The 144,179-nt window shown below is 43.4% G+C and overlaps 7 protein-coding genes across 11 annotated transcripts in view; 4 read left to right on the top strand and 3 right to left on the bottom strand.

Annotated features, from left to right (window-relative positions):
• The first annotated feature begins 10,070 nt into the window (after positions 1-10,070).
• Positions 10,071-55,403, top strand: pdgfrb (platelet-derived growth factor receptor, beta polypeptide). 3 transcript variants are annotated; one of them, XR_014570516.1, is made up of 24 exons: positions 10,072-10,442; positions 27,718-27,796; positions 29,480-29,800; positions 30,396-30,653; positions 31,300-31,430; positions 33,940-34,105; positions 35,406-35,592; positions 36,621-36,736; positions 38,385-38,508; positions 39,319-39,530; positions 40,639-40,733; positions 41,281-41,413; positions 41,858-41,962; positions 42,789-42,899; positions 44,531-44,705; positions 46,058-46,227; positions 46,771-46,886; positions 47,466-47,588; positions 47,949-48,060; positions 48,512-48,611; positions 49,633-49,738; positions 50,493-50,800; positions 52,432-53,979; positions 54,128-55,403. XR_014570516.1 is itself a non-coding variant. In XM_083786442.1 (23 exons), the coding sequence occupies exons 2-23, from the start codon at positions 27,745-27,747 to the stop codon at positions 52,583-52,585; spliced, it is 3,372 nt and encodes a 1,123-aa protein (XP_083642568.1). In that variant the 5' UTR covers positions 10,071-10,442; positions 27,718-27,744; the 3' UTR covers positions 52,586-55,403. The 3 variants fall into 3 exon arrangements, 2 of the variants coding, with proteins under 2 accessions (XP_083642568.1, XP_083642567.1); XM_083786442.1 differs by having other exon boundaries at positions 10,071-10,442; positions 41,284-41,413; positions 52,432-55,403; XM_083786441.1 differs by having other exon boundaries at positions 52,432-55,403.
• A 2,762-nt stretch (positions 55,404-58,165) lies between these two features.
• On the top strand, positions 58,166-81,711 carry csf1ra (colony stimulating factor 1 receptor, a). The gene is made up of 22 exons (XM_083785168.1): positions 58,166-58,267; positions 58,503-58,612; positions 62,057-62,350; positions 63,155-63,448; positions 64,271-64,410; positions 64,513-64,678; positions 65,975-66,176; positions 67,519-67,634; positions 67,777-67,888; positions 72,054-72,259; positions 72,771-72,862; positions 73,123-73,249; positions 73,458-73,562; positions 73,971-74,081; positions 74,540-74,708; positions 75,437-75,519; positions 75,665-75,768; positions 76,194-76,316; positions 77,220-77,331; positions 79,494-79,593; positions 80,459-80,570; positions 81,465-81,711. The coding sequence occupies exons 2-22, from the start codon at positions 58,555-58,557 to the stop codon at positions 81,627-81,629; spliced, it is 2,991 nt and encodes a 996-aa protein (XP_083641294.1). The 5' UTR covers positions 58,166-58,267; positions 58,503-58,554; the 3' UTR covers positions 81,630-81,711.
• A 3,787-nt stretch (positions 81,712-85,498) lies between these two features.
• hmgxb3 (HMG box domain containing 3) lies at positions 85,499-109,909 on the bottom strand. Of its 3 annotated transcripts, none has more exons than XM_083785859.1 (23): positions 109,712-109,909; positions 108,953-109,117; positions 107,601-107,775; positions 105,443-105,859; positions 104,515-104,613; positions 104,284-104,418; positions 103,896-104,095; positions 103,343-103,431; positions 102,650-102,697; positions 102,360-102,412; positions 101,677-101,742; positions 100,851-100,982; positions 98,150-98,448; positions 97,391-97,518; positions 95,982-96,113; positions 93,595-93,779; positions 93,180-93,408; positions 92,879-93,012; positions 92,187-92,306; positions 89,716-89,925; positions 88,325-88,467; positions 86,984-87,251; positions 85,499-86,243 (listed from the first exon to the last, which is right to left on the bottom strand). In XM_083785859.1, exons 2-23 carry the CDS (start codon positions 109,105-109,107, stop codon positions 86,061-86,063), a joined length of 3,600 nt encoding a protein of 1,199 aa, XP_083641985.1. In that variant the 5' UTR covers positions 109,108-109,117; positions 109,712-109,909; the 3' UTR covers positions 85,499-86,060. The 3 variants fall into 3 exon arrangements, with proteins under 3 accessions (XP_083641985.1, XP_083641986.1, XP_083641984.1); XM_083785860.1 differs by having other exon boundaries at positions 92,187-92,261; positions 103,896-104,098; XM_083785858.1 differs by having other exon boundaries at positions 103,896-104,098.
• A 479-nt stretch (positions 109,910-110,388) lies between these two features.
• Positions 110,389-112,219, top strand: LOC310873467 (SLC35A4 upstream microprotein-like). The gene is made up of 3 exons (XM_083785862.1): positions 110,389-110,454; positions 110,799-110,897; positions 112,013-112,219. Exons 1-3 carry the CDS (start codon positions 110,440-110,442, stop codon positions 112,208-112,210), a joined length of 312 nt encoding a protein of 103 aa, XP_083641988.1. The 5' UTR covers positions 110,389-110,439; the 3' UTR covers positions 112,211-112,219.
• A 512-nt stretch (positions 112,220-112,731) lies between these two features.
• LOC310873466 (putative UDP-sugar transporter protein SLC35A4) lies at positions 112,732-114,836 on the top strand. The gene is made up of 2 exons (XM_083785861.1): positions 112,732-114,605; positions 114,676-114,836. Exon 1 carries the CDS (start codon positions 112,750-112,752, stop codon positions 113,719-113,721), a length of 972 nt encoding a protein of 323 aa, XP_083641987.1. The 5' UTR covers positions 112,732-112,749; the 3' UTR covers positions 113,722-114,605; positions 114,676-114,836.
• Positions 114,837-132,499: 17,663 nt separating this feature from the next.
• Positions 132,500-135,529, bottom strand: cd74a (CD74 molecule, major histocompatibility complex, class II invariant chain a). Its single transcript, XM_083785197.1, has 6 exons — positions 135,401-135,529; positions 134,620-134,792; positions 133,261-133,349; positions 132,981-133,040; positions 132,799-132,882; positions 132,500-132,611 (listed from the first exon to the last, which is right to left on the bottom strand). The coding sequence occupies exons 1-6, from the start codon at positions 135,484-135,486 to the stop codon at positions 132,510-132,512; spliced, it is 594 nt and encodes a 197-aa protein (XP_083641323.1). The 5' UTR covers positions 135,487-135,529; the 3' UTR covers positions 132,500-132,509.
• Positions 135,530-137,378: 1,849 nt separating this feature from the next.
• The window catches only part of LOC310873789 (E3 ubiquitin-protein ligase UBR4-like), a gene marked incomplete at both ends in the record, with an annotated part of 15,033 nt that continues 8,232 nt past the window's right edge, over positions 137,379-144,179 (bottom strand). The window contains one exon of the mRNA XM_083786341.1: positions 137,379-144,179. This exon is cut by the window's right edge and continues 8,232 nt beyond it. Coding sequence (XP_083642467.1) covers positions 137,379-144,179 — 6,801 coding nt within the window.

A 144,179-nucleotide genomic window follows, 5' to 3' on the forward strand; every position in this document is an offset into this window, starting at 1 on the left:
GATCGGATATCTACAGAGGCATGCTCTGTAATAAAACCTTATATAGTCTGACCAGAGCTCTAGTCTGACATCACACTTTTACCACGCATCATGCCCTATCTTATAATCGCATGTCGCCAACGACCCAAGCCAATCCGACCAGTATGCCCATATATAGGAATATAGCATGGAGGTATTGCATAATCAGGTGGGGCATTCATTCACATCTTGTATTGTTCCTGACTTGCATCATTGAACATACACCAGTCTGCACTCCTTTTCCCCCTCTATATAAAATGTCTTAGCTTAGTTGAAAAATAGATCTATGAAGTGAGATAGGATACGTCAGATAGGACTTTTATATTTGGATGTATGGGCTGTCAATGCCAGAAAGTAGTCTTTTGCCACTCGATAGGCGTCCCGCATAACTTCCGGGTATGATGATGATGATGTCACGCGCACACCCTCTATGCATGTGATCAAGACGCATCGTGTCCGATCTTTCATAATTATTCCATCCTGATTGGCGAATTGCCGAATTCCGAACATTGCAGGGCCACAACCTACCTGACCTGGAGGAGGCCTGTGCTCCTCAAAGCACTTTTTAGTTTAATTGTGTAGTCTATTCATTATTTATTTTGGACTGAAAAAAACGTCCATATAACTGACCTGAATAGCATGTATATAGAAAAGGTAATTCTGCAATGTGGCCTGAATATTTCATGTACTTTATTGTCTATTTCAGTGACTGACTAGAGAGGGAAATGTTTTGGCACCTGGCTGGGTGGCCTACCCAATGCAGGGCTGTGTCAGTCGTGGGTTGTGGGCGTGGCCCAAAGAATGTGAGGATGTAACTAAGTAAAATGTTTTAAAACATTATATGTAACATTATATGTAACATTACATATAATGTTACATATAATGTTACATATAGGTATACATATTTTGTCCCCACATCTCAATATTTGCCATTGACGATGAAAGGAGAAATTAGGTCAAATTTCCGCCAAATATGACATACATTTGTGGCAACACAAATATAAAATGCCATTGACAATGAACGGGAAATTTACGTATGTAAATGTATGTACATAAAATGTATGTAAATATGATGTAAATTTTGTCCCCACACGTCTTAATATTTGCCATTTACAATGAAAGGAGAAATTAGGTCAAATGTCTGCCAAATATGACGTGAATTTGTCGCAACACAAACATTAAATGCCATTGACAATGAAGGGAAAATGTATGTAAACGAGCAAATTGGCTAACCAACACATTGAGGTTAGACAACACACTCCGTATTTGGGTTTAGCTGCATTGTAAACTCCTTACATCATTAAGGCTGACTGGATGAGTCATAGTGACATCAATATGATTTCATAGTAGTGCTATACTGTCCGAGGACAACTCCTCCTGTCCAAGGCTACATTCACCAAAAGTGAATGAAGGGGAAGCATCTTTTGATGTAATTGTAATGATCAATGAACACAAGTAAACACAACGGGGATCAGAACAGATCTTGACAGATTGTGATGTGTTGTGAGCTTGTAGATCTGCTATTTTCATGTATATGGTTGAAGGCGGTACTGATGATATATTAAGTAAACTTGCCGCCCCCTGGAACCCCCTTAATGACCCTTGGGGGGGTCTCACTCTCCGGACCTCACTTTGAGAACCACTGGTCTATGACAATGTATTACACATTTTATAATTATAGTATATCTACATTAATTGTCACATTATGAGCATACATTTTTATAGTGTTCCAGTTCCAATTTTGTCTGCTCGTTTCTTTTGCATAAAAATACCCCCCACAGAGGAAGAAATTCACACAACTTCAAAATCTCTGGACTTTTCTTTTTTTTTTTACCTTTGACCTTTAACCTTTAACCCTGAAAAAAGTAAGTAAATGCCTGTGTAAAATGTTTTTTTGAGGCTCAAAAAGCCTCAAAAAGCTGGAGAGGTAGGCCTACTCCTGTTACCGAATAAACACTATCAATGAATAGACCTATCACAATATTGAGATTTTTAATTAACACTTATATTAACCAAAGAAAATCACTTACCTTTAAGTCCAAAAACCTGAACTAACTAACCCTTAACCATTTTCATGTTGAAAATCAGAGGGTTCTAAAGGCTTGGCTTCTACTCCTAAATTATGGCATTCTGCAGCCCTGGTCCAGGGCTTACAGCGAGTAAGCTAGGCATTCTGCAGCGACCAATGAGGTTGACTAACAGTTTGCAGAAAAAAGCACAGGAAAGTAGTCTGCATGCAGTTCAAAACGGGTAAGGATTTGAAACCCAAGAAACTCTATCTGGCTTGTTTACATTCCAGGGTCGACTCCTTGAATTCATATTCAATTATCGTATTAGCATAGGAGTCAGGTGTGCAGACAGTAGCCTAGCCTACGCTACTAAGAAGAAAGTAGGCCTACACTAGACTACTTATAATAATAAAAAACAAGATGGACAGTTGGTGAGATTGTCAGGAAATAAATTTACTTTGATTATGAATGTTAATTCCATTTACCTGTACAAACAATTAAACAAATATAGCTGTCTTGACTGATCCTGCATCCACGTATATAGCCTAATTATCTATCGCCTGTTGTGCACTTTGTGCACATCCTGAAGTAATCATCTTTCTCATAACTTCTAAGTTCTAACTCTCTCTCTCTCTCTCTCTCTCTCTCTCTCTCGCTCTCTCTCTCTCTCTTATTTGAGTTGGCAGGCTACAATATTGAAAAAGAATGCTATGTTAACAGGAGGCATAAATAAATAATCAGAAAAAACAATCAATCACAAAATGTTGTTGTTTAAATGCGATAAATGTTACATTATCGCCATCTACTGGATTCAACAATCAAGAATCAAGGCCGGGACCCCAAAGATATTTGGCATAATATTTTGTTTTACTCGGTTCGACACATTATGAAAATAGCCGATATACAAGCTCACAACCCCTCGCAATGCGAGGCGTTTGATGCATTTTTTTTTTTTTTTTTTCCTTTTTTTTAAAAAAATCTCTAGGATCCCAATCTATACATTGAAACCCCCCCCAGTGTTTAGTTATCTCTGCGTTTGTGAATTAACCAGGAGTGGCTAATCAGCAACATGTTATTCCACAGAGACTGTGTTGTGATAACAACAATTCAACATAACATAAAATAAGAAATAATCCTGGAATGCAATAATAATATAGGCTACATAATAAATCATGTAGTTATTGCACTTTTCATTCACAAATAATATTAGCGTGCACATGAAAAGTTCACAACCTCTTAACACACGGGGGCAGCAAATAACCAAAAATTATATATGACTACAGAGCAGTTGTCTAGATGTGATGCAGATAACTGATCTGTACTGCTGTTTCCAATTAACTGTCAAATGCAGCATGTACAACTTAATTGAGTTTGACCCTGCCACTTACATTCTAACCATCGTTGTAGGATATTGTCCAGTGTTTTAATATTCAAATCGTCTTTCCATATTATAGCCTATTATACTTATTCTTGCTTGGCTAATGATTGAATACCAAGGAAGTAGAGGCTATATATTTGTCATGAAAGATTCAGTAGGCTACTCTACCTCAGTCTAGACATCCATTAGTACTAGCACCAGTTAGCATACCACATTGCGTTGAAAGTTGAAGTTGAAATTCACCATAAGTGCATATGTACATCTTAGACGTCTGGTTCAAGGAATAAAGGTTGATTGATTGATTGATTGAAAATTGTATTCACAGTTTGTAGAATGGGCAGGCTACAGTTCAAAAGAAAGTAGGCTACAGGTCAATACAAAAGCTGCTAATTCGAGGATATATCCAGGAAAAGCACTAAGACTTGTTTACATCAGGGTCCTCCATTTTCAATTCATCAGAACATTTAAAGATGTAGACACACATAGATCGTTAAAGAATGTAAAGAAGGGAAAAACATGTCATTATTGTTACATAGGCATTATAGGCCTGTATGCAGATATATAGGCTATACAGTAAGAGTACAACATTTGTTCTGGTCTAATAATAATAATAATAGGATATACTGTAACAGTACAATAAGGCAATAACAAAAGGGGCTAACACCAGTGGTGGAAACTGGAAAGTATCTTACTCAAGTTCTGTACTCAACTGCATCTCATGGTAGTCTAAATATTGCACTTTTTACTCACGTTTTGCACTAGAACACATTTTGACAGCAAAATAATCTCATGGTTTCAGCATTTACTGTACGTCTCCAAGTATCATAGGGTTATCCTGTCAGACAATCTCGGACAGACAGGATATGTGGCAGAAGACATTGAACACACCCACATTGTCATTGATTCCAGTCTAAAGTCTTGGAATACATTTGACTGAGAGTTACGTAAGCCTTAAAACAAAACAAAAGATCCTTCAAACATTAGAAGAAGAAAACATTCAAACCACAGGGAGGGAAGCATGAAATGGTTGTCAAGAGGAAATGCAAGGCAATAATACCCTCCTGCCAAGAAACGGTGTGCTTTTTATTCTGCCATAAATATTTTTCATATTATTTATCCAAATGATGGGATATTATTTGTAAGTATCCATGGTGAATCGGCAAGTAGTTCTACACTGAGTGTAACATGACAGTGAAGTGAAGCTAGCTATAGGCCAGGGGAAGGTAGTTGGCTGTTGGAGACAGTGAAGTGAAGCTAGCTATAGGCCAGGGGAAGGTAGTTGGCTGTTGGAGACAGTGAAGTGAAGCTAGCTATAGGCCAGGGGAAGGTAGTTGGCTGTTGGAGACAGTGAAGTGAAGCTAGCTATAGGCCAGGGGAAGGTAGTTGACTGTTGGAGACAGTGAAGTGAAGCTAGCTATAGGCCAGGGGAAGGTAGTTGGCTGTTGGAGACAGTGAAGTGAAGCTAGCTATAGGCCAGGGGAAGGTAGTTGGCTGTTGGAGACAGTGAAGTGAAGCTAGCTATTGGCCAGGGGAAGGTAGTTGGCTGTTGGAGACAGTGAAGTGAAGCTAGCTATAGGCCAGGGGAAGGTAGTTGGCTGTTGGAGACAGTGAAGTGAAGCTAGCTATAGGCCAGGGGAAGGTAGTTGGCTGTTGGAGACAGTGAAGTGAAGCTAGCTATAGGCCAGGGGAAAGGGAACAAATGAGAGGCTTGAAAGCCTCCACTGGCCACTTCTGAGAGATGGCAGTGTAATAAACTCTCTGGTACACAGACGGCCCCAAAAGGCTTTCATCATCAACAGTCAAGCTGCCTGTAAAGAGAATGAGTACTGTACTGTACAAAATGCACTTGGCTGTAATGCTGTATACAGTAAGTCAATGATAAAACAATACCAGATACTTTTATGGACAATAAGATGGCCCTGGGGAGCTGTACAGTCTGAAATATAACATGGAAAGTTATTTAACTGTATCTTTGCAGCATGGCAGCAGACTTGGGTGGTTTGTGATTATATTCATTTAAGGGACATCGCGGGAGATTTCGTGGGAATTAATTAAAATGTAGGCTTGTGCTTTCTTATGCTTTCTTACTCACATTGTGTGAGATTCCAATTCCAAACATGACCGATGAAACATTGATCAAAATAACAATTATTTTAAGGGTCCATTTTGTCCAAGAGTTGAAGATCTATAAGGGTCCATTTGGTTACCAACATCATTTAGCTAGGGACCACCTGGAACCTCCTCAAGGACCACAGGTGGTCCCCGGACCACCATGGATATGAAAACCACTGGGCTAGATAAACAGAATCTCACAGCCGTTATGAGAAATGTAAAGATTAGCGGAGACCGAGTGCAAAAACATGTTATTCACAGTGGTGAACAGATAATGGCCCGTGAAGGTCGATAAATGAAAATACAGGACTTATCTCTCTGGGCAAAGCACACACGGGACAAGTTCAAAACAAATCATTTGAAAATAGCCAGATCTACAAGCTCACAATGCGTTGTATTGTGATGCAACGCATTGTGAGCTTGTGTTGCAGGTTGCATTGTGATGCATTATGAACTTGTAGATCTGCTATTTTCAAATGGCCCAAATATATAGGGCTGAAGTGGCTACAAAGTGACTAGTAACTAAAGTTTTCAGATAACGGTAGTGTAGTAATAGTACAATATTTGCCCTCTGAGATGTAGTGGAGTAGAACTAAAAGTATTGGAAATTGGAAATACTCAAGTAAAGTACAAATACCTCCAAATTGAACTCAAGTACAGTACTTAAGTAAATACAATTAGTTACTTTCCTCCACTGGGTTATTCATCTTCATGTGTCATTGGTGGTGCTGGGGGTCAGTGGCAGTATTTCCTGCCTTCAGCTCTCCCCGAGGCCTCCGGGGCCCCGACGAGCCTTTCAGTTGGAGATAAACCTCTTAGAAACACAAACACAACTAGTGTGCAGGGTAGCTGCGCTGCATGAGGGCCTTACTCCAAAGTTATTAGTGCAGATGCGCCCGGTAGCCAGTGAGTTCTCGGAAATGAAAGGCCTACATGGGCCCTCATCAAACCCTGTACACTCAAGACACTGTCCCTGCTGCCTCCCTTAGATCTCCATATATGGAGCTGACCTGTTCTCACCGTGTGAACCGGTCTGGAGCGGATGATGTCGTTACGTCATGTTGTTGTATTGTTTTGTAGTCAGCAGGCAGGAACAATCAAACGGAACTTCCTTTTCCCTCAAACCAGAAGAATAACAATAAAAGCTCTCGTAGCCTGCAGCTTTTATTGAGAAAATCGGTTTGAGGGAAAAGGAAGTTCCGGAAGATTGATGACTAAAAAAACAATACTACAACATGACGTAGCGATATCATCCGCTCCCGACCGGATCATATACCCGAAATGGAATGGTGCCCAGGCTAGACAATTACAAAACATCAGGCATACTGTACATATTTTCATTATTAAAAAAGATGACCTGAAAATATAATGCATGCAGTTCATCTCTCACCCTTGTGAGCAGATCAGTGATATGACACATTGAACTGTATTTCCTGTATTAACAGGTCACAGCTGAACTGTGGTTTGGAAAGCCTGCGTGTCTGCAGACTCTGCACTCTTCATTTACAGTGTCAGTAACTGATAAAGGAGCGTGCAATTGCAGACATGAGTTGAGTGTGTGCATGCACATGCACTTCTCATGTATGTGCACGGATGCATCACTGTCACTATTGTTGTTGCCGTATAGTGTTCTGTAAACGGTTCATCATCAGATATAAGTGGTTCCCAAACGTTTTTGCTCAAGACCCAAAAGAGAAATGACATTTGCGGACACAAACTTGTGAAAGTAGTTGGGAATGGTATAGTTTATTTGGTATATCGATCTTTTATTCCAACTCGTGGCGACTGCATGGCGAGACTAAAAACAAACAGGGATGTTGTGGCTCTTTTGTTGGTTCCAAACATTTCTATCTTAGCCACTGATGCACCCAGATACTTTGGATGTATGCAGTACATTACAAACAGCTCCTTCTGGCATTGTCTGTCCTGTGTTGTCTGTCTGGTAAAAACTGGTTTGTCCACCAGGTGCATGCCGCTCCCCAATCACCCAGGCCTACATATGCTCTCCATCAATCAATTAGGCCTGGGGAGGCGTGCCCCTGGCCTGGTGTCCAAACAGTGATTCAATTACATAATAACCCACCAAACCAATACCCAATAATGCCAAATAATAACTATAACAATTGTGAGAATAATAATAAATAGACATACAAAACAGTGAGGATGGCTTCTACAAGGGGGAACCAAAACAAAGTAATGCCGAAAAAGCCCAAACCCTTAAACCTAGACTTCTTTTTTTTTTTTTTTTTTTAACTTTGTTTTTATTAAGGGTTTTTCAGACACATAATCAAACAAACAGAAACAACAATAACATGGTACAAAGACAAACTTCACAACGAACACAGACATAAAAACAAAAACAAATAAAATAAAAACATAAAGTTAAGATAAAACAAACGGATCATATGAATGCAGTTACATAATAAAGAAAATATAATATTAGAACCTTGCTTTGGGAATGCTTTTTAACTTCTCCTTTCCATCATTCTATTATGTTTCACCTCTTGTCCATTTATACAACGACCACTTTTCCCATCTTTTTTCATAGAGGTCTACTCTTATTCTTATCTTGAATGTCAACTTTTCCATGTCCTCAATATTGTCCATGATGGCTCGCCATTGTTTATAGCCTGGGATGTCAGTTTTGAGCCAATTTTTTGTAATTGCTTTCTTTCCAGCAGCTAGAAGGATTTTGACCAGGTATTGGTCTCTCGACTGCACAGATTCTTCAATAAGACCCAAGTACATTACAAGGCAAGAGCAGGGAATGTCGACTTTTTTAGTTTTTACCATCTAGTCTAAACCACGTACACCTAGACCGGATCACAAGAGGATTCGGTAACACAGACCAGGCTTTCCTCCGAGGTGGAAAGCCTGCATGGTGACGTGAGGTTAAGTGCATATAGGACAGATAAGCGGCTGTAGAAGTGTTACCGTGCTACTTCTCTGTCCCGCGCTGCTGTCTCCTTCCCCTCCTCTCTAATAACCGGGGCTTCCACAGCTCTCTAATTACCACTAACGAGGCCCTTAGATTTGCCCTCGCAATTAGAGGAGAGCATGCCTACTGTCCAATTTAGCGCCTGGCTGCCCACTCCCTCCCTGTCTCTGTCTGTCCACCGGCACTCCACTCCATGTAACCCCCTCTGTCCACCCCCAATCTGAGGGAAAAGGCCACAGTCAGCTGCTGGCCCCGAGTTGTATGAACCTTCCACTCCACTCTTATCCTAGCTGGCAAAGGCAGCTAGGAGGAGGGCTAAGATTGAAAACAGACATGGGTGCCCTTGCGCCTTGGTTTGAATGGATGGATGTGTGTGTGTGTGTGTGTGTGTGTGTGTGTGTGTGTGTGTGTGTGTGTGTGTGCATGTGTGCGAGAGGGGGAGGGCAGGAAGGGGTAGGCCTATAGAAAAGCAATTGTTTGTATTTGTTATTTAAGTGCGAGTGAGGAACAACTGAGATGGGGAGAAATAAAATGTGACAAGAGAGTACATATATTGCCTTATAAAGCTATTCTCTTTTAAACCTGAGCTGGATGAGTGGCTGTGAGTGAAGTTGAGTTATCGTCCTGACTGAGAAAGAGACTTTGTTTCAAAGCAGGCCACTGTGAGTGTGAGCTTTGCCAAAATGCTTTTAACTGGACCCTCTCTCTCTCTCTCTCGCTCCCTCTCTCGCTCGCTCCCTCCCTCCCTCCACCCCCCCCCTCTCTCTCTCTCTCTCTCTCTCTCTCTCTCTCTCTCTCTCTCTATTGAGCTTGTATTTTGGTGGGTTAGATGCTGTTGCCGGTAGAGACCAGTAGAGTCTTACACCACCTATCCTCTGTCAGCTGTAGAGAGTGATTATAAAAAGAAAAACAAGAAAAGAAAAGAAAAGAAAAGAAAAGAAAAGAAAAGAAAAGAAAAGAAAAGAAAAGAAAAGAAAAGAAAAGAAAAGAAAAGAAAAGAAAAGAAAAGAAAAGAAAAGAAAAGAAAAGAAAAATAAGCAAGTCACATCAGCGAGGGACCTCAACTGCTACCTAAGATAAACAAACAGAACTTGATTCTTTCTCTCTCTCTCTCTCTCTCTCTCTCTCTCTCTCTCTCTCTCTCTCTCTCTCTCTCTCTCTCTCTCTCTCTCTCTCTCACTCACTCCCCTCACTCTCTCCCTCAGATAATTCCCTTTCTATAGCCTCCCTCCTTTGCTTTTGTCCTCCCTCCCTGGCTCCCTCCTCTCCCTCATTCGTTCTCTGCATGTGTTTTAATCGTGGCAGAGCCAGCTGATCACAGAGACTCTGTGTAAAAACATCAGAATAGGAGAGTGAGGGGTGTGTGTGTGTGTGTGTGTGTGTGTGTGTGTGTGTGTGTGTGTGTGTGTGTGTGTGTGTGTGTGTGTGTGTGTGTGTGTGTGTGTGTGTGCACGTGTGTGCACGTGTGTGTGTGTGTGTGTGTGTGTGTGTGTGTGTGTGTGTGTGTGTGTGTGTGTGTGTGTGTGCGCACATGTGTGTGCCTGCCTGCCTGCATCTAGTTGGGAGAACTTCTTTTCCTTTACAGACATCCTTTCTGAACAGGGGGCGGGCTTCATCAGTGTGTAGAGAGGGGAGACCCCTGGTGCTGTGATTTGATTCAACAAACAGCCGGGCTCAGAGAAGTTGCTCCTCCTGCGCACTCCCAGGACACAGCCAGGGACATTAACCTCCTGTCTGTCCACAAGAGCAGCAGGACACAGGGACATTAACCTCCTGTCTGTCCAGAGGACACAGGGACATTAACCTTCTGTCTGTCCACAGCAGGACACAGGGACATTAACCTCCTGTCTCTCCAGAGACCCTGCAGTGTGTCCCAGCTATAGAACCAGTGCATTGAAAAAGCTGGTGGTCAGATGGTGCAGAGGGAAAGCAAACAAGGGGAAGAAGACGTTCTCGTCCTGTGCTGTTGAACGTGATAACGCTGAAGGTAAGAAGCCTCACTTTTGATTTCCACTGTAGCACCTTTCAGGACCCTTGGTTACCTTTTCTGTATTTGGGACATCGGTACAGACGTCCCAAATACAGAAAAGGTAACCAAAGGGTCCCGAAAGGGGCTACTACGGTCACTGGACATTGGACAGTAAAGATGTTCCAACCCTCACGTCGTGGCTTTGAACATTCACTTAGCCTGCAGGCTGCATGGAGATCACACTGTGACTGATTCCATTTCCATAGTCTGTCTGTCACAGGATGGGAGAAAGCGCCTCATTCCTGGAGGAATGATGATCCACTGCCTGCATGGGGTCGTTGGATATGAATTCATGCATGTTTAATTAGATGACAGTCAGTCGGGCTCATGTTGTTGTTGATCGTTTCTTACGATGACAGATTATGTTGTCCAGATTTAAGACTTATTTGGCTGAAAGAGTTAAGTCAAGAGTCAGTCAGTTGCCCAGTTTTTGTTGCTGTTGACACTGCTGTCAGACAACAGTGTTTAGTGAGAAGGTGTCTTTGTGTGTGTGTGTGTGTGTGTGTGTGTCTGTGTGTGTGTGTGTGTGTGTGTGTGTGTGTGTGTGTGTGTGTGTGTGTGTGTGTCTGTGTGTGTGTGTGTGTGTGTGTGTGTGTGTGTGTGTGTGTGTGTGTGTGCGCGTGTGTGTGTGTGTGTGTGTGTGTGTGTGTGTGTGTGTGTGTGTGTGTGCATGCGTGCGTGCGTGCGTGCGTGTGTGTGTGTGCGTGCATGTGTGTGTATTTGTTATGCACATTCTTGTACACACGGCCCGTTACATGTGAATGGGTGTGAACAACCTGTTCAAACAAACACCAACATTGTGGTGACTGGAGTGAGTTGTCCCTCACAGCCGGCGGGTGACATTACATCTCTGTACACATGTCCCTTTGACGCTCACCACAGTGCAACTCTAACACTGTTTACCTTCTCACTAAGAAATACGCTTAACAAGGTGTCCTATAGGGGTATCTGACTCTGACTCTCTCTCTCTCTCTCTCTCTCTCTCTCTCTCTCTCTCTCTCACATGCACGCTCAAACAGCTTTATGACACAAGCTGTGTGTTAACCCTCCACTTTGTGCTTCACTGCTAAATATGTTGTTTGTACAGCTCTCGTCGGTCACCCATAGTGAACTATCGGTCCTCGCCGGAGGACCATCGCTGTCCTGTCCTGCCTCCCATACTGTATGTGAAATCAGTCTTCCCTATACAGAAATGCAGGGAAGCTCGTCCCTTACACCAAGCCCTGGTTGTAGTGGTATCATCGAACTCTGCATCAGCCATCAGCCGCTTTAGTTGTGGTGGGCCTCTGTTTCTAGATAGATCGCCCCCGAATCGTATATAGCTTCGGCCTCAGTCACCATTTGTAAGAATGCGTCTCTCATAAACATGTGAATGTTGTTGTCGTCTGTGCCAGACAGACATAAACAATTGGTTGATTCATCTCATTAATCACAGGGGAAGGTTTTAGTACCTGCAATGAGTTACATTTTGACTATGTGAGCCTATTTCATGACAGACACATGTGGCAAGCATGTAATCTTACAGCAAAGCCAAGCAAGCCAGCAGATGGTTTGCACATGAAGGCATCAGTTGCTAATAATGAATGGGAGTCTACAGTACTTTGCTATATAAGCTAAACTGATCTACTGTCTACAATTTACTTTTTTTCTAAAGAAAATCTGATTAATCTGATTTCCTCAACAGATGACTCTCTTGTGGATGTCCTATATCCACTTAGCCGATGTTGTGTTGTGTATTATCTTATTAAATAAGTTCTCGGTGTTCTGTAAACAAATTATTTAGGGATGTTTTTAGGGGCTATTTTGAGACAGGTCAGGCATATTGTCTAGTATTGCCATCTTGAGACCGGTCAGGCATATTGTCTAGTATTGCCATCTTGAGACAGGTCAGGCATATTGTCTACTATTGCCATCTTGAGACAGGTCAGGCATATTGTCTAGTATTGCCATCTTGAGACAGGTCAGGCATATTGTCTAGTATTGCCATCTTGAGACAGGTCAGGCATATTGTCTAGTATTGCCATCTCAAACAAGTTTTGGGAATTGGTGTTGGTATCGTAGTTTTGATATCGTAGTGAATGAAACAGGTCTTTCTTACTAACTTAAAACAGAGGGATGTTTTTTTCCCCGTTTTTACACAGGGGGGATTTTCCTCCCCAGTGCATCATGCGGTTGGTATGTGCTGTAGTACTGGTGCTCTGGTATATTGCAGTCCAGCCCTGATGAATCCTCTCCCCGTGGCCCAAACCTAATCCTTCGTCATCAGCTGTTTCCTGCCTGCCTGCATGCCAGCCACTCGGTATAGGAAATGTGCTTCGCATTATGACCGTGCAGAAAACATGCCGTGATGGTCTGATTCTGCAGCCGGCTGGCTGACAGAAACCCCAGGGCACCAATATGCTGACACTCCCTGCTTAACAGCGCCTTTCTGAAGCACATTGATCTCATTGTGTCCTCCTCGCTGTGATTTATCCTCTGTGAGCTCCAAACGCAGCTGTTGACCATCGACTGTGTAAATGCAGACCAGTGAGGGAGTGAATGTAGAGTTTAATATAGTGAATACCTGTCATCGGACTGTCTTTTGCTTAATCAATAAAGGACATCATGTAGGGCTGGGAAATTTATCAAAATATATCAATTCAAAACCGATATTTAGTTTATCGGATTTAATCTTGCTAGTGTTGGTTAATTGGTTAATTGGATAACTGATAAGTAGTTAAATGATTTAACATATTTCTTCCATGTATCATACTTTGTTGGTGGCGTAGCAGAAACAGCAGATCTACAAGTTCGCAACGGGTCACGTCATGACAGGTTGTGAGCTTGTAGATCTGCTCTTTTCACTTCTTTAAAAAAAAAACGTTGATAAATTGTATCGAGTCAAAGGTCCGACTCCGGTCGTGATATTGATTTGAAGTCCTATCGCCGCCCCCCCCCCCGGCCCTATCCTGATGTCTGGAGTATATGTCTTTAAGAATACAGCAACATAGCAACCCATCTGAGTCACTTAGTGGTGGTCAATTATCCTGTGATTCATAATGCATCGCTCATACTTTGGGACGAGGCAATATAGTCTCCCTTGTCAGACCGAGACCAGCATGCTGTTAACCCATTCTGAACGGGCACCCATTTTGGTGTCAGCATCATGTTATGCTTTAGCTATTGAAAAATAGCAGATCTACAAGCTCATATCGCGCCACCGAGTGGCGCGATACGAGCTTGTAGGTCTGCTATTTTTGAAAAATCGAAGAGCGACTGACATTTCTAGAATCTGATCTCAGGTCAGAATGGGTTAATCAGACCAGTGTGTGTCCAGTGGAAACCTCGTGTGAATCTGATCTCGGGTCAGATTGGGTTAAAGACGTTGAAGGCTTTATCGCTGACACACCACATACTGGATATGGACACTTAGAAGAGTTACGGATAACCTTTAATGAAGATTGCTCCGAGTGCTGCTGAGACAGAGCTGCTGTACAGTATGTACTGTATACTCCTCCTGCCCAGTATGGAGAAAGTCTTTACTTTAAGTAAAAGTATCAAATATTGCAATGTAGAAAATAGAAATACTCTGTTAAGAGTAAAAGTCCGGAAATCGACAAGTACAAAAGTATTGGCTACAAAATGTACTTAAAAGTACAAATTGTGCAGAATGCCCCCATTTTAAGTATTCAAATGTACAATAATCTTTTGAAAATAGCAGATCTACAAGCTCACGATGTGACGCATTGTGAGCTTGTAGATCGGCTATTTTCAAATGGCCGAAATGTATATATAGGGCTGAAGTGGTTAAAGGGGAATACCACTCAGTTTCAACATTTTACTATGTCATCAATATACCTCAGACTAGAGTTGTTGTGTGGAAATAATCCACAGGTCTGACAAGTGATCAGTAACATTGTGAAGTATAGTAGTATCTTTGTGATGTCACTGAGATGTACTTCATAATGTTACTTTTACTTTTTAATTATGACATAGTAAAATGTTGAAAATGAGTGGTATTCCCCCTTAATGTATGTTTTGCAATAATAATCAAATTATACAAATTAAGTATAGTTAGTAACTAAAGTTTTCAAAAGATTGTAGTGGAGTAAAAGTACAATAATATTTGCCTCTGAGATGTAGTGTAAGTACACAAGTAAAAGTATTAGAAATTGGAAATACTCAAATACCTCAAAATTGTACTTAACAGTACTTAAGAAAATGCACTTAGTTGCTTTCCACCACTGCCTCTCTCTTTCTCTCCCCCCCCCCTCTCTCTCTCTCTCTCCCCCTCTCTCTCCCCCCTCTCTCCCTCTCCCTCTCCCTCTCCCTCTCCCTCTCCCTCTCCCTCTCCCTCTCCCTCTCCCTCTCCCTCTCCCTCTCCCTCTCCCTCTCCCTTTCTCTCTCTCTCTCCCCCTCTCTCTTTATCTATGTCTATCTCTCTCTCTCTCCCTCTCTCTCTCTCTCTCTTCATCCACTCTCACTCCCACTCACACAGAACTGACAGGCAGCTGTGTCCCATCTTTGGAGAGTAGAGAAATACAGCCACGCCTAGAGAAAGAAATATTCCTTTCTATTAATAATAGCAATGTTTAAGAAGGAAAATAATATTTCAGCCAGCCACATTAAAGGCACAACAACATTGTTGAATTTGCGAGGCACTTCAAGTGACAGTATGTAAATAAGTATTAGCCTACATAAATAACTATTTTCTTAAGACTGTGTATTAATAAAATGTTGAAGTGAGTTTTTTTTTTTATTATTTATAGTGGTCATTTTCATAGCTGCAAGGTCAAAAGAAGAGTTTTTGTCACACAATGCAAAATACACAATAGTTTTGTCTTTGTTTCTTCTATTGTGCAGTGTCACATATATTCCTTTTTACAGCTTACAATAGGAATTCCTTTTAACCACTCAAAACCCTTAATTCTTAGTAAAGTTGAGCATTGGCTCTGTATTTAGTCTGCTCTTTCCTTTTTTCCCCTCTACAGTACACCAAACCTCTTTGCAGAAAATAGCAGATCTACAAGCTCGTAGATGTGAATGTTTGATGAATAGGGATGCTGCTGGGTTCAGTTGGTTAATTGCACAGTTACCATACTCCGGCTCACACTGTACCACCTTCATGTCCTGACAACATGGAAGGTGGCTATTCAGGCATATAGGCCTGTTCCTCTTAACACTTTGACAAAGACTCAAATGAGTTTTTAGCTCTGGCCAAAACATAACAAACCGTGTAAAAGATCACCCACGTTAGCTTTTTTTCCTCCGTCTTTTTGCTGCTTTTCTCTCCAGTTCACACACTGTTGTGGTTTGGGAAGCCGCCATGGAAAACGAGCGGAATTTTAAAGCCAGTCAGAGTTGTAATTGTATTCAGCTGTTTCTTTTTTGTCTTTTGTACAGGGGGAAGGGAGGGGGGTGTGGAGGGGGCTGAAGTGTGTGTGGGTGTGTTCTGTTTCTCACGGGACGGGTGGGAGGGTGATGTTTGTGGGACGGACGGTGTGCAGGAAGAAGGAGGGGTCATGGTCTCTCGCTGTCCAGATGGATGGTTTCCATCTATATGGTATCTTTCAGTGTTTCTCAAATGGGCACTCTAGTTCAGGGGTAGGCAACCTTAGGCACAGGTGCCAACATTGGCACAGGGGAGGTGCTCCCCTATAGGAGAGTGATAACTGGGGGTGATCACTGGGACACGTGTGAGAGAGTTGTTTTCTTTACAAATTATATATAACATCTCACATCTGTATGCAAATTACACATAACAACAATAATGTAGAATAATAGATATAGGTGGGTTATTGAGTCTAATGATATAAAATATCTTTAAAGAAAAATAATAAAAGACAGAAGGGTCCCAGACGTAGGAAGAGGTATTCTGTGTGCATAACACTCGCTGCATCATCAATTTTCTGACCTATACTGCAAAACCTCAGTATCAGGAAGAAAAAAAGTGCCCTTCTGGGCACAGGTCTCCACCAGGAGGATAGGAATGTTTAGGAGTAATATAAACATGTTTTTTGTTTGTTTGTTCCAATCTTTGCCAATCAGGATGGAATATGGGAAATGGTGCAGATCCGTGTTGATCGCACACATGCACAATCCACCTGTTGGTGGCGCTATAACAGGCCAATGTGAAATGGGTGGGCTATATTCCTCAGCCTAATAGGAAAGTGCGTGAAAGATTTCACGTCAAATTGCACGCTGCGTTCATGATTTGAGGCTTTTTGTTCAAAACAGGCCAATCCTGCAAAATTTGAAAGCCAATGTTAGCCAATTAGGATGGAATATGAAATATCAGACACATCCGTCTTGAGCACATGACTATGGAGATACTGCTGTGTAACGATTTGCGGGATTTTTGGACAAAATCCGGAGGAGTAATATCCAAAAATGTGTTTTACAAAAGTCGGCCTCCTGGTGGCGCTCTAAAAGCCAGATGTGAACTAAAGAGACTGTGTACCAATTTGCGCGATGTTTGGACAAAATCTGTAGGTGTACTGTGCAAAAACTTGTTTTGCACAAAGCGGCCTCCTGGTGGCGCTATAACAGGCCGTTCTGGAAATTTTGGGGCAGAGGTTCATCGTTGGCATCCAGGGAGTGTGTGTGCAAAATTTGGCGTCGACCGGGTTAACGGTGCCGGAGATTAGCTGCTCACGGACACACGGACGGACGGACGGACACACGGACGGACGGACGGACGGACGGACGGACGGACGGAGTGCAAAACATACTCTCCCCCCATGCCTTCGGCCTGGTGGAGACAATGATGGAGAAAGGGTTTGTTGTGGCTGACATATTGTTGTTGTGGGGGTAGCCTAGCCCTAGCCTACACAAGAAAGTTTCAGGCCCATGCACTATTTTGACCTGAGATCAGATTCTAAAAATGTCTTCTACATCCTGACAGTTTTCTGAAAAAGCTATGTTTCTATGTCAGTGGTTCTTCGATTTTTCAAAAATAGCAGACCTACAAGCTCGTAGCGCGCCACTCAGCGCGCTATGAGCTTGAAGATCTGCTATTTTTCAATAGCTAAAGCATGACATAATGCTAACACCAAAAGGGGTTCCTGCCCAAAATGGGTTAAAAAAAATTCTGCTGTAGTCTGTATTCCTCACAGTGACGGTTTTCATGGAAAAGACTGCTTATTTCAGAAATGTTCAGAATGGAAAATACACATTAACCACATTTTGTTTGACAACAAATACTGTGCTTTGAACTGCAAATTACACTTTTAAGTTATAGGTACCTTTTTATTTTTTTTGTAAGTTCCTAGTCTTTGATATCTCAATGCATTTAAAATACGGTAATTAAAGCGATCTATAACGTTCTCCACATCTAAGCATTATTCTGCTGGTCTACCACCACCACCACCACTGACTGCTGTTTCCCACAAGCCTGCGCGGTGTGTTGTGTGTGCAGATCCTTTGGCGCCCACCCTGTCCCACCACCAGACACCAGCAACATTTACAGCTCCGTTTTAAAAGGAAGCAAAGCAACATTCACTGGATCTTTGTTATAAGCTGGAAATTAGAGATTTTATTGAATGGATAAATATATAAATATAGTAAAAGTTTGTGATTTTACTTTTTTCTATCTGTCTCTACATTACCTGTATCATCTTCATGCAGACATGCACACATAATGACTATTATCCCTATAAAATGCAATGCTTGCAATCATATCACACCTTTTGGTGAAATGTGTCATTTCGAATCAGTTCAGAATGTGTGTGTGTGTGTGTGTGTGTGTGTGTGTGTGTGTGTGTGTGTGTGTGTGTGTGTGTGTGTGTGTGTGTGTGTGTGTGTGTGTGTGTGTGTGTGTGTGTGTGTGTGTGTGTGTGTGCGCGCGCGCTGTGGCAACCCAGGGGAGAATAGGCAAGATGCACATTGCACAATAAAACAAGAGGTTCAGAGTCAGATTCAACATGTAACTTAAATTGTCTTTTATTAACTTGTTAGGGAAAAGGGAAAGGGGAAAATGTGGCAAAACGTCAACTTAGGGTTCCTCCTGTCAGGGGCTTGGGCTTCTATGCACAGTCCTGTGGGCAGAGCAGAGAGAGAGCTAGTGGTGACTACTAATGTATTCAGGTGGGGGAGAGTGCTGTATATATGCTCAGTTCAGTCGGCCTAGAGGAGGGAGGGAGAGAGAACGAGACCAGGTGAGCCACAATACACGCACAGCACATCCAAGTGGGTCCAAAGGTTTGAGTTAAATCTTGTACTCACTTACGAGATATCCCTCATACCAGCCTCCTCATGAACAGAGTGATTCCTGCTTCCTCACTCCTCCATTAGTCCAAACTGACTCCCCAGGCAGCTTGGGCGTCGGCTATTTAAAAGCTTCTGTATTGCCTTACTATGGCTGCAGGTGCGTCCATGTCCAGGCTCCCATTGGCTGCAATACCTACCTGTACAGGGTGATATACTTACTCCCTCTATCACCTCCCCCAGCCTCCTTCTGTGGGGAATAGGCCTGGCTGTTTCCCCTGGTTTGCCACAGTGCGTGCGTGCGGGACCCTACAACCCACCTCGCTTGCTCAGATCAGCCAATGCAGGGAGGCTGGCAGAATATTCATTAAAAAGGCCGGGACAATGCTCCACACGTCCCAGAGTCTTCTCCCTTCTGGCTCCAAAACTATGGAATGAACTTCCCATTGTAATCAGAACGGCAGACTCAGTCCCAGTCGTAGCACTTGCCATAGCACTTGCACTTGCACTAGTGCTATAGTGTGTGTGCGTGGGTGCGTGTGTGCCTTTACATTCAGGGCTTGTTTGGAGACACATGATGTTTTGAGTGTGTGGCATATCATAAGCAACTGAAACATATTTGTGCCCTTGATAATGTATTTTATAAATGTGGACTCAAATAAAGTGTCAAAGTGAAAGAGTGATAATATGTCTCCTTTAAAACCAAAAGACAGTCTGACAGTGACAATACAAAACAGTAATTTAAGTAAAAGTAGCAATACCACCATTTAGAAATACTCTTTATAAGTAAAAGGCCTGTATTTGAATATTTACTTGAGTAAATGTACAAAAGCATTGGCATGAAACTTCCACTGGACACATGCCTAGCCTAGAGGGATCTGGTGCATGTCCAGGTAGCAGACTGCTGTGCTACTCAAAGCCAATGAGGGCTTCTTGTTTGGATGTGCGTGAATCGACTGCCAACAAAACGTTGGCTTTCAGAATGAGTGACTTAGAATATTTTGTTGTCGTTGGATAAGATTTTGTCCACAATTCCATGCTATTGATGTGGTACCATTGGGAGAGACAACAGGCAAACGTTGACCAAAATAACAAATATTCTACATTCTATAATTGTGTAGACTTCTTGTAATTTAAGTAATGCAGATATTAACAATAATTTAACTCTTGAGAGTGTAAAATTAAACCAAATGGACCTACACAGGTCATTTTATGCTCTCAAGAGTTAAAGATCTAATAAGGGTCAATATGGTTACCAACTCTCCTTCATATAGCTGGGGACCACCTAGAACCCCCTCAAGGACCACTATTTGAAAACCACTCCTCTAAGTAGGTGGAATAGTTGGTCAATTCATAATGCTGTGTCCCAGCTGTTAGATATTAATCTTATTGTCTAGTTACCGCAATATGTATACTAGTAATTAAAGATGAAGTGGCATGATTTTTAAAATCACGGCATTCCATCTTTAAATAACGTTTCCATGTTCATGCTCAGGAAGAGAAGTTTTATGATACTTTTGAGCATCTATAGGCCTACATGTCATTCATATAGGAGTGCCATGATTGTTTTTTTATGTACTTGGCTCGGTATACTTGAATTTGTAATTCAAATCATTCCGAAGTCTTGATTTTCTATGCAGAAGAAAGGGTGGAAGAAATGACTAAATGAGCGATGCATATCGTGGGGCTGCATGCCGCTAAGGGGACCATAAGGTTTGTCTCGGGGGGATTTAGTCTGTCAGAGAGGAGTGATAAAAATGGAGGTTTGTTTTAACAAAGACACACTGGGTCATTTTTTTCCCACAGAGCATGCCAAAGTCCCGCTTTAAGGGGCACATATTTCAAGACCCAGACTTCCTTCTAAAGAAGAAAGCTCCAGAGAAAAAATAACAATAGAAAAACTTGATGATGATCCGCTGTATATGTTTGTGTTATTCGGAGTATGCCGGCTTAAAGTGTTCAGTGTCAAAGGTGGTTAATATTCGGTCTAGTTCTATATTTATAATGGCTTGCATTGGAAAAAGCTGATCTTTCAATTGGGGAACGTTTGTTTTATAGATAGATCATGACTTCCTGTTTACACTTACAGTAGAGTCTCTGTCCTTTGTTGTCTGTAGGCTAATTTCTTTTTTTCATCAATTAATTTTCATTGACCTCTGATTTCCTGTTTACATCCTTGGACCTCTCTGGTTGTCCACTGGCGCCTATACTTGGTACTGATCCATCTCTGTGTTGTCTTGGGCTAGAGGAGGTTGCGGTGAGGGTCTGCTGTATCACTGATGCATCGCTGACTCACACCCACGTCTGTTTCCCAATGCAGGAAGTCAGGCTTTCCAGCTGCACTTCAGGAGGCTTTCAGGACAACATTCACCCTTTTGTTATTTAATGCATTGGTCTTTCTTCTCCGTTCTTTTTCAAAGTGCAACCTTTCCTCCCGTCCCCAGGGACACACACTCAGAAAAAGGCAAACGCTCGGCTGCAAATTGAGTTTAGAAAAGTGGTTCCCACCTCATCACTGCGTTGCTTTATCATTGCCAGATGTTTCGATGAAAACGCACTGCAGGCTCATAATGCTGTATATATAGATAAGCCCCAAGAGGCATATCCACCATACATACTGCCAACGGAAGTGAGTTTACACACACTTCCAGCTGTGTCCCGGGGGGGGGGGGGGGGGGGGGGCTGTGTGGGTTTGTATGTGTGTGCTGCACCATGCTAGGAGCCGCTCTTCCTGCTTTAAAGTGACACTTTGAGTGTAGTCGGGCTGGTCATGAACGCTGGGAAGGGTCAATCAGCCACCAGATTCCCAGCAGCTCTGGGAAAAAAGTCATGCCCTGCGGGAGGAGGGATCAGTGATTATCCCTCACGCTGGTTATTGTGACAATGATAATGTAAACTCTAGTGCTTCCACACGCCTCTGTGGCCAATCAAAATGCCCAACCGAGAGCGCAGTGAAGCTTTTGGAACAATAACATTGAAAGCCCATCTATACAGTATGTCGTGCTTATATGACAAAGTATAAAATAGGGCTTAAGTGGTTCAAAGTCAGAAGGGGAAGAAAATCAACAACCGTTGATTTTGACATCCCATCATGCCCTCTTCCTGGCCCATAGCAATGGATGAATGAATGTCTGTTGTTGTGGTTTGAAGAATGACAATCATGTCACATTATTGCTTCATGCCATATCACTGTGGTTTAAGTAGAACATTCCGCAGGGAATGTCCCAATGTTGTTCTTAAGAGGGGCAGAGACGCTGCCTATAACGTTCTTGGCAGATTCTTCAGGGATTAATTGTTGGTAGACTGTCTGTGTCCTTTTAATGCTTCATGAAATGCTCTCTTCCACAAAGACCCAGCAGTAGTAGGATTAGCAACGAAGGGGGAACGCACAGTGGCGCAGTCGTTAGCTAGAAGGTTCGATTCCCGCTGGGGGCGTGTTTTCTTCTCCGCTTCATCAGCATCCATACTATAGGTGGGGTTAGCAATGGCAAAAGGGCCTTTTTTTTGCACTTTCTGTGTGGATTAGCAAAGAAGCTATATCCAGGCCTGCACATAACTGGCACGCCAGTGCACATGCGTCGTCAAAAGGTTTTGTGCACTACAGATCAAAGGCATGCCTTGCGTACCGTACCGACAGCTGAGAAAGGAATCTAGGGATTCCTCCTCCTGACATAACAGACATTAGCGACCATATTTAGATATAAAAACCATGCATCTGTCACTTAAACAATATTCACACTTTGAGTTTGGATTGGAATTACTTAAACATGGAACAGCTGCAGCATTATGTAGCTTTGCATCTGTGTGAACACAGCATAGTAACGTTGTGGCAGAGTACAAACGTCCGTAGCTATACATATACAGGTGCTCCTTTGAGGACTACCCCAAATAATTATGTGCACCCCTGGCTATATCCTTTGCAGTTATTATTAGAGCATAAATTCTGTTTTTATCAGTCATGCCATTGTTAATGAGTTCACACTCCTGTACAGTGGTCTATGTAACAGGTTGGCTGTTCAAACGGCCTTGCCCCATTTTTCTTCTCAAAGGCCCGTCGAGGTTCCCCGTCGTCCAGTGGTCGGCATCCACCCTCATCATATTGCATTATGCAAACATTATTCTTCCCTCCATTTCACATCCTCTCTGAGGTTTCAAAGGCCTTAAATAAGACGTGAACACACCTACTGTAGGTTTTTGTTAAACATCGGAGGCTTCCTGTGGTTTGATCCGAGTCGTAAGGAAAGCACGCGTGGTTTAGGTTCACATGCAACACAGTAAGATAATCCCAAACTCTATAATACTCATTTATGTATTATCACTATCATCAATCATTATTAACCATGCAAACCCTATACTTAGTTGGCCAGGGTCACCCGCGAGGGCTTCCTTCTCGTGTTTCTTTCTACACCAATAAACGCCTTCGGCGAAATTAGACAATCTGCAAGCACACAAACAACATGCGCTGTAACAACACGTTACAGCGCGTAGTAAGCTTGTAGATTGGCTACGTTCGGCCAGTTTGGTCAGTCGTTATACAGAATTGTCACTGAGGAGGAGGCCGGCGCTCGTTGTTGACGTACGGCTTCCTAGTTCCTCTGGGATGAAGTGACCCCCAGGACCCCCGTGCTCCCGCCATCACCAGCAGCGCGGTCCCCAGTGTATCTACGGTCCTGGGAAAGTTTCAGACAAATACTGTGGGAACGTGAACTGTATATACACACGCAACCGACGACAAGACGGGGGAGAGGGGCGGGGGCATCTTACGTACTGTTCATGATGGGGAGCAGGGGGTTTATGTGCCAGTGCTAATGGCCGTGTGTTTGTGTAAGTGTGCACGTTCGTCCGTGTGTTTGTGTGTGTGTGTGTGTGTGTGTGTGTGTGCGTGTGTGTGTGTGTGTGTGTGGGTCTAAGTGTTAGTGGGTTTGTATAAGCGTGTGTTAAGGGTTAGTGTCTGTCTGTGTGTGTGTGTTTGTACAAGTGTGTACGTCTGTGTGTCTCTGTGTTTGTGCGTGCAGAAGATTGATTATGATAATGTCAAGAAAAGAAGCAAAGAAAAACCATCCATATCTCAAGGCTTTTGGTTAGGTGTCTCTCTCTCTCACACGCACACACACACATGCACGCACGCGCACACGCCCACACACGCGCACACACACACACACACACACACACACACACACACACACACACACACACACACACACACACACACACACACACACACACACACACACACACACACACACACACACTCACACACACAATCTCTCTCTCTCTCTCCTTTATTAGAAGCAGGAGGTGGGGGAGGAAGTGGAGGAGTCATGTTTTTGGAGCAGCTCCAGGGTTGTTCGTGTGGGGAACAGACATAATTTAGGGAGACAGCGTGTGGATCTGAATCTGTGAGCCTGTCCTTGAACTTCTTGTAGCTCACCAGCATTTGCCTTTTTTTGATCAGATCACTTGTCATATTCTTTACAACTGGAAATGGAACACACAACCATTACAAATTCACCGTGTGTGGTGTAGAGATGACTGATGACTCAGTCTCGACATCAGTCATGGAAACTTTAGGCTCAAAGGCGTTGTCCTAAAATGTTCTTTTTATATAAAGATGGTGATTTTATATTAGCAGCTGCAGTGTGCATGCTCCACCACGAAGCTGTTAAACAAGTCCTCATGATATAAGAAAACTGTTGATTTAAAATGACACATAAACCGAATTCCTTGATGAAAATCCCTCAACGTGTTTTCGATCATAGAACCAAATAAAAACCATTGTCTGTGTTCTTAAAATAGAAGTCACCCAAATGGAATTCACTATCAGATAACGCTGTTATCCTCCCGAAGATGGATGTCACCCTTTTTTTTCCTTCCACTGGCGGATCCCTGGAACATCGATCCCTCCTTCTCCACCCGCTCTCCTCCCAAGACTCCCTCCCTCCTTCCGGCCCTCTCTCCTTTTCCCACCTTGTTGCTGTACGCCGGCCTGTGATCTGTCTTTAACCGTTTCCAGACGCTTGCATGCATGCTGCCTGCAACCCTAAACTACCCCTCACCCCCCCCCCCACCACCACCAGCCCCTCCCCCCCCCCCCCCCCCCCTCCCCCCCACTTCCTCCGCACGTCCACCCACCACTGCTGCACTTCATTATGATGCTCCCCATGCACGTCACGGCCCTCTCCCTTTATCATGCACTGTAATGGGATACGGGAAGAGTGGGTACACCTCCGTGTTAAAATTGACTTTTTTTTCCCCCTCCACAAAGTGTAAAGAAATAATTTGGAAAATGGTCTTCCTGACAGGAAATGGTCAGCTAATGTAAACTAAAGTACACATGATTTGAACATGCACAGCACATCATTATCAGGCCTTAGAATTTACAACTTAATTTTCAACTTTTTGTTTATGCCCAAAATGACTATATAGCTATAAAGGTTTTGTAGCAATTGTAGAACTATTAGGCCATAATTGTCGATTGTTTAGCATGTATATGAATTTTAGTCACCTTTAGAACCTAATAGGTGTTGACTTGAATACTGTGTGAATGTGTAGCCAATGTAATTTGTTGTCATTGGTCTAAATCTAAAACACTGAAACTTTCTTTTAATTGTAAGGGGAATTCCCCCATAACTCTGAGCTACAGACCTGGGTGCATTTGGAACCCTAGTGTCAATGAACCCTGTGTGTCCACGCATCTCACTTTGAGAACCACTGGTCTAAAACATGAACTCACTTTGGTTAACCAACTAAGAAGCCCATTTTATATTTTGCTGTGTCATGCGAAAAAGTGAAAAGACGTGTTGTGTCTGTCCTCCAATCACCTCAAGCTGAACCCAGACAAGACTGAGCTTCACTTCTTCCCAGCTAAGTCCTGCCCTATGCGGGAGCTAACTATCTCCGTAGACAACGCCCTGGTAACGTCTGTCCAAACAGCCAGGAACCTCTGTGTTGTCCTGGACAGTCAGCTCTCGTTCAAAGCTCACATCACGGCCCAGGCCGTAGCGTAACGGTATGGGCACCGGACTGGTGATCCAGTCGCGGTGTGCCGCGGGTTCGACTCCCGGACCCGACACGGCCTTTACCGCATGTCATCCCCCCATCTCTCTCCCGTTTCCTGTCAGCCTACTTTCTATCCCTTAAAAAATCAATAAAGGCGTAAGCCGCAAAAAATATCTTAAAAAAAAAAAAAAAAAGCTCACATCACAGCTGTCACTCGATCCTGTAGGTTCACACTCTATAATATACGACGAATTAGACCGTTCCTCACCCAAAAAAGACTATTGTAACTCCCTCCTTACTGGCCAACCAGCATGTGCACTTAAGCCTCTCCAGCTGATCCAAAATGCCGCAGCTCGCTTGGTCTTCAACCAGCCAAAATTCTCACATGTCTCCCCCCTGCTCCGCTCCCTCCACTGGCTCCCGGTCGCTGCCCGCACAGAATACAAAACTCTGATGCTGGCATTCAAGGCAACCAAAGGTATGGCTCCCCCATATCTTGCAAGTATGATTGAACCCTACAAACCCTCCCGCGCACTCAGATCAGCCAACGCAGGGAAGCTGGAAGTACCCTCACTAAAAACGCCGGGACAACGCTCCACACGTCCCAAACTCTTCTCCCTTCTGGCTCCAAAACTGTGGAATGCACTTCCCATTGCAGTCAGAACTGCAGCATCACTCCCAATCTTCCGCCGTAGTCTGAAAACCCACCTTTTTAGACTCCATCATGGCCCATAGCACTTACCCTACCCCCTTAGATAGCATTTCTGTAGACTTAGATAGCATCTGATACAGACTTATAGCATGTTATGTAGACGGCACTATAATTGCATTGTATATAGTCATAGCACGCCATAGTACATATGTATAGCATATTAGTATATATATATAGTTTATATGTATAGTCTCATAATATAGATATTCCACTGTTACTTTCTTAGCTTACGCATGTTTTATGATAAATGCTTTTGTGATGTATTTCCCATGCTTTTGTTCTTGATTATTGTAAGTCGCTCTGGATTAAGAGCGTCTGCTAAATGCCTAAATTGTAAATTGTAAATTGTGTCTCACGACATGCATTGCTGGTTAAAACTCACCCTGTGAGGTTAGGGTTAGGTTAGACGTTAGTATGGCGTAGAGTGTTGCAGGACTATAATGCCTGTTAACTTAGGGTTAGGGACGGGTTAGTAACTTACTCTGGACCAAACACATGCACCCTCTCTCACTACTGACTCTCAGAATTAGCTAAAAAAAAGGGGGGGGGGGGGAAGAAATCTGCATTTTTGTTTTGGTGAAGTTTAGGGTGAAAATTAAAATGTTATAAAAACATGCCCAAAACAGGGACGCAAGGTTGAAATTGACATTCAAAACCTGTTTAGTTTTATTACTGGCATGTCATGCATGTCTCCATTCTCACCACACCAAACTAATGGCTCAGTGTGATGCTGGATAACTCAGTGTACAGCGTTGTCGCCGCACAGCGTGCTGCAAAGTACCACACAGTGACCCATTTGTTAGTGGGACTCAACAGGGATGGACCACGGACAAAAAAGCCACACACATTGTTGTTCTGTCTGTGTGCAGCCATGCATTGCATTCCTGTGTCAATTGGACCACAAATAGTGTGCACGCCAGAAAATCATTAAATCATTACGGGAAGTCTTCTTGAAGTATTAAAAACAAACATGAATTTATTAGCATTCATTTTATTTCTTTGAACTTTTGGCAATTAATTTGGCCGGCGGGAACAGATTGCACTATCTGGGCATGAAATGTGGCTTTAGTCGACTCCCAAGCAACTTAATTGACCCCATGGAAGTCTATCCATCAGGGCTTATCTTTCTGAAATGGAAAGATATTGAGATTTTCTGCCCGGAATGTTCAATCCATAACCTTAGTGTCATTCATCTCTTCCCAGAGTGTTGAGCGTAGATTTTGATTCAGAAATGGGATAGTCCTATATTGAATTATTGGAGTCTTACATTACTTGTTATTGTCCTACAGTGTATGTATACTAGTATTAAGTGATGTTTTTGCTTCTCTTGGTTTGCAGACCAAAAGACATTTGGAGCCATCCACCATGGGGCCCGTGGAAGTTTCCATATTATGTCGTCTGACATTCATAGTCACAGGTGGGTTTTATACTTAATCTTTGTATTGTAATTGTATTGGAGTTTTTTTTTCTTTTTCTTGTGTGTGTGTTGTTGGTTTTTTGTTATTCTGTTTGTCTTTCTCAGCTTGTTTCTGTATTTGTTTAAAAGAAAACTAAAATCTAATAAACAGAACGTTAGAAAAGTCTTATGCCATGTATTTATACGCCCATTTAGACCTGAGGCCGATTCAAAGAAATATCTTACGTTACATATGTTACTGCTACAGTATATCAGTGGTGCTCAAAGCGTTTTCATCTCAAGTATACCCCAGAATGATATACGATCACCACCTCAAAATATTTAGTTCCATGGACCCCCAGAAGCAAAGATTTGAGTTAAAAAATATATATATATATTTCAAAGATTTGCACAAATGGCTGATCTACAAGCTCACAGCGCAGCCCGAAGTGATGTGCTATTAGCTTTGTATATCGTGCTATTGTTGAATAGTCAAAGTATAAAAGAATGGTTATAAAGTGGTTATAAATGACACAGATCCTTTCCCGGTCTTTAACGGGTTGAACAAACTCAACAGTCACACTGTGAGAAACCATTAGGCCCTTATATGGTGATTAAAGACGATTGTGTTGAAATCCTGACGGCACACACCGGCCAATTAGCCCCGCGAGATAAGCCCAGTACCTCTGGACGGCTGGCCTGTGTCATTTTGAGTACATCTGTCAATGATAAGACGCCATTATCCTCCCACGCATCGGCTTCGGGCGGCTCTCGTCCTTCATCGCACTGGACGGGCACATTGAAACAGGATCTGTGGATTATAGTGTTGTTTTAACCTTTGGCCCCCATACCCCTGTCATGGTGACCTCTCCAACCCTAAGCTAACCTCGAGTTTAATACCAGACTTTCCATCTCGGAGGAAAGCCTGGTCTGTGTTTCTAAATCGCCTTGTGATCCGGTCTAGACCGGATGGTAAAATGAAAAAAAATGAAGAAAAAACAAACACCTCTTATTCCCGTTTGTGGGTTTCTGCCGCGCTTTGTTTTTGTCCCCATCTGTTTGTTTTTAGTCTTGCCAGTCGCTACAAGTTGGAATAAAATATGGATATACCAAACCAAAGATTCCAAGACGTACTTGAAGAAACTTGTCCGCATCGAGGCTTTTATTGGGTAGGCCCTAAAATTACGATGCCCCTTGATCACAGGGAATTTGTGGTGGGAGTTTGTGGTTTCCTGCCCGATGACCACAAACCAGTGACTACAACATGACGTTGAAGTTACCATCCGATCGAATGCAACTGGATCAGACCGGAGCATAAACCCGAAAAGGAATGCTTCCCAGGCTAACCCCAACGTATAGTCTCGCGTTGCCAGACAGTTGCCTCTCACATTTTTCAAACGCTTCCGTCATACAGTCTGGAGCAACGGAAGCTCTGATCATGAGTAAGCAATAAAGCGGAAGTGGACACTCCTCCCCACACCTAAGCAGTAAGCATATCTTGTTGCTTAGCAGAAATGGAAATAAAAGAAAATGTAAAGATATTTTTAAATATATTTTCATGTACGGAAATGGCAGCTTCCTTACTCGGATTTCGGGAGGTGTAGTTTCAGACTTCCAGCATTCGGAGATTGTGGAATAGTTGTCTGGCTACGCAAGACTAACCCTAACTAACCTAACCCAACCTCCTCCTTGTCTCCACTGCAGCTCTGCTGCTGCGTCTCAGTCCCTACTGCTCCTGCCTGGAGGTCACCCCCTCCTCCGCCGACGGAGAGCTGGTCCTGTCAGCGGGCTCGTCGCTCAGCCTCACGTGCTCGGGCAGCGAGGCCGTGGACTGGAGCTTCAAGAGGGAGGGCGTGCTGTTCGTCCCGGTCAGCGACAACGAGTACAACGTTGAGCGGCGGGGCGGTGATGGCGCCGGCACGGTCGTTTTGACCCTGATCAACGTGAGCTGGAGACACACGGCAGTGTACGAGTGCACCGACCTGCACACCGGAGAAACCAAGGAGGTGGCGGTCTTCGTGCCAGGTTGGTTAGGCCAATTAACGTTTTTACCTTTTACCTCAGTGGTTTTCAACCCGTTTCGTATCAAGGTCCATTATTTATTCGGCATTTGAGCCACGGACCACCAAGAGATTTGTAGCCTCTCAGACCCAGGACTTTTAACGATCAAAATAACAATTCTTCTACATTCTCTAATTGTGTAGACTTCTTGTAAATTAAGTAAGTCAGATGTTTAACAATAATGTAACTCTTGAGAGCAAAAAATGTAACCAGCTGGACCCTTAAGGGTCCATTTGGTTTCATGTTTTGCTTGTTTCATTGTACACTCTCAAGAGTTAAAGATCTATAAGGGTTACCAACTATCTATCATTTATCTGGGGACCACCTGAGACCCATACGCGATTCATACTCCTATTTTAGAGCCGAATAAAAGTCGGTTCGGCTCTGTAGAGCCTACAATGTGACGTCATTTGAGGTTCGGGGGGGTGGGTACCGTCTTAAAGTTGGCTCTTCGGTGCTACAGAAAATTTCTGACGAGCCGAAATCATTTCGGCACTACAGCGGTAAAATAGGAGTATGAATCGGCCCTAAGTCTTCCCCCTACCCCCCCTGTCCTCAGACCCTAAGGTGTGGTTCGTGGAGAGGTCCCACGGCATGGTGACCAAGACCAGCGAGGAGGGAACCATCCCGTGCGTGGTGACCGACCCGCGCATCAACGTCACCCTGTACGAGAGGGACCGGGACATGCCTCTCAAGGGCCTCTACGTGCCCAGCGAGGGCTACAAGGCCCCGCTGGAGGACCGCACCTACGTGTGCCGCGGAGAGCTGAACGGCGAGGTGAAAGAGTCCCAGGCCTTCTACGTCTTCAGCATCGTCGGTGAGTTGGGTTGGGTTGGGTTGAGGGGTTTTGTTTAGCTAAAGGGCTAACATTTGGCAACACTACGTTCTGTTATGAATGGAAAAATTGTGCTTTTTACTATAGTTTAAACACTCAAATGTACGTTATAAATATGTTATAGTACTCTTTATCTCGCCAACCAACCGCCTCTCTCCTTCCTTACATCTAAATGTTTTAGATCCTAAAGTACAACGTTTCGGCCTTCATCAGGTGACCTGATGAAGGCCGTTCACGGCCGAAACGTTGTGCCTTATTTATGGTGTATTGAATAAAAAGCAAACACCTTGGAGCAAACCTGTGTGCGGACTCTCCTCTCTTCACTGTACTTACCTTAGTCCAGCATCAGACAGGAACTGGATGTGCGCTAGCCACCTACCTTTTTATATTAGATCCTAAAGCTCACAGCAGATCTACAAGCTCACAACTCTGCGATATGTTGTGTCGCATCAGGCACGTTAACCAATGTTGTCGATTATATAACGTATTGATTATTCGATTAATCAGTAATCAATAGCAATATAACAATCGCTAAGAAGATAATCGATAGCCGCAGGCGCAGCCCTATATACTCTACCCCGATCCTGCTCCTCTCATCTGCGCGTGCGCTTTCCCTTCCATATCCCAGTCCCAGACGCCATCGATTGCTACATCAACGCCTCGAAGACGGTGCTGAAGCAAGGAGAGCCCCTGGCGGTCAACTGCACGGTCCATGGAGTGGACCTGGTGTCCTTCTCCTGGGACTACCCCAACGGAGAGGTGAGTGGGAGTTGTAGTCCTTCTATAAAAAAAAAGTCAAAGTCGTACGATTTGTCACACACGTTACCGCAGTGAAATTTGTTCTCTGCATTTGACCCATCTCTTGGAGCGGTGAGCCGCAGCCAAGGAGCGGTGAGCTGCAGCCATGCCGCGCTCGGGAATCATTTGATTAGTAGATTTGACTCCCCAATCCAACCCTTCGATGCTGAGTGTCAAGCAGGGAGGCATTGTGCCCCATTTTTACAGTCTTTGGTATGACCTGGCTGGGGATCGAACCCCAACCTCCCAGTTTCAGGGCGGACACTCTAACCACAAGGCCACTGAGCTGGTGGCTCCTGGGACTACCCCAACGGAGAGGTGAGTGGGAGTTGTAGTCCTTCTCCTGGGACCACCCCAACAGAGAGGTGAGTGGGAGTGGGAACAGCAGCAAAGAAACAAGGCCTTTTGTTTGACTTTCCCCTCCCCGATGGCTCGCGGGCCTCATAACAATCCCAAATTACATCAAGATGTGGAGACACGCCTCCATTTTTTAATCCCCCATAGATAGCCCACTCGTAGCACATGGAGCCTAATCATAATGAAGTAATAATCATGTCAGGAAATTGGTAAGCTTGGAAGCCATCTGCAAAACAAATAAAAACAGTGCCCTCTTTTCCTGTCTGTCGAGAGAGACTAGGAAATTGGTAACTGATAAACCTTTATTTATTTATTGTTGTATCATTTGTTATAGCCATTCAAATCGCAGCTGTCGGATGCTGTGAAAAGACTTTCGAGGCGGGAAAAAAGTATCTTCTTGTTGGGGTTAGGTTGGGGAGTTATTGAGTTTACAGTATTCTTTTGCCTAAACATACGTAATGTCCTAGAATGAGCAAATAGGGGCAGGGAATCAACGTCACGTGATTCCTCGTTTGACCCGGCAAAAACTCGGACGTGTGTCTCAAAGAAAAATGATTGATTGGCAGAATCGCGGAAAGTTTAGAATATTAGGCGGTCCCGTTTTAGATTTTCACAAGACCGGGTGGTTACGAATGTATACGTCATTCCATCTCTCTCCCATCTTGCCCAAAAACAATATTTTTGTTGTTAACTTGTATAGCACATTTAATCAGCAAGGGAATTTAAAGTGCTTAAATTTACACAAAAGACATTTACATTAAGACATTAAAAGACACACAGACAGAAACACAAGAAAAGACACCTGAAAACTATTTGAACATAACCGGAAAACATTATTTACATGCAATGTCTTACAGCTTTAAAAATCTGAAAATAATAAACCAAAGTGAAAGTAAAAATAGTTGAACAGTGGAGAATATATTCTTTAAAAGGCAGAGGCAAGTTGTTCAGCTTTGATTTTAAAAAGCTGTCTACTCTCCATATTTAGTTGCGACTCTGGGTTCAGAAAGCAGACCAGCCACAGACGACCGGAGAAGTCTGGATGGTCCGTGACATACTACAGAAATGACCCTAAACAATTCAGTGTTTTTTATAAACAGTAGTCTTGTGAAATGAATTATTTGACAGACAGGGAGCCAGTGTAAACATCATAGAACTGGAATGATATCATCCACACAAACAGTGTTCTGAATCAACTGCAGCAGCAGTCCCACAGGGACACCTGTGAACGTGTTCTACTCCACAATAGATCCAACTATTGTACTTTTACTCCACTACAATTATTTGAGAGCTTTAATAATCAAAATGTAGATTTAGATTGTTATTGCAAAACATACATTAACCAGCAGCCCTAAATACATTTCGGCCATTTAAAAAAATAGCCGATCTACAAGCTGTGGATCTGCTATTTTCAAAGCATTATTATACATTTGAAAACTTTAAATGGGACGTAATGCACAAATAGTACTTTTACTTTTGTTACTTTAGGGTACATTAGGGTACCTTGTATTTTACTCAAGTAAATGTTGAATTCCGGACTTTTTACTTTTACTTTCAGTACTTTTTCCAATTCAGCAAAGGAGCTCCTCATCCCGGTGGGGCAGCGGTGGCCGAACGGTTTGCGGAGTGGTCTTGATATCGGAAGGTCGCTAGTTCATATCCCCGGACCGGCACGTTAAAATGACCACCGCTGAAGTGCCCTTGGACAAGGCATTGAACCCCTACCATGAAATGTTCTATGAGCAGGGCCTGGCTGTAAACAAGTTCTTGAGCTTAGTCCAGTTACCCTGGGTAAACATAGTAACTTTCTTTCTTTCTTTTTTTCATCCATGTCTTCTCTCTCTCTCTAAGGAGGCCGACGTGGAGCCTTTGACAGACGTGCTGTCCTCCATGTCCATGCTCCTCATCCATGTCTTCTCTCTCTCTCTCAGGAGGCCGACGTGGAGCCTTTGACAGACGTGCTGTCCTCCATGTCCATGCTCCTCATCCATGTCTTCTCTCTCTCTCTCAGGAGGCCGACGTGGAGCCTCTGACAGACGTGCTGTCCTCCATGTCCATGCTCCTCATCCATGTCTTCTCTCTCTCTCTCTCTCTCTCTCTCTCTCTCTCTCAGGAGGCCGACGTGGAGCCTCTGACAGACTTGCTCTCCTCCACGTCCATGCGCTCCTGCCTGATGTTCCCTCGCGCCACGCTGGCACACAGCGGGCGATACTACTGTCACGTTCACGAGGGAGTCCAAGACCTCAGCGCCTCCGCCAACATCAACATCACTGTGCTCGGTGAGACCGTTTTACCCACAAGCACGCACGCACACGCACATGCACACACATCAACATCACTGTGCTCGGTGAGACAGTTTTACCCTCACGCACGCACGCACATCGCACGCACACTCTCAAAATAAACTGATGCTGGATAGATTATTATTGCGGGACTTTTGTGTGGCTCTCTACTTACCTGTATATGTTTCATTCTTAAGCCATGGGTGAGAGAAACTATTAAGACACCTTTTGTTTATAGAGAAATCATCTGGAATTTATTTCTGTTCAAGGTGATTTCTCAGAGAATATAAATGTGCGATTTAATCTCCTATAATTCAATGTGGTGAGTGATCCTGAGGTCTAGATTTAGACTTTAGAGGTTTATAGGAATGCCTTATTGTGCGTTTTACTGTAAGAGCCTTCATAGTTTCTGACCATTCCATTTCCAGTGGTGGAAAGTAGCTAAGTATATTTTTTAAGTACTGTACTTGCATAATGAGTATGTTGTACTTTTGGTACTTTAAGTGCATTTTGATACCAATACCTTTGTACTTTTACTCAAGTAAATCATGAATTCCGGACTTTTAACTAAGGCCTCACTCACACCTTTCGATCTACAACATTAATGCATGCTAGATGTACTGTAAGCAAGATGTAAGTGTCATGGCCGCCCCAATGCATTTCCAATGGAAGTCACATGGTTTGATACAACATTTTGGACTACAAGCTGTTGTATGGCTTTCGGCTGTGTTTCGACTGCCCCCCTCCCCCTCATACAACACAAATGTTGTGTCAAACCATGTGACTCCCATTGGAAATGCATTGGGGCAAGATGTATCACACCCTTTGTATACAACAAGCATACATCAGTCTGTTGCGAAGGTGTGAGTGAGGCCTTGCCGAGAATTTCCATACTTGTAGTATTGATTATTTTACTTAAGTACGTAATGTGCATTCATTTTCCACCACTGTCCATTTCTACCTGGTTCTGTCATTCAGCGTGCACACAGCGTGTCTGTGAATGCTTATTCTGGTTCCAGTGAAGTGTGCTAAGTTTATGAAAGCTTTATAAAAGCTTACGCCGTCATGCTGTACAGCAGGAGTTCACCGTAGAGTTGAGACCCAAAAGAGAGACATTTTGAAGAAGAAAAATAAAATAAAACAGAATAAATAAATGAATGAGATTTCAGATTTCTGTATAATAGTAGTGTTGCACGGTATACGATGATGGCCTGAATTTCACCTCAAATTGCATGAAATATGCATATTTAAATGAGTTAATCCCTCTATTAACCTTCTTCTCTTCGTCACCATGCAGAGAAAGGCTTTGTGGTCCTGAGGCCTGCTCAGGAACGGAACATTTCAGCGAAGCTGCATGAAAACATGGAGCTGAGGGTGGAGATCGAAGCCTACCCTCTGCCTCAGGTCCACTGGAGCAGAGAGAAGGGCACCATCAACGGGGACAAAACCATCACCACGCGCCAAGACCCAACCCACGAGACCAGGTGAAACAATAAGAGAACAAGACCTACTTTAAAGATAAACTTTTCAACCTTGACAATGCTCTGCATACTAGTACGGTATATCACGGTTGAAGGCCCTGCATGCACGCAAATTAAATTGCATGACAAATATTTGGAGCCATATGGACAGTCCAAATAAGGAAACATAAGTCTTTGGCCTACGTTATAGGGTGTTCACTGAGTGACAACCTCTGGAGACATTCAGCCCATGTCACTCAGCACCAGATAAGGATTTGGCAGAGAGATTCACGGCAGTGTTGACTTGAGAGGCCTCGCGGCCTCTCTGTCAACACCACACATGGGATCTGTAAACACTAAACAGACAATTATGTTGAAGAATATACGCGAATGGGTCGCAACAAGGAAACATGCGGAAAGCAAGCGATCTCTTACATACAGATGCCATTTGAGAACTTCACACATCATGCCATTGTCAAAACAGTGGATTGTCAGAACATTGTCAGTGAGAAAGGAGGGCATTTGCAATGGTGTTGTTATGCAAATGAAATTCAGATTATTTTGTCGAGTGTCGAAAATGGTCGACAAGGGACAATTGTTTTTGCCACCCGCAAGGCTAAACAGTGAAAAGAACCTTGGGAAAACAAGTATTTCCAGATAAAATGCAGGATAAGTAGAAAGTGTTGGAATGACACATCTGGTAGTTGGTTGGCTTTACATTACAATTGTTTTACTACAGTAAATCCTTCAATTACATGCAGTAATGATTTTACATTGTTATATTGTGCCTTAATTAGTTTGTGCAAAAAAAGCATTTTCCCAAAAGGGCGCATAATCACGCAAACTTCCTGCATATTTCACAACTTCTCGCATATTTCACTGCATAAAATCACATAAAACCCTGCACATGTTGCAACTTTTCACATATTTCACTTCATGAACAATTTCACTGCATAAAATCACCCCAACCCTGCATATTTCATTGCAAAATCAAGGATTGTAGTCCGTGTTTTTTCTGGAGGGTCTAATATATTCTATGTCTATGACCTCAGGTATGTCAGCACGCTGACCTTGGTGCGGGTCAGGACAGACCAGAAAGGCCTCTACACTGTCCTCGTCACCAACGGAGATGACACCAAGGAGCTGACCTTTGACCTGGAAGTGCAAGGTGAGATACATTCATGAGAAATGAATCCTTTAAAATCGAGGAAGCTGCATCTGTGTCCATAACAGCTGGTCTGTAACTCTGAGAGTGTACAAATGGAACTCAAATGGATTCTACGGGTCCATCTGGTTCCATTTGTACACTCTCAGAGTTAAGGGGTCCTTGACTCCTTGCAAATAAAACATTTGAGAACCAATAGTACTAGTTGGATTCCTAATGTGTCTGTTACCAAGTGGAAAAGTGGAAAGTGTCAGTGAAAAAAAAGGAAAATGAAAGAATGGACCAGGAGGCATGCAGGCTTGCAGGTGAAAAAGAAAAGTTCTTAAAGTATAAAAAAAAAGTGGACAACTAAAGAAAAGGCAACTTAAACAACACAACTTAAATGAGAGGTACAGGTGTCAACCTCTCCCCATGGCAGCCTACTCTCAACTGAACCATTCCCCATTTATATAGACTACTGACTCCACCCCTGGCTAAGTAGTCAGCCAATCCCAATGTACTAGCAATCCACCCGAGATGCTCCCCAGAATGTAATGAGCTCTTCAGGCACCACCCCACTACACAGGCTTCAAGGCAGCTCCCCAATAATGGCATCTAAACACAAGCAGTTTAGAGTCATATACCACAGCAGAATGTGCAGATTGTGCATCTTCTGTGGGACTGAGAATCTACAGGTCACACAAGCATACAATACAGCATGAATACGATAAATGTGTATTGTTGAACATTATAAATACAATGAATGTATATTGTTGAACATCAGACATTTAGACCAGGGGTTTTCAACTGATGGTGAACCAGGGACCACCACCCTGACTTAGAATCAACCTGGGGACCACTCACTGTTGTGTTGGGTGGGGATATGGGGTAAGGGCTAAGATTAATGCTTTTGTAACACTTGCTATACATCCCTTGTGTATACATTCCACTGTTTCTCAACCAATTGTCCACTGACTAAGTATAATTTCCTAATAATAATGACTCAACCAAACAATCCGCTGCATTTCCCACTCTTGAGATGATAACTCCCTTTTTCTGTTGAATTTCTTGACCTCCAACTTGTCAGTAAATGACTACATGGACGGTCATCATAGGTCACCATGTCATTCAGTTCACTGTTTCTCAACTAGTGGAAAGACATTTTAAAAACATCAACAAATCCTACATTACTAAATGAATGGTCAGGTACCACATGCAATACTTCCAGGGACCACCAGTGGTCCACGGACCACCTGTTAAAAACCCCTGATTTAGACTGTCAGAGGATGCTCTGTCACAGGCTCACAGTGCCATAGTGTCATAGTAAAAAAAAAGTGTCATGAAGAAAACCTGGAGACTTACACTCAGTAATTGATCTTATGATCAAAACAAGAACATTATAATGGTGTGTGAAAAAGAAAGTGGACAAGTTGCCGTGGACAAGACCAAGTCTTTGCCGCGGACACATTTGTCTGCATGTGTACATGGCCATATTGATATTGACTAGTTTAAAAAGCAGGTGTCTTGAGCACATCCAGTTCTTGGCTGGTGCTGGATAAAGCGGACCACTCCTTCTCTGTACATATTGATATTGCCCTCTGTTTACAGTTGATAATATACAGTTCACATACATTAAACTCTTTTGTGATTAGATCATTTTGCCTGTGTATAGTTCCTCCTCAGATTAAAGACCTTTCCGACAGTCCCATCCCTGGGAAGAGGCACTTGGTGACCTGCGCGGCGGAGGGGGTCCCATCCCCGACCGTCCACTGGTACAGCTGTGACAGCATGCTCAAGTGAGTCTATCCATCATTATGGTGATCTGTCAAACACTGACCACTAGGGGGCTGGCCGTCCACTGCTACAGCTGTGACAGCATGCTAAAGTGAGTCCATCCATCATCACCACGGCGATCTGTCAAACAATGGACTGGGGGGTAGTGGGAAAAACCATAGTCATAGAAAGGTAGACGCCTCCTTCGCCACTGCAATTCATTGGAGCGACCTGTCTCGCACTGAGGGCGGAAGTGCGCCCATAGAGTTATATGGACATGAGCGTCATGGCGGCCTCCAGTCCAGTCACGTGACTCACGTCCCTTCCTTTCATTACGTTCCTTGGCACCAACGCAGAAGGCCCCCAGAGCCGGAAGAGGCGTCTACCTTTCTATGTCTATGGGAAAAACTACTACTGTACATTTCTTTACCCAAGTAAAAGTATCAAAACTGCAATATAGTCGTACTCTGTAGTAGTATCACAATGTACTTGAGTAATACATTGCGTTGCGATGCATTGTGAGCTTGTTTGCTATTTTCAAAATATATTTTCATACATTTGAAAACTTGAAATGGGACATATTGCATAACGAGTAGTTTTCTACATTTTGATGCCAATACTTTTGGTACTTTTACCAAATCAAGCACATTTTTAATTCCAGACTTTTACTCGTAGTTGTAGTTCTACATTGATTGCAGTATTGGGACTTTTACTTAAGTAAAGAATGCGAGTACTTTATCCCACCACTGTTAACTACTAGAAAAAGCTCGTAAGGAGACCGGAGAATCATTGACTTTAACACCGTTGTGTTTTATTTTTGACCTGAACTATAGATGTAGCAACAACACGTCTGCAGTCTGGCGGCCCGTGGTAGCTGACCTAGAGACCGTCAGCATCCAGACCAACGTCAGCTACAACGAGAGCCGAAAGGTGGGCCAGGTGCGCAGCCAGGTGACCTTCCACAAACCCCAGCAGGTCATGGTGCGATGTGAGGCCACGAACCGGGGAGGGATGGACCGGCGCGACATCAAGCTAGTGTCCAACAGTAGGTGTTTTATCATCAAGCTAGTGTCCAACAGTAGGTGTTTTATCATCAAGCTAGTGTCCAACAGTAGGTGTTTTATCATCAAGCTAGTGTCCAACAGTAGGTGTTTTATCATCAAGCTAGTGTCCAACAGTAGCTGTTTTATCATCAAGCTAGTGTCCAACAGTAGGTGTTTTATCATCAAGCTAGTGTCCAACAGTAGCTGTTTTATCATCAAGCTAGTGTCCAACAATAGGTGTTTTATCATCAAGCTACAGTAGTGTCCAACAGTAGCTGTTTTATCATCAAGCTAGTGTCCAACAGTAGCTGTTTTATCATCAAGCTAGTGTCCAACAGTAGCTGTTTTATCATCAAGCTAGTGTACAACAGTAGGTGTTTTATCATCAAGCTAGTGTCCAACAGTAGCTGTTTTATCATCAAGCTAGTGTCCAACAGTAGGTGTTTTATCATCAAGCTAGTGTCCAACAGTAGGTGTTTTATCATCAAGCAAACAAACCAGAACTTCCTTTTCCCTCAAACCGATGTTTCTCAAAAAAAGCTGCAGGCTACGAGAGTTTTTATTGTTATTCTTCCGGTTTGAGGGAAAAGGAAGTTCGGGTTTGTTGTTCCTGCCTGTCAACTACAAAACAATACTACAACATGACTTAACGATATCATCTGCTCCCGAGCGGATCATATACCGAAATGAAACAGAGACCAGGCTTTCCTCCGAGGTGGTGGAAAGCCTGGTGAGGCGAGGTTACTTGAGACCATATTGTCTACAAATGTCTTCTAAATCAAGTGGTGCTCAAAGTTTTTCATGTCAAGGTATTTGGCTGACGATCCCCATCTCAAAATGTTTTGCTTCAGGGACCCCCCAGAAACAAAGACTTGAGTTAAAAATGAAAGAATATATATGATAGCAGATCTACAAGCTTATTTTTGTTAGTTTTCGTCATTGAAAAAGGGTAGTCGACCTTTTTTTGGTCATAGTTTCAACATTGCATTTGACCAAAATACACTAGCACTATTCACAACCTACAGTTTGATGATGTGACTGCGTACAAGAGTCATAACTACATTTCAAAAGTCTTTGTTATTAAATGCTGTCTTCTTTCTTCTGTTAAAGCACTTTTCTCCCAGGTGGCCATATTGGCTGCCGTTCTGGCTTTGGTAGTCATCATCATCATCTCCATCATCATCCTCATCGCCGTTTGGAGGAAGGTTAGACTTGTTCACTATCGCCATTAGAAAAACATATTGGTTACCATAATTCACCACAAATGAGCCAAAAGAGTTATTAAGAGTATATTAAGAGTATATTAATATTAAGAGTCAGCAATGAGGAAGATTTACATTTGTGTACGAGTGTAGTATGTGATCTGAGGTGGTGGAAAGTAACTTATACATTTACTCAAATACTGTACTTAAGTACAATTTAGAGGTATTTGTATTGAGTATTTCCAATTTGCACTACATTTATTTGAAAACCTTTATTACTACTATTTACTAGTATACTTTTAATTATTATTACAAACCATGCATTAACCACACATGAACTTTAAGTACATTTTGATACCAATACTTTTGTCATTTTTACTCAAGTGCATTTTGAATTCTGCACTTTTACTTAATTGTAACATAGTATTTCTACTACATTGCAGTATTGTTACTTAAAAAAAAAAAAAAAATGTACTTTTTCCACCACCGCTTACGTTTGTGTACGAGTGTGTTTTTTAACAAAGTATGTGATCTGTTGCTTTGTTCCCAGAAGCCTCGGTATGAGATCAGATGGAAGGTGATTGAGTCTGTGAGTCTGGATGGCCATGAATACATCTACGTGGACCCCATTCATCTCCCCTATGACCTGGCCTGGGAAATGCCCAGAGACAACCTGGTGCTGGGTAGGGCAGTGCTTCTATGCTTCTAATCTATGTAAAGCACTTTGGATAAAAGCGCTATACAAATGCACCATTTACTTAATGACATCAATGCTGATTTAATCTATTCACATTATAGTGCTACCTGAAATCAACTCACAGATCACGTGTTTTATAATTTAACCGCATTAACCCTGGCATCCAAAAAATAGCTAAAGTAAGTCGATAACGAGTTGCAATGCGACACATTCTGAGCTTGTAAATCAGCTATTTTCACTGTGCATCAAACAGCAATATAGGGCTTAAATTAAAAATGGATCCATTTTAGCCTTCTGATGTAACGCAGACAGTAGGTAATAAGTTAGAATTACAATGACGTTTCCTTGCCCTCAGTTTATGGCGTAATGATTTAACTTCCAACTGTTTATTTTCCATTTCTTTCATTGATTCCACTGTTTCGTCTCGCAGGTCGCACTCTTGGGTCGGGTGCGTTCGGCCGGGTGGTCGAAGCCACTGCCTATGGTCTCGGCCATTCCCAGTCCAGCACAAAGGTGGCTGTGAAAATGCTCAAATGTAAGATTTATAACATTTTCCACCCTAGCTGCGCTTTAGCATCCAGTCTATACAGTCTGTATATTAAGTCTATACAGCAAATATAATTCGTATGGTATACATACTAATAATGCATCCCAACACCCCGATGTGCTTTAGTTTGCTTGCCAACCTGGGCCTGGTATGTCAGCCAACGTGTTATTTTGTTGTTCTGTGAGGCAGCATGATTCCCTCTGGGCTGGCCCACCATAGTTGAATTTATGTTTTCTTCCCCCCCTACTCACCCTGTTCTCATAGCTACCTTTCTTTGGCCTCCATTCATAGTCTCTTTATTTATTCAGTGGTGGAAAAAGTACTCAAATGTTTTACTTAAGTAAGAGTATCAATACTGCAATATAGTCGATACTCGATGTACTTGAGTAAAAGTGCAAAAGTATTGGCATCAACATGTACTTAAAGTACCAAAAGTAAAAGTACTACTTATAAAGAAGGTCCCATTTCAAGTTTTCAAATCCATACAAATCTTTTGAAAATAGCAGATCTACAAGCTCACAATGCGTCACATCATTGTGAGCTCGTACATCGGCTATTTTCGAATGGCCCAAATGTATAAATAGGACTGAAGTGATTCATGTTTTGTAATAATAATCAAAACCTATACAAAGTATCTAGTAACTCAAGTTTTCAAATAATTGTAGCAGAGTAAAAGTATAATGTTTGGCCTCCAAGATGTATAGTGGAGCAAGTAACTCAAGTAAAGTACACGTACCTCAATATTGTACTTACAGTACTTCCACTACGTACCACTGTATTTATTTATTTTCTCTTGCTCCCTCCTGCCATGCAGCCACGGCCAGGAGAAGTGAGACTCAGGCCCTGATGTCCGAGCTGAAGATTATGAGTCACCTGGGTCCTCACCTCAACATAGTCAACCTGCTGGGAGCCTGCACCAAACAAGGTGAGTCATCTGCAGTCCTCACCTCAACAACCTGCTGGGAGCATGCACTAAACAAGGTGAGTCATCTGCAGTCCTCACCAGAGTGTATAGTAGGAGAGTAGCGACGCGCTTTGATCTCGCCGCAACGCGGGTGCCTATAGTTCCAAACATTGCTCCTATGGCTGGAACTATCCCATTGAGATTGAGAATGAGCACTTCCACATTCCATTGTTACAATGGTAGTCAATGCCAGTATCGCCACTCTCTTACTATATTACTCTGGTCCTCACCTCAACAACCTGCTGGGAGACAGCACCAAACACGGTGAGTCACCTGTAGTCCTCACCTCAACAACCTGCTGGGAGCCTGCACCAAACACGGTGAGTCACCTGTAGTCCTCACCTCAACAACCTGCTGGGAGACAGCACCAAACACGGTGAGTCACCTGTAGTCCTCACCTCAACAACCTGCTGGGAGACAGCACCAAACACGGTGAGTCACCTGTAGTCCTCACCTCAACAACCTGCTGGGAGCCTGCACCAAACAAGGTGAGTCACCTGTAGTCCTCACCTCAACAACCTGCTGGGAGACAGCACCAAACAAGGTGAGTCACCTCACCTCAACATCGTCAACCTGCTGCATGGGAGCATGCAACAAACAAGGTGACATCACATCCCCCACTAACTTCCAGTGGTGGAGAAATTACTCATATGTTTTACTCAAGTAAAAGCATCAATACTGCAATGTAGAAATAGAAAATAAATAGAAATTCTAAATTCCTTGCACTTCAGTATAACCCATTCTGAACGGGCACCCATTTTGGTGTCAGCATCATGTTATGCTTTAGCTATTTAAAAATAGCAGATCTACAAGCTCATATCGCGCCACCGAGTGGCGCGATACGAGCTTGTAGGTCTGCTATTTTTGAAAAATCGAAGAGCGACTGACATTTTTAGAATCTGATCTCAGGTCAGAATGGGTTCATCAGACCAGCGTGTGTCCGGCGGAAACCTCGTATGAATCTGATCTCAGGTCAGAATGGGATAAGGGACAAAAGTATTGGCCTCAAAATGTACTACATGTATGTATGTGCCACGTCTCTGTGTGTGTGTACAGTACGTACATCTGTAATCCATGTGACTCGAGAACCGTTCGCCCCGCCGACTTCAAATTTGACACATGCCTTCCATAGCCCCATGGGGAGTGCAGCTGCAATGTTTCGAGTCGATCGAACCCACGGTTGTCCAGAACCGCCACAAAAGGCCTCTCTCTGCCCAGGCTCTGGACAAGGCTCCATATGGAGCTGGCCTGTTCTGACATCACAAATATGTTATGACATCAGCATAAGACTCCATATTTGGGCATGCCTGACAAAGAACTTCATATATGGGCATAAAAGGTCCATGCCAGTGCCCGATGGGCACCGCTCTAGTACAGTAAATGCCAGGTTTCTACCTGCTATTCCTGTTACTTTAATTAGCATGATACAAATTCCAAGGTCACGTGTGGCCTAGAGCGTCGCTTATAATTGAGTTAATGACAGTAATCCTCCTGTTGTACCAACCACAACCAGGTCCTCTGCACCTGGTGACTGAGTACTGCTGCTTTGGAGACTACCTGTTAATGACAGTACCTCCTGTTGTACCAACCAGGTCCTCTGTACCTGGTGACTGAGTACTGCCGCTATGGGGACCTGGTGGACTACCTGCACAGGAACAAGCAGAGCTTCCTGCAGTACCACGTTGCTGAGAAGAACCAGGGAGGAGACTCCGGCTGCCACGATATCTCTGATGGCAGCAGCAGTACCCCACTGAGCCACAGGAAAGGGTGAGCAGCAGCGAGCACACCTTTATAACTGTACAAACACTTTTTCCCTGTTTTCCACTGGTTCCGTTCTTTATTTTTTTCGAATGGTTTCACATCACATCTGCATCATCTTCCAACCTGAATAGTGACACGCTCACTTTGGTTCCCACTTCAGGGTATTTTGTGGTCCAAATCTGAACCAACTTTTAGGGATCTGAACCAAAATAACCCCGGTGGAAAAGGGGCCCTACTGCACACACATTGCACAAACCTACACTCAAGGGTCATACTGTATAGACCGATTGATTGATTGATTGATTGATTGATTGATTGACAAAAAGACAGGCTTGTTTACATTGTGGTCCACTAAACCACTTTTAGTGGGTGCAGACTGCAGACCAATTTCAATCAATCTATGTAAAGCGCTTTGGATAAAAGCACTATATAAATGCACCATTTACCATTTAACCACAACAAAACACTACACAACAATATAGAAAATGTAAATATATAGAGATTAAATTCATGATAAAACCTTGAGTCCAGACCTTGAGGGTCTCTAAATAGACCTTACAGGTCTGTAATTCTATACAAATGGAACCAAATGGACCCTTAATTATCCATACTAGAATTCTCCAGTAGGGGGAGCTCTGATCCAAGTCGTGCCTCATCCAATATTCAAAAAGTGAAGTTCATGTGTTAGTTTTATAACAATGCCTTTTAATTGTATAATTAAAGTTAATCAATAACTTTTTTTACTTTTCATTTAAAAATGTATCTATGAAAAACTTATTTCTGTTTATTTACTATAGGACTATGTATTTCATTTGCTTCAAAATGTAATGTTACATGTGAAATATAAGTTTGGCAGTGAAAAAAGTAGTTTTAGTCGATGAAAACAACACTGACATAGACATGAGTAACAGTATTTCTCTCCCTCCAGCTACGTGTCGTTTGGCTCAGAGTGTGACGGAGGCTACATAGACATGAGTATAACAGTATTTCTCTCCCTCAGCTACGTGTCGTTTGGCTCAGAGTGTGACGGAGGCTACATAGACATGAGTATAACAGTATTTCTCTCCCTCAGCTACGTGTCGTTTGGCTCAGAGTGTGACGGAGGCTACATAGACATGAGTATAACAGTATTTCTCTCCCTCAGCTACGTGTCGTTTGGCTCAGAGTGTGACGGAGGCTACATAGACATGAGTAACAGTATTTCTCTCCCTCCAGCTACGTGTCGTTTGGCTCAGAGTGTGACGGAGGCTACAAAGACATGAGTATAACAGTATTTCTCTCCCTCAGCTACGTGTCGTTTGGCTCAGAGTGTGACGGAGGCTACATAGACATGAGTAACAGTATTTCTCTCCCTCCAGCTACGTGTCGTTTGGCTCAGAGTGTGACGGAGGCTACATAGACATGAGTAAGGACGAGCCCTCCATCTACGTACCCATGCAGGAGCAGATCGACACCATCAAATACGCAGACATCCAACCGTCTCCGTACGAGTCTCCCTACCAGCAGGAGGCGCTCTACCAGGAACAAGGTTAGAGCTCACTCCATTTATCCGTGCGTGTGTAAATGCATGCCAGTACTGCACTTCGCGTTCGGAAATAGAGCACTGACTGAGCGCACTGTACAATGCAAACTAATAGGCGAGTGCGCTCCGGTGCGGAATTTCCGAATGCGCCCCTTAGGTACAACTTTGAGGTATTCGTACTTTACTTGAGTATTTCCAATTTCCAATACTTTTATACTTATACTCCACTACATTTATTGGAAAACTTTAGTTACTAGTTCCTTTGTAGATTTGGATTGTTATTACAAAACGTACATAAACCACTTCAGTCCTATATGCATTTCTGCCATTATTGTAGTAAAAAAAACATTAGGTAGCCTACTTTTCCCACCACTACTGGTTACTATGCGGTGTGGTCAGGTATGTGTATGTCTGCACGTTTAAATGTCTATATGTGTGTATGACTGTGTATGTTTATGCATGGAAGGTTGGACGGCACGATAGGGATCAAGTTGACCGCAGGGTGAACAGAGGACACACAGAAGTATAATTATCTCTGTCTGTCTGTAGGTTCCGTGGTGGAGTCGTCGATGGTCATCAGTGACTCTACCTCACTCAGCTACAATGACCTGCTGGGCTTCAGCTACCAAGTTGCAAAGGGAATGGAGTTCCTTGCCTCCAAGAACGTAGGATATCATATTATTATCACGTCTGTTATTCTGTAAACACTGGCTTGGTGATGTAGCCTATTTACCTGATTTTATATATTGTCCTTGGTTGGTCATGATGAACCTTGAAACCTTCTCCATTATTTAACAGATGTTAAACGGTATGTTATGTTTTTCAGAAACGAACACCCTATTTCATACGTACTAAAATGTGCTTTAGTACGACACTTTTTTTTTGTTTATAGTATTTTATTCGTTTTTATTTTTATTTTTAATTTTGACAGCGTACAGTACAGTACATCTTAATCTGGGCATGGACTGTCCCAACGTTGGGTCAGCTTGTAATGCGCCGAAAAAAGAAAAATAATGGAACAAGAATAACTAAAAACATTAAAATAAGAGAAAATGAAAGAAAAGAGAGACCAACAGACAAACAAAAAGAGGGGCAAATAACAAAGCCAATGGTTGTCATTACTATACTTAAATGATTAACTGAGATAGTAACAAAGACAAAAATACGCAAACATTAGCCAACAATGACATGCCCAACACAGGGACACCATGTTGAAAGTGCGTGTATCGTTTGTCCCATTCCAGTGTGTCCATCGGGACCTCGCAGCCAGGAACGTATTGATCTGCGAGGGCAAGCTGGTGAAGATCTGTGACTTTGGGCTGGCCAGAGACATCATGCACGACACCAACTACATATCTAAAGGCAGCGTGAGTGACTGACGACACACACTGGATTTTAACTATCAATTATATAGATCTGTGACTTTGGCCTGGCCAGAGACTGAGTGACTGACACACACTGGTTAATAGAACTATAGTTGGTGTGGCCGTGTTCAACCTTTTGTGAGTTTTTATGTTGCCTGTCCTACAGCCTGATACCGTGGCGTCTACTCTACAATGTTGTCAGTACTGATAATTATGCTAAGCTGTCTCAATGCTGTATGTCTGTCTGTCTGTACTGTATGTGCAGGCCAGGGCATAATGCGATGTAGCTCCATCTTGGCAATGAAGGGCCGCTGCTAATCTTTTTGTGGTGCGTGTAATCAATCTTTGTCTCTATCCTTGTAGACCTTCCTGCCCCTGAAGTGGATGGCACCAGAAAGTATCTTCCATAACCTGTACACGACCCTTAGTGATGTCTGGTCCTTTGGCATCCTGCTCTGGGAAATCTTTACCCTTGGTCAGTACACACACATGCACAGTGACACACGCACACGCATAAGCACGCACGCACACACCAGTTTGAGGAGCTCACGTCTTTGTGTGTCTATGATGTCTATGATACATCTGTAACTGTAAGAGATCAATTTCCATGCTCAGGGTTGTCTTGTGCACAAAGATTCTACTTAAAACAGTTCATTGTTCTATTTCAGATATCCATGCTGTGTGTGTGTGTGTGTGTGTGTGTGTGTGTGTGTGTGTGTGTGTGTGTGTGCGTGTGCGTGCGTGCATGGAATTGTGTACAGAATCTTATCCAACGATAACAAAATGTTGTTTTGCATCTGGGATACATCTTATCAAATGGTGGTCCGTGCCGTTGCTCAAATGCCGAATAAATAATGAGCCTTGATATGAAAAGGGTTTAAAACCACTGATGTAGAGCTGTTAAATGACGTCACATTGCGTTGCAGGAGGAACGCCGTATCCTGACCTCCCTATGAACGAGCTGTTCTACAGCGCTCTGAAGAGAGGCTACCGCATGGCCAAGCCTGCTCACGCCTCTGACCAAATGTAAGTGTTCTATAGCCCTCTGAAGAGAGGCTACCGCATGGCCAAGCCTGCTCACGCCTCTGACCAAATGTAAGTGTTCTACAGCGCTCTGAAGAGAGGCTACCGCATGGCCAAGCCTGCTCACGCCTCTGACCAAATGTAAGTGTTCTACAGCGCTCTGAAGAGAGGATACCGCATGGCCAAACCTGCTCACGCCTCTGACCAAATGTAAGTGTTCTATAGCGCTCTGAAGAGAGGCTACCGCATGGCCAAGCCTGCTCACGTCTCTGACCAAATGTAAGTGTTCTACAGCCCTCTGAAGAGAGGCTACCGCATGGCCAAGCCTGCTCACGTCTCTGACCAAATGTAAGTGTTCTATAGCCCTCTGAAGAGAGACTACCGCATGGCCCTCTGAAGAGAGGCTACCGCATGGCCAAGCCTGCTCACGCCTCTGACCAAATGTAAGTGTTCTACAGCGCTCTGAAGAGAGGCTACCGCATGGCCAAGCCTGCTCACGCCTCTGACCAAATGTAAGTTAACACTGCTCTGAAGAGAGGCTACTGCATGGCCAAGCCTGCTCATTGCTCATGCCTCCGAACAAATGTAAGTGCCATCGTATCGGGAATACCCTAAAGTAAACCTTTTAGAAAGTGGCAAAGAATAGATTTTTGCTATTTTTGCATGACACTATGATATCTCTGCTGTCGAGGAGAAACCAGTACAATATTTGCCTCTGAGATGTAGTGGAGTAGACGTAAAAGTATTGAAATACTCAAGTAAAGTAAATGTACTTAGTTACTTTACACCACGGCAAATCACTTAACACACATTTAGGGATAATTTGGACAAAACAGGGGCACACTGTACACGGACAGAGGCCGTGGTCATGACGCAGACATATCCATGACTCGCAAAAGAAGAATAAACGAATCCAAATTGTAATTGTCTTTGTTATGCTCACACTGTCTCTCTCACTTGTGTATAGTAATATCAGAATTAAAGACATGGAATAACCGTTTGGTCTCCATGTTGTGTTTTGCAGCTATGAGGTCATGAGGAAGTGCTGGGACGAGAATTTTGAGAAGAGACCCGAGTTCTCCTTTCTGGTCCACTCTATGGGGAACATGCTGGCCGAGGGATATAAAAAGGTACATTATTTATCCCATTTTAGACGGGAACCCATTTTGGTGTTAGCATTACGTTGTGCTTTAGCTATTGAAAAATAGCAGATCAACAAGCTCATATCGCGCCACCGAGTGGCGCGATACGAGCTTGTAGGTCTGCTATTTTTTTTTAATCGAAGAACGACTGACATTTTTAGAATCTGATCTCAGGTCAGAATGGGTTAATCAGACTAGTGTGTGTCCGGCGGAAACCTCGTATGAATCTGATCTCAGGTCAGAATGGGTTATATAGTGGGACACAGTCCGCTGGCCTGCCGCCTGGCAACACAACCACTGGTATAATTCCTGTTATTCTTTTGCTCCTCTCTCCACCACATGAACCCTAGCAAACATTCATGCATTTTCTTTTTAAAGTCTTTTTTTATCCCATGATTTTGCAACTCATTTTCTCACCCAGTGTCAATTATCTAATGTAATCCTGGCTGCGACACTCCCTCTGCCAACCTGGGGAGAGCAAAGGACTGACCTCATGCTTTCCTCAATGCATGAGGAGTCCAAGCTGCTTCTTTTCACCTGACAGGGGGAGTTTACCCCGTTCGATGTACTGTAGCGCGTGGAAGGAACGCGTTATTATCCAACCAGTTTATATCCCCTCCATCAGGCACCCCGGGGGCGAGGTGGCCAGTATCTTTCTGGGTGTCTCTGACGACAGGGTAACATTACATGCGTTAACCCCCCCCCTCCCCCGATCCCATATTCTCTATTCTTCCGACGACAGAAATACAACCAGGTCAACGAGACGTTCATGAAGAGTGACCACCCAGCCGTGGCCCGCACCAAGCCCAGACTGGCCTCTCATCCCTTCCCCATCATGGCCTCCTCCTCTCCCCCCTCCTCCGCGGGCAGCGTCGTCCCTTCAGATCCACACAGCCCCGCCACCAGCCCCAGAGACTCCAGACAGGAGGCCGACGGGGAGGAGGAAGCTGTGGCCTCGTACAACGAATACATCATTCCCATCCCAGACCCCAAGCCGGAGGAAGGCTTCACAGACACCGACGACATCGCCTCATCGGAAAGTCCTGCGAGGTACAGTAGAGCTGCCCACGACATTGAGACATGCACAGCGTCCCTCAAGCAGTGGTGGGGAAAGAGTAGGCTACTCAAACGTTTTACTTAAGTAAAAGTGTCAATACTGCAAATATAGGCTAGTAAATGTACTTGAGCAAAAGTACAAAAGTATTGTCATCAAAATATATTCAAAGTACCAAAAGTAAAAGTACTCATTATGCAGAATGTTCCGTTTCAAGTTTTCAAATGTATAAAAAAATCTTTGGAAAATAGATGATCTACAAGCTCACATGATCGCGACACATTGTAAGCTTGTAAGCCGGCTATCTTCAAATGGCAGAAATGTAGATATAGCTAGTGATGAAGTGATTCATTTGTATCTACAACTACAAAGTAACTAAAGTTTTCAATAATTGTAGTGGAGTAAAAGTAAAAGTATTGGAAATTGGAAATAGTCGAGTAAAGTAGATCTACAATTACCTCAAAATGTACTCAAGTACAATATAAGTAAATGTACTTAGTTACTATACACCACTGCCCTTCAAGACACTGCATATGGCTGCCAAATGCTGGACATGCAAGAAAGAGGAAGCATATTTTGCTTAACAAGATGGGTTTCCTTTTTTCCCCACACCTACCCAGACCCAGCCAGATGTTGAATTGAGACAATCTGTCTTATGTTGCCAGGAAGGAATTAAGGCCACCTCAGCAGACATGAGGACTGTGACTGTACTGTGTGTGTAGTACAGTTTGACTGCAGGGCAGCCCCTAATAAGACTCATCTGGGTTTTCTACAAATGCCTTCTAAATCATGTTTCTGTATCTGTGGTTCTCAAACATTTTCATGTCAAGGACCACCAGAACTATATGTAATTGGCCACCGACCCCCATCTGAAAATATGTCGTTTCAGTCAAATTTGAGTAAAAACTTTCGCTATATATTCAAAGATCTGCGCCACATTTTCACGATTTATCAAAAATAGCTAAAGTATAACAGAATGCTTAAAACACCAACAGGGGTTCCCTTCCAGAAACCTATAGTTGGTCTTCAACTAGGACTCACAGTGCCCCCTAGTGACAGATGAAGAGAAAATGGGGATCCAGATCCATTCACACTGACCTTGCTGTGATCATCGTCATACGTTATGCATAAACATCTGTACAATTTTGTTTGGTTGTAACTAAAAAATCAATAGCATCTTGTTGAAGATCCAGTAGTTCACCAATAGAAGGAGTACAGACTGTACATGGCTGACCGACTGACTGACTGACTGAGTTAATTATTTACCAGGCACTAGCACGACTCGGCAAATTTTTTTGTTTTCCTACATTATTTGTACTATATTTTATTACGTTTTCTTTTAAATAAAATAACATTTAAAACAAACAAACAAACCAACAAAAACTAAGAAATTCCATAAATAAAAAATAATAATAATTTGGAACTAGTGAAAATAGCCGATGTACAAGTTCACAAGGCGATGTGCTGGGAGCTTTTGTGCGCTTCTGTGCGCTTTTGTGTACTTTTAGATCTGCTATTTTCACTAGTTTGAGTCCTGGGCAAAAGTCTAATCTCTCTTTCGGGTCACGGGCTAAAATGTTATGGGAACCACCACTGTTTTAAAGTTGTGTTCCGTTCTCTCATGCAGCTCTCTGGCTCTGGAGGAGGAGACAGACTCCAACATGTCCCAGGAGGACACAGACGAGACCCTCCCAGAGGAGGACCTGCGGGAGGCGGCCGGGGAGAGAGAGGCGTTGCTGGGCTGCTGCGGGACCCCCGATGTAGAGGACAGCTTCCTGTGAACCTCACAAGGAACTTATTAAGGAAGACTGACGTCACGACGGATACGCCACGACACTTTCATGGACGCTTTCATGGGAGGCAAAGCTCACACCGGAAGTCCCATGAAATACATGGCAGTGAATAGAGCCGGCTGGACCAGCTCGACGTGAACATTATTTCTGAACAATTGCGACCTTTGTCATATAAATCGGTTCAGGAATATAAAAGAAGACATATCACAGGTTGTTTTCTAATCACTTGCTTTTCGATTTTTTTGAGGCATCTAAACTGTGGCAGGTATCATTTCTGCCTCGGAGGTATCGCGAGATTTGGCTGCCAAACAGGAAACGGTGGACAATCTCACGATACTACGTTCAGAAAGGTACTTTGTGCTCTTTAGACACAGTAGGCTACATCTATAAAATGAGTGACACAGTGTATACATCAAAAAGCAACACAGCAGACAATAAGACATCTTTTCCAGAAGCGATTACTTTACAAAGGTCTCAGTCATTCAGAAATAGTGTTTGTTCATGAGCTGGTCACCGGGCTCTCATCGACTCCAATGGATTCCACCGAACTTCCGGGTGTAGTTTGGCTCCCGCGGTGCGACGAATCTGCCGTCTGGAATTGTGCGATAGCGAAAATGACGTTGGTGTCTTTACCTTCTTTTTCATACACCTTGTAACCTTATAGAGGAACTTCATGTTGTTCCTGGAGATGGAATGTAGCTCAAATAGACAATGTAGCAGACGTCAGTGAGTACAGTAGGCCATCTTGAAATCTAGCACTTCCTTGAGTGCTCCTTATCACTCAACTCCTGTGTCACAATCACAAAATGGTGAAGTGGACGCAGTGGTTCTCAAAGTGGGGTATGGGGACCCCTAGGGGTCCTTGAGGGAGGTCCAGGCCCCCAGGTAAATGACAGATAGTTAGGAACCAAATGGATCCTTATGGGACTGTAACTAGATAGTTAAATTAACATTGATGTTACAATCTAAATTGGTCCGTACCATAATGCATGTCAAACTGCGGGTCCTTGAAATTAAAATTGTTGAAAATCACTGCTAGAACCGTAGGCTACAAAATCTTCTCTTATGGGGGTCTTTGGCATATCATTTCAAATGGGAGTCCGCAGGTTAATACTGTAAGTCTCAATTTGTGGGTCCTTGACATGAAAAACGTTTAATAACAACAGAATTAGAGCATTGTGGGTAAAAGATCTGTCTGAAGAAGGGCCCAACGCACTTGAAACAACACCGTGGTAATAAATCTCTGCAAGTCTGCAGACATTGTGTTTTCATAAAAATCACAGCTATGGTGAAATTGGCTCAATATGCTCTGATATCCGAGATAAGAATCAGTGATGTGAGGAGAACCGAATAACCACATAAACTCTTGGCATAGAAATACAGTATACAGAAGCATGAGTTAAGTCCGTTGCTCTCCCCAGGTTGGCGGAGGGTGTGTAGAGCCCAGGATCACATTAGATGATTGACACAGGGGTGAAAAATGGGTTACAAAATCGTGGGATAAAAAATATATAAAAAAAAGAAATACAGTATTTAGTTGACCGGGGGGAGTTCTCTTCTTGGTTCACTCTACACCAAATCTCTTGCGCCGAAAATAGTGGTTAGCCATAACTCAAACTTTTACAATACTCCCTCACATTCATCTAGACTTGTTGAAACAGGCCAAATGGTTTAGATGACCAGTGTTTTAGTCAGGGATTTATTATGATTACACTGATGTAGGTCTTGCTGTCTTTTATGTCTTTATTGTCAGTGTTTTATGTACAATAGATTTTGACATTATTGTTCTTCCTCTTGATCCTGCCAGTTTATTCACTTTTATATAATTTTTTATTTTTTTTAGACCAATGTAGTTGTCCACAGCCGTAGACATTTGCAGTCTCATACGGGTGAACACGTACTTTTAATTGTACTCTTTTTTTTTTTTATCAATGCTACGTAAGCAATTATATTCATAAATGTTTATCCCTTTTCAATGTTATTTTCATGACATGACAATGTGGGGAGAATCTAGATGCACTGTTTCAAGTATGAGATGAGTTACACAATGTGGTACTGTGTAGGTAATAGTCCAAGAGGGACTTTTGAATTGTTTTTTAATGCAGTGAAAGCAGACATTGGAAATATAGCTATAGCCATACGATGAAAACATGTTTATGTTATACAGTATATGTGAATTTTGTATATTTCAGATCATCTGTACTAGTGTTGCACTTTATCGTGTTTTAGGAAAACATGGATATTCACAAAAGAGGTAAAGGGTACATTTTATAGGCGATAGAATGGTAGAATCGAGAGTCTTGATCGAAGGATTTTAGATTCGGTTACACGGTGCAGAGATTTTTAACATCGACATACCCATAACGTCAGTCTTTTAGCTACAAGTTCAGCACATCACTGCCTTAGCACAAAATGGTACAAAACAGATTATTTGTATTGACTGTGATAACTGATATTTTGTCTTTTTGTTTTAGCATTCAGGTGACTTGTTGACGAGGGGGTTTGAAGGGCTATTGTAGTTAAGAAACCTAGCAAGACATTTTGAGGACATTTACAATGTAAATGTAGGTACTCTTTTATTTCTTTGCATAATATTCACACTCACAGAAGCTCTATAGTTGCATTACATACACACTACCATTTAAAAACAAATGTTACGCTACTCTGTTTCTATGTAATGTTACACAATTTAGGATGCAGAACACTAAACAAATACCAAAGCTTCTCTTAACGTTTACAAATGTATTTTTTATATGCAGTATTTTACATGTTTTGCAGATGTGAAAATAAAGGTTTATTATCAAAAGGTTTGTGTCTGTCCGTGTGTCCGGAGCTACAGTATACGCACATTGCCGGACCGATCACAGTCAATTGTATTATTATGCACACTGCGAGTGCATCGTTGGACCTCCACACGTGTTTTAATAGTTTGGGAAATATTTAGCTATAATTACGAAATCTTGCCCAGATTCAAATTCATATATATCTCATAGATGGCTGGCATCACGTCTCATGAAGTCCGACATCCTTATTCAGTGTAACTAAATACACGTACTGTACTTAAAGGACAACTTTAGTTTTTTTCAACCAAAAGGTTCATGTTTTAGGTTGGTATTAGAGAAACTAAAAGGTGAGTGTTAATTTTCTTTCATTTGCTGCTTTCTTTCGTTTTGGGGAATTTAGCAGTTTTTGACAAGGGGGCGGGGGCATTCGAGCATGGGGCTAAATATGTATTTTTTTTACAAAATATTATGGCGATTTATTTTTTTATTATTTACTATAGTCCTAATAAACCCCAAGAAATTACATCTGGCCACAAAAGATCACAGGATCTACTGAATGTGACAAACTGACATATTGAGCCTATACACACAGTATAAGCCTTCCCCCAGTAGGCTACCTTCACATTCAGTAGATCATGTGATCTTCTGTGGCCAGATGTAATTTCCTGGGGTTTATTAGGACTATAGTAAATAATAAATAAATAAATCACCATCAAATTTGGTAAAAAGATACATATTTAGCCCCATGCTCGAATGCCCCCGCCCCCCTGTCAAAAACTGCTAAAATCCCCAAAACGAAAGAAAGCAGCAAATGAAAGAAAATTAACACTCACCTTTTAGTTTCTCTAATAACAACCTAAAACATGAACCTTGGTTGAAAAAAACTAAAGTTGTCCTTTAAGTAACATTTTGACGTACTTATTTACTTTACTGGAGTATTTCCCATCTCCAAAACTTTTACTTCTACTCCAGTACATCTCGGATCCAAATATTGTATATTTAAGGTCCCTGCAAGTGCAAACAGAGAGGGTTTTTCGGATTTTTTGCGGTTTTCAGAACAAAACGCGTCCAATGTGCAACCACCTTTACTCCACTAAATGTAATTGAAAACTTTAGTTACTTTGATCAAGTCAGATTCGTTTCCAGTGGGGGTTGGCCTCCGCCAGGGCTGCGCATTGTCACCTATCCTTAATCCTGGACAGGATCTCGAGGAGGCGAAGTCGTGCCGGAGAGGGTATTCGGCTCTGTGAGCTAAGGGTTGCTTCACTGCAATTTGCAGATTATGTGGTCCTGATGACACCATCGGTCCAACACCTTCAGTTCTCACTGGACCGGTTCGCAGTCGAGTATACCGCGGCTCGGATGAAGATCAGCATCTCCGAATCTGAGGCCATGGTTCTCAGCAGGAAACCGATGGATTGTGCAGTCCAGGTAGGAATGAGTTTAAGTATCGCAGGGTCTCGTTCAAGAGTGAGGGGAGGACGGAGAAGGAGATCAGCCGGAGAATCGGAGTGGCAGCGGCAGAATTGCAGTTGCTGTGTTGTGACGAAAAGAGAGGTCCTCGAGGCACGTCCCACTGGGAGGAGACCCCGGGGCAGACCAAGGAGGAAACACATCGACTCACTGGCCTTGGAACGTCTCGAGATCCCCCAGGAGGAAGTTACTAATGTTGCTCTGGAGAGGGAAGTCTGGAGCTCTCTGGTGGAGCTGTTGCCCCGCGACCCAACTACGGATAAGCGGTTGAAGATGGATCTATGGATGGATTATTATTACAAAACACATTAACCACTTCATTTCGGGCATTTGAAAATAGCAGATCTACAAGCTCCCAATGTATCGCGATGTGATGCATTGTGAGCTTGTATATCTGCCATTTTCTTAGGATTTTTTTATAAATAAAAGACTTGTGAAGGGACGATCTGCACAATGAATACTTTCTACTTTTGGTACTTTAATTACTACATTTTGATACCAATACTTTTGTACTACCCAAGTACATTTTTTATTCTGGACTCTTACTGTACTTGTAACAGAGTATTTCTACATTGCAGTATTGATACTTTTACTTAAACATTAGAGTATTTTTTCCATATTGGGGCCACATCGTTCCCTTGTGGATCCTCAGATGCACATGATTTGATTATCATTTAATGAAAGACCCATTGTGTTATTTCATAACTGAAGGTCTCTTTATGTGGAACTATATACACCATTTCATTAATGAAATATCAATATTTACAGTTTAGATTGCTATTAAATTGCATGTTATGGATGCCATAACATCTCAGTAAATTGACTCACTGTCCTAAAAGCCCTGGAAAAGCCCATCAGGGATTTTTTTTTTCCTGGACAATTGCATCTGTGAAAGCCATCCATCAAGCTTGCGTCCCATCACTTTGAAGCTGCTGCTTTGCTGCGATTTTGCGGACAGGACAGAGGTTTTCATTTATGTCGTCCATGACGAGGCTTTCACCCCGACATGGTTCCATATCCCTCAGTCAGTCCCCACTACCCTGAATCTAAACTAAGGGCCCTTTTCATTATCCCCCCCCTTTTCTTCCAGACGTCTGTGTGCTCTACTACTACAACTCCACCACCATGGAGGCTTTAGTTATAGCTTTATCGCTGATGATTAGTCTCACCTCGAATGGCCTGATTCCTACTGGAGCAAATTGACACTCGATAATCCTGCGATTCCTGCTTCCCCCTTACCAACCAACCCCACCCTCTGTTTGCTGCACTAGACTCTGTTTACTGTGAGAAGTCAACAGTAGGAGACAGTGTGGAGAGAGAGAGAGAGAGACAGACACAGACAGAAGATAATAAGAAGATGGATGCTGGGAACATAAACCTATAGGCTGGCCTGTTTACCAGAACATATCTGCAGGTATGTACATTTTATATCATGAAATGCTACTTTGTATTAACAGAGTATTAATAGAATAGGCTTCTAATGGAACTATACCTTTTTGGCACAGAAGCGATTAAAAGAAGAAAAAAAAGTTATTGGCTTATTTCTTAGACCTCCTCCGGCGAAAAGGAGAAGTAATTGAATGAAGGGTGTTTGTTTAAAGCATTAGTCTCATTTCTCTCTCTCTCTCTCTCTCCCTCCCTCCGTATAGCCACAGATCTGAAGCGTTCGTTCATACTTGTGGCTTTGGTTGTTGATCCAGGATGCTGTCCTACCTGCCCCTTCTCCTGATGGGGACCCTGATGGCCTCAGCGACTCAAGGTAAGGCTTCTTAACACTGCAGGTGTGAAACAAATGCCGGCTGGGTTTGAAATGCAACTATATGGGATAATAACAGCCATTTCACTGTAGCTGCTGGTGTATTTTGTAGGAAAAAACTTTTGCACACCTAGAAGTCAAGCGTCTGCACAGGTGCGTAGGCCAGTGGACATCAATGAAAGGAATAGAATGCACCTGCACACTGTATATTTGCTCAGTACAAGAGTATTAGCATTACAAATTAAACTTCTCTTGTACTTGTACTTGTACTGTGTGGGTGCATTCTATTCCTTTCGCTGGTGTAATTTACATGAATGAATGCACACTTAAGCTTGATATTCTGACCTTGAGGCAATGAAGCTTCAGTATAGTCTGAAATTAAGCTTGATATTCTGACCTTGAGGCAATGAAGCTTCAGTATAGTCTGAAATTAAATACAGTATAAAGGCCAGCCATGTGACAGAGTCGGGGGGAAATTTCTTTCGGTCCTCGCAGAGACCTCATGATACGAGGAATGACGCAGTGTGTGGTTTTGGTAAATGTGTTCTTAAAAAACCTGTAAAGTATTAACCTCTGAGGTCTTGGTAAATACTGGATTGAAACTATTATAAAAAAAATTATTATGCATTATCTATTATTATTACATATTACCTATTTACTGTAGGCCTATACTATAATATAGTATACATGTGTGCATGCAAGTGTATATTTATTAATTGTATATTATTGTGTGCATGTGTGTGGCGTGTGCGTGCGTGCGTGTGCGTTTGTGTGTGTGTGTGCACGCACCTGCGTGTGTGCAGTATATAATATCACTAGCCTACCAAATGATACATTACATGCACATGTAGATGAGCCACACTTTTTAAAATGTGACAAACATAACAGTCCGTTGTGTCTAATGCGTTCGACAGTTGCATTTGGCATCATGAGTTGTTTGTTGGCTTATTCGTGTAAAGTAACGTGCGTGTTAAACCTCACCACAAGTTGCATGGGTATCAGTCAGATGGCATCAAATTGCGATTTCATGTCAATGGCAGTAGTTACATAGAGAATAAAGGCCTGTGTTGTGTGTGCAGCGTAATTATGACCAAAGCATTTGCTTTGCTGCAGATGTTTCAAGCTCAAGTTAACTACATGAACCCTAGGAGCGTCCCTATTCTGGGCACGTCATATTTGGCGCCAATGGGCAAACATTCTGTGAAAATAGCAGATCTACAAGCTCACAACCCGGTCACACCACAGTTATTCAAGTTATTTAACCAGAAAGTTCACAACCATAATATTGTTGGACTTCGCATGAAATGAAGTTCTCAGTTGGTTAACTTGTATGCTGTGGTGGATAAATAATTATGCTGAACAGCCGCTGCGTAATGATTCATTTGCCAAGCTTCTTAAACACTAGTATAGTATCTGCTAAAACTAAAGCACAACACGGCTCAATGAAGAAGACCCATTTTCAGCATTCAACAAACGGTTTCAGTATTCAAAGAGTGGAGAGGAATAAGATGATATGAAAAAAGCCTGCAGTGATAGTGTTCCAACCTGACCCAATGCAGACCGCAAATATACTGAGGGAGTTTGTTCGCCCTGCAGTTTGTTGTGAAGAGGTCAAAGCCAGCTTTGTCTGTGTGCCCCCCCAACGGCCCACCCCACTCCACCCCCTTTCACCAAAAGCTGAGCTGTATCACTCCTCCGGGAGTGAATTTATAGTGACTGTTTTGCCAGAGAAATGTTTACAATTTTACAGACAGTTTCTTCCCAATTCCTATTTTCTACTAATTCCACCAATAGGTATCTCCTCTCAGTTTGAGAGCTGAAGATTTGTCCATAAGCTGTGTATGGAAATAATACAAACTGTAGATACAGTCTTTTTTCCCATTCCTGTAATGCAGTGACTGTAAGATCTGTGAGAAAGCAGAAGTGAGACAAGGATTGATTGAGGACTCAGTCCAAGACTTCAAGCTGTTTCCTGGAACCATATGAGATCATATCCACTGTATACTGTATGCAGTGGAGGAAAGTAACTAAGTGCATTCACTAAAGTACTGTACTACAATCTTGAGGTATTTGTACTTTACTTGAGGTCCAATTTCCAGTACGGTTACTTCTAATCCGCTACATCTCAGAGGCAACTATTGTCTCGACGCATTGTTAGCTTGTAGATCTGCTATTTTCAAATGATTTATACATTTGATAACTTGAAATGAGACAGTCTGCATAATGAGTACTTTTACTATTGTTACTTTAAGTACATTGATGCCAATACTTTTGTACTTTTACTCAATTACATTTTGAATTCCGGACTTTAATTTGTAATTGCAGTATTGATACAACTTTTTCTTAAGAAAAACATTTGAGTACTTTTTTTACACTGATTGCATGTCTGAAAGATAGCTCTGGATCTCGAAGAGACCAACAAGACAATCAGCTCTCATCTTGGAAGTACAGTCACCTAAACACAACGTTCGCCCCCATTTCTTGAATATAGAAAAGTGTAACAAGACACAACATCATTGTTGATCAGGGGAGGATTACCCAGCGGGCCTGTTGGGCCCAGGCCAACAGGGCCAACAGGGCCCAGGCGCTCACGGTCACACGGAGGCTCAAGCTCAAAACAAGTGCAAAGTTAACAACAGTGACGCGGTCTGCATCACTGTTATTTACTTTGAATGTTATCAGACAATGGGCTTATTCATTCATGTCAAGAAAACGACCCCAAAAGTCCTAAATCATCATGATACATTAAGTGTTTAAACCCTCAGTTTATCCATAATGCTTCCTTTCTTTCAATCATATTATTATTTTTCGTTTTCTACACAAACTGATAGGCTGCCGCTACAGGCTACAGCTACTGAACCAGAAGGCAAAGCTCTCTGTCTAACGGTAGCAATCTTCGTTCCTACTCTCACCTGGGGTGGGTCATGACCGAAAGAATAAGGTGGCCGAAATGTTTTCTTCGTCGGGTGGCTGCTGGCTAGCATCTCCCTTAGAGATAGGGTGAGAAGTTGAGTCACGCGAGAGAGACTCGGCGTATAGTCGCTGCTTCTTCGCCCGGAAAAGGAGCCAGCTTAGGTGGTTCGGGCATCTGGTTAGGATGCCTCTCAGGCATCTCCCTATAGGGAGGTCCTCGAGGCACGTCCCACTGGGGGAGCAGACCCCGGGGTTAGACCAAGGCGCAGTTGAAGGAATCACATGGACTCACTGGCCTTAGGATCTCCCAGGAGGAAGTTACTACTATTGCTCTGGAGAGGGAAGTCTGGAGCTCTCTGCGACCCGACTACGGATAAGATGGATGCATGATAGGCTACATGACTCACATAAATATAATACACCAACTATCAAACTAACATATACGTACAAAGATCAAGTGCAAAACACACTTTGCATGTCGGTCCGGCCTCTGGCCTATGTCGTTAATATTAATCATGCAACTCTTTTTTTTAGGGCAATGGAAGCGCCCGGTGATCAAGTTCAACTCGGCGGTGTTGGTGGGTTCCGAGGTGGTGGTACCGCCCGGCAAACCGATGTTACTGCGGTGTGAAGGAGGCGACGGACCGGTGAACTGGATGCCCCGGCTCGTCAAACACAATAAGTACGTGCGGTCGAACGGGAACGCCAGTGTCTTCAAGGTGGAACGGCCAAAGGCAGAGTTCACGGGGACGTACAGGTGTGTGTACACCCGCGCCAGGCCGCAGGACGCCGGGGAACCCACGTCCTCGGTGCACGTGTACGTTAGAGGTAAGTGTGTACAGTAGGTCGGTGTTTGGAACGCCATATTTGCACCAAATTTTCACGAATGTTCACAAAATAGCAGATCTACAAGCTCGTAGCAGGCACCAAGTGCCGCGCTACAAGCTTGTGATTGGGACGTATATCCCTCAATATTATATCCATATCATGATATTAGACTGGGTACTTGACATACCAGACATAAGTGAAAATATAAATATCGGATGGGGAAAAATCTGTATCGGCAGATACTTGGATTGGGAGCAAAAAACGTGATCGGGACATTCCTATAAGTGCAACTCATTAGTTGTAATAAGGGGCTACAGACAATTGTATGGAAAGAATGCAGACTGCGCGCGCGCGCGCGCGCGCACGCGCGCACGCGCGCACGCACGCACGCACGCACGCACGCACGCACGCGCACACACACACACACACACACACACACACACACACACACACACACACACACACACACACACACACACACACACACACACACACACACACACACACACACACACACACACACACACACACACACACACACACACACACACACACACACACACACACACACACATCCAGTCTAATATCATTATATGGATATAATATTGATATTGATCATGTTTTGTTTCATCATTTGAAAATGAAGTGATCGGCCCCGATTACCTGCACGTGATCGGATCGGGACAACAACCCTACCTGTAACTGTAATAATAATAATCTGTTGCTAGTCTTTCAGTGAGTATTGAATGGAACAACATCCAAACTAAACAACCCTTTCATCCACTCTCTGTCCGTCATCATCAGATCCATCATCAAAGAGCGTGTTCTACACCAGCAGCACCAACCTGCGCGTGGTGAGGAAGGAGGGCGAGGACTACCTGCTGCCGTGCCTGCTGACCGACCCCACGGCCACGGACCTGGGCCTCCGCATGGACAACGGCAGCGCCCTGCCGCCGGGGATGAACGTCACGGCGTACCCGCGCCGCGGCGTGCTCGTCCACGGCCTCCATCCCGGCTTCAACGCCGACTACGTCTGCACGGCCCGGGTCGGCGGCGTGGAGAGGACCTCCAGGACCTTCTCCATCAACGTCATCCAGAGTGAGAGAGAGAGCCCGTTTTAAAAACCCATTCTGACCTGAGATCAGACTCTATAAAATGTCTTCTACATCCTGACAAAGCTATGTTTATATGTCAGTCATTCTTCGATTTTTCAAAAATAGCAGACTTACAAGCTCGTAGCGCGCCACTCGGTGGCGTGCTACGAGCTTGTAGATCTGCTATTTTTCAATAGCTAAAGCATAACATAATGCTAACACCAAAAGGGGTTCACGCCCCAAAATGGGTTAAATCAGCTTGCAGAGCTGATCATTTATCACACTTCTACACCCAGCTCCTCCTACTTCAACACTGACCATTCAACTCTTCACTTCTACACATTTTGACCATATTGGCTATACGTCAAACGAATGGGGAGAATTTCCCCCACACACACAAAATAATTAAGTCGGATGCACGCACACACACACACACACACACACACACACACACACACACACACACACACACACACACACACACACACACACACACACACACACACACACACACACACACACACACACACACACACACACACACACACACTTGTAGTGGTAGTACAATATTTGCCTCTGTATAGTGGAGTAGAACGAAGTGAAAGTATTGGAAGTACAAATAATACGTACAAAATTGTACTGCACTTAAGTAAATGTACTTAGTTACTTACACCACTGCAATGAACTACAAAACTGATAACATACAGTAGTATGGTGTTGTTTCATATAGTTATGCCATATGGTCAACAACAGCAGCCAGTCACTTCAAACCAAATCATGATATGATATATTTATCGGGGGTTACGCCTCAATGTGTGTCTTATAGAGCTGCGCTACCCGCCCTACGTGTTCTTGGAGAAAAGTGAGATCATCCGTATCGCCGGAGAGAAGCTCACGGTCCGCTGTAACACTCACAACCCCAACTTCAACTACAACGTCACCTGGACATACTCGGACATCAAGATGGTAAAAGCAAGAAACAACACTTATCTATCCCTATGATGACACAGGGTGCAAATGTGTGTCCATTGTTATTTAGAGACATCTTGTGTCTCGATCTCCTCTCAGAAACCGACCATCGAGGAGGATGTCCGATCCAGTGGGGACAACCGCTTGGACATAGAGAGCATATTGACCATCCCTGCTGTGGACTTGGCAGATACAGGGAACATTACCTGCATTGGCACAAATGAAGCTGGGGTCAACAGCTCAACTACGCATCTGCTGGTTGTAGGTAACTATGATGACCACCCATGCTGGTCAACACCAAGCCAGAACAGACCTATAGAAAGTCAGACATTGACTGCATGACAAACAAGAGTCTGTTGGTGCAGGGATACAGTCCACTGTGGCTTATTGGGCTTGCCCAGGTGTTCCAACGAACACAGTTGGCACCGTTTAGGGCAGTGGTTTTTCAGTCAGGGCACCTGTTCAGGGGTCATCACCATGTTGGGCTTGTGGTGGGCATTTTTGTCAAAATTACATTTTTGACACGGACATCATGCAGAATGACAGAGTACTGAGTTGTGCTTGAAATGTACTGTAATTCTGCAAACTGTTAACAAATACTCAAAACCAAAAACACAAAGAGATAGCCCTGAATGACCATAACAGGTCTGTAACTCTGAGAGCATACAAATGGAACCAAATGGACCTGCAGTTCCATTTGTACACTCAACTTATTGGGGTGCTTGCAAAAAATAAACTAGTACTAATGGACTCATAATGTGCCATAGTGTCTTAGTAAATCACTGTCATAAAAGAAAACCTGAAAACGCTGAAAACCTTAAAGGTATATTCAGTGATTTCACTTAATTCAAATATCACTTATTTTTTTGTTTTGTTGTGATAATCCTCCCTACTATAGAGTGTGCTGGCCATATAAGGAGTTCCTCCCTGTCCCCAGTTAACCCCTGGGGGTCAAAAAACCTTAGGTTTCGTTTTTGATTCTCTATCCTGATTGGACGAAAGGCTGGGTCCCACAGCCAAAAACGAAACCTAAGGTTTTTGGAGTGAAATCACTGAATATACCTTTAAGACTTAACATTCAGTAAATTGGGTCTTATGATCAAAATAAGAACATAAATATAAAACAGAACATCAAAACATGTGCCTCAGACAAGGCCAGGTCTTTGCCACAGACTGTCCATTTATGGACATGATGATGACTCCTTGCACCTGTTCAGTGTGGGGGTGGGGGGGGTCTGAATATACCATATCGCTCCACATGCATTACAGTATGTCCTCCCGGTGAGTGGGTGAACTGGTCACTGTCAGGTGAAAAGATGCACTCGGTGACCCAACGTGTATCGGAGGGGACACGTATACTCGCTCATCTCCGCCCGCCGTAATGACTGAAGGAAGGTGGTGGAGACACCCTCCAGCTACACTTAAGGGGAAGTGAGAATTGGCAAAATGACAAAATTGAGAAAAAAGGGGAAAACCATTCAAATAGTGTCAGGCTTGTAAAAAAAAAAGATAATCGTTTAGTAGTTTGAACATTGACCTCTTTCCTAATCCTTCTGAACAGACACAGCCTTCATCAGGATGCTCCCCCAGTTCTCTCCTAAACTGGCCCACAGCGGTCTGTCTGTGGAGGTGAACGAGGGAGAGGATCTGGAGCTCACGGTCTCCATCGAGGCGTACCCCCACATCACGGAGCATGTCTGGGACACCCCCACGTCGCCCAACACCTCCACGCAGGAGCAAAAGCTCATCCGATACAACAATAGGTAGGAGGATTCTCTTTTTATTCCTGCCTTTTTATCCCACGATTTTGTAATCCATTTTTTTCACCCAATGTCAATTGCCTTTGTGTAATCTTGGGCGCTACACTCCCTCTGCCAACCTGGGGAGAGCAACGGACTGACCTCATGTTTCCTTCAATACATGAGTCCAAGCCACTTCTTTTCACCTGATGGGGAGAGTTTCCCCAGTTGGACGTAGCGCGTGGAAGGAACACGCTATTCCAACCAGTTCCTTTCCCTTCCATCAGGCAGTGGCCAGGGGAAGGCACTAAGGCAGTATAGCGACCAGGATTACTGCACATTTGTGTGAGGGTGTCTACCCTAGGGGGCATGGGGAGAACATGCAAACTCTACACAGAAAGGCCCTTTTGCCAACCCCCACCTATGGTATGGGCACTGATGAGGACGCAGAGGAGAGAACACACCCCCAGTGCCCACAGCGTCCCCAGCAGGAATTGAACCCAGAACATTCTAGCTGTGAGGCGACAGCACTAGTTGGTAGAAAAATATGATGAACTATGACGCGTGCACAGCAAGATGAGAAGAAAAAAAGAAAAAAAGATTCCGGATTTGAAATAATTATGCTGTTATTGCATATTATTGAATCGTGCTGACATGGAAGTGTAAGGTCATTTAGAACTTGTCAGGTCATGAAACTGCAAGAGGGAAGATGCATGTTCTCCTTTTCATTTGGCATTGTTGGTGTGATCTGTGATGATGCATATACTGTAGGAACAGAGTCTGAGTTTGTGCTGCTGAATGAGTCACTCACTACAGACAGACAGTCTGGTCCAGGGAGCATCCACATGCTAGCTTGGTGGATATTTTTGTCCAAATTAGATATTTTTGCCACAGACATACTGGACAATACTATTACCAGAATCACATACAGAGCCAGCCCTGAATGACCATAACAGGTCTATAACTCTGAGTGTTCAAATCCCTTACGGGTCCATTTGGTTCCATTTGTACACTCTCGGAGTTAAGGGGGGGGGGGGTAAAACATTTGGGAACCACTAGTACTTGTAGTTGGACTACTAATTATGCCATAGTGTTGTAGCAAATGCCTGTAAGTGTCATACTTATTCTGAATAATTAGTAAATGCCTGTAGGTGTCATACTTATTCTGAAGAATAAGCCTGGAGTCTTGGCATTCAGTAGTTGGGTCTTATGATCAAAACAAGAACATTATGCTACATACAAAATAAAAAATAAAACATTTGCCACAGACAAGACCAAGTCTTTGCCACGGATATATTTGTCCATGTACGTACGGACATATATATTGATGGTCTCTTGGTCTGGTGTTTCCCTCAACTCCCTGTAGGTACCACGCTACTCTACTGCTGAAAAGAATGAAGGCCCAGGAGCAGGGCCAGTACACCTTTCATGCCAGGAGTCACTTGGCCAATGCATCCATCACGTTCCAAGTCCAAATGTACCGTAAGTGAAACGGCTAGTAAAGCACAAATCACAGTGACACTGATGCCATTCATGCTATATTTGGGACGTTTCCCCAGTCAAATGAACATTACTTTAGGTCTTGCACTGCTCCGTTTCACTCAAACTTTAATTTACTCGACAGAGAGACCCGTTGCCGTGGTGAGATGGGAGAATGTCACCACGCTTACTTGCACTTCGTTTGGCTACCCTGCCCCAAGGATCAAATGGTACCAGTGCTTTGGAATAAGACCCACGTGAGTCTCTCTCTCTCTCTCTCTCTCTCTCTCTCTCTCCCCCTCTCTCTCTGTTTTGGTATTGGGTTTCTAAAAGCACTTTGTAAAATGCATGCTTACTTGCACTTCGTTTGGCTACCCTGCCCCAAGGATCAAATGGTACCAGTGTTTTGGAATAAGACCCACGTGAGTCACTCTCTCTCTCAGTTTTGGTCTTGGGTTTCTAACAAGCACTTCGTAAAATGCACATTACGTGCATACAGTTTTTTTTGTCTCCACCAGGCCGAAAGCATTGGGGAGAGAGTAGGCCTACGGTATGTTATTTTTTCCGTGTGTCCGTCTGTGGACAGCCAATATCTGCCATCGTTGGCTTGATTGCAGCCAAACTATGTGGACACACTCCCTCTGGATGGCAGATTTGTCACGTTATAGCGGCACCAGGACACGGATGTTTGCTAAACATTTTTTTTAGATTTTCCATCCTGGTTGGCCAAGATTGGCTTCCAAAGTTGCAGGAGTTCCGTTTTAAATAAAATGCCTCAAATCATGAACACAGCATGCACGCACACACAGTCCCACTAGGAACTAGGCAGATGAAGACACCCTGTAAAAACTGTAAAACTTTATATGCACACGTAATCTAGAGGCCAAAAAAAAAAGAAACCTTTGCCCTTCATTTTTCCACATCTGCACTTTATAGCACCTCCAGGAGGCCGATTTAGGTCAACATTTTTGGATATTACTTCCGCACACATAATTCCCACTAGGCTGAGGAAGAAATGGCACTTTTCAAATCTATAGGCTATCAGGCCGAGTCGCGTCAACTGCACAGATATGCGTAAATCTTTGTATGCGCACTCCCTAGGGCCTATAGGAAAAACCACTGTGCTGCGGGTTACAAATCAGCCGTGGCTTCCTGTGAGGTTAGAGATAGTGTTAGTGGTCTGACTAACTAACGGGAGGTCAGACAAATGCCACGCTACCTTTTAGAGCACCACCAGGAGGCCCACTATGTGAAACACTTTGTGATCATGTCATAAAAATCCTAGTCTACAACACACTACAAATTCCATCTACTGTAAGCCCTTGTCTATATTAACTTACTTCTATGATCACTCAATACCAAACAATGCATGCCCACAACCACCAGGAGGCCAATTTATGTGAAACACTTTGTGATCCCGTCATAAAACTCCTAGTCTACACACTACCAATTCCATCTACTGGCTATTAACTTGCTACTTCTATGATCACTCAATACCAAACAATGCATGTAGATTAACTACGTTAAAAAAAGGACGGGACATCTGTATGTGAATAAACTTGACTTAAAAAAAGAAAAGGGGGAGAGCACAAGAATAGTGCAGAAAATTAATTTTGGTATCACTTGGTATACAAGTTCTCTCAGCTACTGGCATCTATTATTGCTCAATCTCCACTGAAAACCCGACTCTTTTCCCCAGACATCAGACATCGGGCGCTAGGCACAAAGCATCATGGGACATGCAGTTTTAGTAAACGCTTTGTTATTAATGCAATCACAATTCAAATGAAATCAATAGACTGTAGATGAAATTATTTTTAAACCAACTTCTCTTTAACCTGTAAATATGAATATGCAATTAACAGCTTTTAACCATTATGCAAATGAAACACAATTTAAGTTACAACAATGCATGCCCACAACAAATGTTCCTGACCTGGTGGAGACCTGTGCTCCACGGAGCACTTTTTCTAGTTAATTTTTTGCATGGCCAAAATACAATTTGTCAAACTGTTCGTATTGAATTTGATTCATTTCCCCACCCCCCACTGCATTCATTTTCTTATCAGCTTGCTTGGCATTGCTACTATAGGATTATTTTTGCACTGACGTGACGATCACTCACAGCATGTTCAGGTTTCAGTTGTTGGCCAGGTTAATGCGTGGGACGGTGGGTGGCTGGGTGCCTGTCCATCGCTCATGTTGCCGGGGTTATTGCATGGAAGAGAAGCCATGAATCGCTCCCTATTCACCAAGGAATACACAGGGAGCAAAAATACTAAACACTACAGGGCACTTTAAATAACAGGACACAGGTGAATAAACCGACAAACAACAAGGATGGGCTAACAAACAGATACTAGACAACGTGTAACCAGCACAGGATTAGCTTTGGCGGCGCCCCTAACAGGACACAGACAGGTGAACAACATTACTAAATTAACGACTGCATGGCGACAGTGGCGAGACAGGTTAACTAGAGATTAACCAAGGAAAACAGAACTCTTCACAATAGTGCAAAGTGAAAACCCCAATGCTGCATAGAAACAAGACAAATCACTTAAACTTTAAAATTGCACAAAACTAAAACTAACTAATTCTAACATGTACGCCATTACACAAGGATAATTATAAAGAATGTTGGTATATAGGGCAGGCTAAATGAATGATTAATGACTGCTGGTAAACCAAAAATAAACATAGGCTACAGACGAGTGAAAACCATTGAAATTGATTGAAACCTTTAATTATTCGATCTCGTAAAAGAGTATCGAGGTTCACCATCATTTGAAATTCTGCCGAGATTACACACAACATACATATGCAGAAATAACACAATTAACCAGTAAAGCATATAAAACATTCACTTTACGTTGCATTCACAAAACAAACAGCTTTATGCATTCAAAGAAAATACAAAACAAATGGGGCTCAGTCTGTCTCCTTTCTGGGAAACACTTTGTTGTACAACAATATGTTGTACAACAAACAAACTATCAATTATCACTCCATGAGTAAATAATTTGATTTGATCAAATTCCTTAGTCATGATTTAAATAATCAGGGGGGCAGGGGGAGAAAAGCATATTTCATGGAATAAATCACTTAAAAGAAATCAACCAAAAGTGTAAAAAATAAAATCAAACATTCAGCCAACCAATGGATTAATTGACAACAAAGCCGGGCCTGACTAACATAACTCACCGCTGAGTAACAAGTGAATTGAATGTCGGATCAGGAATCAGATGCTGCCAAACATGTCTGCACATACTGTAATAAGGAGTGCAGTCAGTGGAAGTAGGGGGAAGCGATGTCACTTTTACACTGATCTCTGATTGACAGGTTGCCAAGTAAAGGGTTGCCATGTTGGCACCTGGGTTACAAACACAACAATTAACAAGACCATGCATGACACCGTGGTTTTGAAAAGTGCTGTATGGATTCAATGTATCGTTTATATTATGTTATGACTGTTGTTTCTGCAGAGACGTGCAGAGAGCTTTAGAGGGGCAGGGGTTGGAATCCCATAAGAGACACATAAAAATAGAGAAAATAGCAGATCTACAAGCCCACAACGCGTTGAGAGCTTGTAGATCAGCTATTTTCTGGGCGCAAGCCGCGCAACCCAGCACTCTTTAGCTAGTGGAGATGCGGTGTACGACATGGATTTTCGACGCAAAATGCTGCGTTCAAGTTCAGGGGACTTTGGAAAAAAAGCAATTCTCCCCTTAATTCCGGCATGGCATGGAAAGGAGTGGCATTTGCATTTCTTTCACCATATAGTAAATGCTGCATTTTGTGGTTTGGAGGGCAGTTGAGCCCCCAGTTTGATGTCTATGTGTGCATGTCCCTGCACCTCTGTTTGGGCAGATGTAATGAGAACACTACAGTCAGACAGATAGTATGACTGTTCTTCTGTGTGTGCACCTCTGGTTTGGTACAGATATAATGAGAACACTACAGGCCTGCAGCAGACAGATAGCATGACTGTTCTTCTGTGTGCACCTCTGGTTTGGTACAGATATAATGAGAACACTACAGGCCTGCAGCAGACAGATAGCATGACTGTTCTTCTGTGTGTGCACCTCTGGTTTGGTACAGATATAATGAGAACACTACAGGCCTGCAGCAGACAGATAGCATGACTGTTCTTCTGTGTGTGCACCTCTGGTTTGGTACAGATATAATGAGAACACTACAGGCCTGCAGCAGACAGATAGCATGACTGTTCTTCTGTGTGTGCACCTCTGGTTTGGTACAGATATAATGAGAACACTACAGGGCAGGCGTGCAGCAGACAGATAGCATGACTGTTCTTCTGTGTGCACCTCTGGTTTGGTACAGATATAATGAGAACACTACAGGCCTGCAGCAGACAGATAGCATGACTGTTCTTCTGTGTGCACCTCTGGTTTGGTACAGATGCAACGAGAACACCACAGGCCTGCGGCAGATGCCGGTCCCTCTCATGGCCCAACAGACGGTGGAGGTCCAGAGGGAGGAGTACGGGGCGGTGGAGGTGGAGAGTGTTCTGACCGTGGGGCCCTCGGACCGCAGGATGACCGTGGAGTGTGTGGCCTTCAACCTGGTGGGAGTGGGCAGCGACACGCTGGCCATGGAGGTGTCCGGTGAGTTCACCGTCAACCTATGACCAATTTTAGCCCATTACAATGATTTGTGTGACAGTTTAATCGTCAACTTAAAGGAGAATTCCATGCTAGAAGGCTTTCTTACCTTTATTTGTAGTTGTTACGTCCCCACCAAAGAGGTCCAGGTGTTATTTTGTGCAGAAGTGGCTATTTCCCCTAATATAAGCCCTCAATGGGGGTTGAGCTTTTGTGCTAATTAGCTTATTTCCATCGACATAAGTAGTAAAGTGTGCCGCTTGGCATACTATTTACATTATAAAGACAGGATATATGCAAAAAAATGATTTTTGAGTGATGGAAATAAGAGAATTAGCACAACACCCCATAGCCCCATTCAATTCAATGCAATTCAATTCAATTCATTGAGGGCTTATGGTAGGGGAAATAATTGTGACAGCCCTATAAGTGTGTACATATACTACATACTGTATACATACAGTGCAAAGCAGTATCAGTGGATCCTGATGAACCATCTCTCTCCACTGGCTAGATAAGCTGTTCACCTCTACGCTGACCGGAGCATCGGGTGTGCTGGCCATCCTGCTCATGCTGCTGGTCTTCCTGTTGTACAAATATAAACAGGTAGGTTCAGCCTGGGATCTGCCGGCCCGTTGCTGGCGGGTGGAAGCCCTGTAGGCCTATATTATGTCCAAAAAACGCCCCTTTTTTGCAGTGATACCGTATGTACATTTTGTCAATAAAGATGTGCAGTCAAACTGGCGGCTGTTTAGTGTGACAAACATAGCTTGTTGACCAATTATCCTCATTTTTGGCAGAGTGATCATCAGACAGGAATATTTCTATGTTGTTTTCAACTCTATGTTTTTTTTTAACTTTTTCAGAAACCAAGGTATGAGATCCGCTGGAAGATCATTGAGGCCAGAGATGGGAACAACTACACCTTCATTGACCCCACTCAGCTGCCGTACAATGAGAAATGGGAGTTCCCCCGCGATAAACTCAAGTTAGGTCTGTAGGATATTTTGGTTATTTTCATGTTTCCCAAATGGTCATAAATGCTAGTATGAGTGGAGCACTATCTTATCCAATTCGGCCTAGCAGAATCTGTCTTGAGAGACACATTGAGAAAAAAGACAGGTCTTTATTTATACAATTATACTGAGTAGTAATATTTTATCATGTTGGTCTTACTCTTGTGTGTGTATTATTTCTCCAGGGAAGATCCTGGGAGCGGGAGCGTTCGGAAAGGTTGTGGAGGCCACGGCATACGGTCTAGGAGAGGAAGACAATGTGATGCGTGTGGCTGTGAAGATGTTGAAAGGTAAGCTGGTGTGTGTGCTCACAACATGTCGCAGCATGGAACCAAGTGTAAAATCAGCCATTACGACGCCATCAAGGCACGCCAAAATACATTTTAGGCGACAAAATCAACTGTTGATTTAGTCGACTATAATCTTATGAGATTTATAGTTGACCAAAACTAGACTAACACTAAAACATTTCAGATGACTAAAACATGACTAAAACCAAAAGGAATTTCATTCAAAATACTTTTTGACTACAAACCTAAATCAACATTTGCTGTCAAAATCAACACTGCAGTCAGGGTTAATTGTCTGTCTCTGCAGCTAGTGCCCATAGATGTCTCTCTGTCTCTGTAGCCAGTGCCCATAGATGTCTCTCTGTCTCTGTAGCTATAGTTCCCATAGATGTCTCTCTGTCTCTGTAGCCAGTGCCCATTCAGATGAGAGGGAGGCTCTGATGTCAGAACTGAAGATCCTGAGTCATCTGGGTCACCACAAGAACATCGTCAACCTGTTGGGAGCTTGCACTTATGGAGGTTTGAATGTACCATTGTTATTTGGCGGATAATACGAAAATCTCATCTTGCAGCTAAATAATACAACATCCATTTATTTAGTGGTTTTCAACCCTTTTCATATCATGGTCCATTATTCGAAAGAATATTTAGAATATTTTGTTGTCGTTGGATAAGATGCTGTCCACAATTTCATGCTGTATTGATGTTGGTACCATAAGATAACAGGCAAACGTTGATCAAAATAACTGGTTACCAACATCATTTATCTGCAGGGGACCACCTTGAAACCTCCTTAATTAAGGATGACCACTGGTTGAGAACCACTGATTTAGAATGAGATAAGATAAGATACACTTTATTGTCCCAATTTGTTTAGGGGCAGGAAAGGGACAAAAAAAACACACAAATTGTTGCACAAACGTACTCGTATAAGATGTGTTTTTGTGACTAATAATGCGGACTGTTCTTTTATACAGGGCCGGTGCTCGTGATCACAGAGTACTGTTGTCATGGAGACCTGCTGAACTTCCTTCGCCAGAAGACGGAGAGCTTCCTGAACCTCGTCATCACGAACATCCCTGAGCTCATCATGGAGCAGTCCATGGACTACAAGAACGTCTGTAATGACAAGCAGTTCATCAGAAGGTACAACAACACTAGACAGTGTGGTTGGCTGGTTGCACTAAATTGTAAATGGTGCATTTATATAGCGCTTTTATCCAAATCGCTTTTTCATAGATTAATTACTTTCACACATTCACACACCGATGGCGGAGGAAACCATGCAAGGCAACCCAACATGCACATCGGGAGCAATTAGTGGTTCAGAGTCTTGCTCAAGGACACTTCGACTCTGGGGGAGCCCGGAATCGAACTGGGAACTTCACGGTTCCCAACCGCTCTACCGGCCACTCTACCCCCTAATACTTCTTACTAGTATGCCCTCCCTACTAGTAGTAGGAAGAGAGAGGCGGGGGAAAGGGGGGATCTACGGGGAGCAGTGTAGGAAACGCTCGCGAGCTTCACAGAGACGGCAAAGTAGACAAACAAAAACAAAACTAGTGGTGAATTGGTGTGGCCATTTTCAGGGCTGATTTGATTGTGTTGAGGTCATCAGCAGCCAGACCAGGCAATTTTTTAGGATGGTGTGACTGCTGCGACAATTGGGAAACTGGAGGGGAACTGTGTTGGTTTCCAGTGAGCATGATATCAAACACTGTGGGAAATCAAACATCAGATGTGGGGTTTTGTGAAGAGCGTCAACATATTTTAATCGGTCTTTGCCTCCATGTCTTGTCTGTCTGTCTGTCTGTCTGTCTGTCTGTCTGTCCGTCCATTTGTCCGTCTGCACGTGCTCTCTCTCTATCCAACAGTGACAGTGGGATCTCTAGTGTGTCGTCAGGATCAAGCTACTTAGAGATGAGACCCAGTCAACAGATGGTCAAATCGTCTCAAGGTGAAATCCTTAGAGAAATGTACTGTTTTTAACATGTAGCTACTGTATTTAGTTAATGTAAGACAATGGCCTCCCATTTATTATGCTAGTTTCATACTGCACAACAAACCAATAGTGACATAATCTTGTGTTTGTTCATGCCTAGACTCTGTGAGTGAGGACTCTGGTGACTGGCCACTGGACATTGATGATCTACTGAGGTTTTCTTATCAGGTGGCGCAGGGACTAGACTTTCTGTCAAACAGAAATGTGAGTGTTTTGTTTTTTCGTTGAACCACAGATAGGGTCTATGATACCCATTTGTGGGTCAATGTCACATTTTTATGGGTCCCTTTATTTTTTTATTAGTATCATTTCCAAAAAAATTAAAAAAACATTCCCCCCAAAAAAGCCACCAAAATTCATTGATTTGTTTTCAGTAATTTCATAAATAAATCAAAGAAAAATCTAAATAATTCCATAAAGTAGAAAGCAAAAGTATTAAAAATAACTGATCTACTGCTCAGTGCATTCACAAAGATGTCGCAGCCATATTTTAAAGTATTTGTATTTCTATCCTCAGTGCATTCACAAAGATGTCGCAGCCATATTTTAAAGCAGTTGTATTTGTATCCTCAGTGCATTCACAGAGATGTAGCAGCCATATTTTAAAGCAGTTGTATTTCTATCCTCAGTGCATTCACAGAGACGTAGCAGCCAGAAACGTCCTCCTGACAGACCGACGAGTGGCGAAGATCTGTGACTTTGGCCTGGCACGTGACATCATGAACGACTCCAACTACGTCGTGAAGGGGAACGTAAGCAAGCACTCGCATCATCAACACACATTATGAGCTTTGTTTCTGAGAGACGCATTCGTTCTCTTTTTTTGCAAACAGTACATACATACAGCATACATTGAGCATATCGTTGCTGTTGGGCAGAGACTTTGTGGGCTCCATTTTCGTCACCGCTAAACCCCTGATCCCTAAAAGTCTTTGCCTTTTTTTTTTACTATTTTGCAAAACATTTTTGAATAGTTAAAATGGCCAGTCTACAAACTCACAACGTGTCAATGGAGATTGGCTAGTTGAACTAATCAAAAATGTTTTGCAAAATAGTTAAAAAAAGGCAAAGAAGTTTAGGGATAAGGGGTTTAGCGGTGACGAAAATGGAGCCCTGTATCTCCACATTTCATCATTTTTTGTATTATTCTTTTATAAATGAATGACCTTCTATACTTCGTCTTATGACAGTGCCACGCAAAGACAGCACAAAATAGCTGACCTATAAAGCTCACAACATCATGGCACGATGCAATGCAGTGTAAACAACATGTTGATCAGCTATTTTCAATGCTGAATATACATATTTTGAAAATAAAACATTTAGCCTATAATGACATACCAAGTTGAAAAGTGTGAAGTCTGTCTGTGGGTTTAATGAAGATTTAACAAATGAAAAGTATTAAAAATAACTTACGTAACTACATTGGATCCATTGGAACACAGTCAGGTTCCCCTGAAAAGTAACAACATACAACGTTAACACTTTTAATTGCTAGCATACACTGATGATTACACATTTAAGATGACGATTAATTGTCACACAAACATTTTGGATTAACGATTTAATTGTGTTTTTGGCGTTGAACATTGTATGAATAATATGAAACTATTAAATTAACTATTACATTATTTTATTGGCTCGTGTATTTGTAGGCACGTCTGCCGGTTAAATGGATGGCTCCAGAGAGTATCTTTGACTGTGTCTACACCGTGCAGAGTGACGTCTGGTCTTACGGGATCCTTCTCTGGGAGATCTTCTCTCTAGGTGAGTGACGTCTGGTCTTACGGGATCCTTCTCTGGGAGATCTTCTCTCTAGGTGAGTGACTGTCTGGTCCTACGGGATCCTTCTCTGGGAGATCTTCTCTCTAGGTGAGTGACTGTCTGGTCTTACGGGATCCTTCTCTGGGAGATCTTCTCTCTAGGTGAGTGACTGTCTGGTCCTACGGGATCCTTCTCTGGGAGATCTTCTCTCTAGGTGAGTGACGTCTGGTCCTACGGGATCCTTCTCTGGGAGATCTTCTCTCTAGGTGAGTGACTGTCTGGTCCTACGGGATCCTTCTCTGGGAGATCTTCTCTCTAGGTGAGTGACTGTCTGGTCCTACGGGATCCTTCTCTGGGAGATCTTCTCTCTAGGTGAGTGACTGTCTGGTCCTACGGGATCCTTCTCTGGGAGATCTTCTCTCTAGGTGAGTGACTGTCTGGTCCTACGGGATCCTTCTCTGGGAGATCTTCTCTCTAGGTGAGTGACTGTCTGGTCCTACGGGATCCTTCTCTGGGAGATCTTCTCTCTAGGTGAGTGACTGTCTGGTCCTACGGGATCCTTCTCTGGGAGATCTTCTCTCTAGGTGAGTGACTGTCTGGTCCTACGAGATCCTTCTCTGGGAGATCTTCTCTCTAGGTGAGTGACTGTCTGGTCTTACGGGATCCTTCTCTGGGAGATCTTCTCTCTAGGTGAGTGACTGTCTGGTCCTACGGGATCCTTCTCTGGGAGATCTTCTCTCTAGGTGAGTGACTGTCTGGTCCTACGAGATCCTTCTCTGGGAGATCTCGGGATCCTTCTCTGGGAGATCTTCTCTCTAGGTGAGTGACTGTCTGGTCCTACGGGATCCTTCTCTGGGAGATCTTCTCTCTAGGTGAGTGACTGTCTGGTCCTACGAGATCCTTCTCTGGGAGATCTTCTCTCTAGGTGAGTGACTGTCTGGTCTTACGGGATCCTTCTCTGGGAGATCTTCTCTCTAGGTGAGTGACTGTCTGGTCCTACGGGATCCTTCTCTGGGAGATCTTCTCTCTAGGTGAGTGACTGTCTGGTCCTACGAGATCCTTCTCTGGGAGATCTTCTCTCTAGGTGAGTGACTGTCTGGTCCTACGAGATCCTTCTCTGGGAGATCTTCTCTCTAGGTGAGTGACTGTCTGGTCCTACGAGATCCTTCTCTGGGAGATCTTCTCTCTAGGTGAGTGACTGTCTGGTCTTACGGGATCCTTCTCTGGGAGATCTTCTCTCTAGGTGAGTGACTGTCTGGTCCTACGAGATCCTTCTCTGGGAGATCTTCTCTCTAGGTGAGTGACTGTCTGGTCTTACGGGATCCTTCTCTGGGAGATCTTCTCTCTAGGTGAGTGACTGTCTGGTCCTACGGGATCCTTCTCTGGGAGATCTTCTCTCTAGGTGAGTGACTGTCTGGTCCTACGAGATCCTTCTCTGGGAGATCTTCTCTCTAGGTGAGTGACGTCTGGTCTTACGGGATCCTTCTCTGGGAGATCTTCTCTCTAGGTGAGTGACTGTCTGGTCCTACGGGATCCTTCTCTGGGAGATCTTCTCTCTAGGTGAGAAAACGTCAATATCAGTATACAGTATAATAATGACTTCTATCTTGTGTTCCTCATGCAAACAGTTGTAGCCGTTTCTTCATTTAGACTTAATTTACACTGGCAGCCAAATCCAGACCTGAATCAGATCTGTGCCACATCCAGATTGCAATGCGATTTGTTTAAATAAGTCTAAACACAAACAAGTCACATGGAATCAGATTTTTACAAATGAATGCGACCTGAGCTACATTCAGAGGTGGCTTCAAATCTGATTCAAATCTGATTTCAGGAGATCCGTCTCAGTCTGACTGCTGTAACCCGATCCAAATCTGATTACCTGTGACTTGTCTGTGTTTAGACTTAATCAAACAAATCTGATTCCAATGTGGATGTGGAACATTGGCAGCATTTGGCTGCCAGTGTAAAATCAAATCAGTCTGAACACAGATCTGTGACAGATCCGATCTGGTCACTTACAAATGCAGTGTGAACAGTCGGACCAAAAGATCGGATTTGAGAAATACGGTAAATCACATCTGGCTGGATTTGACTGTGTAGTGTAATTGGGGCCTTTGATCTAGGTACTTTGTTATATTTATAATGTAATTGTTGTGTGTCAGGAAAGAGCCCGTACCCCAGTATGGCCGTGGACACCAGGTTCTACAAGATGGTCAAGTGTGGCTACCAAATGTCACGGCCAGATTTTGCCCCTCCTGAGATGTAAGTCCTATAAGTTAGTTACTGTAGCAAAAAAAAAATCATTTTCATTCATTCGGACAGTTTTTTTCTTCAGGTTTGCGCCTGCATATCATCACAAATAAATCATCGTGGACTATCATTTCAGTGTGCTTCATGGTTCCCCGATCCTCGCATCTTAAAAAACAAATCTCCCTTTCCGCAATAAAAACAACCCATCATAATGGGAAAATAAAGAGGGTCTTCTTTATCATTTGTTTTACCACGGCCCCTTTCATCTGTGTGTGCTGATTCGCTGTGAATAAGCGATCTTTGAAGACAAGGGGGGAATAGGACTGAGTCAGGGCCTAATCATCTGTTGTTCTGCTGTTGAGTCAGGCCTCAGTTCTGCCTGTTAACCACATGATCTCCAAGCGACTCCCATTTCACTTTAAGATTTCACGGCTCCACCACACAAGACTGGAGGGTTTATGAAGGCCCTGCTATAACCATAACAAGTCTACTAGTACTTACAGTATTTATTTGTTGAATTCAGTTTTACAGAACGTTTATTTTTAACTGGGCATTATATTTGAGGAATTTGATCCAAGCGTTTTGTAAATGGTAAATGGTGCATTTATATAGCGCCTTTATCCATTGTGCATTACATTCACCCATTCACACACACATTCATACACCGGTGGCGGCAGAAACCATGCAAGGCACCAACCAGCACATCAGAAGCAATTAGGGGTTCAGTGTCTTGCTCAAGGACACTTCGACACTAACTCTGGGGGAGCCCGGGTTCGAACTGGGAACCTTGTGGTTACCATCCAGCCACTCTACCCCTGAGCCACCGCCACCAGGAGTAAATATAAAATGAAATTAACCACGTTTCTTGATGTTTCAGGTACATGATAATGAAGATGTGTTGGAACCTGGAGCCCACGGAACGGCCAACGTTCAGCAAAATCACTCACATGATCGAGAGACTGCTGGGGGAGCAACCTGACCCAGAGCAGGTGAGCACAGCAATCACTGAGCAGGCTAGAAGCAAACTAATAAATACAAATACACACCGATATACCATTACCAATGTCGTCAAAAAAGCCAAATAATGTCTGATACAGTACATGGGTCAGGCTCTAGAGCAGTTACAGTGTTAAGCTGTCTCTTTTCACTTGCAGTATATAAAAGCCTTTACATTAATTAAGTACCAGTGGACTCCTAATGTGCCATAGTGTTGTGGGTTAATCAGTGTCGTACATATTAACTTGACATTCAGTAATTGGGTCTTGGTCTATGGTCAAATTAAATAAGAACATTATAATGTGTAAAACAGAAAATCTGAAATTTGCCACTGACAAGTGGCAAATTCTTTGTCAAGTCTTTGTCACGGACACATTATTTTGTCCGTGTACGGACATATTGATGACCCCTGCTAATGACTCCTCTCCAGTAGTGGAAAGTAACCAAGTACTGAGGTAAACTCAAGTACTGAGGTACCTTTTTTGTGAGCATGTAGATCTGCTATTTTCAATGTTTTTTCTGCATAATGAGTACTTTTACTTTTGGTACTTTAAGTACATTTTGATACAAATACTTTTGGTACTCTTGTACTCGAGTACATTTTGAATTCCGGACTTTTACTTATTTCTACATTGCAGTAGCGTAGCCTATTGATACTTTTACTTAACCCATTTTGGGGCGGGAACCCCTTTTGGTGTTAGCATTGCGTTATGCTTTAGCTATTGAAAAATAGCAGATCTACAAGCTCATAGCGAGCCACCGAGTGGCGCGCTATGAGCTTGTAGGTCTGCTATTTTTGAAAAATCAAATCAGAAAACTGTCTCTAGAATCTGATCTCAGGTCAGAATGGGTTAAGTAACACAAAGAGGTTTTCTCTCTCTGTGCAGCTGCTGTACGAGAACGTCCAGCAGCCACCGGTCCTGCTGGTGCAGCCGGACGGACCATGTGACGAGCCCAAGCGCGCGTGCGACGGCTCCTGTGACCCGTCGTCATGTGACCACCAAGAGGAGGAACAGCCCCTGATGAACTCCAACAACTATCAGTTCTGCTGATCGAAGAAGAAGGCCCACCATGATGCATCTCTAGTCTACGACCAGTCAGTGAATTAATGTACCACTCGATTCTGGAATCGGCCTATAGCCACGGTTCACATGACGACGCTCGTTACTTCACGAGCGTCATATGTTCAACTTCAGCCTGTGTTTTGGGACTGCTGTCCCAAAAAGCAGTCCCAAAACACAGGCTGAAGATGAACCGTGACTGTTTCAGGGCTATAGAATCATCAGCCATCATCAACCACAGATTGTCGCCACCCTAGTGTAGTTCCCGAGACAATGAGTCGTCTCTAAAAAGCTATTTCTGCCGCCAATGTCCGCCTGTACCAGGCGGGCCGTTGATGCATGTGACTCGCTCAGACCGTGACCAGAAACCGCCGTGTCTAAAGCCGACCTCTGACATTCATTTAAAGGGATATTTCACTTTCAAATAAAACAAACATTAAAAACAATATAGTAAAAAAAAGAAGAATATGAAAAAAAGTCATGGAAGAATCATGGCACCCTCATGCATTAAAATGTCCGAATGTGTGCTGGAGCTGTGATTTTTAAATTACGTTTTTAATTTCTTTCCATATGTTTTTCTGCTTTTTTTTTAAAGTTTTATTTGAAAGTGAAATATCCCAGGTGAAGAATGTCAACAAATGACGACGCGTGTAACCAGTGCTGTAACTGAATGCTGTTTGCATTCAGTGTGTTCCATTTGAACTTGTTTTTTTGTTTGGTTGCTCATCGTCGTTCTGTATTATTATCATCTCTACTGTAATGGATTTGAAGGACAGCCCCTTCTGAGGATGTTGTTTGTGTGGTATTTACATTGTCACGGTCAGCAGGATCACTTCCATATCATACTTTTTTTGTTTCCACCAGGACCAAGACACTGTATCTGTGTGCGAGGTATTCTTAATACGATGTTTTATCACAGTAGTGCAAACATACATATTTTGCACTTTAATGCCATACCCTGTCTTATGTACATTTCTTTGGGGGGAATACATTTTTATTTTGTCCAATCTGTATGTATGGTAGAGTATGTTAACACAATATAATTTACACTATTAGGGTCTTATACTATTAGGGTCATTCTTCTTGCTCTTCTATGGTTCTATTTAGATCCTGTGTCTAGGTTGAAAACGGCCCCTGATGACACGATTCTGTTTCTGGTTTGACTTGAATTTTGGAGAGAAATTAGCTTAGCTCAGATCGAGGTAAAAGAGAATTCCGGGAGACCTCCTGGGTTCATATCCCGGAGTAGAACAGTAAAAGCATACCATGCAAGCTTTTAAATTTGCCTCTTATATTTCCAACGTGCCTAAATTAACCGCTGAAAACGCATTTTTTCAGAACCAAAGAACGGCCCGATTGTTTTCCGTACATGCTCCAGTCAGAGCTGTGTTTTGTCTCGTCGTGAAAATGTCATGACATTAGCCTGTCCGATGGATGGCAGCATATGATTGTTCCACTTCAATCCAACCAATTAGACCAGTGGTTTTTAACCTTTTTCATATCAAGGTCCATTATTTATTCTGCATTTGAGCCACGGGCCATCCTTTTATGACATTTAGGGCTGTATTTTGCGTGTCTTAAGTACCAGGTCTTATTACTTAACTTAAGACCTGGAGGCGTGGTGTGGCCACTCAGAATAGCCAAATGGCATTGATCACGCCTCCAGGTCTTAAGTTAAGTAATAAGACCGGGTACTTAAGACACGCAAAATACCAAAAATACAGCCCTTAGCCTCTCAGACCCAAGAGACTAAAGAATAATTTGTTGTCGGATACGGTTTTGTCCATGTATTGAGGAGAGATAACAGGTGTTACATTCTCTAGTACCACAGACGAAAAACAGTCTAAGTCCAAATTTCATTCTGACCCCTCCACGAAAAGGCCTCGTTGTCCTGAACCCTTATCTATAATTTATACATTATGGATCAATAGTGTGGACATAGACCGTTTTTCGTCTGTGGCATTCAATTGTACTCCAAATGGTGTTTAACAATAATTTGACTCTCGAGAGCACCTGGAAGCCCCTCAAGGACCACTGGTAGACAGATGGGATTGATATGCAAGTCTTGATATGTATATAAATATGTATCCATTTGGGACCAAATGCAAGGTGTTTGACAGAGAGAGACGGTTTTTGACATTTTGAATTTGTTTGCATTTTATTTTTGTACACATTAAGCGTGATACATAATGTGTTTAATGTAGCACCCACTGCCAGTACACTAGTAGTACTATGTAGGGTTACTACTGTAGCGTACACTAGCTTACACTGCCAACTGAGATTCAATGCCTTTCTTCACCCATTGGACTCTGAAGGACATGGGTGTGTGCCATGTCTACAGAGTAATGTAATGTACTGTATATGTTATGACTATGAGATGTAAATCTAAAACAAATGTAACTTTGAAACTCTGAAATGATCTTGTACAGGTAGCAGACAGTCAAATCATTCACTCATTCACTTGTGATTTTGCTGTAGTATATAAGTGCAAACAATCATTGAAAGACTTGAAAATAATCACTGGAAAATTATAGTAGCATCAATAAAGCTATTCTTTTGACATCCCTGGGTTCCATTAGAGCTGTTTATTTTGTTTCATTTGAGTGTGATAGAGTGATTGACAGGAACAGGCTGTTCCATTGAGACGGCAGACCGCTGCGGCTGTAATAGATGTATTTTTCTTGGAAATGAAACCTGCCGAGTGACACTTTCACATGGATTTACTGGACATATTGGCGCCGCTATCTCTCTTCAGTTCCTGTTGTTTCCCAAAAAAAGACATGAATGCTCGATCTGCAGTTCCATTCCCACAACCTCAATGATTGCACAATGACTCTAAACCTTTTTGTAGGAAGTACGACAAATCCCACAACACCGCAGAAGCTCAAAGCTTAGTAAGACATTTCTTCTTAAAAAATAAACTCATATCTCCTCCAAGACAAGAAGTTTCCCAAAGCGCATGAACCTCACAATTGTTTCTAGTACTTACTACTCGTGGCGGTCATATTGTCAAGCATAGCCAAGTAGCCACCAACGGTATTCTTCATAGGCTGATAAGTAATGGATAGGTCCTCATGTATGATTTCATTTGTTACGATCGGGTATTCCAAAAAGGCCACATGGAGTACAATAGACTCGATGCACACACACACACACACACACACGCCATTCTGGAAAGAACTTGGGGGTCCTTGAAATTAAAAAGTTTGAGAACCACACTAAATGGAACAGAGCCCTAATTAGTACCTAATCGGTAACACCTGTGAAGGAAGTAGGAAGAGTTATTCTGGTTGCATAGAGATCTTTCCCATCAATGCATGATGACACAGTACCATGCCTACATTATATACAAGAGAAGCAATAAATAAATAAGCCCAGAAGCCAACAAATGACAAGTCAGGAGGTTCATAATTGAGCATAAACCCTAAAGCAGAACATCTCTGACTGGTGATATGAATGAAGTATGCATTAAATAAGTTTTGCTTAACATCTGCACTTTAGAACTACCAAACGTAATAAGCGTATGTGTACATTCTTTCAGTCAATAAAAACTAAAGAGTCATTTTGATTTCCCAGCATTACCGTTACTTCACCTCAATGGGTTTAACCCATTCTGACCGGGCACCCATTTTGGTGTCAGCATCATGTTATGCTTTAGCTATTGAAAAATAGCAGATCTACAAGCTCATATCGCGCCACCGAGTGGCGCGATACGAGCTTGTAGGTCTGCTATTTTTTGAAAAATCGAAGAACGACTGACATTTTTTAGAATCTGATCTCAGGTCAGAATGGGTTCATCAGACCAGTGTGTGTCCGGTGGAAAACCTCGTATGAATCTGATCTCGGGTCAGAATGGGTTAAATGTTGACCAGGTCCCCCATGCAGCACTCTGTACTTGGCCCCCGTCCTTCCCCTCTGGAGATAAAGCCGCCCCATATTTGCATATTCTTGGTCCTCGGCAAGAAAAACAAGATTTAGAGGCGGTTTAGAGGCGGCCTCGGGTCTTAATGGGTTAATGGGTTAAAGTAGCATTATGCGAGGGACACTAGGCATTATGTGGTTAACCCTTAACTCTCCACAGAGGATATGAAAACATAGTACATTCTTTAATCGTGGGAAATCCTCACCACTCATTTTCAACATGGTTATAATAACTTATCCTCTCACGACAATCCAAAAAGCAGCCTCAAATATTGCAGACAGACAGACAAAAGCTTTGTGACAAAACAGCCAAATCCATTGGAACACAAGGTTCAGTTTTTGGACGTACAAGGTTCCCAACCCAGTGGCATACATACAGTAATCTTCCGCAAAACCTAACAACTGTTCTTTATGTTCCCTAACTCTCATATCAGTGTAAAAACAAAACAGGAATAAAACAGGCCAGCCCAGGGAGAAAGAAGTCCCTCCTGGAGTCCTCTCTCAGGGCAGTACCACTTCATAAATGGTTTCTCTACATGATCTCACTGCCTCCGGCAGCCCCTCTTCTCCTGCGTGATCCTCCTCTTCCTCCTCTTCCTCCTCCTCGGTGTTGATCTGTGCCACCCCCAGCCTGTAGAGAGCGTCCCTGATGACTACCTCCCCGGGCTGGCAGGCCTTCAGCACCTGGGCGTGGAATAAAGATGAAGATTAAAATCGCAAGACTGACTATTTAATAAATTATGATGTTTTTTGGTCGACCAGCTGAAGAAATAAATCATGACATTTCTGTGACCGTTCTGGAAGATGCTTCTCAACTTGTGTTCTATTGCTAGTTTGATCACTTAAAAATACTCTGGCTATTTAGTTATTTTAAGGTGAAAGAGTGACCGATAATATAAATCTAATAATAACAATCTACAAGCTCACGACACGTCGCGAGACATGGCCAAAGCCTTTTCGGGGGGCCCCAGCCAAAAACGTTGATAACAACCCCTGCCATAGGAGAGAGCATTGATGAAAATAACAATTTTTCAAAGTAATGCAGATGTTTAACAATAACACCACATAATCCCTACTAGTGTCCCTTGCATAATGCTACTTTAACCCATTAACCCATTTTGGGCGGGAACCCCTTTTGGTGTTTTAAACATTATATTATAAATAGCAGATCTACAAGCTCATAGCTTGTAGGTCTGCTATTTTTTTTAAATCATGAAAATATTTATTTCAGAAAACTGGAGGATTTAGAAGATTCTTTTCAGGCCTAAATGGGTTAAGGCCCGAGGCCGCCTCTAAATCGGTAGTTTTCGTGTTTTTCTTGCCGAGGACCAAGAATCTATAAAAGGGTCCATTTGGTCACCAACTCTCCATGATTTGGCTGGGGACCACCTGGAACCTCCTCAAGGACCAATCAATCAAAGCACCTGGCTGATCTGCTGGCTCACGATGTCCCTGCTGCGCATGAAGTCCACCAGGCGCTGGTACAGGTAGTAATAGGCCGGGTTGGTGAAGGTCGTCGAGGGTTTCTCCTCAGCCCACGAGGACGAAGAAGTGCCTTCGTTCTCCTCCTCCTCCTCCTCTGCCACCAGGGCGGCGGCGTAGGGCTCCAGCTCCTTACACAGGCCCATGGAGTGGTGCTGCTCCGAGGCCCCCAGGGGCCGCTCCGGGGCCCCCCCGCCGGCAGTAGTGGGGCTGTGTGACGGATTACCACATTTCATTTAACCCATTCCGACCTGAGATCAGATTCTAAAAATGTCTTCTACATCCTGACAGTTTTCATTCTGACCTGAGATCAGATTAAAAAAAATGTCTTCCATGTCAGTCGCTCTTCGATTTTTCAAAAATAGCAGACCTACAAGCTCGTAGCGCGCCACTCGGTGGCGCGCTATGAGCTTGTAGATCTGCTATTTTTCAATAGCTAAAGCACGACATGATGCTAACACCAAAATGGGTTCCCGCCCAAAATGATTAAGTTTGACGATTAATTTGTCACACAAATAAATGCGATTAGCGAGGTTTTGCATTGAACATCGGAACGTTACGAGATGTATTTCTGTTTGCCTTTTAGGCGTCGTAATCACAAATTGCATACAGGGCAGATATGACAAATATCGTACATATACAGAGAAATCACTGACAAAATAAACTGTGCAGAAATAGTAGATTGACAAGCTTACTTACTATTTTGGAGTAATGTTGTATATATTGTATAGGCTTCTGGAGGTATTTTTCATGGATTTATTATTTGGCTGTTGTATAACTTGACATGTACAATGTAGCGTTGAAAGTGTAATTATGTATTCTGCCGCTTGGCCAGTTCCCACTTGAAAAAGAGACGCAGTCTCAATGTGTTTTTACTGGTTAAATAAAAGGTTAAAAGAAATACAAAATGTACTATTACTACGATCTACTATTTCTGCTATTTTCGAAAACATCTATGGACCTTTTTGCAACATTGACGATTATGCAAGTAATTGTGTAATAATTGTCCCAGGCCCCCCAGCGGGTGGCCTTGTGAGACTGGGAGGTCAGGGTTCGATCCCCGGCCTTTGGGTCATACTAAAGTCTCTGAAAAATGGGACCCATTGTTTCCCTGCTACTAGGTGCTCAGCATCAAGAGTCGGATTGGGGGTAAGTCCTACGTCATACTAGCGTCATGTACTTGTACATAACATCCAGCGGGTGTACGTAAATCTAGCCGTCTCATGCTACAGAAACAGGTGACTGCCCTAACGGGCCTCATGTACAGTATGTACAGTACGTACCCGGGGGCGGGGTGCACCAGCCAGCGGGAGGCCGACTTGGTGACGGGGTGGAGGAGGGTCTGCAGGCCGTTGGTTTCCTCCAGGGGGGACAGGTGTCCTCCGCCCTCTGAAGGCTGCTCCTGCAGCTCTGCACATGACACCAACTACCCCGACGGAGAGATAAGAGAGAGAGATAAGGGTTACAAAGCTTCTACTGAATCCAGAACCTAAAAGGAGGTAAAAATGGAAGATTGTGCTCCCATAATGTCAAGGACAGTTTCATTCATAGCCCACAAGAGCTTGATTACACAACGGAATGAATTCATCTCTTTCTTTTTTCCCTTTCTTACAGCCAAAGGGGGCCATCCATCTAGAACAGTTTTAGATTCACTGTTTTCAATTAGGGCAGCGCAAATATCTGCAATTTTAGGTACTGTACGTGTGCAACATTACAACTGTTTTTTTAAGTATTGTACAGTGAAAACTAAGGTCTCTGTAGTGTTTATGTTATACTATTACTAAGTGATCTAAGATCATTAAAGCTGGGCTGTTTGTTGCCTTCCATTCACCGAAGTGACTGAAAGCAGTATTCTCGCGATACAGGCTGCTCAGAAACCAGCCTTTTATTTTTTACAAAGGTCACGGTCATTCAAAAATGATGTTTGTTCATGCCTTGTCTACTTGACTCCCATAGCCGGACCCCACTGTGGGAACCACTGCTTTAAACCATGGCCCAGTCAGTACCTGTGGTGGCTCCAGGGGGTCTGAGAAGAACCACTGCTTTAACCCATTCTGACCTGAGATCAGATTCATACGAGGTTTTCACTGGACACACACTGGTCTGATTAACAGATTCTATACATAGGACGTCTGAGAACGTCATAAGGATCCCGAAATATTAGTACTATTGACGTGTGAGGACGTCCTAGCGACGTCCCAGCGACGCGGGGCGAGATAAGAATATTCAGAAATTTTCCTATTTCTTTTTTTGGCATTTCGCTTTTCGCTTGCCGTATGCTAACGCTCAGTGCAACTATTAGCTTGTCATTGACTCCCATGTTAGCGCGGCGGAAAGAACGACTCGTATCTCCTAATCCAGGGCGCTCTCCGTGGTGATGAATGGATCGATATGCTGGCGCTTTATTTCTGCTCCTCATCCGTCTCTCCCGCAAAATATGAACGCTTTTTGGAGCGTAAAACAATATATTAAGATGATCGGGGATGTGAGGTCCCTTTGTAAAGTCAACTTTTTTAGGCAAGTGTTTCCTGTTTCATGGCTTTCAAAGTAAAAGCGATCAGACAACTCTGGCACTCTATAGCCTTTATTTTGAAGGCACTTCCGGTACTAAATGTGTTCCATTCTGACCTGAGATCAGATTTAAAAAAATGTCAGTCGTTCGGTGGTCCAGTACCTGCGGCGGCTCCAGGGGGTCCGAGAAGCAGCCCTGGTTCCTGCCCCACATCTGCGTGGCCAGCTCCGGGTACTGCATGTCGGCGCACAGCGCCACCAGGCGGGCGGCGTCCGTCACGTAGACGGGCGGCCAGTAGCGAGAGGACATCAGCAGGTCCACGTGGTCCCGCGCCGTCTCCCCCCGAACCATGTACTTAGAGCCACACAGCACCTACACACACACACACACACACACACACACACAGAACCATGTACTTAGAGCCACACAGCACCTGAACACACACACACACACACACACACACACACACACACACACACACACACAGAATCATGTACTTAGAGCCACACAGCACCTGAACACACACACACACACACACACACACACACACACGACTGTGGCTCAGAAGGTAGAGCAGGTCGTCCAATAATCCATGGGTCGGCGGCTCGAATCCCGGCTCCTCCTGTCTACATGTCGAAGTGTCCTTGGGCAAGACACTGAACCCCAAATTGCTCCCGATGTGCTGGTTGGTACCTTGCATGGCTTCCGCCGCAATCGGTGTATATTGAATGGGTGAATGTAATGCACAATCTATGTAAAGCGCCTTGGATAAAGGCACTATATAAATGCACCATTTACCATTCACACACACACGGGTCATCGCCATATACCTGACGAAGGCCACAGAGGCCGAAACGTGTGTTTTTTTCCCCCCCACCTTGGTAAATAAAGTTTTTGGGGAGCTTTCAAAACTGTGTGCAGACTTATTCTTACTTTGGGCAGTTTGTTCTTTTTGTTCGAGCACCCGTTGAATTAGCCTGGGATGTGTGTAGATGTGGCATGGATGTGCGTGGATGTGCGTGCACCTCCTGAGTAAATGTCATAGTAAAGAAGTGTCATACATACAGTATTCTGAAGAAAACCTGGAGACTGCACAGTAAATTGGGTCTTGTGATCTAAATAAGAACATTATAATGGTGTGTAAAAATAAATATTTAGAATTTACCACGGACACGGCCAAGACTTTGCCACGGACACATTTTATCCGTGTACGGACACACTGTATCGATGATTGATGACCCTTGTGCACAAGCATGATGGGGTGAAAAGGTTAATAGCATTTTACAGCAATGAGTCACTATTTAAAAAGTTATTATGAGTGTTCTTCAGTACTGTAGTACCACCTGGTATGGATGTTTGTCTGCAGCCCTAAAGTCACAACTGCTGCAACAACTGAACATTTGTTCAAAGATTGTTGGACAACAACCAGAAACTTTATACATCCACGTATGATAACAGCATTCTAAGGTTAGCAAGGAATATCACCTCTAATACTAAGCATGTGTTGTATGGAGAATATAGGTTGCTACCTTCAGGAAGGAGATATGGTGTACCAGCATACAATAAGGTCAGGCTAAAGAGGTCCTTTGTCTACCAATCGACTTTGAGGCTTAATCAGGAGTTGTTGTAGCCACAGGATAATCTAAGCGGTGGATATTGCTCTTGTCTTCATGTCTTTATGTACGTAAATTGTCTTGTTCTTTGCGTTATGTCAAATGTGTGTATATGTGTTCTGCATACTTGGCTGCTGGGTCGCAAGACAAATTTCAGTGTGAACTGACAATAAAGTACTATATCATATCATATCATAAACGCCTCCTTCGGCTCTGCGGAAGAATAGCTGAAGCTTGTCAAGCTGCCGCGTGGTCACAGAAGGGGACGTTCGTTATGCCAAATCAGACACAGGTAATGTAAATAATGCTCATTTGGATTGAGTTGATAAGTCCCGGGAAAGACGCATTGCGATTGGTCAGTAGTCACTTGAGTGGAAGCGACACAGCGTTCCTTCCGCACTTCCACTTGACTTCCTCCTTAGTGACCAATGAGGCGTCTATTTTTTTTAATATCTATGATGACTACTATTTGGTTAGTACTGTAGATCCCATACACCGGACGGACAGCTTGCGGCACTCACGTACATGTGTCCCATAGCTTAGAGGGAGATGATGAATGCATGCGTTGTGAGCTTGTACATAGGCTATTTTTAAACAATATTTATAAGTGGTTAAACGGGGGTGGCGGTGGCTCAGGGGTAGAGTGACCAGATGGAAACCGCAAGGTTCCCAGTTCGAACCTGGGCTCCCCCAGAGTTAGTGTCGAAGTGTCCTTGAGCAAGACACTGAACCCCTAATTGCTCCTGATGTGCTGGTTGGTGCCTTGCATGTGAATGTAATGCACAATCTATGTAAAGTGCCTTGGATAAAGGCGCTATATAAATGCACCATTTTGCCATTTAAAATAAATAAATAATAAGGTTCAGTTCATGGGCTTATTTGTTTCATAAATTGTCTCCGAGACAACTTTCCCCACAGCAACAGAAAACTGAAAATACACTAGTGTAGAGTTGTGTGGTGCTCTGGTAAAGAATCTAACTGTACAGCTGAGTAGTGTGGAGCTCTGGTAGCGGTTTTTACCTTATGGGGGCAGAACTTGGACAGCTTTCCAGCGGTGAGGTTCTGGGGAGGCTGCGGCGCCGTGCAGAGACCATTCTGGACACGTGCATACAGGGAGATCAGCGTGTTGAGCAGCTCAATCTGACAGACAGACGGACAGAAGAGAAGAGTGAAGCCTGGTTTATACTTGGTTGAGCGATGGGGTTGCATGGCGTGAACAGTGGATCTAACAGCACACAGCTTGTAGATCTGCTATTTATTGAGCGTGACTCCAGAACGCAACAGAAGTATAACTGAGGCTTAATGGATGAGATGGAACGGAACCATGACATCAATGGAACTAACAACACAGTTCGTGGTCTCAGACTTAAGAGACAAACACACACCACGCAAACACTAGAGCCTGCTAGATGTTTTGGGTCCGAGGGCGATGCCGATTTCATAGACCAAACAACTATCAACGTTTTCACTGATATTTTGTCAAAGGGAAAGTTTCTATTTGAGAACATTCTATTTGAGAACAACTTATAAGTGCATTGTTTTTACACAAATAACCTTTTGATAGATACAAGAGAAACATGCAAGCTTGTCAGAATGACACGCTCAAATGTGGGACACCAAGTAGAAAAAAGGAAAAAAAGAAAACAGCTTCATGATTGGCGATACTTGTGAAATAATGGTGCACACACACACACACACACACACACACACACCTTGCTGGAGTCCGGTGCAGTGGTCAGTCCACAGCTGTCCAGGATGGTTCTGAACTCCATCTCACTGTGTTCTTCAATCTTCTCTGGTCTCAGGTGGCCCTCATGGATGAGACGCACCAACACTGATGGGTCTCCTGAAATACGCGCACACACACACACACACACACACACACACACACACACACAGTGGCGGAAAAATGTCTGGTGGTTTTGGTAAATATTAAAGAGGTTCCGGTCCTTTGGTGGGGGGCACTGGGGGGGGGGGGGGGGGGGGGGGGGGGGGGGGGGGGGGGCAACATACCTGCGGGGGACTCCTCCTCCCGGCGGTAGACGGCCTTGTCCTTCTCCGTGTTGATGACCGTGGGGCCCCTCATGAGCGGGGGGATGAAGGGGGCCACGATGGAGGCGTCCACCCGCGTGATGGGCACGTCTGAGGGGAACGCAGCCTGCTCGATGGCCTCGCTCTCCATGGTCAGCCAGAAGTCGTCCACGTGCACCTCGTCAGACGACGAGTACTCCGGCCACGTAAACTAGAGCCATGTACAGTTAAACAGTTAGTTCAACTCCGGCCACGTAAACTAGAGCCATGTACAGTTAAACAGTTAGTTAAACTCCGGCTAGGTGAACTAGAGCCATGTACACTTTGACACTGTTTTTGAAAGACGTGTTTGGATTAATTATGTGGAACTCATGTCATGCGTCGGTCTCTCTCCCACCTCCACGTTCCTGAGCTCCAGAGCGTCGTGGGCGTAGCGGCGAGCGATCTCCACCTTGGGCGCGACGCCACACAGGCCACAGATCATGTCGTTGTAATCTCGTACGGTCAGACACTCAAAGGCCCAGTAGCCACTCAGCAGGAGCTCGTTAACACGCGACGACTCCTCTGGGCTCAGAACATGGACTGAAACCAAAGATACACAGGATTATAACCACATCCAGAGGTCTATTAGAGTAATGTCAACTCAACTCTATATCTACATATTATAACCACATCCAGGGGTCTATTAGAGTAATGTCAACTCAACTCTATATCTGCATATTATAACCACATCCAGGGGTCTATTAGAGTAATGTCAACTCAACTCTATATCTACATATTATAACCACATCCAGGTCTATTAGAGTAATGTCAACTCAACTCTATATCTACATATTATAACCACATCCAGGGGTCTATTAGAGTAATGTCAACTCAACTCTATATCTGCATATTATAACCACATCCAGGGGTCTATTAGAGTAATGTCAACTCAACTCTATATCTACATATTATAACCACATCCAGGGGTCTATTAGAGTAATGTCAACTCAACTCTATATCTACATATTATAACCACATCCAGGGGTCTATTAGAGTAATGTCAACTCAACTCTATATCTACATATTATAACCACATCCAGGGGTCTATTAGAGTAATGTCAACTCAACTCTATATCTACATATTATAACCACATCCAGGGGTCTATTAGAGTAATGTCAACTCAACTCTATATCTACATATTATAACCACATCCAGGGGTCTATTAGAGTAATGTCAACTCAACTCTATATCTACATATTATAACCACATCCAGGGGTCTATTAGAGTAATGTCAACTCAACTCTATATCTGCATATTATAACCACATCCAGGGGTCTATTAGAGTAATGTCAACTCAACTCTATAGACACATATTATAACCACATCCAGGGGTCTATTAGAGTAATGTCAACTCAACTCTATATCTACATATTATAACCACATCCAGGGGTCTATTAGAGTAATGTCAACTCAACTCTATAGACACATATTATAACCACATCCAGGGGTCTATTAGAGTAATGTCAACTCAACTCTATATCTACATATTATAACCACATCCAGGGGTCTATTAGAGTAATGTCAACTCAACTCTATATCTACATATTATAACCACATCCAGGGGTCTATTAGAGTAATGTCAACTCAACTCTATATCTGCATATTATAACCACATCCAGGGGTCTATTAGAGTAATGTCAACTCAACTCTATATCTGCATATTATAACCACATCCAGGGGTCTATTAGAGTAATGTCAACTCAACTCTATATCTGCATATTATAACCACATCCAGGGGTCTATTAGAGTAATGTCAACTCAACTCTGTATCTACATATTATAACCACATCCAGGGGTCTATTAGAGTAATGTCAACTCAACTCTATACCTGCATATTATAACCACATCCAGGGGTCTATTAGAGTAATGTCAACTCAACTCTATAGACACATACAAAACAGTATAAAAGTACAAAAATCATGGAACTCCATCCAGCCATTCTGGGCGGGAACCCCTTTTGGTGTTTGAAGCATTAAGTTACACTTTAGCTATTGAAAAATAGCAGACCTACAAGCTTGGAGATCTGCTTTTTTTTTTTTTTAATGAGGCACAAATCTTTGAGTATATATTCTTTCAGAGCGAACATTTTTAACTCAAATATTTGCTTCTGGGAGGGGGGGGGGTCCCCTGGAACAACATATTTTCAGATGGGGGTCGGCGGCCAATTACATATATTTTTGGGGATCTTTGACATGAAAATGTTTGATAACGACTGACATAGAAACATGGGGTTTTTCAGAAAACTGTCATGATTTAGAAGACATTTGTAGAATCGTCCTCAGGTCTAAATGGGTTAAAAAAAAGACAAAAAAGGAAGATCCAATCCAGTTAGTCTGATTACCAGGGTGATTAGGGACATGGTCTAGGAGGGTTCTGATTACCAGGGTGATTAGGGACATGGTCTAGGAGGGTTCTGATTACCAGGGTGATTAGGGACATGGTCTAGGAGGGTTCTGATTACCAGGGTGATTAGGGACATGGTCTAGGAGGGTTCTGATTACCAGGGTGATTAGGGACATGGTCTAGGAGGGTTCTGATTACCAGGGTGATTAGGGACATGGTCTAGGAGGGTTCTGATTACCAGGGTGATTAGGGACATGGTCTAGGAGGGTTCTGATTACCAGGGTGATTAGGGACATGGTCTAGGAGGGTTCTGATTACCAGGGTGATTAGGGACATGGTCTAGGAGGGTTCTGATTACCAGGGTGATTAGGGACATGGTCTAGGAGGGTTCTTATTACCAGGGTGATTAGGGACATGGTCCAGGAGGGTTCTGACAGCCTGGGAGGGATGGTGGCCTAGCTTGATCTGGGCCCGGATCTTCAGCAGCAGGTCCACGCTCACCAACAGCCTGTTCCCAATGTTGAACAAACCTGCAGGTAAAAATGAGGTTGTTCAAGGTCAAACTTGTTCAAATTAAATCCTGACGCACGTGTATTGTTTGGGTGACACGAAAATGTGTCGAAGAAAATCGAAGAGCCACTAGATGGCAGCAGTGGCTCAAGGGTAGAACGGTGAAGTTCCCAGTTTGATCCCTGTGGGGCTCCCCCAGAGTTGGTGTCCTTGAGCAAGACTCTGCTCCCGATGAGCAGGTTTCATGCATGGTTTCCTCTGCGAATCGGTGTGTGAATGTGTGTGTGAATGGGTGAATGTAATGCACAATCTATGTAAAGCACCTTCGATAGAAGGCGCTATATATAAATGCACCATTTAACCATTCATGGCATGGAATTGCGTTTCATTCATAAAAATCTAATCTTGGATTTTGGGAGAATTAAACTAAAGCATGGATATGGTTGGTTGGTGTACTTTACCAGGGTGTAAGTCAGTGAAGCTGTGGAGTCATGGTTGGTTGGTGTACTTTACCAGGGTGTAAGTCAGTGAAGCTGGTTGGTGTACTTTACCAGGGTGTAAGTCAGTGAAGCTGTTTGGTGTACTTTAACAGGGTGTAAGTCAGTGAAGCTGGTTGGTGAACCTTACCAGGGTGTAAGTCAGTGAAGCTGTGGAGTCATGGTTGGTTGGTGTACTTTACCAGGGTGTAAGTCAGTGAAGCTGGTTGGTGTACTTTACCAGGGTGTAAGTCAGTGAAGCTGGTTGGTGTACTTTAACAGGGTGTAAGTCAGTGAAGCTGGTTGGTGTACTTTAACAGGGTGTAAGTCAGTGAAGCTGGTTGGTGAACCTTACCAGGGTGTAAGTCAGTGAAGCTGGTTGGTGTACTTTACCAGGGTGTATGTAAGTCAGTGAAGCTGGTTGGTGTACTTTACCAGGGTGTATGTAAGTCAGTGAAGCTGGTTGGTGAACCTTACCAGGGTGTAAGTCAGTGAAGCTGGTTGGTGTATTTTACCAGGGTGTAAGTCAGTGAAGCTGGTTGGTGTACTTTACCAGGGTGTATGTAAGTCAGTGAAGCTGGTTGGTGTACTTTAACAGGGTGTATGTAAGTCAGTGAAGCTGGTTGGTGTACTTTACCAGGGTGTATGTAAGTCAGTGAAGCTGGTTGGTGTACTTTAACAGGGTGTAAGTCAGTGAAGCTGGTTGGTGTACTTTACCAGGGTGTAAGTCAGTGAAGCTGTGGAGTTGTGGTTGGTTGGTGTACTTTAACAGGGTGTAAGTCAGTGAAGCTGTGGAGTCGTGGTTGGTTGGTGTACTTTACCAGGGTGTAAGTCAGTGAAGCTGTGCAGAGCCAGACACTGAGGGTTGGGGCAGACTTTGAGCTGGAGGGATGCGGTCTGGATCAGGGTCTCAGTGAGCAACCAGCAGTCCTCCTGACCCGCGACCGTACTAGGACACACAGTTCAGGCGTTAAAATAACGATGAAGAGAGAGGAGGGTAATTAATTCATCAGGGCAAGAGATGCCGACTGTCAGAGCACAAAACTAACAGGTTGCCACTAGACAGACTGTTATTCGTGAAAATGTCCACCAGTAATAATCTGTCTACACATTACTAGTAAAGTTACTATGTTCATTCTTCTGACTACACACATACGTCATATTAAGTACCAGGTCTTATTACTTAACTTAAGACCTGGAGGTGTGATCAATGCCATTTGGCTATTCTGAGTGGCCAAAGAGCATTGACCACGCCTCCAGGTCTTAAGTTAAGTAATAAGACCTGGTACTTAAGACACGCAAAATACAGCCGACAATGTTCATTCTTCTCACTACACACATACGTCATATTATGAGCAAATAGGGGAAGGGGATCAACGTCACGTGATTCTTTGTTTGACCCCGCAAGAACTCAAAGAAAACGATTTTTGGCAGAATCGCAGAAATATAGAATATCTGGCGGTCTCGTTTGAATTATTCACTGCATCGGTGGTTAATTGCAATCACCTGCACTACATTCGGACACGCCCCGCAATACCCGTATGTGTGTCTCAAAGCACACCCGAGACAAGATCTCTCACCTCTGGCCGCCTTTGAACAGAGGGTAATGGCAGAGGCCACACTGAGTGGCCGCCGACTCGTAGAAGCGCGGCCAGCCGGACTGTACCAGGGTCTCCGTCTCCACCACCTCTCCCCGGTCCCGGTCTCCCGACTGGGTCAGAACCATCTGGGGGCTGTTGAGCTCCTGGATGAGGGTCAGCGTGTCCTGGAGCTCCGCGTCGCTCTCGGGGATGTGCAGCACGCGGCGCAGCAGCTGCACCGTGGACTGCCTCTGGAGCTCCTTCTGGGCCACAGTGATGGCCTTGTACGGGTCCACGGACTGGGGATCAGATCACAGTTATGGCCTTGTACGGGTCCACGGACTGTGGATCAGATCACAGTTATGGCCTTGTACGGGTCCACGGACTGGGGATCAGATCACAGTTATGGCCTTGTACGGGTCCACGGACTGTGGATCAGATCACAGTTATGGCCTTGTATGGGTCCACGGACTGTGGATCAGATCACAGTTATGGCCTTGTACGGGTCCACGGACTGGGGATCAGATCACAGTTATGGCCTTGTATGGGTCCACGGACTGTGGATCAGATCACAGTTATGGCCTTGTATGGGTCCACGGACTGTGGATCAGATCACAGTTATGGCCTTGTAGGAGTCCACGGACTGTGGATCAGATCACAGTTATGGCCTTGTATGGGTCCACGGACTGTGGATCAGATCACAGTTATGGCCTTGTATGGGTCCACGGACTGTGGATCAGATCACAGTTATGGCCTTGTACGGGTCCACGGACTGTGGATCAGATCACAGTTATGGCCTTGTATGGGTCCATGGACTGTGGATCAGATCACAGTTATGGCCTTGTACGGGTCCACAGACTGTGGATCAGATCACAGTTATGGCCTTGTATGGGTCCATGGACTGTGGATCAGATCACAGTTATGGCCTTGTATGGGTCCACGGACTGTGGATCAGATCACAGTTATGGCCTTGTATGGGTCCACGGACTGTGGATCAGATCACAGTTATGGCCTTGTACGGGTCCACGGACTGGGGATCAGATCACAGTTATGGCCTTGTATGGGTCCACAGACTGGGGATCAGATCACAGTTATGGCCTTGTATGGGTCCACAGACTGTGGATCAGATCACAGTTATGGCCTTGTACGGGTCCATGGACTGTGGATCAGATCACAGTTATGGCCTTGTACGGGTCCACGGACTGTGGATCAGATCACAGTTATGGCCTTGTACGGGTCCACAGACTGGGGATCAGATCACAGTTATGGCCTTGTACGGGTCCACGGACTGGGGATCAGATCACAGTTATGGCCTTGTATGGGTCCACGGACTGTGGATCCAGTGAAATGATGACCATAATTAGGCATGTAACGATATATTGTATATCGATATATATATCAATATTAATCCCGACGATATGAATCGATTCATTGAAATAAAATAATCGATTTTCCAAAAAAAAACAAAAAAAGCTTTTTCTTTTTTTTAAGGCGTGTGTGATGTGAAATGTGAGCTTTAGTCATATTCCATCATATTCAAGTGCTTGAATATGCTTGAATAGAGAAAATGATAGTCACTTTCAGTAGTAGAGCACTGTAGAGGGGAGCTGTGTGTGTCTGTGACTGTGCCCAGGTGATGATGGTCGTTGATGCTCATCAAGGAAGGCAATAATGTTTCTGCACTGTCAAAAGTAATTCTACTTCTTTTGCAATGTAGTTAAATAAAACATCTCAGGGGGGAAGATAAATTATATAAAATAAAAATAAACTGTATTTTTTCTTTAAAATATATATTTTTTAATATCGTGAAAAATCGTATCGTGAACCTCATATCGTGATACGAATCGTATCGTGAGTTGAGTGCATCGTTACATGCCTAACGATAATGCATTTTAGCACTATGAGGAAACCACATACAAAATGTAGAAATGCACTAGAAACCACATACAAAACGTAGGTCAACAGAAAGAACAAAACAGACTTGTCGAGGCTAGTTCCAGTCTAGGGGCCCTAGTTTACCTTTTCTGACATCAGTCGGTACCCTAGGGGGTCCCTTGAATGTCAATCCACTCTCCATGGTACGCACTGGTACCACCGTCTGGTCACGGACAAATATAACGTTGCTTGAGTGTTGATGAGATGCTACCACGGAAACTGTGAATCTGCGCTAATTGGCGTTGCCGTGAAGTACTTTTAAGCTATTTAAGAAATTTAGACTCAAATTCTCTCTTCCTTGACTTCCCAAGTCCCGCCTCCCGTGCCGCGATTGGCTAGCTGCACGTTGCTGTATCTGGCTAGATCCAGGCCAAACCTAGATTGTACAGTGAATCAGTGATCATGTCTTTGACTGGTAAACTGAAAGTTGAGTCATTCATTAAAAAAGGTATTTTTTTCCCATGTACTGTAGCTGACAGAGAAGTCAAGTCAATTACAGAAGTCCTTTGTTACTTCATAGTTCATAGTACAGTACTTCATAGTTACCTACACAGCATAATTTACAAATTAATATAGATTTATGGAGGTGTATGGTATGAAAAAGGTGGACTCACATCAAGCACGACTGACACAATTGACAAAACAAAATTTGCAGAATTGGAAGGGAAAGATGCTGCACAGAAAAAATCTAACTCTCAGCCTAAAGACCTAGGTCAAATAAAGTCATGGGTGTTAATGTACTATACTGTACTGTACTGTACTGTACCTTGGCGTTCTTCCCAGACAGCTCCCAGCCACAGCTGGGACATTTTGCAGGCTTATGTCTGTTCTTGTACACGTAGTCACAGAGCGGGTTCTTGCAGCGCCCTCTGCCTCGTGCTGTGGACAGACCCAGGTCCTGACAGACAGATAGAAGGACATTAAGAGATCCAATTCTGAACACGTCTGAAAGAGATGATAACAATGAAGTAGGACTGGGCAATATGATATCCATATCGTGATATAAGACTAGAAACGGTAATCTCGTGATATGGCAAAAGCGTTGCCTTTTCCCCGGTTGAAATTCCTTGGCTTAATTTACTTTCCTCTTCCGATTTGAACCCAGTTTCCTGTGCAAGTGCTGACATTTTTACCATCGTGCTAATAGAGCCAGCCTGCTTTTTGCTCATTTAATCTTGACCATAAGGTCAAAATGTCTATGAGAGACATGGCCTTCGACACGATCTAAATGTCTCAATAGAAGAGCAGGGAGACAAAAATACAGCCCTAGGATACAGATATAGAGGTATTTGGTCAAAGATATTGTGATATTTGATTTTGTCTAAAATAATAGGGTTGCGTAGATCCAGAGGACGTCCGCACAACAGCTCAGCTCCACAGTGTGACACAGATTGTCACCTGATGAGGGCCAGGTATGGCCAAATTGTCGTGGAATTATTGTACGTCTGCGTTTTAAACGGGAAAAAGGAGGGCGTCCTCTTCTTCTACATTTGATTTTGTACACATCAGCCAGCCCTACAAGAATGGGTAAATAAAACACGAGATTCTGATAATAATGATCATCATAATAATATTAATAATAATATACTAACAAAGCTGGAGATGGTGTTCTGTTTGAAAGGAAATGACACTGGCACTCTATCCGGAATAAGAGAGTTCTGTGGAATAATGGAAAATAATTAATTGTGCCAAAAGTTAAACCAGTAGTGGAAAAGGTACTCACATATTTTACTTAGGCTAAGTAAAAGTATTAATACTGCAATGTAGAACTTCTGTTAAAAGTGAAAGTCCAGAATTCAACATTTAAAGGTATATTCAGTGATTTCACTCAAAAAACCTTAGGTTTCGTTTTTGGCTGGGACCTAAGCCTTTCATCCAATCAGGATAGAGAGCCAAAAACGAAACCTAAGGTTTTTTGACCCCCAGGGGTTAACTGGGGACAGGGAGGAACTCCTTATAATTATGGTCAGCACACTCTATAGTAGAGAGGATTATCACAACAAAACAAAAGAATAAGTGATATTTGAATTAAGTGAAATCACTGAATATACCTTTAATTGAGTAACAGTACAAAAATATTTGTATCAAAATGTACTACTGATTTGCAAGATCGTCACAATTCAAGTTTTCAAATGTATAAAAATCTTTGGAAAATGATCAGCGGTCACCGATATTTTGTTGAATAGTTCAAAAATATTCTCATCAACTTGAAAAAAAGCATTTGATTAATAGTCTCTAATGTGTGTGCATGCGTGTGTGCACGTTTAACATTCACCCGTTTTGCTGTTCCCTGGCCGAGTTGTTTCAATGTACTGGGTTTGAGACCACCTGAGATCATAAACAAAGAAGACGATTGTCCAATTTTAAGGTGATTAGGAAATACAATTGCAACAGGTGCTTCTCGATGGCGTCACACCCGGTCGCGCCAAAATCCCTTCAAGGCCAATCCCTGAGCAACCCCAGGTCGGAGGCTGTATTGTGAACTTGTGAATCAATACCGCCCCCATGTGGCCGAGTCAGGTTAGGAAATACAGTGGAATCAAGCAATACACTAATATTCAGTACCTGGATTAGATCTGTGGTTGTCAACAGGGACGATAAACACAGTACGGCCTGAGGAGACAAATAAAGACCAGCATCATTATGGTTCACAGAACAGCAGAGACATGCAGACTGTTTATCATGTATTATTATTATTATTTCTACTACTACTATGCAAGACTGACTTGCAAACTGAAATGATTTACTTAGCGATTATTCTATCGGTTACTTTTTTGAATAATCGAATAATCAATGAAGCACTTAAAGGTATATTCAGTGATTTCTCGATTTCACTTAATTAAAATATCACTTATTTTTTTGTTTTGTTGTGATAATCCTCCCTACTATAGAGTGTGCTGGCCATATAAGGAGTTCCTCCCTGTCCCCAGTTAACCCCTGGGGGTCAAAAAACCTTAGGTTTCGTTTTTGACTCTCTATCCTGATTGGACGAAAGGCTGGGTCCCACAGCCAAAAACGAAACCTAAGGTTTTTTGAGTGAAATCACTGAATATACCTTTAAGCATTATTTCACAGAATACATAGACACACAACAGTGTCATGCAAAAATAGTGAAAACTGCAGATCTACAATTTCACAGCGCGTCATTGTCATTATAGACTTTTCGCCCATAAACAAACCACAGATTGAATCAATGAACGGTAGTTCGAATAACTTTTACACCCCTACTATTATTAGGTGCTGATTGTCGCGCCTCACCTGTGCAGTCGCATGCTGGGAGGATGGGTCGTACAGGTTTCTTTGGCACATTGCTGACGGCCGCACCTTTCGTAGGGGATTTTAAAGTTCTATAAAGAAAAAGACATTTCAAACTCTATAAAGGAAATTAATTATATGAATATCTGCCACATTACTGCTGCTGAAATCATTCCACTACAGCAGTGGATTTCATCCTTTTTCAAGGCCCATTATTTATTCAGCATTTGAACCACAGACACATGTGATGATATTTATTTAGCCTCTCGGACCCAAAACGATATTTCGTTGTCGTTGGATAAGATTTTGTCCACAATTCCATTAATGTGGTACCATTAGGAGATAACCAAAAAACCTTGATCAGAATAACAATTCTTATGCATTCTCTAATAATGTAACTATTGAGATGTAACTCACTCCCAAGAGTCAAAGATCTATACGGGTCCATTTGGTTACAATTTTTAGCTAGGGACCACCTGGAACCCCCCACAAGGACCACTGGTGGTCTCCGGACCGCTGGTTGAAAACCAGGAAAGTCAAAGAAGTTATGATTTACTTGGTTCTGCTGCCCTCTGTTGGTAGCCCTGGTGCAACTGCGTGCCGTTTCTTGGCCTGTGGGCTTCGGCCCTCCTTCCTGTCTCCACTGATGTTATTGGAAGCGTTACTGGCAGCTACACTCCTCTGATTGGTCGATTGACAGCCGCCACTAGAGGGGGTTTCATCCAGCAGCTTGGAGGCGGCTTGAGCCTTCTTAGCCTGCTGTAGAAATGACATGCATGTAACATACACACACACACACACACACACACACACACACATCTCCCAAAGAAATTCCATAAATTCCAAAAATTATAATGAAGAAGTAGTGAAAAGTAACTAGTTTGGGTCCCAGGTCAAATCTCTCTTTTGGGTCTTGAGCTACAGTTAGCGAAGCGCTGACTTACACCAGGCACCCATTTTCCACCCAGGTGGTTTCCGCACTCGGGGCACGTTAGTGGTTTGTGGCGAGTCACGTAAACAAACGAACAGCCCGGTGCCAGACACCTCCCCCGGCCTCGCCTGGTATAGGTCCGTGCGTCCTGCAAGAAAATAAATGAAAGCCGATTTTTTTTTTCTTCCATAAGAGTTGTTGGTACAGTAATTGCCCAGGGCGTGCCGAGTGATGCGATGTCTACCATTTTGTATGAAGATGTGTATGAAGATGAAGATTCCATAGTGGTGCGCCACATCAATGGCCCCACATCACTCGACAGAGACTTGAACTCCAGCACATTCTGAAAAGTGTTTAAATCAAAATTCAATAATATTGTATTTGACACATGCTCATACATAATACAGTACATAATACAGACAGTATGTAAAGTGGTGGTGGTTGGTGGCAGACTTAGGTTATAGGTTATATATAGGTTAGCCTCGATACCCAGGCTTTCATTTCGTCTGCGCGAAAGATGAAAGCCTGGAAAAAGCCGTGGGCTGAACCAGTCTAAAAGTGGGAGTCAACCCTTCCGGGTGGGCGTCGCTCTAAATGATGTGACGTAGCGCTGCACTAGGGGGGAGAGGAGGGGCCGGGGGTGACGGACAGATCGATGAGATCCAATCAGGGTGCGCGTTTTTCTGAGGCGCGACCCTCCCATCTAGGCCAGAAATGTCTCTGCTTAGGTCAGGCTATATATAGGTTGTCTCCATATATGGAGCTCAAGGTGAAAGCCTTCATTATTTCATAGTCATCTGCGACCTTTGGTCGCAACTACTATTTTGACCGTGATATAGGTGTGGCTTTCACTAGTATTGTATGTACGGCATTGTCAATCCGTGTTATTTCCCCGTGTTTGGATGAGATCGGGTTTGACATTATTTACTATTCTGTGCTATTGGGCTACAACTCGGACAGGGCTGAGTCGGCTCTACCGAACTTCGCAACTCACGGTGTCTTTCGTCGCTCAAGTTCGGTAGAGACCTCCATCAGTCTATAGGGATTTCAGAATTATATGTATGGATTTGGGGGTTTTCTAGGCATGTATGTACGGAATTGCCAATCCGTGCTATTTCACCGTGTTTGGGTAAGACCCGGTTGGTAAAGAACAATCACTGTTGTAGTCTCACCTGCGTGGGTATGATGACCACCTGTGTAGTTTCTCCTTGCATCCTTTGCACCATCGGCTGTCCTCTGGACCCGGTCGCCTCAGACGCCACGGTGACCGCCCTCGGCTCACTTCCTCTCAGCAGCAGTCCATCTGCTGCAGTCTGGGACACCACGGGCGCCGCTACGACGGCAGAGGCAGTGCAGGGCGGAGGATGAGACATCGAAGCCATCGCCTCTTCCAGGCCCTCGACGGCAACGCACTGTTCCACCTCACCGCCCCGGGCCGGCGTGGTTGGGAACTGGCTCTCCTGGGGTTGGCCTCGCTCCTCTGGGGAAGCTACGGCCTCCTGCTGAGTGCCGTCGGCCTGGAGGACATACTGGGACCTGGGGAAGATCTTACGGAAGCCTGGGATGTGCTGCGACGGTTCCAGAGAAGACTGGGGGAGATACACAGAGGGCAAGATTAAAGGCCCAATCTGTGATGGGCAAACATTTACATTAACAAAGCTATTCGCACATTTCTAGGCCGTGCGCGAGTGGGCAGTCGATGTCAGTGCTTTCAGGATGCATAATATGTTTGGCTAACTTAACTTTGTAATTCTGTTTTGTGAATTACAACCCTGACAATCTCACTTGTACCAACTCCACTACCAACTCTGCTACCAACTCCACAAGTACAGTAGCAGTAGGGCTATCCTACGTCTAAGGTTCAAGGGTCCAAGGTTATAGAGGGTTTAAGTGGTTAAACTGAAGTGATATTGATTAAGTCCAAATGTTATCTATGAATGTTATGAAAGTATTCTACGCTACGGTACACCTGGACTTTAAGAAACACTGCATTAAAAGTGAGTCTGGACTAACCGTTTTCTTACCTTAATCTGAATATTATATCCAACGAGTGGTTTATTTATTTATTTTTATTTAAAGGGAATGTGACATTAAAAAAAAGGTTTTGGAATTGTTCTTGTTTTTTTTTAGGTTTTCTAATCTCAATTGCACCCAAAAAACATGAACTTTTAACATTCAGTAGATTTTCTGTGATCTGGGGTTTTCTGGCTCAAACAGGTGCTCTGATTTGCCGGCAGTAAGTGACATCACTTACTGCAAATCCCATATATGTCAATGGGATTTGCCAGCAGATGTCACTGTTTCACTGTGTTGCCTGTTTTTATTGTAGCTCAAAAGGCCCAAAAAACCCCAAAGAAAACTTCAGACCACAGAAAATTCACTGAATGTTCAAAGTTCAGGTTTTTTGGGTGTAATTGAGGTCATAAAACCTAAAATAAAAAAATAAAAATAAATGAAAATTAATGTCATAAAACCTTTAACCAGTAAAATCACATTGAGACTGCGTCTCTTTTACAAGTGGGAACTGGCCAAGACAAGAGGCAGAAATAAAATTACACTTCAATACCACAACACACACATGTTGAACCAGCAAATCCATAATACACCTTAAAGTACCTATGCATAAATATACAACAAGTCACCTGTCCTACTTTTTAGTAGCAGGCAAAATACACTATATACACAATCTGAACCGATATAATAAATATATAGGCATGAACATAGGCTAGTACATTATCCAAGCATGTGCAGGTGTTGGACTGTACATCAAAGATGTACAGTACATCAAAGACTTCTCAAGGGAACTTTCAATGCCAATTTTAGTCTGGACTGTGGATCATTCCACGACCAAGGGCCAAAGAAGGTAGAGCATGGTAGAGCACACCGCAGCTGTACCATGCTCTAAGTGGGTCTTACCCTAGTTTGCTTGACAGAACACTGTTGAGCGTATCAAGTCATGATGGGAAAAGAAATGTTTTTGAGCGATCAAAATAAGCAATTTAGTGTAAGACGGTATACCCACCACGTACTGTACGCTCAGAGCTGTGGTGCACTCCTACCATGCTCTACCACTCACTCTCGGATATAATAACATCAGATTAAGTTAAGAAAATGGTTAGTCCGGAAGCACATAAATTAGATAAATAACATTTTGTTTCTTTATTAAAGAGTCTGGTCTGACTCTGGACCTGCTCTATGCAACAAGTGCCTTTAGGTACTAAAATAAAATCATATAAAAGGTCAGGACACACACACACACACACACACACACACACACACACACACACACACACACACACACACACACACACTGTGGTATTGTGACCTTACTGTGCACAGTCCCAGCTTCTCCAGTTTAGCTTTCTCTAAATAGTAGGCCTTCTCAGCCACGTTGAGACGCTTCCATCCCTCACTGATGCTCTTGTTGATCTCCGACTGTGGCATGTTAGGGCAATCCTTCTGCATCACCTGATGGACATCAAAGTAGTACAGCAAATAGGCTGACCTACAAAAGAGATAGAAAACATTAATCAGTGAGCCGGTCAGTTGTCAAATACTATTACAAGAGATAGAGGAAAAGGATAATATCATGAAGATAATAAAAGAAAGAAAAAAAATTACGTTTAGATCAGCTATTTTCACTAATTTGGGTCCCGGGTAGCTCTGGTCAATAGCTCTAATGCCGTTGCATTTAGAGCTATGTTACCGATGACTTCCGGGGCTCGCATAAATGCAGACCAGCCTCTCATCTTCAGCATAAATAAACGTTTTTGCTTCTCACCAATACAAAGGCAGGTTGTGTCATTAGAAAGCCTACTTTCCTTAGTGGAACCACTCTGAGCCTCTTTTGGCCAAAAAGGGATTCTTTTTCCACCAGAAAACAATAATTTTAGTTACTCCACTGCGCCCTCTTTGCCAAGAGAAAACCCTCATACAGAATATTTTTCCTCCGATGAAAAGTGGTTCCACTAAGGAAAGTAGGCTTTCTAATGTCACAACCCGCCTTTGTATTGGTGAGAAGCAAAAACGTTATTTTTATTTACGCTAATGACGAGAGGCTGGTCTGCATTTATGCGAGCCCCGGAAGTTATCGGTAACATAGCTCTAAACTAAAGCATGGGTTCCCAACCACTGGTACTAGTACCACTAGTGGTACTTGAGCCCCCCTCTGTTGGTACTCAGAGAAGTCGCCCAAAAAATCTGTATTAATATTCGCCCAAAAAACCTGTCGCCCAAAAAACCTGTATTAATATTTATATTAATACCTTGTTCTGACCAAGAAATTGGTTGAAATAGGCTCTCCAGCTATGCTGAAATGAGCATGACAGCACACCTAGCTGTAAGATTTTAGGATGGATTTAATCACATTTTCAGAGCAGCAGCAAAATTGTCTTAGGAAAGGAACAAAAACAAAACAATTTAAAGAATAAATGACATTTTCCTCCTGGGTTAATAATAGCTGAATAGGATGGGGCAGGTCTACGCTCCTGTATTTTAACATCAGTTATTGTGGCGGTATTTGGAGTGCCAGATATTTTCTGTAGTGGTACTTCAGTATAAAAAGGTTGCAAACCCCTGCTCTAAATGGCCAACGGCATTGCAATGGCATTAGAGCTATGGACCAGAGCAAACATCTAATTTCTCTTTTTAGGTCACGAGCTAAAACGTTTGGGATAGACCACCTGGGCTTCTTGGGTTTGGTCCCAGGCTCCTCCTGGGCTTTGGCCTTTCTCTTCTTGGGGGTGTCGACGTTTACCTCCAAGAGGGTATAGCTGCTCTCCACCACCTCCACATCCCCCATCACCACCTCCTCCACAGCATCCATCATGGTCTCCATGGCCGCAGATCTGCAGGGGCCAGAAGTCAGTGTTATATTTATTGTATGTCTTTATTACATGTTCTGATGAATTGGATGGACCAAGGACCCTGATGTAAACATTAACACATCTTAGTGCTTTTTCTGGTTTTATCCTATTGAATAGCAGATTTTGTGTTGACCTGTTCTACAAACTGTTAATATAATATTTAATCAAATAAATAGTACTTTCTTTGTATGTGTATTATATATGTGCATTATGTATTCACAGTCACTGACACTTATGTCAACAAATTCATATTATCATAATAAAGGACAATTTAATAAACCAATGGGGCTGGCTGATTGCCCAACTCTAGAACATGACAAAGATCAACATGTAGCCTAATGTGGAAAGTTTTGGTTACAGTCTTTACACTGACTGCATGCATAGCTGAGTTGTAGCTCATATCCATCCATCCATCGCAGGAGTACTGTAGTGTGGTTTCTTGACCAAAAGAACAGATCTACAAGCCAACGACAACGCGTTAATAGACGCGTTATTAGCTCGTACATCTGCTTGTAGATCTATTTTTACACCGTCGCGTATCTTGTCCAATGAGATGTGGTGTTGTTGCAAGGTTACCTCTGGTGCGCCGACACTCAGCGCTCAGCTGACGAACTCTCAGACGAGACGACCATGAACGCGTTTTGATGTTGCATCGTATCCGAATCCGAAGGGCAGAAAGGTGGATGTTTTCCTACAATCCCGGTTCATTTGTTGTTGATAAACGTCCAGGCAGGCAACAACAACATATTTGGCCCTCTCTCGCCCTGCTGCGGGTTAACAACATGGCGCCTCGGTTGCTGTCGTGTTCAGCCAATCAGGGCTCAGAATAAACGAAGACGGGCCAATAACCGAAGACGTTTTTGACACGTGAACGCAACGCAGCGATAGAGCGACACCAAACTTTGTTTTGTTTTGTAGCTGATCTGGGTTCACTTTCAATGCGTAACTAGTATGAATACACGTTTTGGTGCCGATCTGGGTTCAGTTTTATCACATAAATAAATCTTTACTTTTATATATAAAATAGTTTGAGGGTTTTTAAAAGATACTCAACATGTCAGCATACGTCCACACTAAGTTATTTATTCAATGTTTTTTTAATATATTTATTATAATAAATATATAAAAAAAAAATGGTACAAAATATTTAAAATAATAATTATAAAACATTTATAAAAATTATAAATAAATGTATCCACAGAGAATCCAGGGCTATAATTCGAGTCCAGAGAGAGAGCTTTAAATCCATGCAGCAGCAGCCAGGGTTATAAGCCGAGTCCAGAGCTTTCCATCGATGAGCAAACATGGCGGATGACAAGGTGAATCCTGCCGTTTTGACTTTTAAACTGGTCAAATTAAATTAATTTCACGTGTCTTGTCAGATGACAGTAGCGTTACCACTTACCAGATTCACCAGCTTCGGCTCCGTGGAAAATGTTTGGAATTAACGTTACGTTTGACCCAGAAAATAAGTTTTTGTCTGGACGAAATGTCTTTTTGAAAAGCAGTCTCTGGGAACTTTACTAGGAAGGTTAATTAATGTAAAGCAACGTTAGCTATATGTCTTTGTAGTGATTGTATGTCTATGATTGTATCAGGCAGTGGTCGTATCAGTAGACTTAGACATTATAATCACCATTCACATTTAAATCATTGTTTTTAGGATCCTCTGAAACAGCTGAAGGATCTGGCCAAGCTTAAGAATCAGTTGGAGGAGATTCAGAAGAGAGTGGAGGAGGAGGTTTCTGTGGGAATTCCTCAGGTAAGTTGGTGTTGTTTGTTAACAGTGATGATGTCCTTTAATTATGTCATTTACATTATGCCATTGAAGACTTTGAAGTGTGTCTTGAAATGTATTTTTTCAAGAGTGATCATCATCTGACCAAAAGAGCAGCATAAACATTGTTACAACACTAAGTTGTATTTGTGATATCAGTTAAATCAAGAATTAGTTATTTTTATGATGATTTGTAATTTGTCAAAACTCAGAATTGATGTGGTACAGTGATGCAGATCGATCTAAAATGATGAATTGAGAATACAAGGTATTTCAGCAAAGCAAACAAATAACGTATTCAGTATGCAAGACTTTGTGTTGGGAACATTTTAATATGGCTCTTAGTTACATTATTTAAACGTTATTATCTTTGTGTAAACATGTCTCTACATACCATGCAGCATGACATTTGCGAATTTGAAATTCATAACTGTCTTATAAGACAAGATGCATAAATAAAAGCTAATTAATTCATTTAAAACAATACCATCCCAAATACAACTGTCACACGCTATAACCAAGTGCACACAGTATTATTGCAGTTTCATGAATCAATACAAGTTTTATTAAGTAGACACATTTTCCCAATCCTTCAAAATGGACTTTAATCCCCCCAAAGTAAACAGCTGACAATTTCACGTCCTGTTCTGTCCATTATTTCGGGGAATAAGGGGCAGCGTATTTAAAAGGTGTGTGTGTGTGTGTGTGTGTGTGTGTGTGTGTGTGTGTGTGTGTGTGTGTGTGTGTGTGTGTGTGTGTGTGTGTGTGTGTGTGTGTGTGTGTGTGTGTGTGTGTGTGTGTGTGTGTGTGTGTGTGTGTGTGTGTGTGTGTGTGTGTGTGTGTGTGTGTGTGTGTGTGTGTGTGTGTGCGCGCTATAGAGGTGTTACCTATTATGCCAAAATCCAGGATTTATGTCTGACAAGTATGTCAACTATACTGTATGACATGTAACAATGTTTTGCCTTCTATACACTTTATAAATGGCTGTTCTCCTAGTGTCTCACTACACTGGCAGTGTTTATGTGCTTTTGTACAAGGTATTCCTCTACGTCGGATTATGCAGACTTAAATAAAGAAAACGTCAAACGTGTGTGTTTCAGGGCGGCTCTGTGTTGGGGTCTCCATTCCTGAAGGGGTGTCTGGCTGGTTATATGGTCGCCAAGTTCCGTTCTTCTGCCATCGCAGGAGTTCTGCTGGGAACGATGACCGGCCTTTATGTGGCACAGAACTATCAAGTGCCCAACATTGAAAGGACCATAAAAGACTTCTTCAGCAACTTCAAAAAAGGACCGAAGTAAATCTGGGAATGACTGCTCGCCTTCATCTTCCATTTCAACTATGGTACAAGGTCCCAAAAACGACACACATGTTTTGCAACTGCTGCTCTTTACTGAAGCGAGTCTAAACCTTGGAAGTTTTGTGAAGACTGGAATTTGGTTATCGTGATTTTACTGGAATTGTATTTTGGGTGTCAAAATGAAAGACTGGATTGTTACTATTTGATTTGTTTTCTTTCTGGTTGTCAATGTTAAAAATGCATATAAGGTACCAGACTTTGTGCCTATAAGATCTAAATATTATTGTTCAGAGATTTGACTACTTGCGTTGTCATAATCTAAACCTGTTCAACTTTGAATCAAGGATGTAACAAATGCTTCATATTTTCCTACTATTCAGCTTAATCATGCCTATTGAAAGACTTGTATATCAAAGTTTTATATTTGAAATGTTACTTGAAATAGCGGTGCTATGAATATTTACGAGTTTCTTTTCTTTTGTTGCACTATGATGTTCACTGATTTATTGAGGAATTATTGAGCTGCTAGATTCATCCAGAATGATTGTTGTCCCGAATGTGGGGCTCAGTTCCCCAGCGAGACGCCAGAGACTGTGGCTGGAGGGCCTCAACTGGACATTCCTCCTGGGGCTCATGGTGTTCATCTATGGCTCCCATGCGCCACTCATCGCTCTCACCAAGGTGGATTCCGTAGTCCCGTTCAGCCCCTCTTCTTGCGTCGTCATGATCGAGTTAGTCAAGCTGCTGGTCTCGCTGGCCACCCTTCTCCTAAGCGGGGACGTGACTTCGCAGTGCATTCGATCGTCCCCGGGCCTCGTGGCCCCCTACGCGGTCCCCGCCGTCCTCTACGCTCTCAACAACAACCTGGTGGTTTTCATGCAGGCTTACATGGACCCCAGTTCATACCAAGTCCTTAGCAACCTGAAGATCGCCTTCACCGCCCTCCTCTATTCCCTCTGCCTGGGTAAGAGACTTCGAGGCATTCAGTGGTTGTCCCTGGGGCTCCTCATGGCGGCTGGGGTGTGCCACAGTTTCAGCAGCCTCGACCTCGAGGACCTCGAGCGGGACGGCGACGGCACCAGTCTTTACGTCACGGCCTGGGGCCTTTTCTTGGTGACGACGTACTGCTTCGTGTCGGGGCTGGCGGCCGTCTACACGGAGAAGGTGCTGAAGAGCCAGCGACTGCCCCTTAGCCTCCAGAACATTTACCTGTACGCGTTTGGCATGGCCATCAACGGGCTCTCCTATCTGTCCAGCGCGACGGGCGACCAGCGCTTTCTGCAGGGCTACTCGGCTCTCGTGTGGGTCATCATCGCGGGGCAGGCGGCCAACGGGCTGCTGATGTCGGTGGTGCTGAAGCACGGCAGCGGAATCACCCGGCTGTTTGTCATCTCCTGCTCCATGCTGGTCAACGCACTGTTGTCCTGGGCTACGTTAGGGCTGCAGATCACTCCTCTGTTCATCCTGTCAGTTTGTATGATTGCTCTGGCAGCATACATGTATTATAGTTAGTAAACCATCCCACTTATCCCGTACATGCCCCTGACTAGTTGCTGGTGGTCCGTACACTGTAAAACCCTGAATGTTAGTTTAACTCTGAGAGTTGGTGTACAAACTTGGATAAATTAACGCTGAGGATCTTACTGTGTACAACCACCGGACCGGAGTGTTAGCCCCGACCCCCGCTATTAATTTAGATGGAAGTTGCTCAGTGGCGTTTTGAAGCACCTGGAAGACTGCCGGAAGTACAATTATAACTCAATGGCTCCAGTGAGCGGAAGTTAAGCCCGGACCTCAAATGTCCGTCCACCTCCATGAAAGTGCTGCAGTTCCTCTTTTCGCCAGTAGGTATAGTGGCAGCTTCAACGATGGATAGCCTTACTGGGGGCTTGTGTACAACCCAGTTATTTTTTTTAGTTTTGCTTATTGTATTTTTCTAGTTGTATTTGCTTTTGCATTTCCTTTTGAAATTGTCATTTTATTTGCATTGGTTTCACATTTCCGCTCTGACTTTATCAACGTCCACATGTTTAAACATTTAAATATAAATTGCCTTATTTTAGTCAGCCTACATTAAATGTGAACAATTTCAGTTTTACAAGTTAAAGCTGCAATGTTTATTTCTTGTTCTACCCGGAATTCAAACCAAAGACCAAATTTCTACCTTGTTCCTAAAGATAATTCTCCGTTTCAGAAGTGGAGACATGGGAGTCCAATTTCCGGGTACTGCATCGTCTATTGCTCACTCGAATGTTTTCAAAAACATTTTTGAGAGCAAAAATAGCTGCAAATGACATTGTGTGTGTGCGTTTTCATGGCTGTGGTGTTGGAAACGGCAGTAAATCAAGCGGCTGCAGGCCTGCAGCCAGGTGCTCCGAGGGTTTGATTAGGCAGCCGTCTGTTATCAAGAAATGACACACCGCTGAATTCTGCGATTGATTGATCAGAATCAAGCATTCAACCAAGCCATGTCATAAATTATGTTAACGTACTCTTATCATGCAGATTTGTTTAAATAGTGTTCTGTTCATTAAACGACATTCAAGACTGATGGTGTATAATTTGGGGTAATGGTTGATATGGCTGCCCTGTTCCAATTCAAGAAGTGTTAGTGTTTTAAAGTATCAATAAATATATTCTCAAAAATGTATATTTCAAAGTTGTATTCGTCATGGCGTACTGTAAGCATCAAATTATCGTTGTCATTGTTGTTGGGATAACAGTTCAGCCTTGTGGTCGCCTTGTACAGCCAGAGCATCCTTTAACTCTCCCAGGGCTATAAAAGAAAGAGAATTATGATCATATATATTAATTAAATTATTGTAAATTCATTTATTTTACAGACAGAGGTTGGTGTGGTTTGTTAGAGGCACCTAATGGGTCAGGTAGGTATTGCATTGTCTTTCTCTGAGTTTACAATGAAAGAAATGCTTTTGCAGCCAAGTATCTCTGTGACAGTGTTGTTTCCACACTAGCATATCGAGTGACGAGTACAGGGCATACAGTATTAAGGTTGGAGCCAGAAAATGTATGTGTTTTCTGACTTAAGTACAGTATATGAGACTGTCCCTGTCCATAACTATAGCCAATAACACAGTAGATACTAGATCCAAGAAATACTCCTAATCCATAGGTCCTGCTTAGGCCTGTCACAATTATTACATAATTGTCTAATCGCAATTGTCATAATTGTCATCGTTTCCATGTTGAAAAAAGCTGAAATAGTAGCTCTACAAGCTTACAACATGATCTATTTTGCGCAATGTGTGTTTGTTGTTTCTAGTGCATGCAGTGCAGGCTGACCCGCACGCAGCTGTTTGTTGTCGGACTGTAGCTGCTGGTTCTGTGCAGACAGGTAGGGTGACCTGTACGGAGCTGTTTGTTGTCGGCCTGTAGCGTCTGGTTTGGGGCAGACGGGTAGACAATAGGCTACTGACCTGTACGGAGGTGTTTGTTGTCGGCCTGTAGCTGCTGGTTCTGGGCAGACAGGTAGACGGCGTCCTGGACGGCCTCCAACAGCACAGCTCTGTACCGGCCCTCCGACAGCCTCCTCTGCTCCTCACTTACCTGACGAAACACTCGGAACACCTGGTGTGGAACACAGGTAAAACTTGTAAAATGGTAAATGGTGCATTTATATAGCGCTTTTATCCAACGCGCTTTAAATAGATTGTGCATTACATTCACCCATTCACACACACATTCATACACCGATGGCGGCGGAAACCATGCAAGGCACCAACCAGCACACCAGGAGCAATTAGGGGTTCAGTGTCTTGCTCAAGGACACTTCGACATTAACTCTGGGGGAGCCCGGGTTCGAACTGGCAACCTTGCGGTTACCATCTAGCCACTCTAACCCCTGAGCCACCACCTGTAAAAGGTAGTCGACAAACACTTTCCGTCATAGTTTTAGTCGACTAGATGTGCACTGCTTCAAACCAGTCCCTATCACACATCACAGGGTGAACTGGGTGTACTGCCAACCAAGCCATACCTGCAGGCTCTCTTGCTTCAGACAGTGTAACTCCTCCTGGTGTCTCCGGTACTGATCTTCCAGGTCCTTCTCAGCCTGCAGACCATCAGAGCTCAGAGCCTCCATCTGCAGGACCAGAACCCGTCTCTCTCTGGTCAGCACCACCAGCTCCCTCTGGTGGCCTTCCTCCACCTGATGGGACACAATAGAGTGACCAAAGTGTTTCTGGGGGCCTTCCTTCCTCCACCTGACGCGACAACACAATACTGTTTCAGCTTCCCAAAATGACACTGACACGTTTCGTTGACTATTAAAAACCATGACTAAGCCTCGATGAATAGGACTATAAGATTAAATATATTGGCAATTTTGTAAACAAATACAAATCACACCTGTGTGAACTGACGGGCGCAACTGTACTTGTATTAATTTGTGTAGTTACTGTAGTCTGTACTGTACTGTAACTAGGCTAAAATGTTAGGGGGGGGGGGCTAGTGAGGAGAGATCCAATAGCGACGGCAGCGATGCGTTGTGAGCTTGTAGATCACCTATTTTCAGCATGCAACCACATAATCATGCATCAGATGAAGGCCCATCAAAATACATTTTGTCAACAAAATCAACTATGTAGTCAACTAAAAACTAGATAAAAAAATTCAGATCATCTGAAATGTGACTCAAATATGACGAATATTTGGGGCTAGAGTTTATCTAGAGTTTAAATGGACAGGTATCAGTCAAAAGGGAGATATCGAAGAGGAAGGATGGATGGGGAAGGATCAACATATAGTATGGAATGTCAAAACAGGTTCTGACATATAGGCCAGTCAATCTAAGATTTGACCCAAAAGAAATGGCAAACGTACTGTAATTGTTCCGTGTGAAGTGAGGGGCGCTCTTATCTTATCATACATCATCATGCATCATCTCATACTGGCCAATCAGAATGATTTGCTCGTTTACATATGACGTAAATTAATTCTTTCATTCTGAATCCATTCCAAGCATTCTTTTTGCCCTAAAAACGGCCATAGCCTCTTGCCCAAATGTGCCCAAATGTGATGATGTCAGCACATTTAGGCACATGGCTATGGCCTAATCTAGCACAATCCCCATGTATGGGGATTGTGAGTGACGTGACGTGACAAAAAAACGCATTTATTCAAAAGACTATGACTAAATGAAATGAATGAAAATGTGCTGCCAAAATCAACAGTGCACTGATAGAATAAATGTGATGTGTATGAAGTGGTACCTGTTCCTGTGACAGAATAAATGTGATGTGTATGAAGTGGTACCTGTTCCTGTGACAGAATAGATGTGATGTGTATGAAGTGGTACCTGTTCCTGTGACAGAATAAATGTGATGTGTATGAAGTGGTACCTGTTCCTGTGACAGAATAAATGTGATGTGTATGAAGTGGTACCTGTTCCTGTGACAGAATAGATGTGATGTGTATGAAGTGGTACCTGTTCCTGTGACAGAATAGATGTGATGTGTATGAAGTGGTACCTGTTCCTGTTCCTGTGACAGAATAGATGTGATGTGTATGAAGTGGTACCTGTTCCTGTGACAGAATAGATGTGATGTGTATGAAGTGGTACCTGTTCCTGTGACAGAATAGATGTGATGTGTATGAAGTGGTACCTGTTCCTGTTCCTGTGACAGCTCATTATCCATCCTGTCCACCTCTTCTTGAATTAATTTCTCATGATCCTGCTTCATTTGCCTCCTCCGCTCTTTGGCTTTGCTGTATTCTGACTGAGACTAATCGTTATATATCATAACAAAATTAGAAGAGGAAATACAGGACAATTAGTAAAAAAAAAAAGTATACAGGTATACAGTATATGTGCGTGAGTGAGTGAGTGCGTGCGTCAATTTGATTTATTTTCATTAGTTACAATTTTGATTGCATTTTGTGCCCATCATCTTTAGCAAGGTTGAATTTAAGAAAAAATAATGAAACATAACAGAGGGGGAGACATTTTCTTAAGCCCTGTCATTCTTTGTGCTCATCTGCATGGCATGGCATGCAGCCTGATTCACCTGTTGTGAGAGGTCAGATTTCTCTGTGGTGAAGTCATGTTTTGACATTTCCTCTCTGAGAGCCTCCCTAAGCTGCTGAATTCTGGCTACTCTCTCCTGGACCTTCTCCACACTGCCCTTTCCCTCTGTAGAGAGATAGAAGACCATCAGCTCAAATACTTCAACACTTACAAAAAACTGTTGCTCTCAGCCCTATTCTGCCATACAAAGCCAAAGTGCAGTATAACTACAGGGGGGGGGGGATTGTCTGATAATGTGTTTAAAGGGATTGTGACATTAAAAAAAAGGTTTTGGAATTGTTCTTATTTTTGTAGGTTTTCTAATCTCAATTGCACCCAAAAAACATGAACTTTTAACATTCAGTAGATTTTCTGTGATCTGGGGTTTTCTGGCTCAAACAGGTGCTCTGATTTGCTGGCAGTAAGTGATGTAAGACCCTGCAAATCCCATATTTGTCAATGGGATTTGCCAGCAGATGTCACTGTTTTCACTGTGTTGCCTGTTTTCATTGTAGCTCAAAAGGCTTCCAAACCCCAAAGAAAACTTCAGACCACAGAAAATCCACTGAATGTTCAAAGTCCAGGTTTTTTGGGTGTAATTGAGGTCATAAAACCTAAAAGAAAAAAGAAAAATAAATGAAAATGAATGTCATAAAACCTTTAAAAGTGTTTCAACTGGTCAGCTAAATGAGATATCGGCAAATAAGTGATTCTGCACTGATTGTACTTCACGGAAATCACGAAGGCCTAATTTGACCTTTGGGACACCCAAATAAGTCGGTGTGTCCAGAAACGTAGTTACTGCACATTGGCCTTGTAAGGCAGTATTATATTACACTTAGAATGTTCAATAGAACATTTCCACAAGCTCACAATAATGCGTCTCATTGCGATGTATCGTGAGCTTGTAGCTCTGTTCTTTTTGGCTAGTTATATAGTGCCATGCTCAGAATAGGGAAGCCAGGGTGAAAGTGGCTAATTTCCACAAAGCCACGCACGCACCTCTGATGTGGTCTTGCATTTCCCGTCTCAGTTGTTCCTCTAAATATTTCATCCTGTCTGAGGTCTCTCTGTTGTCAGTGCTGTGATCACCAGGAGGAGGTGCTGTGCATCCCTGCCCAAATCAATAGCAATACACATTCATTAAGGCTGGGCCTGGGCGGGCACTGCAGCGGGCACTCAGAATTGTTGCGTTCACACGGGGCAGATATTAAACGATGCACTGATGCAGTCTACCGTTCATTGTCAATGGAAGCCAGCGACATGACGTTGCAAAGGCTCAACGATGCATGTAGAGCTGCCCCAAATCAACTCACAACGCGTCTTTGCATCGTTTCATCTGCCCGTGTGAACGCACCAAATGAGTCCAAAGGCAATTTGGCTGCAAAATCCAAACGATGTAGATAATAATAACACACCATTATTCTGTCTTTTATCTTCTCCGCCTTGTCCCTCCTCTTCTCCCATGACTGGTCTTTCACTTTCTGCTGGGGGAGATCATATCACACAATGACTGGTCTTTCACTATCTGCTGGGGGAGATCAGATCACACAATGCACTTCAGCAATAACACCAAGCCGTTGTTTCACAGATGTAGCATATGGATGGAGCCATAGACATAAGATATAAAGGCTAGATGGCGCAAGGCGGAGTCTCTGGTGTCGTTCACTGGCGGCCATCTTCCTACAGTGAACTTTTCTGCTACGGCACAGCTGGTGATCAGCTCAGACAAAAATACTTTTAACTCGCTGAAATCTTAACCTATTTACAAACGGGTTGGTTTATTACAAATCAATTTGGCTATTATTCAGGATGGTTATCTGAAAGTCCATTATAAGTATGGAGTATTACATTTATAACAACCGAAACCCTTTGAAAACCGGTTGAGAATTGAGCAAGTTATGGTTATTTAAAAAGTACATGCCCCACAGACAGTGTTATGAGTGTGCGAGCTACCAGTAGCAAGATGGGCACCATAGTGTCGACGTCGCTCTTCATTGGCCAGCAGCGTGGGCGAGCCATCTAGCCTTATGTACCATGTACGGTACCATGTACCATGTACGGTACCATGTACCATGTACGGTACCATGTACCGTATGTGTTCAGGAAATGACCTGGAGATTGCTGATCAGCTCCGCCAGCCGACGGGTGTTGTTGTTCGGCACACCGCCTTCCACACCCTGAGACATTTCCCTTCTGAGCTCCGAGATGCTCTTTCGAATCTCCATCTCGGTCGACCTCGGACACCAGCGGGTGTGGTTCGTTTTAGTCACGAAACCTCTCACCCTCTGGGCCAAGTCCAGGCCAGAGGGGACCTCGTCCAAAACACCTGGGGATTTGATGCCAGAGAGAGAGAGAGGTCAAATCAATTGTTTTCCTCATTGGTGGATTCGGAGCGAATGTATTGGAGGAGGGAGGGGTGGTTGGTGCGTTATTTGACCTCTGACCTTGTGGTTGAACGCAGCAGAGGAACACCGTCTTGCTGTTTCCATTTAAGGCATCCATCAAGAGGAAGGGGAGGAGCTTGTCGCTAGTCGTGGCTCCCGATTGGATGTGGTCCAGTACTTTTACTAGCGGAGAGACACTGCAGGCAGTGTGGTGGAAAAAGCACTCAAATGTTTTACTTACAGTAAGTAAAACTAAGTATTAATAACGCAATGTGCAAATACTCTGTTACAAGTAGAAGTCTGGAATTTGAAATGTACTTGAGTCAAAGTACAATAGTATTGGCATCAAAATGTTACTTAAAGTACCAACATTAAAAGTACTCGTTATGCAGACTGTCTCATTTCAGGTTTTCAAATGTATACATTTTTTGAAAATAGCTGATCTGCCAGCAGATCAGCTATTTTCAGCTTGTTTCAGCTTGTTGATTGTCTATTTTCAAATGGCAGAAATCGGGCTGAAGTGGGAAATGCATGTTTTTTTAGTAACTAAAGTTTTCAAATAAATGTAGTGGAGTAAAATTACAAGTATTGGACATTGGAAATACTCAAGTAAGGTTCTCACACACACCTTGCTGTATGCTATATTTGTTCTCCACATTTGACCGATCTCTTGGAGCGGTGAGCTCAGTACAGTACAGTACATGAGTAAATGTACTTTCCATCACTGAGATTAGATCTAGATTAGATAGTTTACCCTGGATATAGTATATACCTGTATGTTGGATACTTATACATAGAACTGACCCTCTGAGGTCAGTCTTGCTGGCTCCACCAGCCAGGCTGAAAATCTGTAGTCTGACGTGATGATAGAACTCAGTATCTGCTTCTTCTCCGTCGATCCTCCACTCAACAGCGACCGAGAACAGGGAGGTACACCTGAGAGAGATAGATAGATCGTCGACTAGCCTATACCCTTTTTCACTGACGACAACTTGATAAAAACAAAATAAAATCTAAGCTCTGATGACTAAAAGGTGCCTTACTAATGCCTGCGTTGTCTCTCATTGATCGAATAAGTGGCGTAGTGGTATACCTGCTGAAGAGAATGCCTGCGTTGTCTCTCATTGATCTAATAAGTGGCGTATAGTGGTATACCTGCTGAAGAGAATGCCTGCGTTGTCTCTCATTGTTTGTGTGCCTTTTTCATACAGCAGAAAGGCCTCCTCTGCCGAGCACACGGACGCCTCACACAGCCCTCCAGCAACACTGAGGAAAACAAACGCTTACATTCCATTTAAAATATCACTTATCGTTTTGTGTTGCACCTGCAAAATGTCTGATGTGATTAATATTGTGTAAACCCTCTACACTTATAATTTATAATCAATTTAGGCATTTAGCAGACACTCTTAACACACACTTAATCCAGAGCAAGAACAGAAACACGGCGATACATCATATACATAAAGACGAGTTTTTATGAATCATACGTAAGCTAAGAACATAACAGTGGAATATCTATATAATGAAACTATGCATACTGTATATACTATAGTGCTATGTCTACATAAAATGCTATCTAAGTTGATCAGTTGTTATCAGTTGAGACTTTGCATTCGCCTGTAAGGTCGTTCGGCTAGGGCGAGTGCTACGGCAGTGGGTTTTCAGACTATGGCGGAAGATTGGGAGTGAGAGGCTTCCACGTTGGGCTTGGTGCTGTGACACGTTTGTGAGCTTGTAGATCTGCCATTTTCAGCAAATGTTCCTGAAATGGTTCATTCATGTTGCTGAGCAGGGCAAATGTTCTTACACACCATCCAAGGACCGGGTGGCACACAGGCTTCAGAGCTTGTCTCCCTGAGTTCAGGACATCCACAGCAGTGTTATCTGGGTAGAACTACCAACACAGCAACAGACAGCAGGACATTAGGATGATATAATATGAACAGAACAGAAGCTATAGTAACAACAGGACATACCTGAACACAAGACACGGTGCTCAACAATTCTCCTTTCACCACAGATGATATATGACCGAACAAACTTGTCAAAACCTATAAGACAAAGTTGCCACCTGTTAGTAGGCTAGTATTTAGTACTAGTAGAGTAATATAACGGTCAATGGAAGCTGCTGGTGAGACCGCAGTTTGAGATTTGTTGTATCCCACCTGTTTGACAATATCGTGGTCTATTTGGAGGCCGTCTTTCCATGTCCTGGGATTCCCACCAATCAACAGTGTTCCATTGTAACCGTTGGAAATGGTCTCAATGAGGGTCTGGAGGAACCCAGTGTGAATTGTCTGTGGATTTAGATTCAAAGTCAAGACATTTATTTTTTAAATATAGCCTTACATTGTAGCTACACAGCCCTACCTGTATGTTGTCTTCTAGAGTTATAACTTGATCAAACGAGAAAGATCTTCTTTCCTAGTTAAAAAAACACACCATTAGATCCATGCAGTGTCTTCTAGAGACAGACTGCATTCATTTTGAGGTGATGATACCAGACAGTTAAACTGATATTGTACCACTACCTCTTCATTTCCAGATTTGTAGTACTCCAGACTCTTTCCGTCTTCACCAACAATGAGACAATTTGCACCCTCTGTGTCTGTTTTAACAAGATAAAGACACGGTCGGAGATGACCATACCCATAAACCACCACTTCAAGTTATTTACATTGACATTTTGGTCCCTTTCTTTACCTGGGATTAGCACAACCCCCACTGTAACTCTGTGATCTCCTTCAGATATGCTCTGCACAGGTGAAAAATCAAGTCATATGGAAGAAATAGGTGTTATATGCAACAAGAAAAACCACAATGACTTTGCAGGAGACATTTGGTATAGTACGCATCCCTCTTTTAGAGGACGGGCAATAGAATGGATTAAAAGCTACTTGGACAGACGGCAACAGTTTGTGAAGTTGGGTTTGCATAGTTCAAATTGCTTGGACATTGCTTGTGGCGTCCCCCAGGGGTCAGTATTGGGGCCCAAACTCTTTATTTTATATATGAATGATATTTGCAAAGTATCACAGCTGTTATCAGTGGTACTTTTTGCAGACGACACAAATGTTTTCTGCTCCGGGGATAATTTGGCCAAATTACAGGGTGACATCAATGATGAATTACGGAAATTAAAATTATGGTTTGATCAGAATAAACTATCTTTAAATGTGAGCAAGACTAAGTTCATGCTATTTGGTAAATTTGGTAACACTCAGGTACATATCCAAATAGATGGGGTTGCTATTGAACGGGTGCACGAAATTTCTAGGTGTGACAATTGACGATGGGCTTAGCTGGAAAACACACATCACAAACGTAAAATATAAAGTAGCTAGAAGTATAGCAGTCATAAATAAAGCAAAACAGGTTCTAGATCTTAAGTCACTTCACACCCTCTACTGTTCCTTAGTCTTGCCATATTTCCATTACTGTGCTGAGGTATGGGGTAACAACTACAAAACATCAATTCATTCACTTGTCATTTTGCAAAAGAGAGCAATAAGGACTATTCACAAGGTTGGTTATCTGGAACACACAAATCCACTTTTTATACAGTCAAAATTGCTCAAATTCACAGACATTGTAGCGTACCAGACATGCAGCAATAACAATGTACAAAGCCAAGAACCATAAATTACCAGCAAATATTCAAAATCTGTTTCATGATCGGGAGGGGGGTTATAATCTGAGGGGAGAACTCAACTTTAAAACTTTAAATCGTAATACCACATTGAAAAGTTTCTGCATTTCCATTTCTGGTGTAACACTTTGGAACAGCTTGAGCAAGGAACAAAAGCAATGTCCAAGCATCAATCAATTTAAAGCAATGTACAAAAACATGATATTTTCAAGATACAGGGAGGAAGAAATTTGATTTCACGAGTACTCAAAATATATTATATATTTATGTATATTATATCACCCATTCTTGAGATAAGGGACAAAACTTTTTTCAAACTGGATTTTTTTTTTTTTTAAGATACATTCAAATCAAATGGATGTATTTGTAGACACAGGTCTCAACTACCAATATTGAGAAGGAACAGGTTTTTCGCATAACATTTCTTTCTAAAATGGGACATTTATGCACTTAATACCCGATTCATGTCAACTCCGTCAGACACACTAAAATACCTTTTAATTGAATTTGATAATTTCAACAATAATATAAAGTCCTCAGTTCTCTTATAATGGCTTTCAGTAATCAAGTTAAGTAATACAATTATTTTAATATTGTTTTTTTCCAATATCACACTATTATGAAATATCCAATTTCTCAAATCCGTCATTTCAACCTCTATTTTCAATATTATAACATGAAAACCATGTAAAAAAAAAAAAAATCATCATTACGTATCATTTCAGTTGGTGTTTCAATACATATGCACAAAATATTTAACATCACATTTTCTATTTCTTTGGAAATTAACAAAAACATCACGGGACGAACATCTGACGGAGTTGACGAACATCTGACGGAGTTGACAAGTTTAACTGATTTAGGTTCTAGATCACCTAGGATCTTGATTCTGGTGACTAATCCCACATTTTCGAGGATGAGGAATACAGTGGTACTATTTATATTGGCCCTGTGACCATGGCAGCCATTTTCAAAATGGCAGCCACCTGCTGTTATCTTACAATAAATCAAGTTCTACACCACCTAGGATCTTGATTCTGGTGACTAATCATACATTTTCAAGGATGTGGGATACATTGGTACTATTTAGATTTGTCCTGTGACCATGGTAGACATTTTTCAAAATGGCCGCCAACTTTCTGTTATTTCCCAATAACTCAAGTTCTACACCACCTAGGATCTTGATTCTGATGACTAATCCTACATTTTCAATGAGGAGGAATACAGTTTTATCTATTTAGATTTATCCCGGCAGCCATTTAAAAAAAATGGTGGACCTGCTATTATTTTACCAATTTAGTCAGGGAATATTATCAGAATAATGTCAAATCTGTGAATACATTTCTTACCAATAATTTTTTCACCAATGTGTTTGTAAAGGTGTCTACTAACATATCCCACATTGGTTTCTATTGAACCACCCTAGAGGCATTTTTGACAGCTGCTGAAAGTTGGGTACCATACCAAGTGGCTATGGCAAAACTAGGGAGTCTATGGCCAAACTAGGGGTCAAATCCCTTGGGCTAAATTCGGCCATATATCCACTTGCCCAAATGTGCTGACCTCATTTTGTGATGATGGCTATGGCCGTTTTCAGCCGAAGGAGTGTTCTTCGTGCATAGCTAATGCTTGGAATGCATTCAGAATCATGAAAACTCCCTAGTTTGACATGTCACATGCTACTTAAAGCATAATGAACATTTTGCCTTATATAGGTTGTTGATGGTACCCCAACTTTCAGCAGCTGTCAAAAGGTCCCCTAGGGTGGTTGAATATAAAGCAATGTGGGATATGTTAGTAGACACCCTTCCAAACACATTGGTGAAGAAAATTCTTGATAAGGAATTTATTACCAGATTGTATTAATATCCCCTGACTAAATAACTCATCTTCTAGACCACCTAGACCCGACTTCACAAACAGAGACCCGAATTGACACCTAAACAACAAGTTTGGACAGCCCCACCAATTAGTGTTACGGAAAATAGCAAGTGTCTACCCTAGGCCCAGAGGGAGACACAGAACTTAGATGCGGCTCACATGTTGCACGACTCCTCAACAAGCTGCCACCAGAGATGAGAGCTGAATTCTGCCGCACAATGCTCTGCGGCCCAGGAGCAACCAACACCCTGTTGGAGTTCTCTGAGTGGTTGAAGCATGAGTCCTAGCCATATAGCCTGTGCAAAGGCAAACACCTTGAAGACCTGCTTGAGGTGAACAGTGAGCAGTGAACAGTGAGCGAAAGACTGAAGACAGAAGATCTGCCTTCAGGACTATCAGGCAGGATGTGCAGACACTGAAGGCATCAGTGTCGTTCTGTGTCCCCAGCATGTCAACCAAAGCAATGTTACCAAATCAAAGGAGCCTTCACCTCAAGTCACCTGGGGCTGGGTGAGCAATCGTATCCTGTATCTAGCCTCACAACTAAATACAGACACTTGGCCAGACTGCCGTTTGAAAGGGTCAAACCCTTCATCCTGATTGAATAAGACCACCCCACCTAATCCCACCAACCAAACAAGTGAGGTTGGGGCCTCCAGGTGGGCCAGCAGCCATCTGCACAAGACTGGGCTGGACCCTGCAGGAAAGCAATATCCAGCCAAGACAATGTAAGTTGACTATAACAGAGCCCCAGAACACAGAGCTCATGAGAAGGATGGAGAAACACTGGCAGGAGGCCACCAAGATACAACGCCACACTGCAGTGGCCAGTGAAGTCAAACTGTGCGTCTGTACCTGAAAGAGACAAGTCAAAGGCCAGAAAGCCCACCTCCTTTTAATGTCCTGTCAGTAGCAACTCAACCTGCACCTGAAATAAGCCCTGACACCTCCCAGAGAAAGTTCATCCTTGAAAATGTAATGATTAGTCGCCAGAATCAAGATCCTTGGTGGTCTAAAACTTGAGTTATTGGTAAAATAACAGCAGGTGGCGGCCATTTTGAAAAACAATGGCTGCCATGGTCACAGGACAAATCTAAATAGTACCAATGTATCCCTCATCCTTGAAAATGTAGTCTTAGTCACCAGAATCAAGATCCTAGGTGGTGTAGAACTTGAGTTATTGTAAAATAACATCAGGTGGCGGCAATTTTGGAAAATGGCTGCCATGGTCACCACGAGACAAATCTGTGATGGCCCTATAGCCAAAAATGTTCCTTAAGGCATGCTCTAACTGTGTGCCAAATTAGAATACGTCCCATTATTCAAAAACTATAATTTTATTGTTTTAGGAACACTTTTGTCAACTCCGTCAGATACATGTCAACTCCGTCAGACACAAAAGCTGACGGAGTTGACGTCTGACGGAGTTGACAAAATGTCATTTGTTTTCATCTTAACCCTCTGTAGTACAATGTAGCCATTTTGTTTTTGCTTCATTTGTTAGCTAAACCTAACCCTAAACTTTTATAATAAACATTATTTTGGAATTCTTAACAAAGATCATAATAATGTCCTGACGGAGTTGACATGTAAAAGCTGTGACCACCCTGATATCAACATTGTTTGTTTAAAATATCAAACAATTGAATGCTTGTCAGACCAGGTGCTCCACTGTTGCAACAAATACAAACGGGACTTGGAAAAGGAGTCTTCAGGCTAAATCTGTCGACAATATTTTCTGATTAATTTAAGACTTTTAAAAAACCTGACGGAGTTGACGGGAGACGTGGGACACACATTTGATATGAGATATCTAATGGAAAATATAAATTAAAATTATTGTGTATATTGATTGCTATGTTGTTGACAATCTACTTTAATTTAGTATGTATATTTATGTGATTGTGACAGTATTAGACACTTTTTTAGCAGTTTGAAATTATGACCACTTGCTGGGGACAGGCTAAATACAGGCGTTTTTGGGTACAGTGCCTGCTTTTAACTAATTCAGATGGCATATGAAAACAATTATAATTAAATTAATGGCATAATAATGCACAACTGTATTACATTTAACTTTGCAAGTGGTTTTATTTTTATTTAATTAATTTATTTTTAACAATAATAAGGCTCTTATGTGTGGGACATGTTTTTTCCACTTTTGTCCCTCATCTCAAGAATGAGTGATATATTATATTATATTTGTGTAGAATGTTTTGTTATATTGGTATTAAATTGTCTATATATTAAAATATTTTGGATATGTATAATATGGATGTATGTGTAACTGAAAAGTAATTTCAATTAAAGAGGGGTGGGAGTTTATAAGTTTTTACTTCTTCTCACTCCTTTTCGGATATGCTTAGATTTATTTATTTTATTATTTTCCTTTTATTTCTTCTTGCTATTTTTTTTGTTAACTATTTTATTTTAATTATTTTTCATTGTGAAATGCAAGGAATTGTTCTGTTTATTGGCATATTCGAAATAAACATGACAAACAAAAAAAACAAACAGGAGGAGATATGTTTACCGTGTACTATGTGGAAAAAATGCTAGTGGGCCGTTAGGATCTGCTTACATTGATCCGAGTTGTGTTTATCATATATTTGCATGTTGTCTGCAGTTATAAATTGATCAAAAGAGAGAACCTGGAAAAAGCTTGAAATGACTAGTACACTTCACCTTGAGAGAATAATTATTATTCTTTACAGACAATTTCATCTTGCTACTTTATTGTATGCAGTGTCACTGAGCAGTAATGGGTGGGAGGGACTGAGGCTTTCGTTTTGTCTGTCTTATTTGTTCCGCACTTTTGCTTTCATAAAATAAAAAAATAAATGTATGCTGTACCGACAGACAGACAGACAGACAGACAGACAGACAGAAAGACAGCTTTTTCCTAATAAAAAACATGCCACATTAGCCATGAATGCATAAGACTGAATTGATTTGAGGTGATGAATAACATCAACAGCTTAAGTGACATTTTACCTCTTCCTTTCCAGATTTGTCATCCACACTCTTTCTGTCATCTTCGCCAACAATGAGACCATCTGTACCCTCTGTGTCTGTTAACGAGATAAAGACACAGTACTCTCTAGAGATGAACATACATACATGCCAGAAGTTAGAAACGAGCACTTCAAATGATTTACTTTAACATTTGGTCCCTTCTTTACCTGGGATTAGTTCAACCTCCACTGTAACTCTCTGGTCTCCATCAGATATGCTCTGCACAGATGAAAACCAAGCCATACGGAAGAAATGTATGTTAAAAAAAGCCCTACAAACTATGATGGCTTAATTTGCATGAGACAGTTCCTTCAAAATTATTACTTAATTCCTCTCATCACAAATAAATAATAATAGGCCTCTATGTTCCCCATTTGAGTACTTAGTACAGTAAATCAGAGCCTTACGGTTACCCTTACCGGTGCATCCATTTTAACAGAGGAAGAGATATGTTTCCAGTGTTGTGATTGTCATACTGTACCTGCATGTTGTCTAGATTTATAACTTAATGAGAAGGAACATCTTTCCTTATTAGAGACATGCAACTACTAGATACCAACACTGATGTGATGAATACCAGCTAAACTGATATTTTACCTCTTCCTTTCCAGATTTGTCATCCACTCTCTTTCGGTCTTCTTCGCCAACAACTAAACCATCTGTACCCTCTGTTAACAAGATAAAGACACAGTAATAAGGCTGCATGATAGTAGAAAAGCATGCGATTCGATAATGTTGAATAGCCTACCTCAATAACAATTTGACTCACGATAAGTTCAAAAGATAAAAAAAACAAGATTGTAAAACAAATATCTAGCCTAACAAAAGGCAATATATGGTAATGCATATGCGTCTGAACTTTGACTTTCAGTTGCATTATTGCACATAGCCTACATGCAATAATAATAGTTGGCCTGCTGCCATTCAGGATGGAAAATAAAATTGTCCTTTTGTATTTGGGGAGAAGTATTTCCATGAGGGACTACAGTGGGAAGTACTTGATAATATAAACAGAAAACCTTCAGTTGAGTGGGGCGGGGAGGAGCAGCTCTGTTCAACTTTATTTATACTTCGATGAGTTCGATCTCCACTCCATGGTGCTTTGCAGATGGGATGGCTCAAGTGGCAAATAGACATAATATGCCATTTACTTACCTCAATAAATGCCGTCTCTCGCAATATGTATACCTCGCATGATGATACCTCAATGAACGTACATTTTCAATATGTCTTACAGCCTTATATTACACAGTACTCTCTGGAGATGAACATACATGGACACAGAAACCAGCACATCAAAGTATTTACTTGCACATGTGGTCCCTTCTTTACCTGGGATTAGTTCACCTCCTTCTGTTACTCTGTCATCTCCTTTAGATACGCTCTGTACAGATGAAAACCAAATACAGAAGTAATTGGTTATACAAAGGAAGAAAAGCCCTACAACACACAATGGCTTTGCATTAAACTTCCTTCTCGTAGGCTACAGTATAGCGATATCGTACTTACCGGTGCATCCATCTTAACAGAGGAAGAGCTTTGTTTACTGTGTTGTCCATGAGAACCACTGCTATACAGTAGGCCATTAGGCTCCGCTGACACTGTTCTGAATAATTAATATGTCAGACAGACCACACTTTCACTGGTCTGGCCAGAGAGCTACTGTTTGGAAGAGCAACATGAAGTTCATAACATACTGTACTAGGGCTATTCAAATAGTTCAGGTTTATTGTACATCAAACATGTTGATACAGTAGGATGATATAAAAAAATATGAATACAGAGATAAGATATTACATGACATCTGAGAATTGCAAAATGCAGATGAGGCTACAGTACAGAATAGCTTCCTAAAGTAAACACAATTAAACATTACTACAAAATAAAACAGGGAAGGGAACGCAACAAAATAAAAAAACAGACCCGTCTGAAGTGAGTGGTGCTGTACTGTACTGTACTGTACTGTACTGTACTGTACTGTACTGTACTGCGTCTGGCCACATTTGCGAGGCTAACCAGGGACCTCCATGAAGGAAGATTTGTGTTCATTGTCTGGCACATTGTGAGCTTGTAGATCGGTGCAATATAAACTAAAGGTATTTTTTGTTACCAACTTTTTAATGAATGTTGTGTTTACAAATGATGATGGAAACACCTCATGAACTTGAACCTCAAGTGCGCTTATGGACTCTTGGCCGCTGTTGCATTGTATCTGTGATGACTTGTTTTCACTCTCATTTATCTGTTTATTTTTGTACTGACTTCTGTTAAGTGTCTGGTCTTTGTTGTTCAGTTTTGTTTCACGTTCTGTTTCACTGTCTTTCTTTTTGCTTCTGGGTAAAATGTCAAAGGTTTGAGTATGTCGGTCTTATCATGTCTGTTTAAAAAGAAAAAAGTATTTTTAGTTTAAGTTTAAGAGCTTCAAAAATAGGAGATCTACGACCTCATAGCACATCATTCTTGAAGTCCAATAACCCCCACTTTCACTTTGAGAACCCTCTAGAAACTAAACACGACTGAACCTGCCACATCAGCTCAAACTCAAGGAAAGCGAAAAGACGTTCACGCACAACTAAACCCAGAGTTCTTATAGTGTCTTGAGCTCGTTAGCCAACCTAGTTCATCTGGTCCTCCCCAGGTGATGACACTCAGGCTCGTCAAGGCTTCAGGGAGAGGAACGTGGAGAGAGGCAGAGAGGGCCAGGACAGAGAATTAAGAGGATCGAATTAGCCCCGGTAACCAGGACTTTATTTTCATTCGCATTAGGAGGGAATATGTCGGGGTCATCAATATGTGTCCATGTCCAAATGTGTCCATGGCAAATCAAAGATTTTGCTTTTACATACAGTAACATCATGTTTTGATCATAAGACCCAATTACTGAATGTCCATTTGCATGTTTTCTTCAGCATATTATGTATGCCACTGATCTGCTACTTAATAATTTATGATGACGTTACGTATGATGATGATTTGATATTATTATCTTATTTGCATCTCTGATGGTATCTGATGGTATATGATGATGCCCTATCATGATGATGAGATGTATATAGACCCACATGAGGTCACAGCCCAGTAGGCAACACCTGCATCGTGCGGATGAGATGTAACCCCCTCCCTCTGTCTTCCTATTGGTTGACCCTTGTTAGGTTAATGTATTGTTTACATTCTACAACTAAACTAATGCTATGTTTATGTAGCGGTGTGAACTTTGCCTGTATTGTGTGTTGTGTGATAGAATTCACCCAAAGTCTTCAAAATGGTTCGGCAGCAGCCGTTTATTCACTGGCGATAAACGAGGGAATACAGTACAATCAGGACCAGCGCAGCTTTCACATCAAAAGTAGTCATCCATGATCATGCGGGCACGTGTAGGGGGAGCAGGGGCCTGCTGGGCCATCTGGAAGATCAGCCAGTGGCGCATCCAGGATTCAAAGCCCTGTGGAAAACAATATGTTTAGATTAGATAAACATTATACACACATAATAAGAACATAATATAGGCCACAGGTTGTGCATGCATGTGTGCGCCGTGCACGCGTGCGTGTGTGTGTGCGTGCGTGCATGCATGCCTGTGTGTTTGGGCACGTGCATGTGTGTATGTAATACGTATACATGTGCATTACCTTCCACTCAGTCTCCTCAATCTGTTCCTTCAGGCTCTGCAGGTTGGCCAGGAATGTCTCATTGAACTGGGGCAGCTGAGAATTCTGATGAGGAACACACAAACACAAGTCTAATCTACTACTGTATAAAGAACACACAAACACTAACACAAGTTGTGAGCAGACTTGCTGTGCTTAATTACCTGCAAGAAATTCTTCACCTGCTCCTCCACGCTGACGGTTGCGGCAGTGTCCTCCAGTTTCTGGTGGCATATAAATAGAACATAATTATGAATGTTACCGGTTCAGTTATTTGTTTCCCCGCCCAATATTGAAACAGTTCAGTGTTTCCACTGAAAATGAATTGGTTCAGAACCCTAACAGACAACAGTTGGTTCAGAAGTGGAAAAAAAAGAAACGGAAGCCGTTCTAGAACCAAGGTTCTTTTGGAGGAAAAGGGGCCACAGTGTGATTAAAGTATACCGTCTTGGTGTTGGCTACATCCTCCTCAGTGAAGTCCATCAACAGAGGCATGCTGTCCGTGTCCATCATAGGCATACGCATCTGGACAGCTGGCACCGACAAAGGGGAGTAAAGCGACAGATTAATCAGGGAATTTGACACTGGAGATATACTCCAGTGTCCAGTGTAGGCATGCCAATGTGCCAATAAAATCAACTTGACCTTTTCTAGACCACAAGTCTGACACACTCAGTAAATGTAATGTATGATGGCAAATTGGCAATGATGACAAAATGTCTATTTACTACTCCTGGAGATCAGACTGGAAGAACCTGGCTTATAGGTTCACTATTCCGTGCCATTCAGTCAGTCCTACTGGAACCTATCCCACCATGTCAAACTAATATAGATTAGAGAACTATAGGACACCAGGACACGCCATGGTAGGATAGAAAACCACCACCAGAGCTACTGATGTCCAGGGTTTTTATACAAACTCATTATCATTAAAATGTCCTCTATTACTATTTAAATCCCTTTTTACTTCAACCCCTGCAGTGAGCATACCAATCAAGTACACTTCCTTGTACTGTACATAGGCCTGCTGCAGGAGCCGGCAACCTTTTTCATATGATTATGAAGTACCATGTTTTTATCGTCCATAAGTTTAATTATGACATCACATATTTCCATCTGGTTGTCCATACACATACAGTAGCAACCTTTATTTTCTTCTTCCTTACTTTATTTCATTAGACTCAGAGACTCCCTCCCCAGTGAGAATAAAATGAATGTAAGTTTGAATTAATGCATTAACTGACTTTCTTTTTTTAAATTTAATTTCAGGCAACAAAAGTCTTATGCACACCTGATATGCTCTGAGACGGGTGCGTATGCAGGGCTCAATGTATTCAGAAGAAATGTGCACAAAGACCAAACCGTCTGCAATACGAACACTTTATTTAGGCAAATGCCTGAAGAAGGTCTTTGACCTAGTCTAAATCCTATCCTTATGCCAGTGTCCAGTGATCACCCTCTGCTGTGCCAATGTTGGCACCCGTGCCTAAGGTTGCCCACCCCTGGCCTACTGTATTCGTAAACATGCTCATACTCATGACTGGAAATGTTGCAGAACTGGTCTGACAGAAATAGTCAGACCATTTCCAGTCCGTTCCCTCATTTCTTCATTCAACATTCAGTCTCGATGTATTTACAATATAGTATCTCTTGAGTCCTGAAGATATAGTATAGCATTCATACTACTTCTTTACAAATAAAGTTAGTATCAATAATATTAGGCTATTCCTTGTGGTACTGCACAGTCTGCATACAAGCCCGGCCCCTGTGCAATTATTACATTATTATTATTTATGTCCTTACTCCGGGTCTGGGTGTTCTTCAGCTCTCTGCGCATGTCCTCACTGTCGCTCTGCAGTGAATGGATCTGCTGGTTCTGGTCAAAGAGCAGGTAGGCAGTGAACACCTGGCTGGCCACTAGCAGACAGCCCAGAGTGGTCAGCCCTGCTATCTTGAATGCGCGTCTGTTGGAAACCCTATAGTGGCAGTGGCACAGAGAGAAATGTCAATCTGAGTTGAAAGAATTAATTCTAGATATGCAAGGGAAACGTGTGTGTGTGTGTGTGTGTGTGTGTGTGTGTGTGTGGGGGGGGGGGGGGGGGGGGGAGGGGGGGGGAGTGGATGTATGTAACCATTAAATATGATTGATAATCATGAAGCCCTTTACCGCTCATTGAATAAAAGAAGGCTTGATTTTCTTGCAGTTGCCCACAATACCACAACATTACAGAAACTAGAGTGGTGCCCGTACTTGGAACACTGCAAGTTGGAAATGAATGCCCCACCCAGTTATATGGAGTTCTTTATCAGGCATGCCCAAATGTGGGTCAGAATGATGTCAGAACAGGCCAGCTCCATATATGCATGGAGATATAGGGGTGAGATCCCGGGCAGAGGCTTCTGTGCTGGTTCTGGACAACCGGCTATCCGACCGACTTGACACCGGGCACTGCACTTCCTGTGGTGGTGTGGAACGCGTGTGTCAGTGGGGCGAACGGTTCTCGTGTTACAGACGTACACATGTACGTACAGTTTGGTAGCATGACACTTCAATCAATCAATCAATCAATCAATCATATCTCACCCTCTGGTTGTTTCTGGGGGGCCAAGGGCCCCGTACTCCCCCGTACTCCCATTGACCAGTGGAGCATTCTCCTCAGAAGTCGCCATTTGTTGAATAAAAACACCTCCTGATGTGTATGGAAGGCGTGTGTAGTGTAGAGTGAAGTGAAAGGTGCAAAGTCCTGGAAAGTCCCCGAGACAGAGATGATGTGGGCTGGGTTGAAAAGGAGTGCCAGCCAGGGCTGTCATTGGCTGACTGGAGCAGCATTGTCTTGTTGTTCCCCTTAGAGTATTTTCCGTAAAGTATTTCCCCAAATATGGAGTTCCACGTGGAAGCTGTGCTGTTATTAGACCCAGTCTTTTTTATGAAGTCTTATATGATGTGCGGTCAATTATAACCTTTTGTTATGTCCCTAATATTGGTGGTCTAGGCCTCTAAGGCACCCCTGTAAATCACCTTTTCATCGAGTTAGGCACCCCTGAATTACATTGTTACTTTCAGTGGTTATATTTACTGTAATGTACAATTTTGAGGTATTTGTACTTTACTTGAGTAGCCTATTTCAAAATTTCTAATACTTTTACATCTATTCCACTACCACGCAGAGGCAAATATTGTAGGCTATACTTTTACTCCACTACATTTATTTGAAAACTTTAGTTACTTACTAGTGACAAGCTCACAACGCACCGCAAAGTGATGCGTTGTGAACTTGTAGATCTGCTATTTTGGCTAAATGTAGATTGAAAAAGAACAAACCAAGTTCAGTACAACTCGGGTCAATTCTATTAAAGGGTTAGTTCAGATTTTTGGACTTAAAGCTGTAGGAAATACTTGCCATTACTTTAGTGGTTGCAAAGGTATTTATTGATTCTCTGATTCCAGTGGTGGGAGTTCTGGTCAGGTTTCGGTCAATATTAAAGGTTTTTACCGTATAAATGACATGGCATTGTGGCGTTTGACAAAAAAAGAAGAAAATAAATCATCAAACGTGATTCCCAGTAATTATATTTTTTTATATATTTTTTTATCCTGCGATTTTGTAACCGATTTTTCACCCGGGCTCTACACACCCTCCGGCAACCTAGTCCCCATATATGGGGGACATGGGGAGAGCAACGGACTTGAACTCATGCTTCCTTCATGCCTGAGTGTCCAAGATGCTCCTTTACACCTGACAGGGGGGAGTTTCCCTGGTTGGACATAGCGCGTGGAAGGAACACGTTATTCCAACCAGTTCCTTTCCCCTCCATCAGGCGCCCCGGCTGGCCAGGGGGAGGCAGTTTAGAGACCAGGATTACTGCATGTTTTTTTGTGAGGGTACCTACCCTAGGGGACACGGGGAGAACATGCAAACACACAGAAAGGCCCTTTCGCCAACCCCGCCTTGGGTATGGGCACTGATGACGCGGAGGGGGAAACACGCCGCCAGCACCCACAGTGTCCTGAGCAGGAATCGAACCCAGGACCTTCTAGCTGTGAGGCGACAGCACTACCAACTGCCACCGTGCCCCAATTCCCAGTAATTTTACCCAGGGCAATTCCACTCTGTCCACTCTCAGAATTCCAGGATGAATTTCTTGATGACTTCATCAAAAAAGGTCTTGACTGAAAGACATTGTCTTCTACTTTATTGTGTTGAGGACAACACATGAATCCCCCCATTTGTTTTTGTAACCAGCATTCTTTATTGTGTTAAATGTTACAGAGACGTTCTATTCTCAGGCACATAGAGGTGCTGCTTATTATACGTTATTTTGAAAATGTCATATACTGTGGGGGTAAATTAAGTGAGAAGGAAGTGTGGCGTGTATACCGACTTGTTTGTGTGTGTGTGTGTGTGTGTGTGTGTAGCGATACTGTGTGTGTACATATGGGTAAAAATAGTGAAAGCCTGGGGGAGAGGGGTTTCAGGTGGGAATTGTCCCAGCGGCTATTTGTAGGGTTGATGTGAGAGTGGGCGGGGCTTATGTTATGGATTAGTGGGTGGGGCTTCCCATCAGGGCACAGAGTTCAACAAATCCTGCAGGAAGACATCGGGGTCTGGAATTTCAGAGAGAACACCTACAACATCCAGGAACTCCGAGAAGGATTCAGCGGCCATTAGTTCATCCTGGAAAGCTCTCAGCACACGCTCGGAGGCCTCAGAGATGGGCATGTCGTTATGACGCACGTACTCGGCCAGTGAGAAGGACCAGCCCCCCTCCGTGTTGCTGGTGGGTACTTTCCTGAACATGTCAAAGACGAGATCCACCAGGCCCCAAAACAGAAGAGGGGAGCGATAAACTGCATACTCCCTTGGTGTTTTATCTGTGAGTTTGTTGGTGCAGACCGCTGAGACTTTGCGGGTGTGTTCGGTGACCAGGAGCCTTCTCAGGAAGTACATGCGCGAGCTCCTCCAGCGTTCAGGGGGCAGTATGTGCATGGCCAAGATGGTGAAGTAGTGTGGCCCGTCCACCTCGTACGAGCTCTCCACCCACTTGTCACACGGCTGCTCCTGAAAACCTTGCAACTTCTTCTCCTCCCGAGACGTGGCCCTCGTAGTGTTGAGGAGATGGAGTGCAGTGTGAATGATGTATGGGATGAGGTGGATGTTGCTCTCTCTCCCTCCTCCACCTGTGTCCACGCTGAACGACTGCTCAGTGGAAAAGCGGATGAACAGTAGCTTGGTGTCGTGGATGTTGAGCTGGTAAGTAGGCTCATGCTGGCCTGTGCACTTCTGTAGATATGTGTTGTGCCTTGCCAGGCAGGTGGAAAAGGCTGATTTTGGAACATGCGGCCCCCACAGGGGGAGCAGCCCATTGCACTTGGTGTTGGCATTCTGGAGAGCAGCGCTCTCCCACTCCTCTCGTCCACGACTGACAGCTGCCAGGTGGCAGTCATAATGGACTATGTTAAAGTGCGAGACGCTGCTGTAGCCCTGCTGCTTCTGAGGCTTGTTTTCAAAGTCCTCCAAGAACACACACTTGGTGAAGGTGTATATGCCTAGGACTTTAGTTGGCTGGACCTTGTAACCCTCTCTGCAGATACAGCAGGCCAGGCCTGGCTCCTCTATCAACTCCTCCATCTGTTTGAGAAATGAGGTCTTGGTCACCACCTGACCCTTCTCGTTGGTCGTCATTCCCAGAGTGCCCAGGGCTTTCTGCCTCATGGCCATGGCCATGCGTTTCTTCTCGGCCCTGGTCTCCCTGCGGGCGGCGTCTATCTTCAGGTTGATTTCGGCATGCTCCCTCAACGCCTCCAGCAGGTTCTCTGCCAGCGTGCCGATGCCCTCGTCACTGGACACCTGCTCCAGCTTATGTAGGTCGGGGATCGAATCGGCACCTATCAGCACCTGCGTGGGCGGATGTTGGGTAGCCAGTCCACGGAGCAGTCTGAGAATGAAGGGTAACGCAGGTCGAGACAAGAACTTTGCCCAGACATCAGCATCCAGGTTCTTGGCATTGGGTATATGTTTCTTCATGTAATCGAGCGCGCTCTGCGTGATTGCCTTCTGGAGAATGAGGTCTTTGAGCTGATGGCCATTGCTGTTGTTTTTTATGCCAGCAGCAATCTTACAGAAGCAATCTAGAAAGACCTTGTCGTCTACACTGTGCTCCTCGTCGTACTTGTCAAAGCTGCAGCAGGGCTTGAAGCGTTCCACCAGGATGCACATCTTCTCCAGTTCACCGAATGACAGGTAGGGGATGATGCGCAGGAGGCCCTGCAGGACACTGGGGTTGGAGCGGACGAAGGGGGTGGTGATCTGGTCCAACAGCATCACTAGCTGGTCCTTGTCTCCGGTCAGCAGCAGGTTACCTCTGTCCTCTGAAATCTCTGCGTTGGCTTCGTCTAGAATGATCTCCATGATGCTCAGGACCTGCTCAGCTATGGAGGCTCCACCGCTGTCCTTACTCTCCTGCTCAGCCACCAAAGACAGGTTGAGAGTTCCCAGCATGACATTGAGAGTGTTCTTCTCCGGTTTTACCAGCTGCTGCCTGTTCACACTCACCTTAACAGAGTAGCTGAAAAGCTTCAGCAATACAGTAAGTAGGTGCCTTCCTTGTTTGAAGTCTTTGATTCCAGAAAGTCGGTTGAGCATACACTCCAGTCCTCCACAATGGGCCATCACTCCTGCCATCTTGTACACCTCCTTGTCATCCAGCTCTTCATCTGTTGTTGAGTTCAGTGACTCGATGAATTCCTCTGTAGCGTCTCCCGACAGGCCCCTCATACGGTAAATAATTATCATGGGCACACGCTCATTTGTGGGGAACCAGACCTTCTTGTACACCTCAGCCACTGACAGATCCAAACTGATGATCTTGTTGTTGACCAGAAGCTCCATGCCACTGTCATCCTCCAGTAGTGCCACCAGGTCACAGTCCTGGCAGATCTTGTTTTTGATGTCCCTCATCAGGGGGCCAATGGGGTCGTTGCTGCTGTAAGGATTCCCTGGCATGTGGCCCTGCAGGAAGTCCTCCTGCTGGGGGTCTTTCTCCAGCGTCACAAAGAACTCTGTCACCTCATTCTTCTCAGGATAGATGATACTGCATAGTCTTTCAAAGATGAAGACAGGTGTCCTGTAGTCATCCAGGCTGTAACGCTTGGCTGTCTCTATGCACACCGCCATGAAGGCCTTGGTTTCAGACTCCGTTCCTGTCGTCATGTCCTCCAGCATCTCCAGCAGCATGTCCTGGGTGTTGTCAATGAGTTTTGTGCGCTGAACCACCAGCTTCCTCAGGCAAAGGTAGCCGTTCAGCACAGTTCTCACTAACCTGCTCTTAAAGTGCCGTTTGATGGACTCAACCTCTACAAAGGATGACAGTAATCCAGTCAAACTCTTGAGTGCATAACCTTGCTGCAAGTCTGTGCTAAGCGTAGCCTCTTCCAGAGCCAACAGATTGGCTATTTCCTGGGTGATCAGGTTACCGATGTAGGGCAGGACTCCACGAGCTGCTAGGTACACCTTCCAGTGAGCTGGTTCGATCAGTTTCTGGTACAGATCCAGGAATTCCGCTGCACACTCCCCCGCCACTCTCAACTCATCCAGGTAACTGGTGAGCAGGTCGAGGACCTGTTGTTTGCGGCTGGGAATTGTAGTCAGGGCCTCGACGATGGTGCAAGCTGCCTGTCTGGCTGCCTGAGTAGCAGGAGTGAAGAGAACCTGTCGCAGCCAGTTGTTATGGCTTAGCTTGAGCAGCCAAGGGAAAGGTCCCTCTGTCTTGGCTCTCATGAACTGCTTCCACTTCCATACGTACTTCTCTAGCATGTACTGTCTCCGCAGCTCTGTCTTGCTCTGAGGCTTCGACACCGTCTCCTGGCATCTTGCCGGGAGACACTTTTTCCAGGCCTCATAAGATGCTTTGGAGTCCTTCTTGAGCCAGAGTCGGGCCTGTGCATGGATTTCATTGCTGTAGGGCTTGACTGTAGTCAGGGACTCAACAGCAGCATCCTTGTTCTTTTTGCTGGTGGGAGAAGGAGGTTTGATCAGCTTCTGTAGGATCCTCAGGCACATTAGAGTGATGTTTGCCACAACAGCAGGAGTCTTTATGTTAACTGACATGAGGAACAGACTTAGTGCGCAACGCAGCCTCAACTCCCAGCATCCTCCCACTTTGGAAATGGAGTCTGTAAGCAATAACATCTCATACTGCAAATTGCTGACCTGCTGACCTTTGATGGCAGACTCAACCTTGGCGATGATGAGGTCATTCATCTGCTGAGTGGCCTCCATGTGATCTCTGGTTAGAAGACAGACCAGCTGACGGACCTCCTCCCTCATGGCGGCCGTGCCTCGCCGCAAGCTACAGTCAAACAGCTCTGCAATGAGACCCTGCAGGACCAGGATATGCCGCAGGGCAGGGTTGGTAGCCAGGGCACGGAGCAGGGTGATGCAATGGCCAGTGACAGCCGAGGCACAGCCATAGCACTTATTGGAAGAGGTGGGGCCACAACCGAGCATAGAATTGGCGCAGTACTGGCTGGCTGTGATGCTGGGCTGGTGGCTGCTGCTGCTACGTGAAGACTTGGTGGCAGCTTCTCTCTCCTGGAGGTCATACTCCAGGAGCTCCTTACGGGACGCCAACACTTTCTGCATGATCTTGGAGAGCTCATCAAACGGGGTCTTGCATCCTCCACTGTATTCTTGGGCCAGCTGCTGGATGTACCTGTTGACATTGGCCGAGGGCGGGCCAAGCCCTGCCGCCACACCCAAGTCATCCTGTGGTTTCTCTGGTGCCGCCTCGTTAACTTTGGACAGGAGGCTCTCCAGCTCTGGCCGGCGGCCCATGAGGTGGTGGTATATCTGGTCAGCTTTGTCCAAAAGAGTGTTGATATTGGTCACCGCCTTTTTCCTGTCCTCCTCGTTCTCAATGGGATCCACGGCACAGCACGGCTTAGCATACAACACAAAATCAAAATGGGCGTATTTGCAGAAACCACAGGTGTTGCAGAGGAAGGGGTCCTTCTCATCATAATTGATGGCCCTGCACTTTTGGCACTGGTTGACATTCTCCCGACAGTTCGCACACACCCCTGGGTTGGTGGGCACTGAGGAATTGCAGCGCGGGCACAGGAGTGTGTCGGTGGAGGCCTGGTAATTTTCATAGAAATCTGAGAACTCGATCATCAGGTTGGATGCGACAATGGGCAGGGGGAGGTCAATCTTCACCTCTGTTTGTCCTGGGATAAGCTGGACCTGCTTAGCTTTCTGCCAGCATGCAGGCTTGTTCTTCAGCTCCACGACAGCCTGTACTGTCCTGTGGTTGTAGTACAGGTTGATAGTGCGAGCGATTTTGGTGCGCTTCAGTTCACCAATTGTCACTGTGACCTTGCTGATGGTGTGGCTGCCGATGAGCTTGACCACCTGCTGTGTGGTGGTGTAGTGCGTGTCCACTTTGATCGATGACAGTTTCATGTTTGAGAAGGGAACTTCAGGGTTGTTGCACGCCAAGCAGGGGTCACTCTCCAGGAAAAAGCCGCCATCAAACTCCACCAAAACTGACAAAGTGTTGTAGATGTTGGAGTTTGGGTGGTTGGTTAGGATGTGGTTCTGTGCCCTCAGAATCTCCACAGCTTTCTGAGAGTATTCCTTCAGCTTTTCCTCAGTCTGTGAGGTCTTGAGGGAGAAGTATCCAAGCAGGTCGACAAATTGGGCAGCTTTGCATCCGTAAGCTGGCATCTCAGGCCAGATAGCCCAGGTGAGCTCCAACAATAGCTCTTGCTGAGTCTTACTGGAGTTCATATAGATATGCAGTGCCAAGGAATGGGCCTGCCAGCGCATGGCAGTTGAGTTGGACTTGAGGAGAAAGCAGCGAATAAACTGAATGAGAGTTTCCTTGTCGACAATCTTGTTGAGTTGGCTGACCAGCGCCGTGCACAGCTGATCCTCTTGGCTGCCAACCTCATCACCCTCCTTGTCTTTCTCCTTGTCTTCTTTTTTGCTCTTATCACTGGACGACAGGGAGGCTGCCTTCCCACTACTGCCAGAGCCTCCTCCTGAGAAGGAAGAGGAGGAGCTGGCAACAACCTTGCCTCCACACAGGGCACAGGAGAGGAGCTGGAGCAGGACTGGAGAAACACCTTCATCCACCAGGAAACTGACCTGAAGCAGGAAGTACAGCACAGAGTCATCCTTCATACAGAATCTCTGCCAGTTGATGGTCCTCTGGGTGGCGATTTCAGCACAAGCCTTTAGATGTTCCATCAGACTGATGAGTGTGTCGTACTGCAGGGCAGAGCCAGATGTGGCAGTGACCACGCCGGCCCGCAGGAAGATGCCCTGCTCCTCCAGGAGCTTCTTGATTCCACGCATGTGAGAATCCAATGTGTGCAGATCTCGCCGCTGCCGATACGTCTCCTTGGAACCACACATAAATAGCAGCAGCTTGCGGACCTGCCTCCTCACAAACGGTGTCGGCTGGATCATCAGATACTCAGACAGGATATAGAACCAGGAGTGGTCAAACTCAGGAGGTGGGATGCACGGGTTGGTGTCTGCGAGCTTCTTGATTTGGTAGGGAAGCCGAAGCACCATCTCAGTCAGAAGCTCAGAGTAGGCCTCAAAAACATCACCAGCATGACCCTTGACATATTGGCGCAGGAAGAAGGGACTCATGTCAGGTGGAGAGGAGGTGCTGTGTGGGCGGAGGAGCTGGCTGATGGCCACGGACTCCTCCTCACGCTGCTGGCTCTTCCAGTACTCCAACAGGGACTTCAGCACATGCAGACAGTAGTCGATGGCACCCGAGCTGAGCAGGGCTGTTGCTGTGGCGTTGGAAACCAACGAGGACGACTCAGAGCAGGATTTGGAGCCAGACTTTGTTCTAGACATGACGATGCTGAGCAGTCTCATGATGACCAAGTGGACTTCATTGATGGAGCTATGCTCATTCTTTCTGGATATATCCTTTTTGTGCATGCCAAGCTCTGCGATTAGTTGTGCCAGAAGGTCATCTAGGGCACCCTTGTCCTTGTCGTCCTCTCCATCCAGGTCAGAGGTCAACATGAGGATGACCTGCATGTAAGGGATGGCGTGGACTCCGCCCACATTGTGCAGCTGTGGCAGTTTCTGCAGCAGGCACTCCAGGAGCATCAGACGCACCGTGTGCAGCCTGTTGCTGGTGTGGATATCTCCCTCATTCTCTCTCTCTCCCTCCTGCTGGGCTGTGGTGGTGCTTTTGGCCCCGGTACTGGAGCCTGGACACACAGTGTGGCCCTCCACTGTCCTGTCCCCATATGCACTGCTACGTCCTGACACCTTGTGTTGCCCTGCTACAGAGTCGATGGCAGATCCTCCACTATCTGAGCCCACACTGCC

This window comes from Protomyctophum parallelum (genome assembly GCF_964188405.1).
Source record: "Protomyctophum parallelum genome assembly, chromosome: 16".
NCBI lineage: Eukaryota > Metazoa > Chordata > Actinopteri > Myctophiformes > Myctophidae > Protomyctophum > Protomyctophum parallelum.

Bases quoted from the DNA above. Each gene is read 5' to 3' on its own strand.
- pdgfrb (XM_083786441.1), top strand. From the start codon at position 27,745: ATGGGGCCCGTGGAAGTTTCCATATTATGTCGTCTGACATTCATAGTC. The intron at 41,963-42,788 runs GTAAGATTTATA...CCTGCCATGCAG, and splicing joins GGCTGTGAAAATGCTCAAAT to CCACGGCCAGGAGAAGTGAG. The intron at 47,589-47,948 runs GTGAGTGACTGA...CTATCCTTGTAG, and splicing joins ACTACATATCTAAAGGCAGC to ACCTTCCTGCCCCTGAAGTG.
- csf1ra (XM_083785168.1), top strand. From the start codon at position 58,555: ATGCTGTCCTACCTGCCCCTTCTCCTGATGGGGACCCTGATGGCCTCA. The intron at 75,520-75,664 runs GTGAAATCCTTA...GTTCATGCCTAG, and splicing joins GATGGTCAAATCGTCTCAAG to ACTCTGTGAGTGAGGACTCT. The intron at 79,594-80,458 runs GTAAGTCCTATA...TTGATGTTTCAG, and splicing joins GATTTTGCCCCTCCTGAGAT to GTACATGATAATGAAGATGT.
- hmgxb3 (XM_083785858.1), bottom strand. From the start codon at position 109,107: ATGGAGACCATGATGGATGCTGTGGAGGAGGTGGTGATGGGGGATGTG. The intron at 101,743-102,359 runs GTGAATGTTAAA...ATTATTCCACAG, and splicing joins GCCAGGGAACAGCAAAACGG to AACTCTCTTATTCCGGATAG. The intron at 93,780-95,981 runs GTAATAAGAACC...CTTTGGTTTCAG, and splicing joins CCATGTCCCTAATCACCCTG to TCCATGTTCTGAGCCCAGAG.
- LOC310873467 (XM_083785862.1), top strand. The intron at 110,898-112,012 runs GTAAGTTGGTGT...TGTGTGTTTCAG, and splicing joins TTTCTGTGGGAATTCCTCAG to GGCGGCTCTGTGTTGGGGTC.
- LOC310873466 (XM_083785861.1), top strand. From the start codon at position 112,750: ATGATTGTTGTCCCGAATGTGGGGCTCAGTTCCCCAGCGAGACGCCAG.
- cd74a (XM_083785197.1), bottom strand. From the start codon at position 135,486: ATGGCGACTTCTGAGGAGAATGCTCCACTGGTCAATGGGAGTACGGGG. The intron at 133,350-134,619 runs GTAAGGACATAA...TGTCGGTGCCAG, and splicing joins GAAGAACACCCAGACCCGGA to CTGTCCAGATGCGTATGCCT. The intron at 133,041-133,260 runs GTATACTTTAAT...ATATGCCACCAG, and splicing joins ATGTAGCCAACACCAAGACG to AAACTGGAGGACACTGCCGC.